The 144179-nt window shown below is 37.8% G+C and overlaps 1 protein-coding gene across 1 annotated transcript; it reads left to right on the top strand.

The window, feature by feature from the left end:
* The first annotated feature begins 4339 nt into the window (after positions 1 to 4339).
* Positions 4340 to 88419, top strand: eIF3e (eukaryotic translation initiation factor 3 subunit e). Its single transcript, XM_090372104.1, has 13 exons — positions 4340 to 4489; positions 24178 to 24280; positions 28905 to 29022; positions 40086 to 40203; positions 41706 to 41748; positions 50249 to 50353; positions 53691 to 53816; positions 56615 to 56745; positions 60937 to 61054; positions 64737 to 64948; positions 77585 to 77687; positions 81279 to 81413; positions 88322 to 88419. Exons 2-13 carry the CDS (start codon positions 24191 to 24193, stop codon positions 88349 to 88351), a joined length of 1329 nt encoding a protein of 442 aa, XP_090228230.1. The 5' UTR covers positions 4340 to 4489; positions 24178 to 24190; the 3' UTR covers positions 88352 to 88419.
* Positions 88420 to 144179: the final 55760 nt, after the last annotated feature.

The following is a 144179-nucleotide window of genomic DNA, read 5'->3' on the forward strand; positions in this document are numbered from 1 at the left end:
TATACTGATATCATGTGATCATTAGCATTAGTAGAGGCATATAATGCAAGAAAGCAAGCTTATGCAGCATCAGCCAAAAAAAAAAAAAAAATTCCACTTCACCCCTTCGTTCATTTAAAATACCTGTCCAGCTGAGCTTAAATTTATTTAGGCTATCAACTTCCACAACAAGGGATGGAAGTCTGTTCTACCAACCAACTACCCGCTGGCTAAAGGCAAATTTCCGCACATCTGTCCTACATCTGTCTTTCCTCAAATTGAGGAAAGACAGATGTAGGATAGATTCAGGCCTGGGAATACTTTTCTGGTTTATCACACCCATCAGTAATGTCATGTACATATTTATTATTATTAAATATCATTTACTATTAAAAAATAAGATATTTTGTTAACGAGTTCCATTCTACCCTTGATAAGAATTAAAAACATACCCAACATAAAATAATTTTTATTACAAGTCGCCCTCATCAGCCCATTGACTGTGCCTGCAGATAGTTTTTTTTTTTTAATTCATAAACATTATTAATATTATTATTACTCCTCTTATATCATTTCTCCCTGATTGGGGGTTCCACCTCTTGACGGGTATTGCTACCAAGTACACAGAGTGGTTGTTGCTATGTCTAGTGTTACTGTTGGTCGAGGAACTCTCTGACTATCCTACAGGTGTTCAGGATTGCGACTTTCTGGAGTTCCTTGTAGGTGTTCAGGATTGCGACTTTCTGGAGTTCCTTGTAGGTGTTCAGGATTGCGACTTTCTGGAGTTCCTTGTAGGTGTTCGCTGGGAGACTTATTGCTGCTAGGCTGTTATGCAGGGTCTTTGGCACCATACCTGTGGTCAACACAATGACCGGAGTGGTCGTTACTTGTTGCATATGCCACATCTCTTTGATCTCCTCTCTTAGATTCGTGCACTTCCTGATTTTTTCCCCATGGGTTTTCTGCAGGTTGCCAGTGTTGGGTACCGCTATGTCAATCAGATAGGTAGCCTTTTCCTTCTTGTCGACAAGGGTTATGTCCAGTCTGTTGTGCAGGATTTTTCAACTGTTATTATGGCGCGGTCCCAGTACAGCTTGTGGGTTGGGGTCTCCAGGATTGCCTGGGGTTCGTACTTGTAGTACGGTACACTTTCTTCGACCAACTGGTATTTCCTTGCTAGCTTCTGATGTATTATCCTGGCTACCTGGCTATGTCTATGAGTGTACTCAGTCTGGGTGATCACCTTGCACCCCTCCGTGATGTATTGGATCGTTTCTGAGGCCAGGTGGCATCGTTGACATGTATCATCAGAAACTCCGGGTTTATTGGCTATGTATTTTCTATAGTTCCTGGTGTTGATTACCTGGTCTTGGACAGCAAGCATGAGTCCTTCTGTCTCGGGGAAGAGCGTCCTGCTCATGAGCCATGCATTGGAAGCAATTTTATCTATGTGATCTTGATGGAGATCATTGTAGTGTCTGCCATAGAGTGTCTTCTCTGCCCATCTTTCTAGCTTCGTTTAGGTTGAGTGGGTATACCACTTGTCTATCTTCCTTGTGGCCTGGTGGAGTGCTGCTGTGTGTTTCTGGAAATAATCTTTCAGGTTAACAATCGCTGTCTTCTGTTGCTCAGTGAGGTCTATCAGGCCCTTCTTCCCGAGTAATTGTCAGTCTCTCCACGGCAGATCTCGGGTGATGTTGGCGCCTCTTAGTCATCATTGTCCTTGTCTTTCTCATGATATCCTCCAGCTCGGTGTTAGTCCAATCTATGACCCCCAATGAGTATGTTAGCACTGGGACTGCATAGGTGTTTATGGCTTTAACTGTGTTCCCTCCGTTCAGCTTTGCTTTCAGCAGGCTTCTGAGTCTCTGGTGGTATTTTTCGGTCAGGCAGGCCTTAATTTCCTTGTGCTGTAACTGCTGAGCCTGCATAATCCCCAAGTATTTGTAGAACTCTCCCTCTGCTGTGGCTTCGATCTCTTTACCAGTCTGCAATTGGTAGTTTCGGTAAACTATTTCTCCCTGACGCAATCCGTGGGTCTTGTATTTGTCTAGACCAAATTCCATCCTAATATTATTGCTAAATCCTTCGGTAATCTTAAGTAGTTTCTGAAGGTACTTCTCGGTTCCTGCATAGAGCTTGATGTCATCCATGTACATCAAGTGGCTGAGGGTGTACAGGTTTTTCCTTCCTTTTTTGAGGTTATATCCCTACTTGCTAGTGTTGAGCATGGTGGATAGTGGGTTATTATTATTATTATTATTATTATTATTATTATTATTATTATTATTATTATTATTAGCTACATGGTGCAAGGATGCCTGAAGTTTATGCTGCACCAGCAAAAAAATTCTCTACTTACCCTGAGAGAGAGATATCCAGCTCAAGACCCTGGGTGTGCCAAGCCCATACTCACCAGATGTGAGCCCCTGGAGTTTTTAAACACAATGCTTTATAAATAAAAAAATATAACGATAATATAATTTTCTAATCTCCCCAGGGTCACCTTGGCACACCCAGGGTCCTGAGCTGGATATCATCATTCTTCTCTTTCTTGGTGATTCCCTTTTGACTCTCTCTCTCTCTCTCTCTCTCTCTCTCTCTCTCTCTCTCTCTCTCTCTCAGGGTAACTCGGAAATTTTTTTTTCTTTTTTTTTGGGTTGTGCAGCATAAACATCTAGCTTCCTTGCACCATACAGCTAATAATAATAATAATAATAATAATAATAATAATAATAATAATAATAATAATAATAATAACATTTTATAAAACCGTAGTACTCTATATGTTTCAATAGGGGAGCGTTCAGAAATTTTGTTTGGTCCTCCCCCCCCCCACGGGTATCAAATTAATAAGTTACTTTTAGGAATAAATTCCAATTTGTACCTTTTAGGAGCGCTGTCAACACGTACGATTATATAAAATAAAATAAAAATGCGCTTTGGGGTTTTGACTTTTTTTTTTTTTACCTCCCTCTCTGGATGAGCATATTACGATCAAAGGCTTTTGATCGTGTTTGGCATAAAGGTCTTCTAAACAAGCTTCCATCTTATGGTTTGCCAACTGTTTTTAGTAATTGGTTATCCAGTTTTCTCTCTGATCGCTCACTGAGGGTCATGGTTGATGGCTCTCTGTCTTCTAACTTCTCCACTAATGCCGGTGTCCCCCAAGGTTCAGTTCTTTCTCCCACTCTTTTCCTCTTGTATATCAATGACCTTCTTCCATTGACTGGAAATCCTATCCATAGTTTTGCCGATGATAGCACATTGCATTCAACTTTCCATTTTGAGAAACCTTGTCCTGCTCGATCAGCCTCAACTTCTCGTCCTGCTCGATCAGCCTCAACAGCCTCAATATATCTCTTTTGGGGATTACCCTGACTTCTAATCTCTCTTGGCACAAGCACATTGCAAATATTGCTTCATCTGCATCTAAAAAACTTGGTTTTCTCTTTCGCTCTCGGCGTTACTTTTCTTCCAAACAGTTGCTCACTCTGTATAAATCACAAATCCGCCCTGCCATGGAATATTGTTCCCACATCTGGGGTGGTGCCCCCAAAACCTCTCTCAGGCTTCTTGATTCCATTCAGAAGAGGGCAGTTAGGTTAATTAATGATTCATCTCTAACAGAGTCTCTCCACTCGCTGTCTCATAGACGCACTGTTTCTGCTGCATGCCTCTTCTACAGATACTTCCATGGGCACTGTTCTTCTGAATTAGCTTCTATAATTCCCGCTCTCTCTTTCAAAACAGTCCGAACACGTGCCGCCACCAGCCAACATCCATTTACTGTCCAACTTCAAACCCACAGAACCAACTTTTCATCTTCCTCATTTATTCATTCAACTGCCGTTTTCTGGAACAACCTTCCTTCATACGTATTTCCTGAAAATTACAATCTACGGAAGTTCAAGTCCAATGTCAACAAATATCTTCTTTCGTCTTCTGAATCTCCAACCCAAGCACGGTACTAAGTACTATAGGTTCTAATACCTCTCGTGTTTGGGGTTCACATAAAAAAAAAAAAAAAAATTAATTTGCATATGAAAATATGTATAACATCCCCCAGGTATATATTTGGCATTGTGAAGTATACAATTAAACTTTTTTTTTTATTTAAAAAAATGGAGCCCAAAATGCACCACGCTCCAACTCTGTTCTTGAAGTTGTTAAACTTATTTGGTATTTTTTTTAATATTGGACTAACTTTAGTGATCCCAAAGAATAGAAACACAAGAGAAAATCTGATGGCATACGCAAGGTTTGCTTCGTTATCCCTTTTCTTTTTTTTTTTTTTTTTATGTACAGTACAGTCATTTTGGTAATATGTTGAACGTAGATGGCACTGATTTACGTGGACGTCATGGTTGGTGCTTGTTAGGCAGGCTAGTGAGAAATGTTTGATATTTGTAAATTGTTTTTTATTTGAATAAAATAAACACAAAAAAGTGACTTTTTAAAGAAGCTGTGCTTTTTCTGCTTATGTCTAAGAACTGATAAATTATATCAGGTAAGAATGGAAGAAGGTGAAATTTCTATGCAACTAATTCGTCAATATTCTGTCGTGTGCGCGATCATGCTTCCATATTGTGTGAAGGCGGTTTGGGATGTGTAATTATAATGTGTTAAGTTTTGCTGAAAGCATCTGGTACCCCTTCCGATTGATCATTGCAAGTAGCAGTGATTGACATGCCTGGGGTGTTTATCGCTCCCTCCCTTGCCTCTTTTTTTTAAAATCGGGACCACCGATTTTAACTAAGACTAACCATAGCGGGCTAGGCATGGCAGTCACTGATACTCGCTACGATCAATCGGAAGGGGTACCAGAGATTCTGTGGGTACAGCAGTCGTTCCAGTTTTGAGAATTAAAACATACGCGAAAATTTGCATACCATAAAGCCGCCCAGCTACCTCAGAGTAGCTTACTGGTCGCACTAAAATTATCGGAAATATCTTTGGTATGGTCATGAACCGACCAAACAAGGATATCATAATAGTATGGTATACTTCGCATATGGAGATGTGGAAAATTCTACTGTTCAGTTTAAATTAAAAATTTATAAAATACCAAGAGGCCCATTGGTAGATGAAGCAAAAAAATTCAATTATTTTAATGGTTCTGTGTATGCTACCTGTTTTATCTGTAGATGTCTCTGTTCATGGACTGATTTGCATGTTGTGGGCTGAAAAACTGAGGGGAATCTTTTCCTCTGCTGGATATCAGTTAATTACAACCACCTCGATTGTAAAGGACTCGAAAAATTCTTCCAGTCATTAATGAGAATCAAACCCAGACCTCTCCAAACTATTGGTAGATGGTGCTGTATTGTACTAATCCATGGAAGATTGTAGATAAATCCATTTAAAAATGGTCTACTTTCAACTTTTACTATTAAAAAAAGAGAGAAAATTTACATGAAGAAGCAATGCTTATTCATTAGCTTAACAAAATAAAATGGAGTAACAATCCTTCCACAGAAGGATTGTTACTCCATTATTTTTAAAGTTGCACATGTGTGGTATCACTTAGCCCCTCTGCCTATAGTAGTAACAATCCTTCCACAGGAATGGCTAAATTTTTTATAATAAAAATGTATATTTTTAATTATTTTTTGAAAATAAAACCTCCTGCTGCATTTTACACCTGAGCAAAATGTAAATCGATAAAACTGCACATATCAGTAATTGGATACCAGCTATTCGAAAACATGGAAAGTCAAGAGTGTGTGTGTGATAGTTGAAGCCATTGGACACCAGCCAGTGGCTCCAACGTCACAAAGCCAGGGAGTGTAACTATTGGAGGCTCTGGCGTTGTCATAAAGCCAAGATGCTTCAATAATTGTATGCAAGGGATGCCAATCACCACATGCATATAATCAGGCTAAACTTGATCATGCATTTTTTCATTTTCACAATAACTTTAAAAAGGTTGGAATGTTCAAGGAAGAAATCAAAGGAAACACTTTCATTGATAGCTATCAATGGCTTCAAAATAAACAAAGAACGTGCATACCTGAAATCATGCTTAGATACCTGTGATCCTACATGCCTGGCTTGGGGTTAAATTTACATAAGTTCTTTGGCTCTTTCTACAATATTAGATGACAATTTATTCCAATTCTGTTTTCAGCCCAGGAGTTAATAACTCTTGGCTAAGAAGCAGATTTTCTCGCATTAGTAGAGGCATGTGATGCAAGAAAACAAGCTTATACAACATCAGCCAAAAAAATCCTCCCCATTTCACCCATCCATTTGCTCCAAAAGTTTGACCAGTTCTTCCTTGAATTTATTTAAGCGATCAACTACAATGACAGATGGAAGTTTGTTCCAGCGATCAACTACCTATTGGCTAAAGGGAAATTTCTGCACATCTATTCTACAACTGTTTCCTCAATTTGAATTTATGTCCCCTCAGGTTTGTAATCTGAGCAAGAGGAAGAATCCCATCGGCTTTCTCGAACCACTCAAGGCCTTATACACCTCAGTCAGATCACCTTACAGGCACCTAGTCTCCAGATGCTGCAATTTGCAGAACTTAAGCTTTCTTGGTAAGAGCAAATCTTTGTTCCGCTCACCAGTCTCATTGCCCTTCTCTATACTCGTTCCAGCAGCTCTACATCCTTCCTAAAATGGGGCCTCCAGAGCTGTATGCAGTACTCAGGGTGTGGTCTCACCACTGCCTTATACAAGGGGATAATCCCCTCCATGTCCCTGGTAGCAAAATCCCTGTATATCATTGAAAAAACCTCACAAGCTGCTCTGGTAGCCTTTCTTCATATCTGACTGCACAATTACCTCCAGGTTTTTTTTTTTTTTTTTTTTTCATTCTCCACTACCTTGAGTTTAGTACCGCATATTTGGTAAGTTACTCTGGTGTTACTGCTACCCATATGCAGTACTTGCATTTGTCAATGTTAAACTTCGGTTGCAGTAGTGTACTGTCATTAACAACCCTGCCAACCATTGTATCGTCTGCAGACTTGGACATTAAGCATGATATACCTTCATATATATATATATATCATTGATAAAAATAGAAAACAACAATGGTCCCGACACCGAACCCTGGGGGGCTTCACTAATAACATTAGTCAACGAAGAGCAGTGTCCAATGATTACCACTCTGTCTTCTCCCACTCATCCATCCCTTTATCCATAGCAGCAACTTGCCTTTAATGCCATACTGCTTCAATTTGTACAGCATGTTTTTTTTGTGCAATACTATTGAAACCTTTCATGAAATCCAAGTATATGATATCAAAATTATTTTTTGCATCCAGTTCCTTTGTGACCACATTATAGTATCCAGTCAAATTGGTCAGACAAGACTTCCCTTAACAAAAATTTTGACTTCCTCTTAATATATTCTTGTGGATATTCTAGGCATCTTGAATATCCATAAAAAAAAGGGGGGGGGGGGGGGGAAAGAAAACAGTTAATTCATGCTGACAAAGTTATTATGCATGTTAGTTTTTAACTTGTTACAAGAACTCAAGGACTTTTATAAAAACCAAAGCTAAGTTAATATGCTTATATTGTACAAGTAACGCATAACCCCATTCTGTATTTTAGCAATGCTTGATTCACTAAATACCAAACTCAGTTTGGTACTTAGCACGTCGATCTCATATTTTGGAGGCACTTTACCTCACTATTGCACTCTCTAAATAAAAAGAACTGCTCCAAAGGACAAGTACATTGCTATTTATTTAAAGTATATGCGATTATCCATACCTTGGTTTTGGCCCATTTTGGAGTTTCATTGTAAATAGGCACTGTTTTGCAAAAGTATTTTTATAGATGCTGTAGACCTGAAAATCCTAGTAACTAGATATATCCACGATATGTGAAATGAAAGATGGTGCACTAGGCAAGATAAATTCAAGTAAATTTAGGGAAAAGCTTTGATATAAAACATTAAGGACATAGAACAAGGAGATAGCCTTATTCTGTACACAGCAACAAGCAAATTAGATTCACCACTTTTTGCATCGATATTATATTGTGGGGGTCTTGGTATTGCACTGCACTTTGCTGGGGCAACTTGTGGCTTAGAGTAGTGCAAATACCAAGCCTTTCCGATATGCAATTGGACAAAAGCCTAACTGATTGTCAGAAAAGTGGCAACTACATTTTAATGCAGCAAAATGGATCTAGATCTTGTAGAATAGCAACTCCAAATAAGTTAAACACTTGTTAGCATTGAACTAAAAATAGTAAAGGAAGAAAGGGATTTGATAATTATGATACAGGTAGCAAGGAATGGCCATGAAGATGCACAGAGTAGCAATCCTATTTTGATTATTGTTACATACACAGTGAGGCTGTGCTGCTTGTACAATGTTTTAGTTTGGGCAAAAGCTCTCATAGCATGAGACTTTTGCCCAAAATTTATTTATGCTGATATAGGTAATGCAATACAGTTGAAACCTCTCTGATCAGTGGTATCGTAAAAATATGTAAAATATCTCTGGTCAAAACATGTGGATTGTTCATATGAAACAAACTTATTGTAGCATAGAAGCTGTTGAAATGATGAAAACGGTTCAAATAATGAACCATTTTCATAATTTTGCAATCCATTTAGAGTATTTTCTTGTGATTTTGGTCATGAATGATCCTTTGGCATCATTTGTATTTTCACTGACTGTATAAAAACCGTTAGGCCACAGTTTAGGGATAGCCAAGCTTTTCCTGCATGCTACATTAATATGATGTTTGAAATGTGTCAGCAGATCCAGAAGCTACCAGAATCAGAACACCCCTCCCACACCGATCCACTCGGTACCACCAAGTGTTTTTGCTAATTACAGAATGAACTTTTTTTTTATTATTATTAAACTGCAAACGTAAAAGGTAATAGAACCTATAGTACTTAATACCATGCGTGGGTTGGAGTTTGGAAAGATGAAAGACAATATTTGTTGACATTAGACTTGAACTTCTGTAGGTTGTAATTTTCAGTAAGTGCATATGAAGGAAGGTTGTTCCAGAAAACAGAAGTTGAATGAATAAATGAGGAATACGAAAAGTTGGTTCAATGAGGTTGAAGTTGGACAGTAAAAGGATGTTTGCTGATTACAAAACATGTTCAGACTGCTTTGAAACAGAGTGGTAATTATAGAAGCCAATTCAGAAGAACAGTGCCCATGGAAGTATCTGTAGAAAAGGCATGCAGCAGAAACAAAATATCAATGAGACAGAGAGTGGAGAAACTATTAGAGATGAGTCGTTAATTAACCTAACTGCCCTCTTTTGAATGGAATCTAGAAGCCTGAGAGAGGTTTTGGGGGCACCACCCCAGGTATAGAAACAATATTCCATAGAAGGGCAGATTTGTGATTTGCAGAGTGAACAGCTGTTTGGAAGAAAAGAAACTGAGGACAAAAGAGAAAACCCAGTTGTTTAGATGCAGAAGAAGCAATATTTGTAATATGATTATGCCAAGAGAGAGATTAGAAATCGGGGTAATCCCCAATAGAGATATATGTCCTTACCTAGAAATTTGAGTGTCATCGAATATAGGTATATTCGATGACACTCAAAGCAGGAGTTATTTTTGTGAGATATAAGATAAGATAGGACTGAATTTTAGAAGGATTGAAAGCCACTAAGTTATCTTTTCCCCACTAGAGAATTACCTGGAGATCAGCATTTAATGAATTGGTAGTGGATATTTGAGAAGTTGAAATTGAGCAGGGCAAGGTTTCTCAAACTGGATGGTGGAGGTGGAATGCAATGTGCTATCAACAAAACTATTGATGTGATTTCCAGTCAGTGAAAGAAGGTCATTAATATACAAGAGGAAAATAGTGGGAGAAAGAACCGAACCTTGGGGAACACCAGCATTAGTGGAGAAATTAGAAGAAAGAGAGCCATCTACCATCACACGCAGTGAGTGATCAGAGAGAGAGAGAGAGAGAGAGAAAAAAAGAGTTTTTTGTAATTGGATACCCAATTACAAAAAACAGTTAGCAAACCATAAGATGGAAACTTATTTAGAAGACCTTTATGCCAAACACGATTAAAAGCCTTTGAAATTCCAAGAGCAACTGCTTGAGTTTCACCAAACTTTTCCATTGAATTTGTCCATTAACACAAGCCAGAAATATGCAAGGAAACATGAGCTAGAATATTACTAGTGGAGCAACACAGACAGAACCCATACTGGTGGTTGGTCAGATGGAAGGTTTCTAGATAATTTAATAGTTGGTGGTTAATTGATTTCTTCATTACTTTCGAATGAGTGGAAGTAATTGCAACGGGACTATAATTGGAGCCGTCTCCGCAGCCAGGTGGGCAGGAGCAGCAGTGCGTAGCACACGCTTCTTGATTAGACCGGGGTTCGAGCCCGTGACCACCAAATACAGAGGATGTGGAAAGGTCAGGGAATGACCATCGCATATCCCCATAGCAATATGGCCTTAGTTGCTAATGCTCCTAAAAACCAAATAACAAACAAACGGTAATTGGATGGGAGGGATTTGTCATCCTTTTTTAGGAACTGGAGCTGGATATGAGCAAATTTCCAAACAGAAGGAAAAACACCTTTGAAATAAGAAAGTGAAAAAAGCCAACACAGAACAGGAGTAAGTTCGGGGGTGCAGGTTTTGAGAACAAGTGAAGAAATTAGCATTAGCATTAGTAGAGGCATATGATGCAAGAAAGCAAGCTTCAGCATCAGCCAGAAAAAAAAAAAAAAAAAACACAACCACTACTCCCATTTTACCCCTCCGTTCGTTCGAAATACCTGTCCAGCTGAGCCTTAAATTTGTTTAGGCTATCAACTTCAACAACAAGTGATGGAAGTCTATTCCACAAACCAACTGCCCGCTGGCTAAAGGCAAATTTCCGCACATCTATCTGACATCCATCCTTCCTCAATTTGAATTTATGCCCTCTCAGGTGATTATTCTGAGCAAGAGGAAGAATCCCATCGGCATTGAGCATGCTCAAGCCATTCAAAGCCTTATACACCTCTATCAGATCACCTCGCCGATTCCTAGTCTCCAGACTCTGTAATTTGCAAAACTTAAGCCTTTCTTCGTAAGAAGCAACCCTTTGTTCCATTCACTAATCTTGTTGCCCTTCTCTGTACTCGTTCCAGCAGCTCTACATCCTTCTTGAAATGAGGCCTCCAGACCTGTATACAGTACTCAAGGTGTGGCCTGACCAATGCCTTATACAAGGGAATAATCACATCCCTATCCCTGCTAGAAAAATTCCTGTATATCATTGACAAGACACCATGAGCTACTCTTGCAGCTCATCTGCACTGCTCAGAGAACTTCATATCTGCCTGCACAATTACCCCCAGGTCCTTTTCATTCTCTACCACTGTCAGCGTAGTACCACAGAGTTGATACGTTGATCTGGGGTCAACTATACTATCAGGACCTGGAGCTTTCTTAGCTTCAAGATTCATCAAAATCCTTCTGACAACCTTTTGACGGAAGACCACAGGAGGCATTGAATGGAGTTGTACTGGGAATAGTAGAAGGTTGCTTACCAAGATCATCAATACACGAGTTGGAAGAAAAAATAGGATGCTAGCAGGTCAGCTTTATCCTTGGCTGAAGTGGCAATAGAACCATTTGGTTTCAACAGAGATGGGCAAAAGTTGCAGCCAATAGCTTTGGCAAGAGACCAGAATGCTCAGCCGGCATTTGGACAAAAAGTAAGTTTCTACTCTTAGCCTGTTCAAAAGCTAGTTTGAACTCATTAATAACTACTTTACAATTGTTGCGATACCTTGGTGTAGACAGAAAATGAAACTGAAGATTTAGAAACAAGCCAATTACGATATGCAACATTCTTCTCTTGAACAGCCTTAGCACATTTATTGGAAAACCAAGGTTTAGATAAAGAATGAGATTTTAAGGTGGAGTGTGGAATAAAGGATTCCATTCCTACAAGAATACAGTAAGACCCCTATATCTGCGGGGGATACGTTCCAAGACCTTCCACGGATATAAGCGAACACCTGCCGGCCCCATATATAACGTGATTTTCTTGTACATACATAACGTATAATAAAGTTTAATCGATAAATTAAACACAGAGTAAGACATTACTAGCATTAAATACGGTAATAGTAAAGTACAGCAGACTTATTTAGTGGGATTGGATTAACGGGACACTTCAAGACCAAATGTTTAGTTTTATTTAGTGCATCGCGTCGATTGTTGTGTTCTGTCGCACCACAAAAGGACAAATTTTGTTTTGTTATGTATGTCAGGGACGTCGGAATTTTTTTTATATATATAGTAACTATTTTTTTTTTTTTTTAAATTGCAAAAATGATAGTCGAACGCAAGAGTTGTGGTTTCAAATTAAACAAAAACTTAAAATTATTCAAAAGTTGAAAATGGTTCATCCGTTAAGTCTCTAAAGAACCAGTATAATGTTGGTGATCAAACCATACGCGACATTGTAAAAAATAAAGGGAAGCTATTCGATTTAAAATCGACATCTTAAAAAATAAAGGGAAGCTATTCGATTTAAAATCGACATCTTAAAAAATAAAGGGAAGCATTGTATTGGACATGCAAGTAGTATGTGTTGAGTTTTTTTCATTTTTTTTTTCTGTGGTTAACCACAGGTAAGTGAATCAGTGGATACAGGGGCACAACTGTAATTTCACCCACACAATCTGAGCAAAAGTTGACATCAGAGGTTTTGAAACAGTAATCCAACCAAGGAAAAGAAATCTCGTAGATCATCCCATTTTGCATTCTTGTAATGCCAAACAACATGAGGCTGGGAATGGCATGAGAGAAAGGCTCCATTGAAGAAGAGACCATCACCAAGTTATGATCTGAGGTGCCTAGAAGATCACTCACCTTGACCGTGTACTTAGAAGGTTTGTGAGAAAAAGATCAAGTGTGTTGGCTGTGTGATTAGGATTTTCTGGTATTCTGGTAGGTAAATGAACAGTCTGTGAAGTCATTAGTAATTGCAAAGGTCTCGGCACCTTGACCAACTGGGTTCGTGTGACTAGAAAACAAAGCCAACTAGAGTTTTGAACATTAAAATTACCTCACTGTTAGGAAAGCTGGACTGAAGAAAATCAAGTTTCAAAGAGAGGAAGTCAAACAATTCCAAGTAATTAGTGGAGTTGGGAGAACGATATAGGCCAAAGATAAATTTGACAGAATGTGGTAGAGAGATTTTAAGCCAGAGAAGATTGAAAAGAGGCGATTCCAAATTACTAAGTCTCTGACAGGGAATATTAGAATGGACACATGTTCAAGTACCACCTTTGAAGCAAAAGGAATCGTACAGCAAATAATTTGGACAACTGAGATGAGCAGTGGTTGAATCAACCAATAACTGAGATTCTGTCAGAAAAAGTACGAGGTTTGGCAGGCTGTAAGTGGAAATGGACATCATTGAGATAAGAACTCAGACCGTGTATATTTGTGAAATACACTGTGTTTGGGAGGTGTAGATCTTTTTACAGATAAGTTTGCTGTATTAGTTTGACAATTCATGGCGTATTCAGTAATAAGAAAAGGTAGGGGGCACATGCTATATGAAGTAATGAAATTTTTGGATGTGGCAAACACATGGTAAGAATATATCCAGCTCCTTGACATAACATGGCCTCGACAATGCCCTCCCCCATGCACACTACTCTGACTCCCTCCAGACGCCTCCTAGAGAGTTACCAATAGGTTTGGTCCGGTGTAATTAGTTGAAGGTGGGCCGTGAACACTGGTTTAAAGTTTACCCTTGAAATGTAAAGAAGATTGGATCTAGCCATGATGTCCATCATAACCTCAAAAGACATTGATTGTACTCCGTTATGGAAGAGGAGGGGGTTATCAGAACTTTGTGCTCTAGAGACTAAGCAAAGTGGTGGTATTGCACTGGTTGATGAGTCATCTGCCACCTGGTATTGCCTGGTAAAAGAGGGGCAGCATTTCACCGTGTGGTGTGGGTGCTACACCTCAACCCCTGCTGCTGTTGATTTGCATCTGGGTGGTCACCCACAGTGTGCTAGATGCCATATTTCAGGACTAGCACATGGGATTTATACCCAGGTTTACTAACAGTCCCTTCATCGTGAAGGTGCAAGCAGAGGATTTGGCTGTCACAGACCGACTGGACTTTGCCAAAATTAGGCCCACTTGACTTGAGTGTAACCCAAATATCAGTTCCATTAGTATTTTAGACTCCCAGGTAGCAAGCACAGTTTGGCATATCTGAGAGAATGTCTGTGACACCCTCAAGGACCACTTATTTAGGTTGTTGAGGAAAAGTATGTCAGTAACTTATTCGCTGAATGCTCTCTGGATAAATAGTTATGGGCACATCACACTTTATCAGAAGTATTGATCTTAAAATATTTCTTTGAACAAAAATTGAGATGATTCCGGTTATAGCATACTATAATATACTTCATAGCAAATCTGCATTAATGGGCAAATGAATAATTATTCTGCGTACTATAGCATTTTTATTAGTTTATCGGTATGCTTGTATTGAATTTTCAGTCCATGAGAAGTTAACTTACCACTCATATTGGCTACCATAAACACTGAAATTGTGAAATAGTATAAGATGAAACTTTTTAAAACAGCAAGAGCACACTGAACTGTTAATTATGAGGGTGTCACTGGACCCAGGAGAGATTCCCTTGGATTGGAGAAGTGCCAGCATATGGCAATACTTAGACAGTTCTATGAGTGAAGCGGGGATAACTACCAGCTGGTCAGTCTGACTTCAGTGGTAGAGAAAATCATGGAGGCAGTGATCTAGAGTGCAACACGGTCATTTATAATTTAAATAGAAATGGAATCCTGTAGAAAACACAATGCAGTAAAGGAAACTCATGTTTAACCAACTTAATTAGCTTGATTTCTTTTGATAGAGTTGTTTATGGGCTGGATGTGGGAAATAATTTCAACATTTACTTAGATTTCAGTAAAACATTTGACTCAGTACCATATGTAAGGTAGTAGTAATCGAGGCATGTGATGCAAGAAAGCAAGCTTATGTAGCATAAGCACAAAAGAAAAACATTTCTTACACGTCCATTCCCTCTAAACGTTTGTCCAATTCTTCCTTGAATTTATTTAAGCTATCAAATTCCACAACAACAGATGGAAGTTTGTTCCGGAAATTAACTCTCCACTGGCTAAAGGCGAATTTCGGCACATCTACTCTCTTTAATTTGAATTTATGTCCCCTTAGGTTTGTAATCTGAGCAAGAGGAAGAAACCCATCAGAATTGAGCCTTATACACATCAATCAGATCACCTCACAGGTGCCTAGTCTCCAGATGCTGCAATTTGCAGAACTTAAGCCTTTCTTGGTAAGACCACCCTTTTTCTTCCCCTCGCAAATCTTGCACTTCTCAGTACTCACTCAAGCAATGCTACATCCTTCCAAAAATGAGGCCTCCAGTCCTGTACACAGTACTCATGGCCTGGCCATTGCCGTATACAAAGGGATAATCGCCTTCTTTTCCTTACTAGCAAAATTCTTATATATCATTAAAAATACCCCCTGACCTGCTCTAGCAGCCTGTCTGCAATGCTCAGAAAATTTCATATCTGACTGCACAATTACTCCCAGGTCTTTTTCATTTTCTATCACCCTAAGTGTAGTACCACACAGTTGGTACGTTTCTCTGGGGTAACTTCTACCCATATACAGTACGTACTTTATATTTATCAATGTTAAACATCAGTTGCCACTTAGCCCATCTGCCCAAATTTTCTAGATCCTGTTGCAGTAGCTGCCATTAACAACCCTGCCAACCTTTGTATCATCTGCAAACTTTGATATTAAGCCTGATGTATCTTCATCAATATCATTGATAAATAACAAAACAACCACGGGCCCAACACCGAACCCTGGGGGACTTCACTAATAGCATTAGTCCACGAAGAGCAGCGTCCATTGATTACTTCCACCTCTCTCTCACTTCCTCCCTCCCTCTCTCTCTCTCCCTCTCTCTCTCTCTCTCTCTCTCTCTCTCTCTCTCTCTCTCTCTCTCTCTCTCTCTCTCTCTCTCTCTCTCTCTGAACCACCCTTTTATCTATTGTAGCAACTTACCCTTAATACCATACTGCTCCAATTTGTACAGTAGTCTTCCATGACCAACAGTGTCAAAAACTTTCCTGAAATCTAAGTATATGATATCAAAATTATTTTTTGCATCCGGTTCCTTTGTAACCACATCATAGTATCCAATAAAATTTGTCAGACAAGACTTTCTCTTAACAAACCCATGCTGTGTCTGAATTATTACTGCAGTCTTGTCTAGATTATCCTGCAATGCATCTTTAACCGGTGACTCCATTATTTTCCCCAGAACAAAAGTTACACTCACTGGTCTGAAATTACTCGTGTCACCCTTAGAACCCCCTTTGTGAATTGGGGATACATTTGAACACATCTCCAGTCCATGGAGACCTCCCCTGGATCTAAGGATGCTCTCATAAATATGGCTAAGGGTTTGCTTATTTTCTTTGCCGCCTCCTTTAATATAACTGGATAAATCCCATCCAAAGTATGGGCTTAGCACACCCAGGATCCTCAGCTGGATATCATCATTCTTCTCTTTCTTGGTGATTCCCTTCTACTTCTCTCTCTCTCTCGGGGTAATTCAGAAATTTTTTTTTTTTTGGCTGGTGCAGTATAAGCCTCAGGCTTCCTTGCACCATATGGCTAATAATAATAATAATAACTCAGGTGCCTTTCTTATGTTTAACTTCAACAATTTCTCCTCCACTTTGCTCTCAGTTAATTACAAAATCATTAAGCACTCTGTTACAGATAAGCTTCTAGCATTTTTCTGCGTTAACAACTCCTCATGTGTGAATATAGATACGAAATACTCATTCAGATTGAACTATCTGAGCATATAATCACCAATCAAACCATCAATTTCAAGTAGACCAATCTTATTCATCCCCTTCCTTCTAAGGTTTATATAAGTAAAGAAGTCCTTGCTGTTTTTCTTAGCATTCTTTGCCAAAGATTTCTTGTAATCTGCCATCGCTTGCCCAACTTCCTTTGTGACCTGGTTACAGACTAGCTTATAACTATCATAGGCTTCTGTGTCACCTGATAATTTATGTACATCCCATGAATTTTTCTTCTCTGCCACGAGTCTTGGTTCATCTGCCATCCATTTAGGCCTAAACCTTGAGCAATATTTCTTAATCGGTACAAAAAGCCTAGTAGCTTCCAAGATTAAATCCTTGAATGCTTCCCATTTAGAATTTTTTGCTAGTAACAGCATCAGTTGGTCCCACCATATAGAATTTAAAAACTGTCTGAGACCACTGTAGTCACCTTTATGGAAGCAAAAACCCTTCCCTTTACCCCTGATGATAGTAATATCTTTAAGTAAATCCCACATCAGTTAACTGTGATCACTGCCACCCAGTGGTTCCTTTATCTGCATATTCTTAATGCAGGAATAATCACTGGTGATAACCAGATCAAGAGTATTACTCTCTCTGGTTGCCTCTGTAACGTGTTGCTGTAGAAAACAATCATCCAATAAATCCCCAAGTCTTGCTAGTGTGCGAGTGACTAACCCACAAGTTCAAGTCAGTATCTGGGAAGGTAAAATCCCCCATTGTTAGGCAATCTGATTTATTGGCCCACTCTTTTTTCTGTACAGTTGTTCATTGTACTCATCAGAGTCATTAGGCGTATAACACACTCATACTCTCATTTTTGCTTTCCCGGTGCTTACATCACACCAGACTGACTGACCTATGTCAATTGGATGCACTTCCTTAGATTTTTGTGTTTCATAACTAATAGCATAACCCTTCCTCCTTTCCTGTCCTTTATGTGCACATTGTATTCCCCAGATTCCAATTCTGCACTGCTTATATCTGTGTGATGCCATGTCTCTGATATTCCAACAATACCTGCCTTTGTCTTGACCAGCACTTCAAATTCATCAAATTTGTTTACTATACTCTAAGCATTGGTGTATGTGCAAGTATACATACACCTCTTCTTATTCTTAGTTACCCTAACACAGCCCATGTATTTATTTGTTCCGTGATGACTCCCGCCAGTCCCTGAAAACCCTAGTACCCAGCCCTCCAATCTAATAGAAGCAGTGCAAGAATCGCTTGTACCTCTGCCTGCGACTACTGTTAATCTTTTAGTCTGTGAATCCCCACAAGCTAGCAGTTTTCCGACCCACCTAACACTGCCTCGATATCATCATCAAATATTCTTGCACCCCTTCTATTTAAGTGTATCCCAACCCTGTCGAAGCCATCTCTCCTGTTAACAAGCACAGACCACACTGAGAAAAATTCAACATCATGAACCTTGCACAACCTCTCCAGGACTGAATTGATTGGCAGGTTACTGGAATACTATGTCCAAGTATGGAGACCTCATCTGGGGGGGGGGGATTGAGCTTCTTGAAAGGATCTTTGGATCCTTTCCAAGAAGCTCTGTCTTTTTTTTAAAGGACAACTCGCATGGTGAGATCAGCAAAAGGGTGAACATAATAGGGAAGACTCCTACTTATTGTAGCTTGGTAGCCAGACTCCGTAGAGCAGACTTGACTGAGATTTATAAGGCTCTGAGAAGCAAAAGTGAAAAAAAAAGTAATGAATAAAAAATAAGTAATGAATGAGGGGTGAAATTTAAAACACTGCTATGAAGGATTCCATAACTAGGGGCCATAGATTCAAATTACTGGGAAAGACATTTAGCATCAGCATTAGTTGAGGCATATGATGCAAGAAAGCAAGCTTATACAGCATCAGCCCAAAAAAAACCTTCCCATTTTACCCATCCGGTCACTCCAAACGTTTGTCTAGTTCAGCCTTAAATTTATTTAAACTATCAACTTCCACAGCAACAGATGGAAGGCTGTTCCAGCGGTCAACTACCCGCTGGCTAAAGGCAAACTTCTGCACATCTATTCTACAACTGTCTTTCCTCAGTTTGAATCTATTTCCTCTCAGGTTCTTAATCTGAGCAAGCAGAAGTATCCCATCAGTATTGAGCCTGCTCAAACCAAGGCCTTATACACCTCGCAGATGCTTAGTCTCCAGATGCTGCCTGCAACTTACAGACTTAAGCCTTTTTTCGTAAGTGCACACCTTTGTTCCTCTCACCAACCTTGTTTTTTTCCCTTCTCTGCACTCGTTCTAGCAACTCTACATCCTTCCTAAAATGAGGCCTGTATGCAGACCTGTATACAGTACTCAAGGTGTGGCTTGACCATTGCCTTATACAAAGGGATAATCACCTCCCTGTCTCTGCTAGAAAAATTCCTATATATCATTGACAAAACTCCATGACCTGCTCTGGCAGCCCATCTGCACTGCTCAGAGAACTTCATATCTGACTGCACAATAACCCCCCCCCCTTTTTTTTTTTTTCATAATGATTTCTAGTACTGCATTGATCACATAACTCAAGGGATACCAGTGTTATAATTTTAGATTGCATTGCAGGAAGTTTTCTTTTAGTCAGCAAATTAATTACTAAAATAAGTTCTTCCTTGGGTGGAGGCTAACAGCTTGTTGAAATTCAAAGGTTTCTATCAAAGGTTAGTTGGATAGATACCTGTGTGAGGAGGGGATCAACTAAGTAGTTCGTTTTATTAATTATTTATTTTTTGTTGTTCAGTTGAGATGGGATTATCTGTGTTTTAAACTACATTTGTGTAGAATTGCATTAAAAAAAAAAAAAAAAAAAAAAAAAAAAAAGCTCTGCTTGCCACAAGGTAACCGTATCTGCTCATGTACATACACTGTAATTTATTCACGATTTGAATTGTATCCTGTACATTAATCAAGAGCATTTAACTACAACTCTTATTTTTCCATGAGTTATTACCGTATTTAATACTTGCAATATGTACATAATGAATGTTAAATGATTTTTTATATAAATCTTATATCTTAATTAAATTTCTTTGAAAACAGGTCCTTGAGGTTGTCACAGACATTCTCTCAGATATGCCAGACAAGCTGTACTTGCTACCTGGGAGTCTAAAACGCTGATGGAACTGATATTCGGGAGACACTCAAGTCAAGTGGACCCAATTTCGGCGAAGTCCGGCGGGTCTGTGACAACTAAATCCTCTGCTTGCACCTTCACGATGGTGGGACTGTTAGTAATCCTGGGTATAACCTCCATGCACAAGTACATGGTGGGTGACCACCCAGGTGTGAACCAACGTAAGCAGAGATCGAGGTGTGGCACCCACACCACATGGAGGAACGCCGCCCCTCTATGTTACCAGGTGGTAGATGACTCTCATCAACCGGTGAAATACCACCACTTTGCTTATTGGAGGCTTGAAGTGGTGGAACCCATGTTTAGTCTCTAGAGCTAAGTTCCGGTCAACCCTTCCCTATCTCTTCCATCATGCAGTATGATTGATGACTTTGAGGTTATGATGAACGTCGTGGCGAGATCCAATATTCCTTACATTTTGAGGTTACAGCTCTAAAACGGTGTTCGCAGGCCGGCCGCTAGTTAGTACACCGGACCGAACCTATTGGTAACTCTCTAGGAGGCTTCCGGATCAGCTAGTGTATAATCTTGCTACCTCTACTCTGCCAGATAGTGACTGGAGGGAGTCCGAGTAGTGTGTATGCGGGGAGCATTGTCGAGGCCACGTTATGTCAAGGATCTGGGTATATTCTTCCACATGTATGCCATATCCAAAAATTTCATTACTTCATACAGCATGTTCCACCCACTTTTTCTTACTATTGAATACACCATGAATTGTCAAACTAATAGAGCAAGCTTATCTGCGAAAAGATCTAAACCTCCCAAGGACTTCCTAATTCATTTCACAAATATACGTGGTCTCAATTCTAATCTCAACGATGTCCATTTCCACTTGCAGTCTGCCAAACCCCATGTACTTTTTCTGACAGAATCTCAGTTATCGGTTGATTCAACTACTGCTCATCTCAGATGCCCAAATTATTCGCTGTATGATTCCTTTCACCTCAAAGGCAGTACATGTGCATATGTCTGTTCTGATATTCCCTGTCAGAGACTTGGCAATTTGGAATCTCCTCTCTTTGATCTTCTCTGGCTTAAAATCTCTCTACCTCATTGTGTCAAATTCATCTGTTGTCTCTACCGTTCTCCCAACTCCACTAATCACTTGGAGCTCCTTGACTTCCTCTCTTTGCAACTTGACTTTCTCCCGTCCAACTTTCCTAACAGTGAGGTAATTTTCCTTGGTGATTTTAATGTTCACAACTCCAGCTGGCTTCCGTTTTCTAGTCACACCAATCCAGCAGGTCGAGATGTTGAGGCTTTTGCAATTACTAATGACCTAGCACGGATTGTTCATTTACCTACAAGAATACCGGACAATCCTAATCATACAGCCAATACGCTTGATCTTTTTCTCACAAACAACCCTTCTAAGTACACGGTTGAAGTGAGAGGTCCTCTAGGCACTTCAGATCACAACTTGATGATTGTCTCTTCTCCAATGGAACCTTTATCTTATGGCTATTCCCAACCTCGTGTTGATTGGCATTACACAAGAATGCAAAATGGGATGACCTGCGAGACTTCTTTTCCTTGGTCGGATTACTGTTTCAAAACTTCTGATGTCAACGTTTGCTCAGATCGTGTCAGTGAAATTATTCTTGCAGGAATGGAATCCTTTATCCCACTCTCCACTTTAAAATCTCGTCCTTTATCTAAACCTTGGTTTTCCAATAAATGTGCTAAGGCTGTCCAAGAGAAGAATGTTGCATATCGTAATTGGCTTGTTTCTAATTCTTCAGTTTCATTTTCTGCCTACACCAAAGCTCGCAACAATTGTAAAGCAGTTATTAATCAGTCCAAACTAGAGTTTGAACAGGATAAGAGTAGAAAACTTGCTTCTTGCCCTAATGGTAGCCGAGCATTCTGGTCTCTTGCCAAAGCTATTGGCCGCAACTTTTGCCCATCTCTGCTCCCACCTCTGTCCAAACCAGATGGTTCTGTTGTCACTTCAGCCAAGGATAAAGCTGACCTGCTAGCATCCCATTTTTCTTCCAGCTCATGTATTAATGATCTTGGTAAAACACCTCCCACCATTCCCAACACGCTCCATTCAATGCCTCCTGTGGTCTTCCGTCAAAAGAATATCAGAAGGAATTTGATGAATCTTGATGCTAAGAAAGCTCCAGGTCCAGATGGTATTTCTCCACTTGTTCTCAAAACCTGTGCTCCTGAACTTACTCCTATTTTTTGCAACCTTTTTTCACTTTCTTATTCCAAAAGTGTTTTTCTTTCTGCTTGGAAATTTGCTCATATCTAGCCAGTTCCTAAAAAGGGTGACAAATCCCTCCCATCCAATTATCGTCCCATTGCAATTACTTCTACTCTTTCTAAAGTAATGGAGAAATCAATTAACCGCCAACTCTTAAACTACCTAGAAACCTTCCGTCTGATCAACGATTGCCAGTATGGATTCCGTCAATGTCGATCCACTGGTGATATTCTGGCTTATGTTACCCATTTATGGACTAATTCAATGGAAAGGTTCGGTGAAACACAAGTAGTTGCTCTTGACATCTCAAAGGCTTTTGATCGTGTTTGGCATAAAGGTCTTCTAAACAAGCTTCCATCTTATGGTTTGCCAACTGTTTTTAGTAATTGGTTATCCAGTTTTCTCTCTGATCGCTCACTGAGGGTGATGGTAGATGGCTCTCTGTCTTCTAACTTCTCCACTAATGCTGGTGTCCCCCAAGTTTCAGTTCTTTTCCCCACTCTTTTCCTCTTGTATATCAATGACCTTCTTCCATTGACTGGAAATCCTATCCATAGTTTTGCCGATGATAGCGCATTGCATTCAACTTTCCATTTTGAGAAACCTTGTCCTGCTCAATCAGCTTCAACTTCTCGAAAATCTGCTACCAATTCCTTAAATGCCGATCTTCAGTTAATTCTCCAGTGGGGGAAAGACGACTTAGTTGATTACCCTGACTTCTAATCTCTCTTGGCACAAGCACATTACAAATATTGCTTCCTCTGCATCTAAAAAACTTGGTTTTCTCTTTCGCTCTCGGCGTTACTTTTCTTCCAAACAGCTGCTCACTCTGTATAAATCGCAAATCCGCCCTGCCATGGAATATTGTTCCCACATCTGGGGTGGTGCCCCCAAAACTTCTCTCAGGCTTCTTGATTCCATTCAGAAGAGGGCAGTTAGGTTAATTAATGATTCATCTCTAACAGAGTCTCTCCACACGCTTTCTCATAGATGTACTCTAGGATACTTATGATACTTTCTGCTGCATGGCTCTTCTACAGATTCTTCCATGGGCACTGTTCTTCTGAATTGGCTTCTATAATTCCCGCTCTCTCTTTCAAAACAGTCTGAATACGTGCCGCCACCAGCCAACATCCATTTACTGTCCAACTTCAAACTCACAGAACCAACTTTTCATCTTCCTCATTTATTCATTCAACTGCCGTTTTCTGGAACAACCTTCCTTCATACGTATTTCCTGAAAATTACAATCTACAGAAGTTCAAGTCCAATGTCAACAAATATCTTCTTTTGTCTTCTCAACCTCCAACCCAAGCACGGTACTAAGTACTATATGTTCTAATACCACTCGTGTTTGGGGTTCACATAAAAAAAAAAAAAAAAAACTTTGAAAACATTAATATAGAGAGGTGCATATGTGGGGGGGGGGAAAGTCTGATAATGTGATTGAATGTAATCTAGTCTTATTACATGATTTTTTATGGGAAAATGATATCCAAGATTTTTTTTTTTTTTTTTAATAATGATTTCTAGTACTGCATTGATCAGCCCAGGCCTCCGTAGCCGAGTGGGCAGGAGTGGGAGTGCAGTAGCATACGCTCTGAGTACACCGGGGTTCAAGCCCCTGACTGCTGAATACAGTCGATCTGCCAACCTGCACTGGACCAGCGTGGCAGATTATGGTCCATTTCCCTCAGCATGAATTGTTGAGGAGGCTTCCATCCCCTGCAGTGGATTGATAATGGCTGCACTTCACTTTTTTTTACTTTTACTGCATTGATCACATAACTCAAGGGATACTGGTGTTATAATTTCAGGCCAAATTTAAATTATTTTTCTCATAAATGAACCAAATTTAAGTTCAGTTTTCAATGTTTAAACAGATACAATTGATTTTTCTTTATAACTAATTATGATAATTATTACATATTTATTTACTTCCTTTTTATCTCAATTAGATAACATTAAACAATGGCAGAGTGGGATCTCACAACACGAATGGGTCCATATTTGGACCGGCACATGGTGTTTCCATTGCTGGAATTTTTATCAGTGAAAAAGGTAAATTTGTTTTTGTCTGTGTGTAGCCTTTTTTAATTGCAAACAGAAATTTTTTACTTTTTAAGAATGCTGTGATGTTTCTGTTTCTTACTGTTCTGTTGCTTATAATGTGCTACTCTTTTCAGAATAATACTTTATTCACTTTCTGCAGTACATCTGCCATTGCATATTAAGATATTAGGCTCATCAATCCAAGACCACAGATTGTTTTCAGCCACTTTTCTCTTGTGGCTATTAGCCGATATTTTTTTCTGTTTGAATGCCCAAACACATCCATAATTATTGGCATAGGCCGCTACTAACTTTATTCTATTCCTAATTTTACGTCCCATAAAAATTTAAATTAATTTAAGTAATTAAACAAAAAAATTAAAATAACTAAAAATGTCTATTTCTTACTTTTTACATTTTTGTAGTAAATACATTGTTTATAGAAGTATAGTGGATGATACTTATTGTGATCGCTTTGGGACAAAGCTTAATTAATAACAATTACCAAAGAAACAAAAATGCAGCTGTTCAGTGTTGTTCATTGATGCAGAGTGCAAATGTGTGCATAAAAAGGTGGAAGTGGACAAAGAGGAAAACATTAAAATCAAGCAGTATAAAATATTTACCTGTCCACTATTTCTTCAAAAAAGGCACCGCTAAAAATGAAACTGTTGTAATGTTTCTAGAAATCCATATGAACTTAAAAACAAATAAAGAAAATATTAAAATCAAGAATTAGAAGAGAGTTAAATGCTCTACACAAAACAGTGAGAGTGGTAGGAATACAGATTCAGTACTTTCTTTCATGGAGTTACAACACCGACAACCATACAAATTTTACAAAGCTAGAGCAGTAATTAGACTTATAGCGTGTCAGAGTTCAAGAACAAATTGGGATGTTACGCTTATTTCCACTACACATATAAACTATGATAAGGCAAAAAATGTGATAACAAAAACTGAAGCATTGATTACAATAACTCATTTTTTCAATGTATTAGTATACTCCTGATCGGGACTTCGTAAAAGTGATAATGTTACATGAATGATAACATTATCTGTGATCACAATAAGTGGTGTAAGTATACAGTATACACCACTTTGTGATTGTGAAAAGAGAATCTATAGTTCTCAGTGTTCTCCCCAGAAAAGTTTGTTAGCCAGGTGGGGAAGTGCAATACTTCTAAATATTATAAATGTGACTTAAGCAATCCAGAGCAAAAATTAATTGCATAATTTAACATTATATGCTCCTGTCGCATTGATCTCAATTGTATAGTATGTTTGAATTAATATTGATCGAGATCAGTGAGCCGTACTATACGATACTGCAAGAATTGCTTAAATTTTAGCCGGGCAGTCAGTTAAATTCACCAGGCATTGTGCCCATTCGATAGGTCCTGGGGAGAACACTGGATCTGTATTACTGTAGCTTCTCTTTTCCATAGGGGAAGCTACAGTGAATGATGTTGAAAATTAAATAGTTGAAAACAAATGTACCTGCTATAGGCTATTGTACTTAAAAAAAAAAAAAAAAAAAAAAAAAAAAACCCTAGTATTTAATATAAATTATCTCTATATCATATATTCATAATGGTAGTCATGCAGTGGTGATCTACTTTTATAAGATCTGTCTTTCTCCCCCCCCCCCTTTATTTCTGTACTAATTAGGTTAATAGGCAATTGCATTAAATAGAAAATTATACGTGTAAACCAACTGTGCACTTGGTGATTGAAGAACCCTGTGAGGTCAGGATTTGGATGCATAGTGATTTCTTGCTTGCACTGACCAAATAAAAAGAACTTAATTAGTAAATGAGAGAGTAAACACAGTACCACACAAAAAAAAAACTGACACAAGGCACAGATATTTAGGAGATAACATATATTAAATTTAGCGAATACAGAACATACATAGCTTTCGGCTACTAGCCTTTTTCAACTAATTGAGCACTGGCAAGCAGTTGTTTTTATGTGCTGTAGCTGTCCTTCGAGTATGTAAGCACGCGAGGTCACAGAGGAGGGGAGAGTGGTTTACGGATAGTTGCAAATGGTGATGCGGGGGGGAGCAGGAAGGGAGACGGTTGAGGTGGGTGACTTCCGAGCTCATGGATTATGAGAGGCTCAAAGATTGGATGTGTGCGGGTGCCACAGTCCCTGTTGATCGTATTCCCAGTGACATTGATGTGTGCTGATTGCAGCCAATGGCAGATCCTGAAATTTTGTGGGAAGCCTATGATTTTTTGTCCTTGGGTGTGATATCATGACTTGCCGACTGGGCTAGCCGGGTGGGTAAAGTGCCTGCCTGGCAACCCAAAGGTCGCAGGTTTGAATCCCGCCTCATGCTTGGATCAAAGTACTGCAAAAACCTTGGGAGGTGCATTATGGCCACAGAAGCCGATGCGCCAACAACTACAAAAAAAAAAAAAAAGATATGACTCTCCTGCCAATAGTGAGCAGCTAGTGCTGAATGGGTAAAGTCAGCTTTGGTGATGGAGGTCTGGTGGTCCCTCAGCCGGTCTTCCAAACGACAGATGGCCTCCTCAATGTAGCTTTCGTCGCAGTCTCGGCATGGTATGCGGTAAATGATCCTGCTCCACTTCAGAGGGGGGAATCTGTGTTTTCAGAGGGGGATATGTGGATTGGAGTTTCGTTCTGGGTGTTTGAACGGTGCAGATGTTGTAGCCGTGAAGGACTCTGGCTATGCCATGTGCTAGATCAGGGTAAAATGGGATGTGGGTGACGCCTGTGACACCAGAAGTGTTAAGCGTCTGATGGGTGTCCGTTGCTACGATGGCGTGATGTCCATAGTTCCCAGTAGTTGAGGGTCTGCTCAGGGTAGCTGCATTTTCTGAGGTCCGACTTGACCCTATGTATTTCTTCGTGTGTGCCGGTAGTGTTGGAGCAATGTGTCCAAACCCTGTTCATTAGTGAACGGGTAATGCTATGATGTGCATTGCATCATAGCATCACCCGTTCTAGAATGGTGGTTGGTGTATTGTCCGGCACATGTGGATTTCCGATATACTGATATTGTGACCTGTGAAACCCCCCCCCCCCTTTTTTTTTTAACCACACGTCTAAAAACGGAAGGGCCTGGTCCTTCTTGGTTTTAATTATGAAGGAGCAGCAGTGCGTAGCACACGCTTCTTGATTAGACCGGGGTTTGAGCCCGTCACCACCAAATACGGAGGAAGCGGAAAGGTCAGGGAATGACCACCGCATATCCCGGAGCAATATGGCCTTAGTTGCTAATGCTCCTAAAAAACCAAATAACAAAATTTAATTGTGAATTTTAAAAAAGGTGATTTGTTGTTGAGATGGCCTAGAAATGTCATCTCTGGGGAGTATAGTAAGGATATCATCCATATATCTATGCCCGAGGGAGGGGGGGGAATTAGAAAGGGAATCTGTTTCGAACTCTTCCATGACCAGGTTTACTGGGTGAGGACTGGTGGGAGAGCCCATGGCAAGGCCTCGGGTTTGTTTATATTTAGTGCTCTCGAACATGAAAATGGGGTGGTTGAGGCATAGCTGTGTTCCTTCACAGATATCCGATAAGGAAAGTTTAGTCCTATCGCATAAGGTATGGTCACCTTCCAGTCAACAGTGAACACAGTTATCTCCTAAATATCTGTGCCTTGTGTCAGTTTTTTATGTATTACTGTGTTTACTCTCTCACTTACTAATTAAGTTCTTTTCACTTGGTTGGTGCAAGCAAGAAATCACTATGCGACTGTGCACTTGTCAGCTTTCTCAAATCAGAGGCATGGGTACTACTTGTACTACATTGACAGGCACCACTTTGAACCACTGCTCCTACAGCATACTGTTCACATCTACTCTGATGCTTAGCATAATGTAATAACTGGCATTGTTTGTCACACAGACTTAATTAGTAAACAGAGAATTACTTTCTGATCAACAACTAATTTGTTGAGAAGTTTATTATTGGATTTTGTCACCTTCCACTCATTTCCTAATCTACCTTTTGTATTGTGTCTTGAATATCTTCAGTTATGAATATAAAAAGATTGGAAAGGGCAAGATAGGTGAGTATGGTGAATGTTTGAACACTTTTTTTTCCCCCCCTAAAATAGCTTTATCAAACAAGCCATGCAGGAAGCATATTATCATATAATACAAAAAATCCACTTGTCCAGCCAAAGATTCATTGTTTTTCAATAAATGCATTGCTTTAAAGATTCAGAACTTGAAAGCAGAACTCGGGTATAAACGAATATTTTTTCTGCCAATCCAAAGCCGCCCACACATCCAACTGCTCAGGAACCCACTTTGTATTCTTCCACAGTAGGACCCTTCTTGAAAGCAGAATGCTTTGGCTGTTTGTTTTGACAGAACAAACTCATAACAGACAGTTATTTTTATGTTGAATAAGGATATCAGGATGTTTTCGGTGTAACGTGGCACTGCTGAAAGAACTTTACAAAATGATTTCAACAATGTTTGCAATCATAATAGAGATGGATATGGATATTATGTCTTGAAAGTGAACACACACTAAATAGTGATAAAATATATTTTTTACAGATGTCTGGTTACTTTTTAAATAACTCATTTTCATCCAATAACTGAATAACTTTTGTGCAAATAATTGAATATTCATTTTCAGATTTATGATGAGACTGAACTATTACATGGAAAATTGGACTTATTAAGTAACACAAATATGGTTGATTTTTCAATGGATGTTTATAAAAGTCTTTATCCAGATCAAGATATCCCTCAAGGTAAGCTTTATTTGTATTTTATTTTATTTTATTCATTTTTTGCCGTCTAATGAAAATAAGTCATCCAAACAACGTTCTTGAAACGTTTGCATGTCTGCAATGAGTTACCAACTTTATTAGGCATGCCTACCTGATAGCAAGTAGGTCCATTTCTGGTCGTCAGTACAGCCTAGATTTGTCGTGGCATGGACTCAACAAGGTGTCAAAAGCATGTCACAGTGATGCGAGTCCATATTGACTTGATTATTTCTCACATCTTTTGCAAATCGGATGAATGCAGATCTCTGCTCTGAAGAATTCATTCCACCTCATCCCACCAGGTGCTCAATTGGACAGATCTGTGGAGGTCACTGTAGTAGGCTGAACTCACTGTCATATCTCTGGAACTAGTTCTTTACAGTTCTGACCTTGTGATGGCATGGTGCATTATCCTGTTGGAAGAACCCATTCAAGATGGATACACTGCAGCCATGGAGGGATGCACTTGGCCAGAAACAAGTTTCCAGATAACTTGTGGCATACAAATGCAGAGGAGCCACTGGTATCAAAGGGCCCGTTGTGCACCATGAGAAGACTCCCCCCCCCTCCACACCATTATGATGCTGCCCGCTAACCTGCATCATTGATACCAAGCAGGATGGATCCATGGACATACTGTTTTTGCTGTGTTCTAGTCAACCCATTAGTGCAAAACAGCAGGAACTGATATTTGTCAGACCAACCAGCAGTTTTCCAATCCTCCGCTGTCTAATGTTGGTGTTCCTGGGCCCACTGTAACTGTACCTTCTTGTTTTTTGTTGACAGGAGTGGAACTTGGTTTAATCGTTGACTGCAATACCCAATTCATGACACGATTGATGAGCACCATCGCTTAACTGATTGATTGATTATAGCCTCTCTCTGTTTCTGACCACAGGATTGCCATTGGTTGGAAGTTATTTTGTTATTGGACCAAGCTCAGTTCACCCAAAACACAGTCACCCCTGAAAACCACAGCAGGGTTGCCGTTTCTAAGATACTCATAATGGTGTGTGAGGGTGTTGACTATCTTGCCACGTTGATTATAGCCTTTCTGTAGTCTTAAATCTTCCATCTTGCTTATTCTTACACTAAGTTGCACACATGCATTGTCCCTACATAATCTGCATTAGATTCCATTGTATGAACACATGATGCTGTTAAATGAAGGAGTGCTCCATTTCAAAAAGGATAGCTGTACCTAATAAGTGACTACCCTGTGTACACCGATGAGCCAAAACATTATGACCACCTACCTAATACCTAATATGATGTTGGTCCTCTATGTGCAGCCAAAACAGCTCATGCCCGGAAAGGCATGGATGCTACAAGATTTCTAAATGTGTCTTGTGGTATCTGGTACCAACACGTAACCAGCAGATCCTTTAACTCCTGTAAGGTCCGTGGTTGTGACACCACAGATCGGAGTTGCTGTTCCGACACAAACCACAGATTCTCGATGGGATTGATGTCTGAGGAAATTGGAGGCCAGGGCAATACCTGGAAGTCTTCCTCATGTTCCGTGAACCAGTCTCGAACAATCTGGGCAGTGTGACATGGCTCATTATACTGCCGAAAGGTGGCACCACCAGAGGGGAAGACCGTTGCCATGAAAGGGTGTACCTGGTCAGCAATGATGTTTAGGTAGGTGGTAGACATCATAGTCCCTGGCACATGGATGACTGGACCCAGGGTATCCCAGCAGAACATCACCCAAAGCGTGACACCGCTGCCACCTGCTTGTTTTCGTCCCGCGGTGCATCCAGGCACCATCACTTCCCCAGGTAAACGATGCATATGTACCCGGCTGTCCATGTGGTGCACCAGGAAATGTGATTCATCGGACCAGACGACCTTCTTCCAATCACTCAAGGTCCAGTTTTGATGCTCGCGTGCCCATTGTAGGTGCAGTTGCCAATGAACCATGGTTAGCATTGGTACTCGGATCGGCCTGTGGCTACGTAACCCCATTTTCAGCAGGGTTCGATGTATTGTGTGTTGTGACACATTACTCCTGTCACCAGCATTCCAATTACCAGCGAGTTGCCCAACGACAGTTGCACAGTCCACGTACCATCTGGGAGAGCCTTTGCTCACCTCAAGAATTGATGAGCCATGGTCGTCCAACACCTCGCCAGCTTTTCATGGGTTTCCCATCCTCGGGCCACTTTTGATAGGTACTAACCACTGATGACCATGAGCACCCCACCAACCATGCCATTTCAGATATGTTCTGACCCAGTCGTCTGGCTATTACAATTTGGCCTTTGTCAAACTCACTTAAATCTACTGCCTTTCCAATCTGAAGAACAAGAGTAACACTGATTAGTGGAGCTCAGTATCAGGTGCTTTTTATACCGTGTCCCAACCCGCACACGTGCCGTAGTTCACCTGCAGTTGCTTCAATTTGCATAACAACTCACTGATCATAATGTTTTGGCTCATTGGTGTATATTGTAAGCTTTAAAATGATATAAAACATTTATATCCCTTAAAATTTTACAAAAAAACAAAAAAAATTTAAATGTTATGTCTGTTGTTTTCTGTAATATATTTCTCTCATGCTGGTGGGACTCTTAGTAATCTTGGGTATATCCTCTGTGTGAAAAGTCTAGAAAATTAATGCCTGGTATACTAAAGGTGACCACTGGTGTAAGCAGCTGGCAAGGTTTGGCAGCCATATTCCCAAAAGGAATATCTGAACCTCTGTGATACTAGACAATACTAGGCAGTAGACAGGAGCAGACTGGCTGTAGTTGGCCCAGGTGGCTGATTACAATTTTAGTCGCTTCCCCTTGATACAACTACAAATGTTGTTGGCCAAACAGCAATTGTTGCCTGGCTGCCCAGGCCAATCCACCTCCGGTAATAGATGATCCATCACCCAGAGCAGTATCTCCATTTCACTTACTAGAAGTCTGAATCTTGTTGGGTAGCCAGTTTCCTCTCTGACTCTTCACTGTATGCTTTTCGCTTCTGTGCATTTTCTCCTGTATATGTTTTTGACCTTCTCCCATTAATTAGAAGTCTTATCCATAGTTTTATATTGTGGTCATTTCATTTTAACCAACCTTGCTGTATGCTAACTGCAACAACTTCTCCAGTAAAGCAAAAACAATGTACTTTGACTTCAATTCTCCTAAAAACCAGTCCCATCTGGTTTCTGGAAGGGGAAAAAAAAAAAAAGACTGCTGCTCCCATGCTCATTTTCAACAACACTAAGATTTCTAGCTAAGAGCACTCATTTCTACTGATGATTACTGGGTTAGAAGTCAGTCCCCAGTAGGGACTGACTTCTAACCTTTCAAGGCATAAGTATATCAGAAAAAATGCTTCCTCTGCATCAAAAAACTAGTCTTTCACTTTCATTATTAATTTTCTTCTAAACAGCTGCTAGCTGTCACAAATCCATACTGTCATGGAGTATTGTTCCCACATTTGGAGTGTTTCTAGAAGAAAGCAGTCAGGTTTCTGATCCCTCTCTTACAAACTCACTTCACTTTGTCTCACACGGATGTTTGGTTACTGCTGTCTGCCTTTTCTCTAGGTATTTCCATGGGCACTGTCCTTCTGAATTAGAGTAATTCCACCTCTTTGAAACTAGTCTGAACACATTCGTCAACTAATTAATAACTCCAAACTCACTGAACAAACTTGGCATGTTATGGCCTTAGGTTGCTGTTACTCCAGTAAACCCAAAACCAAACTGAACAACTTTTCTTTTTTCATGTTTGTTAAGACAACCTTCTTTATGTATTTCCCAAAAATTAAATCTATGGAAATTTATTTTCTTATTTAATTTAACTTAAACTACCATTGTAAGTTCCATTATCATTTTTTGTTTGAGATTAGTTACCATTTCAAAAAAGAAAATTTTAAATAATATTCATTGACACTGTATGTTTTTTATTGACTTGCTTGATGATTAGTTAATACCCATCCTCTGCTTGATGGTAATCTTTCTATAGTTTTCTTTAGAAAAAGGTTATAATAATTTTTGCAACACCATTGCAAAAATTATTACTGGCACTTTTAATTGTCCAGTTTACTTATGCCATTATTATCACCAAGTTCATGTCAAGATTTTTTTTATTATTATTTTTTTTTTTATATATATCAAACGAATGCCCCCTCTCCTTATGTGAAAAGGTATTCTATTTGCAACTGACTCACTAGAATAGTTCCTGTTTGATATTCTTTTTGCCATCCCCTAATAGCTGGTACTTGGATACATTAATACAGCACAAGCTGTTACATTATTTTTAGAGTTTTTGGATGGATAGATTACATTATGAAAGACTTTTATTAGAAAAATTTATAAATCTGATTAAAATAAATGGATATTTTACACAGTTTTAGGTTTCTAGGAAGATTTTCATATGTTTTGTATATTATAATTATTTATTTGTTATTTTTACTAATGTTAAATGAATATTTTTATACAAATATTCATTTGATATTAGCCTGTCATAAATTTGGTTCTTCCACCCCCCCCCCTCCAAACAATAACTTGAAATATTACATTTCTATGCTTTTAGTTTAAAAGATGTAAACTACATTACTGATAATTTCTAAACTGTTGCAAAAAAAAAAAAAAAAAATCCTTTAAGTTATGGTCCTTTTATTTTAGGAACATAGAAAATACTCAAAACACAATACACTGTTCACTAGAGAAATAAAATTAAACCTGACCAGGTCTTGGATTAGAATGGCAAAAAGTGCTATGAAAAGTATGTTTAATGGCACAATAAACTGACTTTTTACACCTTCACCTGTGGAAGGGTGTACTACTGCACGGAGGTAGGAGGGAACAGAAATATGTTGTTGTTTTCCTTATATTATTAAATTATGTCAGACAAAAATGTAGGAATGAAATACCGTTTTGGTCACAACATAAAAATTGTCATACTTATACTTAAAATAGACACATTAAACTTTTTTGCACAAATTTACTGATGTTTGAAATTCACACAAAAAAATATATAAGTGCAATGTTTCAAAACAAAAAATGAATAATAGTATCCATAGCCAAGAATTGAAAAAAAATGCTGTTGCACTTAAAAATAATCCATGCAGTGATTTCTGCCAGGATGGTTTCTAAGTAAATAGTCACTGCAAAAATTATTTGTCCACAAAATACATAAACCAATAATGTGCTTGTTAACAGGAGAGACTGCTTCTACAGGGATGGGTTACACTTAAATAGAAAGAGTGCAAGAATATTTGCTGATGCTATCGAGGCAGAGGTAGGTGGGTCAGAAAACTACTACTACTTTGGGGGGATACAAAGACTGATAGATTAAAAGTAACTACTGGCAGAGGTGAGTGTGATTCTTGCACTGCTTCTATTGGAATGAGCAGCAGCCTGGAAACAAGATGCAGGGTATTTCAGAGACTGCTGGGAGTCATTGTGGTACAAATAAACACATGGGTTCTGTTAGGGTAGCTAAGAATAGGAACAGAATATACTTGAGTGTACACCAGTGCTAGTAGTTTGGTAAATAAATTTGATGAATTTGAGGTATTGCTCAAAACATCAAAGGCAGATATTGTTGGGATATCAGAGACATGGTGTCATACAGACATAAGGAATACAGAACTGGAATTTGGGGAGTACAATGTGTACAAGAAGGATAGACAGGATAGGAAGGGAGGAGGGGTTATGCTATTAGAAACGCACAAAATCCAAGGAAGTGAAGCCAGTCGACATCGCTGGACAATGCAGTGTCGAGTCACTTTGGTGTGACATAAGCATTGGGAGATCAAAACTGAGGGTAGGAGTGTGCTATAAGACTAATGACTCTGATGAGTATAATAAGAAGCTGTACAGGGAAATAGTGGGCCAGTAAATCAGAGAATCTTATAATGGGAGATTTGAATTTCCCAGATATTGACTGGAATTTGGGGGCTGGTCACTCACACACTAGCAAGGCTTTTGTGGATTTATTGGATGATTGTTTTCTACATCAGCATGTTCGGGAGGCAATTAGAGGGAGTAATACTCTTGATCTGATTATCAGTAGTGGTTCTTCGTGCATTAAGAATCTGCAGATAAAGGAACCGCTAGGTGGCAGTGATCACAGTGTTCTGAAGTGGGATTTACTCAAAGAGGTAACTACCATCAAGGGTAAAGGGAAGAGTTTTTGCTTTCGTAAAGGCAACTACTGTGGTCTGAGACAGTATTTAAGTTCTATACAGTGGGACCAACTGATGATATTACCAACAGCAAATTCAAAATGGGAGGCATTCAAAGAATTTATCTTGGAAGCTACTAGGCTTTACATACCAACTAAGAAATATTGTTCAAGGTTTAGGCCTAAGTGGATGTCAAATGAAGTAATGAGACATATGGCAGAAAAGAAAAATGCATGGGATACATATAAATTAATGGGTGACATGGAAATCTATGATAGATATAAGCTGGTCTGTAACCAAATCACAAAGGAGATTAGGCAGGCAAAGGATGCAAAGAAAAACAGCAAAGAGTTCTTTACCTATGTAAACTCTAGAAGGAAAGGGATGAATCAGATTGGTCCACTGCATATTGATGGTCGAACTGTTAATGATCCTGCTCAGGTGGCTAACAAACTAAATGAGTATTTTGCATCTACTCTGGCAGTGATACAGATGATTTTGTAATAACTGAGAGGAAAGTGGAGGAGAAATTGTTGAAGATAAACATAAAAAAAAAAGCACCTGGGGTGGATGGGATCTATCCATTTATATTAAAGGAGGCAGCAAAGGAAGTAAGCAAACACTTAGCCATAATTATGAGAGCTTCCTTGGACTCAGGGGAGGTACCGATGGACTGGAGATGTGCAAATGTGACCCTAATTAACAAAAGTGGATCAAAGGGCGACAAGTAATTATAGACTTGTTAGTTTAACTTCTGTTCTAGGAAAATTAATGGAGGCACTAGTTAAAGAACTGCAGAATCATATAGACAAGACCTCAGTTATAGCTTGGACACAGCATGGTTTTGTTAAGGGAAGGTCTTGCCTGACCAATTTGATTGGATACTATGATGTGACCACAAATGAACCGGATGCAGGGAATAACTTTGATATCATATATTTGGATCTTATAAAGGCTTTTGACACTGTTGCACACGGAAGACTGCTGCTCAAATTGGAGAAGTGTGGCATTGGAGGCAAATTGCTGCTATGGATAAAGGGATTGTTGAGTCGGAGAAGACAGTGGTAATCAATGGACACTGCTCATCGTGGACTAATGTTATTAGTGGAGTCCCTCGGGTTTCAATGTTGGGTCCATTGTTGTTTTTCTATATTTATAAATGATATTAATGATGGTATATCAAGCTTAATGTCCAAGTTTGCAGACGATACGAAGGTTGGCAGGGTTGTTAAGGACACTAATGATAGTATGCTGCTGCAACAGGATCTAGAAAAGTTGAGCAGATGGGCTGAGGGGTGGCAAATGTAAAGTACTACATATGGGAAGCAGTATCCCCATATGTAGTATTTTTTTGGCTGATGCTGCATAAGCTTGCTTTCTTGCATCATGTGCCTCTACTAATGCTAATGCCTACTAACATCGTGAATTCAGGCTGCTAACTTATCTGAAACATACTATACATAGATTAGCCAGGGATAAGAAGTGCTTCTTACTGCGATCCTGCTCCAACCTTCATAAAAAGTTTTATGCACAATTCCACATGGCTTCTGTAGTCCATAGCAAGGTAAGTATTAATTTCGTATAAAAATGTCAAGCCAAAAGGGCTCCCTGAAGGCTCTGGGGCCCTGGGCCATGTCTTGCCTTAACACAATGGTTAATCCTGCCCTGAAGAGAACTATAAATTTGATTTGTTGAGTATGAAGTATGAACAATACGGGTGGTATATATTGATAAGTTTCCAAAATAAGAATAAAAAATTGCCCTTGATAATTCTTAATTCAGCCTAGAATTAATTTCAACATCAACAGTTCTTAAACTTCAGTAGCCAGAGGAGCCGTTTTTATTTAAATGTTTTCTTTCCTGCCTGTAATATTTCTTATTTGTGGTGGGGGAGGAAAACAAGTATGTTTATGAAGAGACATATTTATTAATACAGATTAATTATTCAATTACATTTAAATTAGTGTTGTTGTTATATGGTTTTTAGGAGCATTAGCTACTAAGGCCATATTACTCGAAGGATATGCAGTGGTCATTCCCTGACCTTTCCGCATCCTCTGTATTTGGTGATCACGGGCTCAAACCCCGGTCTAATCAAGAAGCATGTGCTACACACTGCCGCTCCTACCCATCTGGCAACGGAGGCGCCGTTAAATTAGTGTGTGTGTGTGTGTGCGTGCGTGCGTGCGCGTGCATGCATGCGTGTGAGCGCGCTTGTTTGTTCGTTCGTTCGTTCCAATATTTAATTCTTATTTTGTGGAGGATGATGTTTCTTTGAAGAATAGTAATGCTGTTACTATATATCATCCTTACCACATTGTTGTTACCTAAAACAGAACTGTTTTTATGTTTTTGCACAGTGTGCTTAAATTTGGTATTTAATTTAAATTCACATGAAATAAATTTTAAAAGTATTCAGTAAGTTATTTTTAATAAAGAACGTTACTTGTGGACCACCGTCAGAAGTTCTAGAGGTTACCCTAGGCATCCAATGACCACTTTAAGAAACGCTGTGTAATAAAGATAATGTCCCCTCCTCTATTATTTCCATGAAGTGTCTATTTTCCATCTATAGTTTCTGTTAGCTTTGTGTGAGAGTGAGGAGTGTTAAATAGTTTTTGCACATTCATATATAGAGAAAAATATTTATTTCAATCAAATAAATATCTGTGTAGATATAGACAAGTAATTTATTTGCAACTATAAGAACACTTTTTCCCTTCTGGTAATAGGTATGCAAAAACTCCCAGTAAGGAGGTCCAGCTAGCACCTCACTGTGCCTCGTTATAAGTATGGCCCTGGTCACATGCTTTCCATTCTGTAAACAGGCAGACCGAATAGAATACATACAATTAACAGACACGCTATAGTAATGTCTTGTGGACTTAGTTATATCAGTACATTCAATCTAAACGACTGAAGCCTATGTTTGAACCTGACATCTAAATAGTATGATAGCAAGAACAAAATCATTTGATAACTTATCGAAATGTCAGTGAAGAAACATTCTTAGTAAAAATTCACTTTTGTAATTTATCATGCCATGTCTGCTTTTATTCTCTCTCTGGCCTGGCACATACCAAGCAAATCTCTCCCTCTCTACTTGACTTAAGTGGAAGCTAAAGATAAAGTTAAAATGTATAATAGAAAGGTACTCAAAAAAACTAATGGCAGAAAGTGCTCAGACTGGTGATACTAAAAGTGCAACTGAAAAAAAAAAAAGTATATATATATATATATATATATATATATATATATATACACACTTTTTTCATATATATATATATATATATATATGATATAAATTAAATTAAAATAGGACAGTAAGAAGGATAAGTGCTGCAAAAAAGCTAAAACATAAGAAAAAATAGAAGGGGGATGAAAAAAAAGAATAATGTGGAAAGAATACTTATCTAAAAATTTTGAATATTTTAAATAAAAGATAATTGTACCATAAATTTAAATGCCAGTAAAGAACAAATTAGACCGGTACCCTCATGCTAATGGCAAGGCCAAATAATGTGAAATATCACAATAATGATACTATAAACTATCCCTAGCAAAACAAAAATGGAAAACAGATGACCATTGAGTCCCAGAACATCAGAAGGTCACAAGACGTTTGCGGAAATTACTGCATTTCGAATGTTATACAAGTCCATGAAGTGAATGCCAACTGACAAACTAATACCAGCCTGTTTATACAATAGACCTGCAGAACAGTGACTCTAATGTAGTAAAGAAATAAAAAAAAGAACGCTTTAGCACGTACACAGTACCAATCCAAACCACCAAAAAGAGAGTGAAGTCTAGAGAAAGAACTAGAGATAAACAGAATATAGATGACAGCATGAGCAATTTTTAGAAACACAGCTCATGGCAACCATTTTAAATAAACATTAATAAATAATGAAAAAGGAGAAGGGGGCAAAAGAAATGAAAACTGAACAGCAAAAATAAGAGGTAGCATTAGCATATCCATCAACATGTCACCTAGAACAGAATGTAAATTAAAGTAGGACAGTAAGAATGATGTCTCCAAACAGGCCTAAGAGGTTGGGAAAATTCATGTTGAAATATTTATGCTTCACACAAACCAATTTAAATAAAATAAAATGTAAGTTTATTTACAATTAAAATATATATACCATGACAGAAATGGAAGTTAAAATAAAAGCATTAAAAGCTTTAAAATAACTGAACAAAATAAAACTAATAAAAACAGATGTATTTACAAAATGACTGTGACTAAAGTTAAAATAATAAAATAGTAATAAAAGTGCTAAAAACTGTAGCTTTCGGAGACGACAGACTCCTTTCTCAACAGTGTGCTTCTGTTGTACGACAACATCCTTAAATAGCAGGCTCACGGCACTCGTCACATGGTTCCACAGGAATATGGTTGGAATTTCCCACCTGCGTGCTGGAACCGGAAGAATGATAAGTACTGCAAAAAGTGAATAAAACTAAAACACATAAATAAAAATAGAAGGGGAGAAAAATATAAAGTATATTCTTTATCATCTTATGTGTTCTTTACATCCACACGGTTGTCACTTCTTTAATATAGAGCTAGTGTTCGTATTTTTGTGAGCTCCATAGTTATCTATGTGTCATCCAACAGTTAATATCTATATTTATTATTACTTTTTAATTTACAATTTAGCTGTGAGATGGTGTATTATATTTCTGTCAAAGACGCATTTAGCTTGAACTCTACTTTTAAATAAAATTTGTGAGCAACCTAGTTTAATTTCATTCTTTGGGTATTACATAACAGTGCATTTTAGTTATTGCAGTTGACACTTGTTTTTGCTTTTAGTTGCTTGTAGTGTGTTCTTCCAGTAGTATTTTATGATCTGATTCCAGATGTAAAATTTTTTATTTATTTATTATTTTTTTTTTTCCAGAACTTCGAGAGAAGAGGGCAAACATAGTTTCACAACTAAAAGAACTTCGAAGTGAAAGTGAACCAATATATAAAATATTTGCTGACCAGAATGTTTCACAGCAAATTCAGAATACACGGTAAGTTGTTTGGTTAGTTGTTTTGGGTAAGTTGTTTGGGGATAGTAGTACAGTGAACTTTTTGTATTTTCAGCAGAGGAGGTAAAGTTTTCCAGCTTGTGTAAAATGCATATCATCCCATTAACACATTTGTACCATGAACTGTGACACTCTTGTTTTTGATGTGCAAACATTATTTGCACATCAAAAACAAGTGTGTCAACTGCAGAAGCTGTTGTGAAATTTCACTTGAAATATTATAAAATGGCTCTCATTTTAGACCTGACTAAACTCCATCTGTTTTCACTTAAAGTGAATAAATTTGGAAATCATTTTGGAATTTTGGGGAAAATATTTTGGGTAAAAGTTTTGTGTACATTTTCAAGTGCTTCAATAAAGATCTTAAAAAAATTACATGGTTTTATAACTTTTCAAATTGCCTTTGCAATTGTTTGAGCACTCATCCCAGCACAGTGGAAGACTGCTTCCTTGTCAAATTTCCAAACACTAATACTTTGTAATAGAAGCTTGTGTTCACCTGGTGAGATGAATTATTGTCCAGACGAATCACACCCTTATATAGCAATCTAGTCTTCTGCAGATTGAAACATTAACCTTTTTCACTGATGTGTTGGGCGCCTCTGTAGCCAGGTGGGAAGGAGCAGCAGTGTGTAGCACACTCTTCTTGATTAGACCGGGGTTCGAGCCCATCACCACCAAATACGGAGGATGCGGAAAGGTCAGGGAATGACCACTGCATATTCCCGGAGCAATATGGCCTTAGTTGCTTAGGCTTAGCAACTAAGCCTAAGCAATGCTCCTAAAAAAAAAAAAAAAACTGATGTGCTGTATCATGCAGTATTTGTTGTGCCAGGTTCTGGTGAGCACAAACCTTAAAATTTATTCTATTAAAGAGTGGCAGATGGTGACATATCATGCCAACTAAGTTGCCATGAAGAACCTGAAAATTATTAATTTTATCAAATTAGAATTGTATAAGTCAGGGGTTGGCAACCGATTCATATACATTAAGGTGACATGTGATCCACAGACCTTTTTGTACAACCCACAAATTTCTAATGTAGTTGAGGGAGGATGTTACATGTTTTTCCTTAGAATTATACTTTTAGTAATGACCACTCTTATACAACATGAATATTAAGAATACTTTATTCAGTTAATATTTAAATTCATTAAGGTGACATTTTGAGAACCTTGCCAGTACCCATCATCAGACCATATATTAGCTGTTGTTAGCCCCCTGCTTGCCAAATGTCTTGATTGAGACATTACCCATACATCTTTCCTTTTTTTTTTTTTTTAACCTGCAAAATCAAGTCACATTATGAATGTGGTAATTGATGCAGCCTGCTAGTGCTGAAAGATTTTTTTGATAAAGTTAAAAATGTTATAAATTAACAACTTTATGTAAAGTAAAATTTAATAATTTCAAGTTTTTCTTTACTCACACCATTTCACTATTTGCATCTTTTTTAATTATTATTATTATTATTTTCTTTCAGAGATAGTCGTCAGCTCGTAGAATTTTTAGTTGAAAAATATAATGTAAGTAAGGTTTATATTTAATTGAATGTACAGCGTTCTTCTAAAAGTCTTTAGATTGCTGTTATTGATGGTTTTGTATTAGCATCCCTATTTTTTTTACTACTGTAATAAATATTTAGTAAGAAATGTGATTTGATAGGAAACACACACACAGATTTATAAAATAAAAAGTCAGGTGCAGAATCATGAGAGACTTCAACATTTCATTTCTTTTAACACAAATTCAAGTTTCTAAAATTAAAATTCATTTTTAACAAAAAACAAGGAACATAATTTCTTTGCATGGTATTACATTCAGAACATATTTTTAGAAATTTTATATGTTGAGATTGCAAGGGAAATTGCGAAATTTAATTTTCAAAGTTGCAGCAGCAAAATGGCTGAAAAAGAATTCAAGCAACTTTTGCTTAACTGTAGCTAGTTAGCTGTCTTTACTGTTCAGTATGATTTTTAATAGAAGTGTGGTTGATGTATTATAGTAATATACAGTCTTTCATAACGTGTGGGTTGTATACTTTCTGAATGGTGCTATGGCTGTTTGAATTTTAAACAATGCCTAGAGAGCTTCCAATGGTAAAAAAATTAAAATTAATAATATAAAAATATAATGCTCTTATAAATAATATATTACCAATACTCTTCTAAATAAGCATAAGCAGACATAAAAACAAATAAACCAGGATGGTTTTTATATATATATATATATATATATATATATATATTTTTTTTTTTTTTTTTTTAAGTTCAAACTCCACCGATCTGTAACCATTAAGAATCAGACAGAAAAAGTTCATTTACATGAACTTTTTTCATTGTTTCAGGTCTTGAATTGATTCTGAAATCACAGCCCATGTTATAAAACACCCTATGTGTGGGTCAATATTTTGTAATCATGGAGAGAAGTGTAGCAATTTCCATTTTTCTAAGTAACCCTCATGTGAAAGCTAATTGTTTATTTCTGTATATACAGTATCAAGGATGCAATTTACCGTGCTGCTGGCTCATATTTTAATTCCTAGCTATCTTCGAATCTGTAGCGCTTTTAACAAACAGAGGGACCATATGTCATGCTTAAAGTAATTTTAAATGATAGTTATTGATTATGCCATTGATAGAATTACTTGAGTCAAAAAAAAAAAAAAGTTGTCCTTCAGTTTTTTTATTATACATTAGATGGGTTAAGCTGAGTTCAATCATGATTCTGACATTATACTAAATTATTATAAGCACTCTTTAAAGTTTTCACTTTTGTTTTGCTGTGTTATCAGTATAATGTGCGTTTTGAATGGTCATGGTATTAAAAATTCTTTATAATTATAAACTATAAAAGGAAACCTCGTACCTTTTATGTAGGAACAGAATTCTCTCAACACTCACGTTGGAAGAATTATGTGATAATATAATTATACAAATAAATGTCCCAAATTTAATATTAAATAAAATCAATTATGAAAATTACATTAAAATTATATAAATAAATACTTATTAAAAGATTGTCATGCATTCAATTCTCATCCCCAACATAATGCATCAGGAAAAACCAGAAGTCGAATTTCAGAATTACCTGAAATAAAATGAAATTAAGGTTTAACATAAAAATAAATGATAGTATCTAAAGCAGTGGGTCCTAGGACTTTAACTATTTCATCAAGGGGTCAGCAGCAAAAAACATAGGAGCCACCTCGATAAGCCGGGTCTCTGTTTCTGTTATGATGTACACGTTAAAAAGTGTGTACAAATACATCACAGCTGACCAGACAGAGACCAAAAGGAAGGATTAAATTAAAGAATATATAAAATAAATAAATAAAGTAAAGCTAAAAAGCCAAAATAATGCAGATAGAATCCTGTAAAAGAAAAAAAAATGAATGAAATCAAAAAGAAGGCAAAATAAGAAAACTTACTTTGTGCGTGGACAGGAAAATGTTGAATTAGCTGAGAGCCATCAGAGACCAAAGAAGAAAACAAAGTTCACTGTATGGTGTATTTATGTCAGTTGAAGTAGCCCCGAGTGTGGGAATATGAAATTGTCATAGGGAGAAGCAAAAACTGACAAAGTAGTGTGGAAAAGACACTAAACTTTGTTTAAGAAGAAAAAAGTAGCGATAGTAGAGGAATAGCATCTCGATTTTGCTTTTTTGGCCAGCCTAATCGTGCACGAGAAATAAGTTGTAGTAATTAAGGACAGTAGAAAGCAATTGAAAGAGAGGAAAATATAGTTGTGCCCGGGGTTGCAAAACCCGTACCACAGTCGGTACTGGTTTTGTACATGGACAAATGCCTCGTGTTTAAGTCAGTAATGGTATCATTGAAGAAATTTAACAAGAAGGAAACTAGAAATAAAAATAAAGTAGACAAAAACCAAACAGAACAGGACAAAATAAAAACACAAAACCCCCCCTCGGTAGACAATCTGTGGGCACAAGCTTTCTACACCATGAGACGACAGAGTCTAGGGAGTATAAAACTATACATTATGTACAGGCCTGAAAGTAAAATGAAGTCAGACTGTAAATATGTTGTTTAAGTCAAAGTTGTAGTGTATAAGTTTTTTTTTTTTTTTTTTTTTTTAATTTTATAATATTTATTGCTTTTTTGAAATGATGGCAGAGGAAAGCTGCTGGAAAATTATTGCATAGCAATTTATTTTGCAATTTGTAGTTTGATATTGTCAGAAAAGAGACTATTGCTATTGCATATTGTTGCAATTCTGATGCATTGGGAGTGTATTATGTTTGCATGAACTTTTATGGAAATGTTAGAGTGCCAATGGGTAAGACTGACTACTTTGAATCTAAATGCATCTCTTTTATTATATATGTTGATTGTGTTATGAGGGCTGTTGATTTTTATACCTAAGTCTAAGTGATTGGTTGAAAGGTCATTATGATTAGCTTTCTCCAGAGTTAGTTCTGAAGGGTAAATACCAACGAAGTCCTGTTTAAATGTAAGGTAGTTGAATACTAACAAGTCATCGATCTGTAAAGCTTTGTCTGAGGATAGAGAGGTCTCAGACCAGTATAGATATGGGTCTGGCGGGGCTACCTGTGTATGTACCTTTGGTTTGTAAGCATATAGATTTGCCATCAAAAATGTAATTGTTGGAAATGCAAAGATTAATGAGATTGTTCCAGTAAACTGAATTACAACCAAGAATATGTTTGTAGCTGTTGAAAATTTCATTTAGTACCATTTTTAAGTTGGTTAGGTCTATGCTGGTGAATAGACTAATTGAAGTCAAAAGTTTGCACACAAGTGATGTTATCAGATTTCATTGCATTAATAAAAAACTGGCATATTGTTATTAATCATTCTACTATCAGGAATATATGTCCATGATAGGTTTAAGTAACTTTTCCAGTATTTTTCCAGCTTTATGGGCATAACTGTGTTTGCAGGAAGTAATGAACCTGAAGCCTGTGTGATTTTTGTGAAACTTGGGAATTAAATAAATATAGGGAAATTTGTAATTATTAAAGCTGATATTAATAAAAGCAATCAACTTTTTTGTAATGATGCTGCTGTTGTTAATGATGGACTTGTAGGTGGCACTGGAATTTATTTGGAAATAAAATATGGCATAATTGCAAGCCACTTTATCAACAGGAGTGATGATGAAATGTTTATGCAGGTCTGCCAATTGTTGTTTTAATATGGAAACATTGAATTTTAATCCTGGGTGGTTGTACGTGTGGAAATGATGACTTGTGATGCTGTAGCATCATCGTTAATACTGAATTTATCCAATTGGTATGTTGTGAAGATAAGAGAGCTTAAAACAGAAGTTAAGCAAATCATGATATAACTGTTTTTTGAACCCATTGGCACTCTAACATTTCCAAAAAAGTTCATGCAAACATAATACTCTCCCAATGCATCAGAATTGCAACAATATGCAATAGCAATACTCTCTTTTTTGACAATATCAAACTACTTCATAATAAATTGTTATGCAATAATTTCCTGCCAGCTTTCCTCTACTGTCATTTCAAAAAAGCAATAAATATTATAAAATTTAAAAAAACTTATACACTATAACCTTGATTTAAACAACATATTTACAGTCTTACTTCATTTTACTTTCAGGCCTGTACGTAATGTATAGTTTTACACTCCCTAGACCGTCTTGTCTACCGATGGGGGTATTGTTTTTTTGTCTACTTTATTTTTATTTCTATTTTCCTTCTTGTTACATTTCTTCAATAACAATACCATTACTGACTTAAACACATGAGGCATTTGTCCATGTGCAAAACCAGTACTGACTGTGATACGGGTTTTGCAACCCCGGACATCCCGAGCACAACTATATTTCCCTCTCTTCCAATTGCTTTCTACTGTCCTTAATTACTACAACTTATTTCTCGTGCATGATTAGGCTGACCGAAAGCAATATCGAGGTGCTATTCCTCTACTATCACTACTTTTTTCTTCTTAAACAAAGTTTAGTGTCTTTTCCACACTACCTTTGTCAGTTTTTGCTTCTCCCAGTGCTGGCACTTTGCCTCATTTGTTTAATAGCTTACTTCCCCATCACACAGGTATGGTTCACTTTGATGATTTCACACTCTTTCCCCCCCCCCACTCGGGGTTACTTCAACTGACATAAATACACCATACAGTGAACTTTCTGTTTTCTTCTTTGGTCTCTGATGGCTCTCGGCTAATTCAACGTTTTCCTGTCCATGCACACAGTAAGTTTTCTTATTTTGTGTTCTTTTGGATTTCATTCATTTTTTCTTTTACAGGATTCTATTGGTATTATTTTAGCTTTATTTTTATTATTTTTTATATATTCTTTAATTTAATCCTTCATTTTGGTCTCTGTCTGGTCGGTTATGATGTATACGTACGCACTTTTTAACATGTACATCATAACAGAATGGGAGACCCGGCTTATTGCGGTGGCTCCTATGATTTTTGCTGCCAATCCCTTGACAAAGTAGTTAAAGTCCTAGGATCCCACGGCTTTAGGTCCTGTCATTTATTTTAAGTTAAACCTTAATTATTTGTCTATAGATGTAAATATAACTCTTTAAAGGAAATGGTTTCAGTAAATGCAATATTAAGGTATAACAGATGCAAGAGTGTATATAAGTTGTATTAATATTAAATTAAATATGCATAAATGGATGTGAAAGTTACACAGGGTGCCAATCACTATAAGAGTGAGAAAAGTAGAAAAAGAAGAGTAGTAGATTAGTGAAAGAATGTTAATATCCTACATTTGATGAATTAAGTAAATTAAGGGCTGAATTGCCAAGCCAATATAAAGTGGGGGAACTGTAAAGTAAAATTAGTACAACAAAATATTAATAAAATGCAAATAAAAATGAAAATGGTGTAATTGTCATCAGATATGGGGGAGAAAATTTTTAGTAAATGGTCTAATGCAAAAATGTTTGATCTGATGTCAGCTGAAATAAATATTGATACATGATCAAAAAAAGCCTACACAATTCACCCATCCATACCCTCCATAATACCTGATCATGTATTTATTTAAATATTTATCATTCATCAATATTTATTTCAGCTGACATCAGATCAAACATTTTTGCATTATCTGTATTAGACCATATACTAAAAATGTTCTCCCCCCCCATATCTGATGACAGCTACACCATTTTCATTTTATTAATATTTTGTTGTACTAATTTTACTTTACAGTTCCCCCACTTTATATGGGCTTGGCAATTCAGTCCTTAATTTACTTATTCATCATAACCTCTAGGATATTAACATTCTTTCACTTTTCACTAATCTACTACTTTTCTTTTTCTGCTTTCCTCACCCTTATAGTTACTGGCACCTTGTGTAATTTTCACATCCATTTATGCATGCTTAATTTAATTTAATTTAATATTAATACAACTTTATATATATATATATAATGTATTGTCGTATTCGTTTTTTGTTGAAGTAATTTAGGGGAGTGAAGTAGACTGCTAAGAGGATTAGAGAAGGCAGTTTTGTATAAAACATATATAAATTTGTTTTTGCTTCTTGCAATCATAGTATGGCATATAAGAGAACTGGAATGATTTAATGTAGTGGGAAGAAGAGATTACTTACAGTAAAACAACCTAATTCAGGGTGGGTTTTTTATATATATATATATATATATATATATATATATATATAAATATGATGCAGACTCATCAGGAAAAGTCGTGGCAACTTGGGCCAATAGCACCTGCAGAAGAGTAAACAGTATTATTCCTCATCTATTAAATTGCACTCGAGGTGGGGAAATTACATAACAGTGATAAGTATCTTTCTATAAAAATCCATTGTTGCTATAATAGCAACTCTTCTGATTTCTGCAGGTGAAATTCATCAAGATGAACATTAACCACATCATGATGCATCATGGACTTATTGATCCACTTAGAGGGGAAACGACCTAACTTTAGGGCAATTTTCTTCCAATTTGACAAGGTAAAGAGCATATTTTTTCCAAGCAACCTTAGTCTATAGCTGTCTAATTCAGCCACAGTGAGAAGAAAGCCAAAAAATGCCTCTGTCCTCTCCAATCCAGATAGGTTCAGTTCTGTAGTTTTTCGATCACAGGTCAAAGTGGTCTTTGGAAAAGCACGCAGTGAAAGTATTAACATAGCTTATTACCATCAGCATTAGTTTGCTGATTGAATCTTATTTTGTATGCAGAAAAGTGTCACTTCAATTGTTATCACAGGTTAGGCATTTGCAGAAGTCCAGTTTAAACATTCTTCTTTGGGTTAAAAGGATTCAGACTGGATTATTTTACATAAGGACCCCTCTCTCTCTCTCTCTCTCTCTCAAATTCTTTTGTGACAGTAGAAAGTTGTCACTAAAATGTGGAAGATGTCATAAAGTGTAAATAAATTAAATCCATATAAATGAGTGCCAAAAGGCTACAGAAACTATATAACAAATTTACAAATATCTTTATTTATAAGTTTGTTTTGTTTGAGGCTTGTGTGTAGTAAAATTAGTTTTACCATTATAGTCACATTACATAAATGATGCTTTTGCACCAGTTATAATTTAGGATTATGATGTCTAACTTGCATGTCATTTTCTGATTTAATTGGAAGTTATTTTGGCTAAATCTATGACATTTTTATGATAATGCATGGCTGAGTTAGTTTCAAATTTTTTTTTTTAAGGTGAGAGGGAAAGTTATCAGTACTATCAGGTAGAGGTTCTGAAGCTTCTAATCTTGTGATACGTTGAATTTAGTCAAGTTGTGTAATGTAGGAAAGAATTCACCTGTCACTTTGTGGTTGATTTGCCATCTGTCATTCAACCATGATAAACTAAAATAGAACATCACTCGTGGAATATCATTTACGAAACACAGCTGCCAAATTTTTTGGTTCTAACATAATATGACATCTTATTAATGCATAAATGGGCATGATACTCCTCAGAATGCATCAAAAAAAGTCTGTTAGTTAAAACAGTGCAGGTTTTAGATTGTCCATTTTTACTTTGTGTTATTGATTATGTTAGAACTGGAAAGGTATGATCACAAAAAATTAAATAGTAATGACGATGTCATTTCCACTTGAACAAGTTTTTTTCATAATGTTCACATAGTAATAGTAATGGCAAATGATGCAAGAAAACAAGCTTATATAGCATCAGCCAAAAAAAAAACACCTTAATCAGATCTCCCTGCGGGTGCTTAGTCTCAAGACACTGCAATTTGCAGAACTGAAGCCTTTCTAGATAAGAGCACCCTTTTCTTCTCTTCACCAGTCTGGTTGCCCTTCTCTACAACCAGCAAATCTACATCCTTCCTAAAGTGAGGCCTTTAGACCTGTATACAGTACTCAAGATGTGGCCTAACATGGCCTTATACAAAGGGATAATTACCTCCTTATCCCTGATAGCAAAGTTGCTAGCAGGGATCATTGGTAAAATCCCATGAGCTGTTCTGACAGCATGTCTGCACAGCTCAGAGAATTTTTCACAAATACCCTAGGTCTTTTTTATTCTCCACTACCCTGAGTGCAGTACAACACAGTTGATAAGTTACTCTGGGGTTACTGCTACCCATGTGCAGTACCTTGTATTTGTCAATGTTAAACTTCAACTGCCATTTCTCAGCCCATCGACCCGATTTTCCTAGATCTTGTTGCAATAGCTCACCCGCGATGACTCGTTAACCCCCACCTTCCAACCTTCGTCAATATCATTGATAAATATTGAAAGCAGATGTACTGTTACCAGTACATCTGCTTTCATGACTGAATGTGCTTTATGCAAGGTACACCAATGGTGCCATCATGTTAAAATATATGTTTATAGTTTTAAAAATATTATTTGTGGTTATATCCATTATAATTTAAAATAAAGAATGACTTTACAAAAGTGCATAATTTTAAATTATTTCTTGCCTATTTAAATATTTTTTAATGGGACATCAGCTGTGAGGCATCTCAGCAGAATAAGTACAAAGTTATTCTGAATTATGTTAATTTTAGTTAATAATGGTCTCTTTTATTTTTAGTTCAAATCTGAGATGATTGACTTTCTTTACACATTTGCCAAGTTTCAGTATGAATGTGGGATCTATTCTGGAGCTGCTGAATTCCTGTATTTTTATAGACTTTTAGTAAGTATTCTTTTATAATTTGCTGTAGTTTCTGTCCCAATGGTTCATAACATTGGCAAAGTGGAATGAATTGATGACAGTAGGGTCTAGTACAACTTTAAAAATTCATAACTCAAAACTTGAACACTGAATGAGAGTGTTCACAGTTAGAAAATAACAACATGCAGAATTCAAATGATGACTGGGGAAGAGGGGGAAAAGGTGTAGGATGTGTCAGAAATAATTATTGACAATTTAGAAGTTAAAATAAATTTCTTTATTAATGTGGTATTTAACAAATGTCCAGTGTGACCCATCCTATTTTTTCTTTTCCTTTCTTTTCAAAGAAAGCTTATCCCATGTTGATCTCTGTTATTACTTGTATCAAGAATATCTTAAATATTGAAAATATTATTGAAGCAAGCATTTTTAAGAAATTGCTTCTGTCATATATGCCTATAAGTACGATAAATTCACATTTTAAAGCAGCAAGTGTTATATACAAATGTTTTCCTTTTTCTTCCAGAACTTTATCAATTTCAGTCCAAAATTTTCTTAGCAATAATTATAAAAATTTCATGTGAAATACGTATAAAGTATTAGAGTTCACAGTAAGCTAACCAAGCTCTGCACGACAGAACTACTTAACGTTTCTGGATTCCATATTGAATTGTGTCATCACACCTAATCAAGAAAAAATGAAAGGTGAAAAAAAACTGTATAAGGAAGAAAACTATTTTATTATTTTCTTTTTATTTTATTTATTTATTTTTATTTTTTTTTTTTTTTGCCCTGTACAGTTTGTTCCAGATTGCAAGAAGTTTACCTTTAGTCAGAAAGATGAACATTGAAATAAACTGCTTCTGTTGGTTGAGGCAATCCAGAGTCTTGCTTGGAATTATAGGAAGAAGGAACACTTTTTTTTATGCACCATACAGTGCAGCAATGTCTATCACTGTTATAAAAAATATAACGGGACACACATACAAATTCATTTCATATTGAACAGAGGTATATCAAAATAGTTAAACTGTGTTAATTGTCTAAGAACACAAAAAAAAAATTTTTTTTAATATATTTCTTTAAATTAAAGGTTTTAAAAATTTTAATCTGACTTCTATATCTTTTCAGTTCTAAGTTGTATTTTTTTTATTACCATTTATTAATATACAATAATCTTCCCCAACCACAGCTTTCAAGTAATGTACTTAAAAATATGCACAGTTCAGTAACAAAAAAAAAAAAAAAAATCTTTCTGCCTCCAGTTGATCATGTGGGGGGAGGGAGTATAATTAGGTAGTGCAAGATGGGGGGAATTTGTTTATGCTCTGTCCCAATGGTTCATAAACTTTTGGGAATCATTGGGTAGAGCATAAACTTGAGTCACACTGAGAATTAAAAGACTATATTTAGAGCACACCAGGACAATTGCCATTTAACTCAACTCAGTTTTTCCCAATCTTACAGCATACAGCAGTTTAGTCTAGTTTGTCAATGACACGTATGGATGTGCTGTAGCTTCTTTCTAGGGTGGTGTTTTTGTTTGTTTTTTTTTTTTACTAACATATACAGTAGACTCTCGATTTTCTGGGATAGGTGGTAAAAAACAAATCCCGGTCAATCCAAAAATACAAAAGTCCCCAACATACTTAAGAGATACTTCCAGGACTTCTTACCTCGTCGAGTTTTACGTACCTCAAGAATGACTAATAACATATTGCTACTATATTATTATTGACAAATCTGAATTCCACGTGATATTTGTTAATGTTTGGTCATTTTGATACATCCTTATTATAATGATTCCTTAGAGCAGTGGTTTTCAGCTGGGGTACCACTTAATTGTGACGCACTAAAACAAACTAAACATTTAGTGGGGTTTTTTTTTTTTTTTTTTTTGAGCGGCAGGTGTGAAGACTGGGGATTGCAAGATAATAGGTACACTAATCTCCCAGTGACGACTTATAATGCCACTTGTCGCTTATTTACGACTTGCAAAATATCTGTTTATACCTATTCAAGTTATTACTTGAATTTTTTGATTTCTGGTTGTTTTTTTTTTTTTTTTTTTTTTTTTTTTGTGTTGTTTTTTTTTTTTTATTTGGAGTCTTGAAGTGTCCTGGTTAATCGAGAGTCTGCTGTATATGTTTCTCTGACATTTTTTGTACTTGCTTTTTTAATGTTTTGAGCATTGCCATGTTTTGCTGTGTCAAATTAAGATGCAACCTAGGAAGATAGTCAACATTTTGTATGTATATACGTATGTCTTGTTCCATCAACTTGTTTTTATTTTATTTATTTATTTTTCTTATTGTATTGTCACCCTTATTATCACTTTTAGGAAAATGAAGTTTGCTGTGTGCGTTTTTCATATATTTTGTTGGCATATTTATTGTTTTTCCCACCAGCCCATATTTTCTCTACGAGCTTTGTCTTCACAGCTGCAATTTTGCCAAACAGTACTTTTCAAGGACATATCTCCCTGTGGTTGGTGACAGATTATTGAACTTTTCTAAAAGTGTTAATTAAATAAACAGGAAATCCTTATATTTTTTTGTTCGCTGTCTTATATAGCAGTCTCTTTCTCTCTCCCTCTCCCCAACCAAGGTCATCCTACCTCCTATGTTAGATGAGTCTACGTGCATGTGTTGCTCTCAGTCTATTTTATACAACCGAGTTATAATTATATCAGCTTTGCTTTTCAGTTGCACCATTAATGAATAGTGTGCTTTTTCAGATTCACATAAGAATGTTAGCACAATATCTAGAAAAGCATATTAATCAAAGAAAAGTGTATGAATGGATAGAAAGGTTTAGAAGTGGCAGAACAATTGTGGTTGACAAAGAATACTCAAACTATCTGACAACTTCAACGATAAACAGTGCTGACTACATTAATGCCATTTCTAAACTTTTTCACCCATTCATACACCTTTCAATTGACTAATACACTTTTTTTCATGTTGTGCTTGCTTTTTGAATCTGGGTAGGTTTGACTCCTTCTGATCACAAAAATGTGATCATAGCACATTGTTCACTAATGGTACTATTTGAAATCAGTGCCAACTGCATAAACCAGACTAGGTGCAGGAAATTGGCAGTGTACATGTAGACTTGTCTTACAGCCAAGTAAGAATGATGACTTTGAGAACATATTCTGAAAAGTTTTTTGCCAGGTGCCATTGACTTAAAGATAATGTTCTCTTCTCTTGTAGAAAGCATAACAGAAAACCTTAGTCTCAGACTTACCTTCTACATCACATTAATAAAGTTTTTAAAAATTAATATTCATATCTACAAAGAGAAATAAACAGAGATTTTTAAAAAGCATCAATTAAGAACTTTTATTTAATTTTAGGTGCCACCCTCAGATAAAAATTTCTTAAATAGCTTATGGGGTAAGCTAGCATCGGAAATTTTAATGCAGAATTGGGAAACTGCTTTAGAGGATTTGACTCGTTTAAAAGAATACATCGAATCAAATGTGAGTTCTTACGTTCAATGATTTTTGGTTTATTTGAAATGAGTTTTGTTCTGACTTATTTTTATATATTCAGTTGTATTTCGAAATAACTTCTAGTTTATAATATAATTGTGCAATAAATTAAATTCAAGTTAGTCTTTTGACAGGGCTTTTTTTTGTAAAATATAAACTTCTGGAACGTTGAGGAAGTAATCCAGAAACCCCATGGAAGGGGTCCTCCCCAGAAAAATTTATAGAAAATAATGGTGCCAACAACATTATTAATAATAAATAATTATTTTAAATTATTTTTTAAAATTTAAATATTTATTTTATTTCTTTTTAACTTCTGGAATGTTCTGGCAGAAAAAAGCCCTAGTCTTAGATAAACTCAATTACATAGTTATTCGTGCATAACAATAACATAGTTATGCATGAATAGCTGATAATAGGAAATTGTTTTATAGAACTCAATTTTTATTTAATTATGAAATCTCATTACAGTATATTCTAAAAAAACCTGTTCTTTACTCTGTATTTTCTCTTAAACTTTTTTTTTCCTTTCATTGTTATTATTTACTCTCTATTTAGCAGTAAATGTTGCAAACATCAATTCCTGCATGAGACATCTTCCCCTGTACTAAGTTTTTTTTCTTAATTCCCATTATCAACTATGTTGTAACATATTATTTTCCAGCATAACAAGTTTCCCACATAAAAAGTATGTGATAAACAATACACAGTGTGTTATTATAATGATGTTTTCCCACTTAATGTTTTTTAAATATAGAAATTAGCTTTATTTTTATATTAAACAATATAACATTTTGATAATAAAACAACTTAGTGCATAGCATTGTGTTAGTTCATAGTAAATCACCAAAGCAGGTGAAATGCCATAGTTTTTGTTACATCTCATATTGTGAATGCCTTCACAATGGATTGCCCTGATATTGCACTACCTCAAATAAGCAGTGCTTCACCAATGGAGAAAACTAATGTTACTTATTCTCATCAACACTAGTGTTACTTATCCTTGGTGGATACCACCACCCAGGGGTATCCTCCGAGAATAAGTAACATTAGCCATCTCCACTAGTGAAGCATTGCTTATTCGAGGTAGTGCAATATCGGGACAACTTGTTGTGAAGGCATTAACTATATGAAGTAGAACAAAAATGATGCTATGCACTAACTTGTTCAATTAGTGAATTTTCTATAATCTGAGGCTTCAGCCCTAAAACCTTTTTAGTATAAAGATTTTGATATAATGGAAGTGACATATTGCAATTGTTTTTGTCGGTATCCATAATTGGATAGCATCTACCATGTAAAGCATTTTCCGTTAAGTTCTGATGGTTCTGAACATTTCTTAATTACTTAGTGGATTGTTGCTGTGTCTTATTGCAATTGTTACCTTTTAAGGTATGTTGAAAGCTGAATTTATAATACTTTATTTATGTAGATCCATTAGTATTTTTGGTTAAAGAATAACCGTGTCTGTCTACCATATTGGCCATAATTAGTCCTCCCTCCTTGGCAGTTTTTTTTAATGCTACAGATATTAATTATACTGATTACACTATGTTATATTTTTCTAATTTGAGGGTTATAGTTGGAAGGATGAACTCCTTTGGAATTCATCCTTCCAACTTGGTAATGAGTTTAATGAACAGAATGTTAAGCAATTAGAAATCCTCAGTTTAAAAGTATTTCCCATTAGCAAAGTAAAATATTTATAAATTCTGAAATAGTACTTTAAAATCGTTTGTAACTTATGTATGTGTATCTTTTCATTTTTATTTGTGTAGTTAATGTTTTATATCTTTGGGTCATTTTCCCTTCTAATTTCCTTGCAAGAAGTTCTAAACCTCCACTCCCTTGGAAAACTTTTTTAATGGTGTGTGTGTGTGTGTGTGTGTGTGTGTGTGTGTGTGTGTGTGTGTGTGTGTGTGTGTGTGTGTGTGTGTGTGTGTGTGTGTGTGTGTAAAAAATAGAAACACAAACATTGGGAAAAGAGTTTTATAGTTACCAGTTTTAAGTTATTGTTAAATTTTTTTTTTTTTTTGAATTGGTAATTCATTATTCTGCCATGGCCCTCGACGACTGTTCCTAAGAATTCAATGTTTTTCGCAGTTTTTAGGGGAAATGTGAACAAAATAGTTTTTTATTGTAAGTGGTGGAGGGGGAGGGGGCAGCAATTGAGTTGGCACAAATTACAGTACTCCAGAAGGGTGCCTTGTAGACTGAGCTTGACCTAGGCATACCTATGTAGAAGAGAAGAGGAAAAAATAAAAATTAATTTACCCACTTACCAGGAAACTAACCTGTCCATTTCACTTTGAATTTTTAGCAGACTGTATCCCTCCTGTAAGACATTCTAGTTTTTTCATCCTACAAACATGCAAATAATTGTTCTAAAGACAATACACACAAACTTACATTTCTTTCTATATTTGGGCATATATTGCTTGTTTGGCAGTGCAATAATTTTTAAAAAATACGATGTGTGTAGCTATGATAACTTTAATCTAGACTTCAGCACTGCTCACTATATTTAGTAAGAAACTTTATACCAAACTCAGATGTCCAAAATTATTTTGGAGCCAAATGCTAAAGAAAATTTTATATTTCTTTGATGAAACATGAAATGAAAAACTAAATTTGGTAATGGTTTGCTTTGATTCTTTTTTATTGCATTACAAAAAAAAAAAAAAAAAACTTTATTGAAATTATTTTACAGAAAGGTGCATTTTTAGTGAAATTCAAACAGTTATTTATTTCATTTCATAGTATACTTTAATTTTTATTATTTTCAGAATTCTGGAACACATCTTCAATCTCTACAGCAGAGAACATGGCTGATACATTGGAGTCTCTTTGTGTTTTTCAACCATCCCAAAGGACGAGACTTGATCATTGATATGTTTTTATATCAACAACAACAACAGTAATTATAACATATATATTTGTTTGATTTTTTTTTTTTTTTTTTTTTTTATATATATATATAATTATAATATACAGGTGACCCCCACTTAACGCTGACCATTCGTTCCGGAAAAACAGAGCGCTAAGTGAATCCGCGCTAAGCGAGCGCCGCTTTCCCATAAACATATGTATTTGTGAGTTGCGGTCGGTGCCATAGGATATTTCCTAATCAATAATAAACGGTAGTGAAAAGATGCACAAATGTCGGTCAAAATATTTTCAAATATTTGTACATATAAAATATTCTGCATTACATACATATATAATTATGTGGTAATTACTTATGTATCAAAAGTAAACTTAAAATTCCAATTTAAGTGATGAATTTAATCATGAAAAATGTGTGGATTTTGAGTTGAACTTTGGCCCTCTACAAAATAAACTAAAAGGGGTATTAATTTTAAATCCCCCACAGAGTTATCACCCAACAATAAAGTCAACCGATCCTTCGCCGCTTTGAAACCAGGCATGTTTTTTTCTTCTTTCAATATAAAACTTCTTTTAGGCATTTGTTTCCACAAAAGTTCTGCTTCATCTATGCTAAAAATTTGTTGAGAAGACACATAATACCCCTCTTCAATAATTTTAACAAGTTCTTTTTGAAAGTTTCAGCTCCTTGATCTGCACTAGTGGCTTCTCCCTGGATTTTAAATCTATTCTACCAGCCCTTACAAGTTTTAAATGGTTCCATATTTTTTTTTTTTTTTTAGGCGAGTTTTCTTCAGATCATCATATTGGCTAATCTCTTTTTCTCTTTTTTTTTTTTTTTTTTTATATTTAATTTAACTGAATTCTGCATTCGAATATTATCTTCAATAAAATTAGTCTTTCCATTTCAATCCTAATAGCCGGCTTAGCCCTAGTTGCTTGCAGTGGAACAGCTATTTTTCCCGCTGCTAAAATTAATTCTTTATTTTTTTTATAATTGTTCTTACAGTTAAAGTTGCAAGTCCTAAATTATGGCACACATCCACTTGTCGTTGACCGGAATCAATTCGCTTCAAAACGTCTAATTTAATTTTCAAATTCAGTCTTTTTCTTACATTTATAGTTTTCGTACTGTGCCCAGACGTTGCTTTTTCATTCCTGTCGGTCATTATTAGCTCTTCGAAAATGTAACTGCGTTGGTTGCATTAATTACGATACAATGTTCGAGTAAACTGTCCTTTACGCACGATGTCTAATACTGTACTGAGTGATAACTAGACTTCGGATAAATGTATATAACGCAGATTTTACAAGCAATATACTTGATAATTTTTTTAAATGTTGATTTCGGAACTACGTAACAAGTCACTGTACTGCAGTTAAATTAGCATGCGAGAAAATTTCACCGAGTGTGGGAAAATTTTGCAAATGGGCTTGGGAAACGTTTTAATGCTGTTTTGCTATTCATTTTCAAGCTATCGACTCCATCAAATGAAACGATTTCGTTAAATATGCCAAAAATACAATCTGTAAAAGAGCGTTATAGTGATCTGTAACAGCGTTATAGTCAGATACGGGTTATAATATAAGAACAGTGTTATAGCGAATCAGCGTAAAGTGAACCGTTTTCAATACCATTTTCCAGCCACACCCTTACATCTTCAGTTCGATTCTGCTCATCTCCTATGGTTTCTTCTGCAATAAGCACAATTTTTTCCAAGCATTTTTTAAATGCTGTGCAGTGAGTGATTCCCAAGCGTCAGCTAACATGTAGGAGCTGTCATTTAGATTGCGCTTTTTCGAAAAAGCTACAATGCTTTTTTCATTGCCTTCTGTTAAAAGTAAACAATGCAAGCGTGTTTTGTAGATTCTCTTCAACTTTTCGATGACTCCCTGGTCCATTGGTTCGAGGAGTGTGGTAACGTTTGGTAGTAGAAACATGACCTCGAATCTGCCGTCTATTTTGTTTAATATTTCCACTGAAGGATGTGGTAGCACCTCTAGGATAAGCAAGAGCATGCCCATTTTGCCTTCTCATTCACAATACTTTTTGACATTCAGAATAAAATCATTGGTAAATCATTTCAGATTACAAAGTGTGTTGAATAACAGATTACAAAGTGCTATGTTTAGTTAGTATTTTATGTACATTAATTAAGCTATGTATGTAAACATAAATTTATTTTTATTTTGTTAATTGGTAAGGTAATAAAGTGTAAATTTGTTTCATTTTTATAGCCTGTAGATAATATTCCTCTGATTTTCAGTTATTATAATTGCTGTTTAATAAAATCAAAATTAAATTTGCAAATGTGATCACAATAACTGGCACTTATTGTAATTATTTTATGGCACCAGCATAATAAAAAATAAATGCTGACTCATTTGAATTATTGATGTTGGGATTTTCGATGATCTGCTGTAATATTTAAAGTATATTTTGCTCAGATACCTTTGCTTGGGATGTCTCAAAGCAGGGGCATCTGACAAACATTTGATAAAAAACAAAATACAAATACAGTCTGTCCTCGTATAGCACGATAGTTGTGTTCCTAGAAAACCTCGTGCAATGCAAAATCGTGCAATATAAACAACAGGCCCTATGGGAAAAGTGGGGTTAGGTGCCGACCACCCAAGATTGAACACACATTTGGAACCAAAACATTACCAAACACAATAATCGGGTAATTTTAATCGTTATAAAATACGTAATAAAAAATACAATATTTTTTTAATTATAATATAATAAATAATAAAAAATAAATATTTTTATTATTTATTATATTATAATAAAGTATTTTTAGTATTTTTAATACTAAAAAAGTATTTTTTACGAATAAAATACGTATTTTATTCGTAAAAAATTTATTATATTAAATAAAATAGTCGTAATAAAATACTTACGTATTTTATAATACGTTAAGTATAAATTATACGTAAGTATAATGCGTAAGTCGTAATAAAATGCTTACGTATTTTATTACGACTATTATGTAATAAAATATTGCTAATGCTTTTGCTTCTATCGTAAACTTGTTTTTTGTTTGATTTTCTATCCAAACAGATGACAGCCGTTCCATCTCTTCCAATTCTTGTGTCTTAATCTAATGGATTTTAATTACACTTTGAGTTGTTCCCGCTATGAAAGTTGTTTTTATTTTCTCCGCATTCTTTGTAATTCTTGGCGTTGCCTCATTTAGGTCTGTAGCACGTGCAATATCACATTGTCTTTCATTTCGCTCAAAGCGTTTCACAATTTCATATTTTTTTCTCTATCGACAGAGGCGATAAGCCTTACCCAGGAAATCCCAGTGGGCCGGAGGCCAGTGTGATTTTGGCCAAATACCGTAGTATGAGGCCACTATAAATTTTCCCGGGTAAGAATTTTTGACCCAGTCCGCCTCTGTTTATCGATATTGCTTTTTTTTTTTCTCTCTCTCTGAATCTGCAGTGTCTTCGCCAGGACGCTTCCTTTTCACACCTTTTAAGTATTTTACTAATTTTTAGGGAATAAAGCGCAATTACAAAACGAGGAGGCACGCTTAATACATATAAACAAAGCTGCGTGCGTATAGCAACTGAATAAACAACACCGTAAAGGTCGAGATACACCCCACATTTTACTAAAGCACATTTCTGGGGGTTACTACCATAAAACAATAAAAACAATTTCCAGTTTCGTTTCTGCTAGTGGAATCTGTTATAAACTGGTAGTAAACTTGATCTAATTGCATTTGCGATTATATCGATAGCTGGAATTGTGTTGGTTTTTACGTTATTATGGTGAAATGTGTTTCCCCTTCACTGATATAAAACACATAAATACATTTTCAGAATCTTCTTCATTCCTATCGGTTGGGGTGATTCCGCGTTCGACTGCCATTTCTTGTAAACACAAAGGCGAATCATGCATAAGCGAATTCGGTTCGTGTTATATAAGATAACGTTCCCCTATTTATAAATCGTGTATGATCGAATTCGTGTAACGTAAACACGTTATACGAGGACCGACTGTATGCAAGTTATCTTTTTGCTAACACTAAGAGGAAAGTACATGGTAAATAGTATAATTTTGTAGAATTTAAATAATCAGAAGTTGGTGACTAGCAATAGTTGTTTTCACACCCTCCCATTGGTTTCAGTTAATTTATTAATTAAATTTTTAAAAAAATACAGGATAATTAAAAATTCATGGGGAACTAATCTATATTCTTTGTTATAGGTATCTAAATGCAATCCAGACTATTTGTCCTCACATTCTACGATACTTGGCAACAGCCATCATCACTAACAAACAGCGCCGTTCTGTAATGAAGGACTTGGTGAAAGTTATACAACAGGTATAGTTTATTTTGTGCAATTTTACAACTGAAAATATAGTACATTGTTGAGACCTTTAAAATGCCCAAAATTTATTTGCACACAGCATAATGTGATTACAGAATATTCTTTATCGGAAATATATACTCTCTGCTCTCTTGTATTTGCCATTAAAACTGCCCTTTTTATGTTTACCACTTTAACTGCCTGACTAGCCCTTTACATTAACAGTATGTATTTATGCATATATCAAGAGTATATTATGTATGAATGTGTGCCGCAGGCAGGGCACATTTTGGGTGTTAGATAAAGTTTCTGACTGAAGATCAGCACTAAGACCCCTACTATCGGAGGAGAAATTTCCCATGCTTAGTCCCCCTTCTTTTGTAAAGATAAAGTTATCCCTTGAAATGGAAATAGTCTTGGCTAGCCATGAGATCAGTTATATCCAAGATATTATATTTAACACATTCACCACCAATGAACACTTGCTTCAGGTGTTTGGTGCACTATAGCCATATTTGCCGATGCGCCAAATAAATCGGCACCTCCGTAGCCAGTTGGGCAGGAGCAGCAGTGCATAGCACACGCTTCTTGATTAGACCGGGGTTCGAGCCCATGACCACCAAATACGGAGGATGCGGAAAGGTCAGAGAATGACCACCGCATATCCCCAGAGTAATGTGGCCTTAGTTGCTAATGCTCCTAAAAACCAAATAATAACAACAACAAGCCTAATAAATCCCTAAACCAACAACAACAGCTCCAAGTGTTGTGCTGTAAACCATATAGGCAGTTATTCTTAAGTGGCCAATAAATAAGTGGTGTAAAAGTAAAGGCACATGAAATGAACTGCTCTATTCCATCAGCATACTGATTGAACTCTGGACTATTGGCATCAATGATTTGTTTTTTCATAGCTTGGTAACGAATTTTTATTTGTTAGTTAGTTTATATACATAGAATAAACTTTCAATAAAATTTTGAATACTGTTCTGATTTACAGCTCAGCCCAGAAGTGTTTGCTTTTAGCTATGAATTTCAGACTTTTACTTTTCAACCATTATTTACGAATTTTCAGAACGTTGAGGATTTTGGAATGTTGTTATTTCTCAACATTCTTCCAAAAGTTAAAGTTATGGCTCATCGAACAGCATTCTCAGATATAGATGACAGTGAATGTGCTAAAGAGTAGTATAGGGTAGGAAGGAGGCAAAGTGTGTTTCTGTGTCAAGATTACATAAAGACTAAATTTGGCATCAGAAAGGAATATTAGTGAACACTGATACCATGCTAAAGCTCGCTATTTATGTCCCTTGTTGGAATTGGTGGGAATGATTTTAGATAGCAAAGTTTGGTCTTTGGTTTCTTGATTAAAAAAATTCAACAAATAACCAGTAACTATCAAGCAGGTATGATCAAAGTACACAAGTCTACAGTTATAACTTTATGAAAAATTGATTATTCTGTTTTAATACTTGATTTGATGTCTTAAGAAACTATTGTTTCTGAGGACATTTTTGAGTTTCCTATGCAATCTTTGATAATTTTATTGCATCATTTAAAATGCTCAAACAGTTTACAAGAGTTTTGGTTGTACCAATATTAGATACACAGGATTTAAAGTCACATTGTAAACAAGATGCATATGCCATTTATTTTTTGTTTGAACAAGTTTTTGAAAATTAAATCATTTATAGCATCTTCCTTCTTTTGTATTTGACTAGGAAAAAAGTCAAAGAAGGAATATAATATAAACTGGACTGTGTTAAATAGCTAAGTTTCTAAATTGGATGTGAAATCAATCCATGTGATTTACATGACGCTTTACATAAAAGATTTTTTTTTTTATTCTGAATATTAGTTTTATAGTGCACAAGGGCAAAAAGTAGTGCAAAATGCTCATGAATGCCTCTGAGTTAGTACCTGGCTGCTAATCAGTTAGCAATGACTGCTTTTATGTTTGTTTTTCAGGTAGCAACACTCTCTCCTATTAAACTTTTATGAGAAAATCTCATCAAACTTTTCTTTCTGAATTGAAAAACTAATTTTTTTTTTTTTTTTTTTTTTTTTTTTTTTTGAAAAGCTGCTGTCTTTTATGTTAATTGATTGTTGGAATAAATGTTGAAAAGTATTAGACAAATTAGAAGGAATGAATTTTTTTTTTTTTTTTTTTTTTTTTGATACTGTATAAGCTTTACTTTACGCTATTTTTTTTCTAATGCTAATAAAAGATTAAATTACTAAGCATGATGAGATGGTTGGCAACAACTGAAGCTATGAGATATCAATATACCATGTTCGAAAACTATATGTATTCCAGAAGTGGGGGGGGGGGAATCACTGACTTTGCCCAAGAACACCTAAACTACAGCTATTATAGAGTTCCTTTGGCCTGTGTTGTCAGTTGGGCATTTTCTAAACAGGTGATGAGTATCGGGGCTGCTTTACCATTACAGGTGACTTTTTCAAAGTCACCAGTACTACAAAAAAAGAAATAGGAAAAAAAAAAAGAAAGAAATTTAATATAGTCGACTAGTAGACCCAATCAACGTTAAACAGCATCACTGCGGGCTTACTTTGACTTGGTGCATTGTGGCCTTAGTTTCCAGTGTACCATAAAACAGCAACCAACCAAACAGCAGGCTTACATGCAAGTCACACTAAAAAAAAAAAATAAAATAATCAAGGAGTAATATTGGATAAGCAAGCAGAAAACAACATGTTTGTAGTTTGCAAACATAGTATATTGATAACTTGTAGCCTCAGTCACCCAAGCACTTACCACCACTAAATCCTGTACTCCGAAGTTTACAGAAAGAAGGATAAAATTTAATTGCTTCAAAAATAAACTTGATGTCTCCAAGATATTGTAAAAAAAATAACACTAATTATACCACAAAATAACTGTAGCAACAAATCAAATCAATAGTTAGCATTATTCTTGGCGGGGTACAATTCTTGTTTGCCTTGGTACACAAGAATTGCACCCTGCCACAAAACCTTTAATAATCAGATTAAAGTAAAATGATTAAAGAAAATTAGGCAATATTCTCCATTAGCAGTGCAAATGAATTGAGCCCCTGCTCAAGCAGATGTATCCATCAGAGGAGAGGTGCTGTGTCCACAAAACTGAAATAAAATAAAGACAGGGAACACCCATGAGCATCACTTCTTCAGAGAATGTCAATGCTTGTGAATTTCTGACTACCATCCATTGTGTCAACTTTATTTTATTTCAATTTTGAGGGTCTCTCTCCTTGGGCAGGGAGTCATGCACTGTTAATGGTGGGTATTGCTTTAGTTTTTTTATTTTACAATTTTATTTTAATTTGATTGTTAGGGTGCCTTGGTATACAGGTGACAGAATCGCACCTTGCCATGAATAACTAATTGTTACCTTGATTTGGTGAATTTATTGATATAATTATTGGGGTTTTTTTTTTTTTTTTTTTTTTTTACAATAGTCATCTTGCGAAGGTTTAACAGATTGAAAAATCTTAATTGAGAAATGAGCTTTTAATCAGAAGTGTAGTTTTCTAATATTAGTTTCCATTGAATGTAAAATGTTCACAATAAATTAATATACAATCGTTAGTTATAGTTGTACACTGCACTTTTCAGTTTTTGAATAATTGTACAATATATAATAGTTTACTTAGTATATTCTTTTCATTTCTTAAAAATGTTGCATTCTTATAGGAATCATATGCATATAAAGATCCGATTACAGAGTTTGTGGAATGCCTATATGTGAATTTTGACTTTGATGGAGCACAAAAGAAATTAAGGGAGTGTGAATCCGTTTTAGCCACAGATTTTTTTTTGGTAGCTTGTCTAGAAGATTTTATTGAAAATGCCAGACTGTTTATATTTGAGACATTTTGTCGCATTCATGAATGTATTTCTATTAAGTAAGTTTTGTACTTATCATTATTATTTTTTCTTTCCTGTTTAAAAATTTATTTCTTATTATCTCAGCACGCTATCTCTTAATTGTTTAAGTTGGAAATATGAATATCAAATATTAGAATGGACAGTAATTAGGATTAACTTTGGAAAGGTGCAGTTCTATATCCTGTGTGCCAAGATACCCTAATAATCAGACTAAAATACAATCATCATGTAAAAAGAGAACTACTAAAGTGATACACCCTTAGCACACGACTCCACACACACCAAAACAAGATGGCCACATCCACAAAATGGAGAGGAAGGGAATCCACAGTTGCCACGTCTTCAGGAGAGAGTATTTCTTGTTAATTATAAGAGGATTGTATGTCATTGCTACCTCTCATCCAGAAAAATGTCAAATGATGTCCCAATACAAACTGAATACTAAATAGAAAATAGTAGTAGTAGTAGTAGTAGTGGCACATGATGCAAGAAAGCAAGTGTAGGAGCTTATGCAGCATCAGCCAAAAAAAAAAAAAAAAAAAAAAAAAAAAATCACACCATTCCCTCCAAATGCCTGTCCAGTTCCTCCTTAAATTTATTTAACCTATCAACTTCTACAACGACAGATGGAAGTTTGTTCCAGCAATTAACCACCCGCTGGCTAAAGGCAAATTTCCGCACATCTATTCTACATCTGTCCTTTCTTAATTTGAACTTATGTCCCCGTAGGTTCGTAATCTGAACAAGTGGAAGGATCCCATCAGAATTCAGCGTGCTCAACCCATTCAAGGCCTTATAGACCTCAATCAGATCACCGCGCAGGTGCCTAGTCTCCAGCCACTGCAATTTGCAGAACTTAAGCCTCTCTTGGTAAGAGAATCCCTTCATTCCCCTCACCAATCGTGTTGCTCTTCTCTGTACACGCTCAAGCAAATCTACATCCTTCCTAAAATGAGGCCTCCAGACCTGTACGCAGTACTCAAGGCGTGGCCTGACCATTGCCTTATACAGAGGGACAATCACCTCCTTTTCCCTGCTAGCAAAATTCCTATATATCATTGACAAAACCCCATGACCCGCCCTAGCAGCCTGTCTGCACTGCTCAGAAAACTTCATATCTGACTGCACAATTACTCCCAGGTCTTTTTCATTTTCTACCACCTTAAGTGTAGTACCACACAGTTGGTACGTTTCTCTGGGATTACTTCTACCCATATGCAGTACTTTGCATTTGTCAAGGTTGAACTTCAGTTGCCACTTCTTAGCCCATCTGCCCAAATTATCTAGATCCTGTTGCAGTAGCACACTGCCATTACTGTCATTAACAACCCTGCCAACCTTTGTGTCATCTGCAAACTTCGACATTAAGCCTGATATACCTTCATCAATATCATTGATAAATACACAATACAACAGTGGACCCAACACCGAACCCTGTGGGACTCCACTAATAACATTAGTCCACGAAGAGCAGCACCCATTGATTACCACCCTCTGTCTTCTCCCACTTAACCATCCTTTTATCCATTGTAGCAACTTACCCTTAATACCATTCTGCTCCAATTTGTACAGTAGTCTTCCATGCGCAACAGTGTCAAAAGCTTTCCTGAAATCCAAGTATATGATATCAAAATTATTTTTTTGCATCCAGTTCCTTTGTGACCACATCATAATAAGCAATCAAATTTGTCAGACAAGACTTTCCCTTAACAAACCCATGCTGTGTTTGAATTATTGCTGCAGTCTTGTCTAGATGATCCTGCAATGCATCTTTAACCGGCCCCGGGTGCCAAGCAAATGTGACTGAGCGATTTCTCTGTGCTATTACTGCGATTTTCCAAAAGTGATCTATAGTTATTTTACGTTCTTGTCGTTAATAAATTTATTCATTTAAAAACAGCTCTTGTAACAAAAACACTTGTACAGAGCAAGAAAGGAAAGGCACATTTCTTTATTTCTTCTAGTTTACTACTAACCACTTACTACTTTTCGCTTGGTCACACCAGGCACTGCTCCTGCCTCCCCGTGGCGGGGCCGGTAACCTTGGCAGAAAAGTCCATCTGCCAGGGGCTAAGAGGAGCCAACATGGAACAAAATATGTTTCCAACTTTAGAGCCGTCAAGCTGTCGGCCAACCACAGAAAATGACCATGACCATGATTCGTCGCAAGCAAAGAGATTGAAAACCAATCCCTCCGCGACAGACTTACCTGCATTCTTAATAATGCACTCACTATCTGAACAGCCTCTCAGTAAGCTATCCCCCTTCTTAATTCAAAAACATCTGGAAAGTATTGCAGGGTCTCCCAAGACGGTTAAGAGACTGCGATCAGGGGACTTACTTATTGAAACTCTAAATAGCAGGCACTCTGAGAAATTACTAAAAAAGACAACTTTCGCTGGTATTCCAGTGAAAGTAACTCCACATGCAACCCTAAATACATCAAAGGGTGTAATATCTAGTTGGGACCTGATGAATGTGACGGAGGAAGAAATTAAAGAAGAGCTTCAGGAACAAAATGTAATAGCTGTAAAAAGTACAGTGATAAAAAAAAGAAAATATTCTAACACCTACCAGAAATATCATTCTTACCTTCAACAGTCCAATCCTGCCCTCATCAGTAAAAGCTGGATATCTACTTTGCCGCACTCGTCCTTTCATACCAAATCCGTTGAGATGTTATAAATGCCAGAAGTATGGCCACTCTCAAACGACATGCAGAAGCAACCCAGTTTGTCCCAACTGTGGATCCTCCGATCACATTCAAAGTGATTGTGTGGCGAAAGAAATGATATGTCCCAACTGCAAAGGGAACCATCCGGCCTACTCTAAGACATGCGAGAGGTGGAAAACAGAGAAAAAAATTGTGAAATATAAAGTTGAAAACAGAGTTAGTTATCAGGAGGCTAGAAAATTAATTGCACCGAGTATACCTAATCGTACCTATGCCAATATTACAAAAAAATACCAAACCATTGCCACACAAACCGATGTTACCGTTCCTTCAAACACTTCCATCTCTGACTGGGCTCGGGCTGTCCTCTCTCAACAACAGTCCAGTGCCATTAAGCACTCAGACCAAGCAAATAATACGCCTCTCACAATACCAGCAAAATCTCAATCTCCGCCAGTGAATGCCACTACAAATAAAGATAGTTCGACTTTGAAAAAGATTATCCAGGACAAATCGATGGAGGCAGAGTATCCACCAAAACAGGAAGAGCCAATTCTGGAAATATTTGCTGAAGAAGAGATGGACACTGGTCGCCCTTCCTTCCCAAAAAGAGACAAACCAAAGCCAGAACGCCATAAGACAGCCACGTCAGGTACAGCTTCTTCCTCTAAATTCAAATAATGTCTAACATCTTACAATGGAATTGCAGAGGCTTTCGTGGAAACATTGACGACATCCGTTACTTAATTAATCGCTACTCTCCAGTTGGTTTCTGCCTGCAAGAAACCTATTTAACTCCTCAAATTTCCATTTCCGTCAAAAACTACTTGGTCTATAGGCGAGATCGGAATATATCCGATTCTGCTCGAGGTGGTGTAGCTATTTTAATTAGTACAAGGATTCCAGCTAAGCAAATTACTCTCCAAACCCAAATCGAAGCTGTCGCTGTGCGTCTGATTACTCAAACTGCATTAACTCTAGTCTCATGTTTATCTCCCACCAAACCATGCTTACACTTATAACGATCTTAAAGAACTTTTACTGCAGCTACCCTCCCCTATCTGCCTGCTAGGGGATTTCAACGGCCACCACCCTTTATGGGGTTCATCTAAATTAGACAGACGCGGCAGATTGATTGAAACTTTACTGGAAAAAGAAAACCTCACTCTTCTTAACAGTGGCTCGCACACCCATATACAGTTACCCAATGGACAGACTTCTGCCATTGACCTATCGATTTGCTCCCCGATACTGTTTTCAGCTATGCAATGGTCCACCCTGGATGATCCCATGGGCAGTGATCATTTTCCAATTGTTTGTAATCTGTTCACTACCCAACCACAATTACAATATCCCTGTAGGAAATGGAAATTCTCTAAAGCCAATTGGGCGAAATTTCAGTCAGCAATCACTCTTGACAAAAAAACTATTCAACTACAGCCCATTGATGAAGTTACTGATTATATTACATCCCGCCTTTTAGTTGCAACTAAGTACTCAACTCCGTTATCAAATCCCCCGTCCCGACGGCATTTAAATTACTGGTGGAACGAAGAGTGCACAAAAGCAAAGAAGGAAAAAAATAAAGCATTTAATTTATTCCGTCGATCTCCAACCACAGCTAATCTAATTAGCTACAAGAAACTAAGGGCAAAGGCGCGTTACATTCAAAAGCAGGCCAAGAAAGATTCTTGGACTAGGTTCGCATCAACTATCAATAGGAACACTGACTCCAGACTAATATGGAGAAAAATTAGGCAGCTTTCTGGGAAGTTTCCAACTGTTCCTTCCCCAATTCTCTCCTGCAATGGGCAAGAACTCTCTGCTCCTGTAGATATAGCCAATGCCTTGGGCAAAACTTTTGCTGAAATATCGGCTGCATCAAACTACACTCCAAAATTCCAGAAAATTAAGACTGCCAAAGAACAGAGACCTATCAACTTTCGAACCTCACTGTCACTTCCATATAATCAGCCTCTGCAATATTGTGAACTTTTACAGGCCATCAGAACAACACGAAACAGTGCCTCTGGGCCAGATGGCATATATTATGTCATGCTACAGCATCTCGATGAGAAAAACTTACAAATGATTCTAATCTTTTTTAACCGGATCTTCCTGGAAAATATCTATCCAACCTCTTGGCACCACGCTACAGTTTTGGCATTTTTGAAACCTGGAAAAGATCCCTCCAGTTCTAATAGTTACAGACCAATATCACTGTCAAGTTGCCTTGGTAAAATTCTCGAAAAAATGATCCATAGTCGACTCACTTGGATCATTGAAACTCAACATCTACTGAGTAATTGTCAACATGGCTTTCGCAAATACAGGTCATCCCTAGATCTGATGATCAAGGCGGAATCTGAAATTCGCAATGCCTTTGTGAAAAACGAACACCTAGTCATGGTCTCCATTGATATAGAGAAGGCATTTGATACTACCTGGCGGTATGGCATTCTCAGTGACCTATATAATCTTGGTTTACGAGGCAACCTACCCATATTTATTAGGAACTTCCTGAAGAGCCGATCTTTCCAGGTGAGATATCAAAATTCCCTTTCTGCTACATTCTCGCAGGAAGAAGGTGTACCACAAGGATCAGTTTTGAGTGCAACCTTGTTTGCCCTTAAAATTGATTCCATTACAAAAGTACTCCCAAATACTGTAGAGGCTTACCTTTACGCTGACGATCTCGCTATTTCTTGCCATTCTCAGAACATGAGATCTATCGAAAGGCAATTGCAGATGTCCCTCAATAAAGTTCAAAAGTGGGCTGAGCTCAATGGATATCGTCTTTCCCCACAGAAAACAGTTGCGATCCACTTTTGCTGTCAACGCAAATTGCATGCAGATCCTGAACTTCGGATTTCAAATTCCACCATTCCGATTGCCAGCAATATGAAATTCTTGGGACTAATCCTGGACAGTAAGCTCAACTTCTTAGATCATGTTAAATTAATACGTACTGCCTGTCTTAAAAAGATCAACATGCTAAGAGCTTTATCTGCCCTCTCTTGGGGAGCAGATCGTACAACTTTGCTGCTCTTATATAGAGCACTGATTAGATCCCGTTTAGACTATGGTGCTCCAGTTTATGATTCTGCCCGAAGGAGTGTGCTACGCTGGCTGGATCCTATTCAACATAATGCATTGCGGATTGCAATCGGTGCATACAGGACATCTCCAACTCAGAGTCTATACATTGAAGCTAATGAGCTCCCTTTGCATCTTCGTAGAAAAATGTTACTACTTAAATATGCAGCCAAAATACAGACTTGCCCTTTGCATCCTATTCAGCCATACCTTTTTAATGAACCACTAGTTAATCTCTATAGAAATAAACCAAGTAAAATCCAACCGGCTGGCCTACGGCTCCTTGAAATATCGCAGAACTGGAATGTTCCTCTCCACAATAGGCAACAGATAAAGAATTACTCTCATCCACCATGGACCACCTTTCCTCATCTGACCTCCGATACCTATTTCCTTCAATGGGGAAAGAATTGCCTACCGGCAGTGACTGTGCAACAACTCCATGCTAGCCATATTCATACCTATGCCGACTTCTTACCGATATATACGGATGGTTCCAAATCTCTGTCAACCGTTGGAGCAGCAGCAGTGTTTCCCTCCGCTATCATATCAGCTTCTCTTCCACCCGAGTATAGCAACTTTTCAGCAGAACTGTATGCAATACAGTTAGCTGTAGAAAATTTGAATTTACATCCATCTGCAAAATATATAGTTTATACTGACTCTCTCAGCTCAATCAAAGCAATGCAGAATACATCTCAAAAGAATCACCATATTGTAATGAAAATCAGGAGTTTGTTATTGCAGATTTATGATCGTCAACAACTAGTGAAGTTTTGCTGGATTCCAGCACATTCAGGCATAAAAGGGAATGAAGTGGCTGATATATCTGCCAAAAGTCCAAATTCAGACCTAACTTCTGTCCCTATTCCAGCGCCCGATTATAATACCTTAATTCAAGCAGCATGCCATGCACAGTGGACAGAATTATGGCATAACCAAACGAATAACAAACTTTTCCAGCTGAAACAAAAACCAAAGTTCTGGCATTCCAGCAATCAGACAGTGCGGCGGGAAGAAGTGGTACTCACACGAATGAGAATAGGACACACCCATCTGACACACCTCCACCTACTAATGGGCGATGATCCTCCTCAATGTCCACACTGCTTAGAACATCTAACAGTCAAACACATTCTGATTGACTGTCCGCAGTATCAACAACATCGAGATGCAATACTTCAAAATATGGATAATCATTCAGAAACATTGACATTACATCATGTCATTGGAGAGGATGCAAATGTTAACAAACTTTTCTGCTTTTTAAAACAAATTGGAGTGTATCATCTTTTATAAATAGGCTGCAGAACTGAAACTAATTTAAACTGGATTATTTTTTAATATTCCTAAGAATAGGCGCACTATAGCCATAGCAGCTAATGCGCCAATAAACACCCATACCACACACACACGCATCTTTAACCAGCGACTCCATTATTTTACCCGGAACAGAAGTTAAACTAACTGGTCTGTAATTACTCGTGTCACCCTTCGATCCACCTTTGTGAATTGGGGACACATTTGCACATCTCCAGTCCGTGGGAACCTCCCCTGAGTCCAAGGATGCTCTCATAATTATGGCTAAGGGTTTGCTTAGTTGCTTTGCCGCCTCCTTTAAAATAACTGGATAGATCCCATCCACCCCAGGTGCCTTTCTTATGTTTAACTTCAACAATTTCTCCTCCACTTTGCTCTCAGTTATTACAAAATCATTAAGCACACTGCTACAATTTGATAACCTTCTTCCATTTTCAAATTGTAATAATTCCTCACGTGTGAATGTAGATGAAAATACTCATTCAGTTTGTTTGCTATCTCAGCAGGATCATCAACAGTCGAACCATCGATGTCAAGTGGACCAATCATATTCATCCCCTTCCTTTTAGAGTTTATATAAGTAAAGAAATCCTTGCTGTTTTTCTTAGCATCTTTTGCCAAAGATTTCTCGTAATCTGCCTTCGCCTGCCGAACCTCCTTTGTGACCTGATTACAGACTAGCTTATATCTGCCACAGGCTTCTGCGTCACCTGATAATTTATATGCATCCCATGCATTTTTCTTCTCTGTCACGAGTCTCATTAGTTCATTTGATGACCATTTAGGCCTAAACCTTGAACGATATTTTTTAATCGGTATATAAAGTCTAGTAGCTTCCACGATTAATTCTTTGAATGCTTCCCACTTAGAATTTACTGTTCGTAACATCGTCAGTTGATCCCACTGTACAGAATTTAAAAACTGTCTGAGACCACTGTACTCCCCTTTACTGAAGCAAAAACCCTTTCCTTTACCCCTGACGGTAGTTACCTCTTTGAGTAAATCCCACTTCAGCACACTGTGATCACTGCCACCTAGTGGTTCCTTTATCTGCAAATTCTTAATACACGAATGATCACTGCTGATAACCAGATCAAGAGTGTTACTTTCTCTGGTTGCCTCTCGAACATGCTGCTGCAGAAAACAATCATCCAATAAATCCACAAAAGTCTGACTAGTGTGTGAGTGACCAACCCACAAGTTCCAGTCAATATCTGGGAAGTTAAAATCCCCCATTATAAGACATTCTGATTTACTGGCCCACTCTATTTCTCTGTACAATTGTTCATTGTACTCATTGAAGTCATTAGGCCTATAACACACTCCTACTCTTATTTTTCCTTTCGCAGTGCTTATCTCACACCAAACTGACTCAACAGAGCACTGTTCATCTATATTAACTGGGTGCACTTCCTTTGATTTTATGTTTTTCTTAATTAACAGCATAACACCCCCTCCCTTTCTGTCCTGTCTATCCTTTCTGTACACATTGTACTCCCCAAATTCCAGTTCAGCATTCCTTATATCTGTGTGACACCACGTCTCTGATATCCCAACAATATCCGCCTTTGATGTCTTGACCAACACTTCAAATTCATCAAATTTATTTACTATACTTCTAGCATTGGTATACATGCAAGCATACATGCTCCTATGCCTATTCCTTGTTACCCTAACACATCCCATATACCCAACTATTCCATGATGACTGCCATCCGTCCCTGAAACCTCCAACACCCCTCGCTTCTTATTCTAATAGAAGTTGTGCAAGAATCACCTTCACCTCTGCCTGCGGTTACTGTTAAACTATTAGTCTTTGTATCCCCCCAAACTAGCAGTTTTCCGACCCACCTAACACTGCCTCGATAGCATCAGCAAATATTCTTGCACCCTTTCTATTTAAGTGTATCCCATCCCTGTAGAAGCAATCTCTCCTGTTAACAAGTACAGTCCAGGCTGAAAAAAATTCTACCCCTTGAGCCTTGCAGTCTTTCCAGGGCCGAATTGATCGACAAGGCTCTCATCATGTACTCCCTCCTATCGTGTCTGGGCAGAATTGCAGACACTTTCAAATTCAACCCTATTTCACGGCTTTTTTTCAACAGTGACCTGTACTTGTTGAGTAATTCCGCCGGTCTCCTACTCTTAATATCATTAGTGCCAACGTGGACAACTATATCACCTTTTGTGCCCTTGAAAGATGATATCCGCTCTACAACGTCATCAACCTTTGCCCCTGGCAGACATACCCTGGTCCTGTTCCACCTATCCTTTTTACAAAATATATTCCCCGTCTCCCTGACAATAGAGTCACCAACAATAACTAGTTCCTTTGGGACCAGCGCATTCTGCTTTGGAGATTGCCGCTGTGTTGCCTGATGCCCAGGAGTGAGCTCTGGCGTTGAGTTGGGCAGCTGAGAGCCTGATGGGCCCCTCAATTTAGATCTTTCGAGGGCATCCACCCTGTCCTTCAAACTCTCATATAGGCCCATAACAACGCTGAGTTGTCGCCTGATTTCCTTACACTCCTTACATCGTGCACACACAAAGACATCCCCCATGGCAATATCATGTTCCGTTCGAGAGAGTTCGACAAACATTTCACAAGTTGCACATTTTTTTAGGCTGTGATGCGTTGGAGAATTGCCCCCCTCAGTTCTCCCCCGATTCACAGCACTCCTGCCACTTTGTGCCCGTTGCTTTGCTGCTCTAGTCTGGGGCATGGTAGTTTAAATTAATAAAATCAATAAATTAAATATCAATAGTATTTGAATAGAAACTATTAAATAGAAACAGTGAAGCATATTACTATATAATTATGCGTTAGAGCTACCTAGCTACCTCAATTAAAAAATTTGAATTCCCTACCACTATATCCAAAAACAATGGCTACAAAATGGAACGAAATAACGGTTTTACCTATCGTAAGTAAAATCCACAAAAACTCTTTATCTAAATTAAAAATAAAAAATAACCAGCGTAACTATAATTATATGACTACGTATTAAGTACAATATAAAATAACAATCATGTAAATAAAAGGCAAACACTTATCGTTTTTGCGGAGCCTGTAACTGTCAGCTGTAACTTTTAAAGAGATTAATTAACAAACTTACATGTAAATATGCCATGGCATTACCCTCAATAGTTTAAATGGACAAATTTTAAAAAATGAAATGCAAACTCATGTCAAAATTTAAGTTAATTCTATTATGATTTTGTTTTCAAGGTTTAGTTGCATATTTGTTTTTGGTTTGGACCTGTTGATTAACTGATCAGCTTATAAATTTACATTTTAATCTGTTAATGTTTGTTTCTTTAAACTTGGTGGTTCTTGTAGTTCCCTATGTTTATTTTAATTCAGTTTTGTGGATGTGGCACTCTTTTGTGCATGCTTTTGTATGAGATGGTGCTTCTCTTTGGGTGAAGGATTATGTTTTTGCATTGCTAAGGGTGTCAGTTTGTTTTTTATTTATTGTTAAGGTGTGTGGTTTACTAAGATTGTTCCTAATTGTTGCATTTCTTTTGTGGTACATTTATATCACAAGGTATAAATAGTGTACAGGGTAGCTGTGTAATGATTTATAATCTTGGGGGGGGGGGGGTCAGATTGACCCTGAATTTTCACATGAGCATATTCTTGAAATAAGTTTGTGGCTTCTGTCCTGTGGGACACTGAAGGGTTAATTTGTACCAGTCTTTTGAAGCACAGTGTCACAATAAATGCCAAATATTATTGATCTGAGAATCTTCATTCTTGGGAGATCAAATAATAAAGGCAGCAGTCAGGAAACTGTCCCAAAAAGAGCAAAAAAAGGCAATGTTCTTCTTGACAGTTCTAGCTCCGGACTGTAATAACCATTGCTCTGATTTTCACTTTACAGGCTGGAATATGTCTCCAGATTTCTACTTCTCCAGGCTGCTGGCCGAAGCCAGGATTGCATGGATCATTCTTACCTGTGGTATTTTTTGATTTGAATGACTGAATCCACCCAGCTGTGGCTCACAATACCTTTAAAGAAAAGTGTTTTCTTTAGTTTCTGTATTAAACACTTGAGAAACCCCCACTAATTTTGCAGCAAACACAAAAATGCAGTGCTAAGTATGAAACATGCTGCTTGGTTTAACTATTAAATTAATTAAACTTTATTAATTATTTAACTGTAATGTTGCCAAGTTAGTCTTGGGGTGTGCATGTGCACTCCTGGAAACCTGGGTTTTTTTATCCTACAAAATGGGCAAACAGATTGCAGAAGCATTACCATACAAAGACTTGTTTGGTGCAATATTTCACAGTCTTGTTCTTGGTTGCTTTGCTTCATATTCTCTTTCTAAAGTAATGGAGAAATCCATTAACTGCGCACTCCTCAACTATATAGAAACCTTCTATCTGATCAATAATCACCAGTATTGGATTCTATCAGTGTCAATCCATTGGTGATATAACTGGCTTATGTTACCTATGTATGGACAGATTCAGTAGAAAGTTTGGCGAAACTCAAGCAGTTACTCTTGACATTTCAAAGTCTTTTTTTAATCATGTTTGGCATAAAGGTCTTCTAAATAAGCTTGTGGTCTGCCAACTACTTTTGTAATTGGGCATCCAATTTTCTCTCTGACCCTTCAGTACAGGTGATGGTAGATGACTGTCTTCTACTTCTTCACTAATGCTGCTGTTCCCAGGGTTCAGTTCTTTTGTCCTCTTGTAGTATATTAATGACCTTCCATTGGGTGCAGGTGATGGTAGATGACTGTCTTCTACTTCTTCACTAATGCTGCTGTTCCCAGGGTTCAGTTCTTTCGTCCTCTTGTAGTATATTAATGACCTTCCATTGGGTGCAGGTGATGGTAGATGGCTGTCTTCTGCTTCTTCACTAATGCTGCTGTTCCAAAGGTTCAGTACTTTCGCCCACTCTTTTCCTCTTGTAGTATATTAATGACTTTCCATTGACTAGAAATTCTATCCATTGTTTTGCTGATGATAGCACATTGCACTCCACCCTCCAGTTTGAGAAACTTGTCCTGCACAAACAGCTTCAACTTCCTGAATATCCACTACCAATTCCTTAAGTGCTGATCTCTGAATAATTTAAATAAATAATTAAGTTTACAAAAAGCACAGTTTGCATTTTTACATGTACACATTTTTCTTAAATGAATCTGTCTATTCTTTGTTTATGACCATTGGTCTATATCAAGATTAGCCTTGTTGCAGAGTTTTCTGAATGGTGATCAAAATTTTACCACTCTACTCTATTCAGGCTTGGAGTTAATTTAAGTGAGTTGCAGATGGGCTGGTAGAACCATGTATATATCAAATATTTTTCATTATGATTTTGGATACTTTCTTAAATATCTAAATGTACATGGTACAATAGATGAGTCACTTCTGAACGTGGAATGTTTGATTAAGTAGAACAGTAATATTTTTATAGAGATTTCATTTATGACAAATTAATGAAAGCATGGAATATAAAAATGTTGATACCTATTCGGCTTTATTTTAAATTAAGATTTATATTGTTGTATAATACACATTTGTTTTTTGTCTTTTCTGTCTTAGCATGTTGGCTGAAAAACTGAACATGACACCAGAAGAGTCAGAACGTTGGATTGTTGATTTGATCCGTAATGCGCGACTGGATGCAAAAATTGATTCCAAACTTGTAAGCATATAATTTATTTTTTATATATAAGAAAAAACTGCTAACAAGTATTTTTACATTATTGTTAAAGAAGTCAGTTATTTTAGATAACATTGACATTTACAACTTTTGTACGAAAAAAGTTATAAACATAATATATGATTGTTATTTAAAAAAATTATATTATTGATAGTATGTAATTATTAATTGTTATTAAGTATGGAGAAGGGGTGTCCAGATGAATGGAATATTAATTGTAATGAAATAACAATGTTATGTAGTACTGTATATAGATATTGGGATAGAAAATCTGAAAGAAATATCATTTCTGTTCTCTTTTATGACCAATGAGATAACTTGTTGAAATACCATGCTGGATTCTCTTACAAAGAACTACAGCCTAACAAGCCAAAATTCATACACCATGGGAAAGAGTTTTTTTCAATTTAGAGTGAAAGTTGTGCTTGAAATGAACAGTTTTCTCTCTTGTGAACTTGGCTTACAGTGCTATAATTCATTCAGTATTGCCAACAAGAAGTAAAGCTTTTCCATTACAGTACTGTAATGGAAAAGTAATACATGCCTCCAATTTTTATTTTATTTTTCCGTCATGATGGCAACTTCAGCAAATGTATTTCTTTCAAGTTTAACAGGGAAACCATCCACCTGTAGTCAGTCAAATCGCGTTTTCATTATATGCATAATGTACAATGGTTAGCTATGGTACAAAACATACAATACAATTTATGTATATATTTTGTGCCAATAAAATTGGCTGTTGCAATATAGCATCCTGTCTCAGTCACAGCAAAGCAACAAGTTAATTTCAATGTTCTGATTTTGGCTGGTTTCATCTTGATGTCCAAGGTTCTCTGATTGACAGTTCATACTATCTTTTACAGGATTTCTGACTGCTTGTTAGAGATTTTGAAAGGTGGCATTAATGTTTGGATATTTGTACTGGTGAAACCTGTTATGGAGCTGTCATTTAGCAATCCTTGATCTAAACTAATAGGTACTGGAGGAAGAATTGCCTTTGCTTCATGAAAAATGGGGTTTGTTTAAGAGGCATTGTTTTCCTTTGAATTACTGTGAGAATTGAGTATGGTCTGATTGCTTGAAGAAGACCAACCAAGTGAAAAGATAGTCATTCTGCCTTTATTGCTTTTCAAGCTTCTTGATGGGATGGATCAACCAAATGTGTTCTGTTGTTGTTAAGCTATGGATAATAAGCTGAACTGATGTCACAGAACTTGGTTTTTCTTTGCAATTCTGAGAAAACTTCTCTCTCCTTGACGCACTCTCTCTACATGGCATTTCCACACTGGCAGTTGACCCTATAGGTGAAGCCATGGCACACTGGCTTTTGGTATTCCAGATTGTATGTCCTGTATTATCTTTGTTCAAGTATGTGTTTATCTGCCAATTTGCATGTCATGCAGCTTATAAACTCAGAATAATCCATGGAGAAACCCTACTCCCTCTGCCAAGCTAAGCACAGCCCTGATTAAAGAAGCCTTATAAGAATTCCTCCAGTTTTTTTTTTACATTTAGTTATCTTATATTGATAGCATTGTAAATATATATATATATATATATATATATATAGTAGTAGTAGTAGTGGCATGTGATGCAAGAAAGCAAGTGTATGAGCTTATGCAGTATCATCCAAAAAAATACAAAACAATCCCCTCTAAATATTTGTCCAGTTCCTCCTTAAATTTATTTAACCTATCAACTTTCACAATGACAGATGGAAGTTTGTTGCTGGCTAAAGGCAAATTTCTGCACATCTAGTCTACATCTGTCCTTCCTCAATTTCAATTTATGCCCCCTTAGGTTCGTAATCTGAACAAGTGGAAGGATCCTATAAGAATTCAGCATGCTCAACCCATTCAAGGCCTTATACACCTCAGTCAGATCACCGCGCAGGTGCCTAGTCTCCAGCCACTGCAATTTGCAGAACTTAAGCCTCTCTTGGTAAGAGGATCCCTTCATTCCCCTCACCAATCTTGTTGCCCTTCTCTGTACACGCTCAAGCAAATCTACATCCTTCCTAAAATGAGGCCTCCAGACCTGTAGGCAGTACTCAAGGGGTGACCTGACCATTGCCTTATACAGAGGGATAATCACCTTTTCCTGCTAGCAAAATTCCTATATATCATTGACAAAACCCCATGACCTGCCCTGGCAGCCTGTCTGCATTGCTCAGAAAACTTCATATCTGAGTGCACAGTTACTCACAGGTCTTTTTCATTTTCTACCACCTTAAGTGTAGTACCACACAGTTGGTATGTTTCTCTGGGGTTACTTCTACTCATATGCAGTACTTTGCATTTGTCAAGGTTAAACTTCAGTTGCCACTTCTTGGCCCATCTGCCCAAATTATTTAGATCCTGTTGCAGTAGCACACTGCCATTACTGTCATTAACAACCCTACCAACCTTTGTATCATCTGCAAATATATATACAAATATACAAAACAACAGTGGACCCAACACTGAACCCTGTGCGACTCCACTAATAACATTAGTCCACGAAGAGCAGCACCCATTGATTACCACCCTCTGTCTTCTCCCACTTAACCATCCTTTTATCCATTATAGCAACTTGCCCTTAATACCATTCTGCTCCAATTTGTACAGTAGTCTTCCATGCGCAACAGTGTCAAAAGCTTTCCTGAAATCCAAGTATATGATATCAAAATTATTTTTTGCATCCAGTTCCTTTGTAACCACATCATAATAACCAATCAAATTTGTCAGACAAGACTTTCCCTTAACAAACCCATGCTGTGTCTGAATTATTGCTGCAGTCTTGTCTAGATGATCCTGCAATGCATCTTTAATCAGTGACTCCATTATTTTACCCAGAACAGAAGTTAAACTAACTGGTCTAATTACTTGTGTCAAAGCCGACCGGGCTAGCCGGGTGGGTAAAGTGCCTGCCTGGCAACCCAAAGGTCGCAGGTTCGATTCCCGCCTCGGGCTTGGATCAAAGTACTGCAAAAACCTTGGAAGGTGCATTATGGCCCCAAAAGCCTATGCGCCAACAACTACCCAAAAAAAAAAAAAAAATCACCCTTCAATTCACCCTCCTTTGTGAATTGGGGACACATTTGCACATCTCCAGTCCGTGGGAAATGTAATTTGGCTACTTTTCCCCATGAGATCGTGTGACTTTGTGTGACCTTTCCATCAACCTTGTTAGTTCCCATAAATAATAAACTTTATTTTCTCTAGAGTATATGGTCCTTCCCTGGTTTATATTTTGGCTTTTGGCTTGTGGATGAAATGATATGAAAGATATCACCAACTTTGAAGTGCATTTCCATTCTATTTGGTAGAGATTTCACAAATTTTTAATAGAAAAATTGGTAAAAAAAATTGCCTATGAATGCATTGAGTTACTCCAGAACAAATATAATGGTTTTCCATTGAAATTATAAATAGAAAAAAAAAATTTTGATATAGGTAGGGAAAGAGTAAGTTTAATGTAACCTCATGCAACTGCCAACAGATTAAACATGTTAACTTTTATTATATCTTAGTATGCTGAATTAGGTATTTTGCCCAAAATATTCTTTGGTTATTGCTTATCTTTAACCTCTAGGGCCATGTGGTGATGGGTACTCAAGCAGTATCTCCCTACCAGCAATTGATTGAGAAGACAAAAGCTTTGTCTTTCAGATCACAACTCTTAGGTATGAATCTTGAAAAAAAGATAAGTGCCACCTATCCAGATCGAGTAAGTTTTCCACTTATTTAATTTAAATCTTAAGTATAGGCTAAAAGTAATTACAGTAGACTCTCGATTTTCTGGGATAGATGGTAAAAAACAAATCCCGGATAATCAATTTTCCGGTTAATCCAAAAATACAAAAGTCCCCGACGTACGTAAGAGATACGTTCTAGGACTTCTTACTTCGTTGAGTTTTACGTAACTCGGGAACGAATAATAACATATTGCTACTATATTATTATTGACAAATCTGAATTCCGTGCAATACTTGTTAATGTTTGGCCATTTTCATACATCCTTATTAGTTTAATTTTCTGATCCAAATTGATGTCTTTCCTTTTCTTGGTCGATTTTCTAGTACCATTCTCTTAGTCGGTACGGTCAAAATGAAATTTTCTGAAAAGAACTTCACAGGGTTAAGGGGGAAACAAACTATTATCACGTCGCGCGAACTCACATTTTACTAAAGCACATTTCTGGAAGTCACTGCATATAAGCAATTTGCACCTTCTGAGTTACTGGGCTTTTTTGTTCGTGCATCTAATTATAAACGGATAGTAAACTCGATCTTATTGCATTTGCAATAATATCAATAGCTGGAATTGTGTGGGTTTTTATGTTATTGTGGTGAAACGTGTGTCCCCTTCACTGAAATCTTCAATCATATGAAAAAAAAACCCATAAATTGTAAGAATCTTCTCTTCTTTCCTATTTTTTTGCTTGTTACTCTATATCTCACTTGTGCAATTTGTGCATGCTATGATCGTCATTATTGATTGCTTATTTTGTTTATTTATTATTTTTGTTTTAAATTTTACAATCCTAAAAATAAAAAAATTTATGTAAATCCGTAGTTTCGTAAGTCGGGGACTTACTGTATCGAAAAATGTTCAGCAACCTACGTAAAAATATGGCGATGGATAAAAAACGAAAAAACTTACTACTCGCGTGTCCAATACGATGTGTCCCTTTATTTTTTGCAATGTTGATTTTAAGTCTAATAGCTTTCCTATATTTTTTTACGATGTCGATTTTATATCTAATAGCTTCTCTTTATTTTTTACAATGTTGCGTATGGTTTGGTCACAAACATTATAATGGTTCTTTAGAGATTTAACGGATAAACTAAACATTTGTGGTTGGTTTTTTTTTTTTTTTTTTTTTTTTTTTTTTTTTAGCTGCAGGTGTGTGAAAACAGTGGGGATTGCAAGATAATAGGTACACTAATCTCTCAGTGACGACTTATAATGCTGCTTGTCACTTATTTATTTAAAATATCTGTTTATACCTATTCTAGTTATTACTTGAATTTTTTGATTTCTGGTTTTTTTTTTTTTTTTTTTTTTTTCCTTTCTTTTAATTTGGAGTTTTGAAGTGTCCCGGTTAATCAAGAGTCTGTTGTTTTTGTAGATTTACACACTATAAGCTTCTCATTTTTAATACTGAGACCTAATAATTTAATTAAAGTTACTTTTGATCTTTAACTGCTAGTGAAATTAATCCTGTTTTAATATCTGTTTATAGTTATTTTCTTCTTTTTTTTTTTTTTTTTTTTTAATAATTCATCCCCCCTCACCCAAGGAAACTTTACAAAGTGCAACACTAACATATAAAAGGGTTAAGAATTTACAGTAAAATGACAATGATGATGGCTTTATTTGACATGCATATTTAGAGCAATATACAGTGGTACCTCGACATGAGTTTAATTCGTTCCGTAACCTTGCTCGTATGTCAAATTGCTTGTATCTCAAAGCAATTTTCCCCATTGAAATTAATTGAAATGCCATTAATCCGTTCCAGCTCCCAAAAAACCACCTCAGTTGTTTTTGTTAAGTGTTTTTGAATAAGAAAAATGTACTGTATTTACAAGAAGAAACATTTATTTATAAATAACAAATACATATTCTATAGAAACATAATAAAAGAAAAGGTGAAGTGCTTACGGAAGCGTATAATTTTCGTCATTGGTCTTCGCTTTTTTTGTCACGCTTTGCTCATTTTCACCTGCAGATCGTTTAAAAAAAACTGTCCAAGGAGGTTTGTTTCTTCCTCCCTTTCAGGATATTGCGGAAATGTGTTAGGCAAGTTTCGTTGAACAACTCTGATGCACGACCAGTTGCAACTTTTTTCGGGGTGATTTTTATCCACGAACTCTACAACTTTCTCCCACATTCCCAAGATCTCCTTTATATTTCTTGTAGAGATAACCTTCTCCATCTCTGGCTCCTCTTCAAAACTAATTTTTCGTTGAACCACCATATACTGCTGCGAATGTAGATCGTGTAACTCCTCGATTGTCAACTCCTGAGTCTGTTCCTCGACAAGTTCGTTCACATCTCTCTCATCCACCTCCAGACCCATGGATTTTCCCAGAGAAACAATCTCCTCTACCACTGACACTTCGGGTTCCAATCCTTCAAAAGCCCTTTCAGCTACAGCCTCAGGCCACAGCTTCTTCCATGCAGATATTAAGGTCCTCGTTGTAACACCCAGCCAGGCCTGATCAATAATTCTTAAGCATATCACGATGTTAAAGTGGTCCTTCCAGAACTCTCGAAGGGTAAGGTTTGTGTTCTCCGTCACTTCAAAGCAGCGCCGAAAAATGTGCTTGGTGTACAACTTCTTAAAATTAGAAATCACCTGCTGATCCATGGGCTGCAGGATAGGAGTGGTGTTGGGTGGTAGGTAGAGAACCTTTATAAACTTGAACTCTTCGAGTAAATCATCTTCGAGATTTGTTGGGTGAGCAGGGGCATTGTCGAGGACGAGAAGGACTTGCATGGGTAGGTTGTTTTCCTGTAGATATTTTTTAACAGAAGGGCCAAACACCAGGTTTATCCACTCCACAAAGAATTTCCTGGTGACCCACGCCTTCGGATTTGCCCTCCACATAACTTGTAGTTTTTCTTTTAAAATCTTATGTGACTTAAAGGCTCTGGGATTTTCCGAATGGTATACTAGCAGAGGCTTGATTTTGCAGTCGCCACTCGCATTGGCGCAAAGTGCTAGAGTTAATCTATCCTTCATGGGTTTGTGACCTGGCATCGTCTTCTCCTCTGCCGTTATGTAAGTCCTATTCGGCATCCTTTTCCAGAAAAGCCCTGTCTCGTCACAGTTGAAGACTTGCTGAGGGATGTATCCTTTGGCTTCTATCAGTTCGGAAAACGTTTTGATGTAAACCTCAGCTGCCTTCACATCCGAACTTGCTGCCTCACCATGCCTGACGACGGAGTGAATGCCGGTCCTTTTCCTAAAGTTGTCAAACCAGCCCCGACTGGCTTTAAACGAGTCTTCCGATTCCTCGTTTGTGGAAGTGTGTGGGATCTGCTTCAGCAAATCACCGTAAATCGCTCGTGCCTTCTCACATATGATACTTTGTGTTAAGAATCCTCCTTGAAGCTGCTTCTCTGTCACCCACACCATCAGTAGCTTCTCCATTTTCTCATGGAGAGAGGTCCGGAGCGCTTAGAAATTATTGTAACGCCCTTGGCTGGCGTTATACCCTTTATCAACTTCTTCTGTTTAAGCACAGTATATATCATTGATGTGCTACGCCTGTACATCCTCGCCAAGTCAATTACTCGCACACCTTGCTCATGTTTTTCTATGATTTCACGCTTTAATTCAATAGACATCATCTTCTTCTTCGGACCCATGGTTATAAAAATAAATTTGATAATGTTTTGTAAATGTACTAAAAGCAAAAAACGCGAACCCAACTTATCAAAAATGCTACGAAAACGAGGGAAACAAGCACACAGACTGAGGTCTAGTCTGAGGTGGGAGAAACTGTTAGACGCTGCACACGACCCCAACATGCGCCCCGCATGTTGGGGTCGTGTGCAGCGGTGTAGTGTGCGATTCCTCGTATCTCAAATCTTGCTCTCATCTCAAAGCAAAATATCGCTCGCTCGGCGGCTCGTATCTCAAAACACTCGTATATTAGGGCACTCGTATATCGAGGTACCACTGTATATGTATACAGTTGTAACACCATCATCATCTTCTTACCTCAACCTTAAGGTGAAAAGCTGATGTAACAGAACTACACTTAGTGCTAAAGATATACAAGGTGTGGCTATTAAATAACGAGACTGTTGCAATAAAATATGAAATATTTCATACCTTACAAGTTATCCCCTTCGAAATAATTGCCTTGGGCTTGCACACACACTGTTTCATATGTTTCTTCCAAGTGCAGAAACATCACTGGAAGTTATCTTACTGTGGATCACAGTAAGATAACTTTAACACTTTAACACTTTAGTTGTTTTTTTCTGAATGTCTTCAGTGGGCTAAAAATGGGTTCCCTTAAGTACACTTTTCAGTTTAGGGAAGAGAAAAAAGTCACAAGGATCTAGGTCTGGTGAGTAGGGTACATGTTCACACAGGAATTTGTTTTTTGGCCAGAAACTGGCAAACAAAGAGCATGGTATATGCTGGAGCATTGTCTTGATGAAGCATCCAACCATTCTTCCACAATTCAGGTTTTTTCATGCAGCCTTGTCAGAATTTCGTCATTGTACTGTGTTTGATTGGCAGTCTGATTTAATGAGATGTATTCAATCGTAATAATTCTTTTAATATTAAAGAAAACAAGAAGCATGGTTTTGATTTTCACGTTCTTGCTTTTTTTTTTTTTTTTTTGTCGGGGGATTGCTTTGTTTTTATTGCATTGACTGGAGATTAAATTTTCAGTTAATTTGTCCAACTGTTTCTTTGTTCATATTGAATCCTGATGCAACCATGCTTAAATGACAATCATTTCTAACCGATCTTCTTACCCTTTCACATTTTCATCAGTTTTCATGGATACCAGGCAGCTTCATCATTAGTCATCTTCCACATTCTCTCTTCCTTCTAAAAATCTTATGCTTTTCAAACACATGAGTGCTTGACATAGTATCTTCCCCATAAATTAGACATAACTTTCGGTTGGTGTTTTCTTTAGTTTTGTTAAAAATTTGAGGTTGACTCGTTCGATTCTTTTGTCTGTCATTTTTCTGGCAAACTGCAAATGCACAAGGTAATGAAAACCTATTTCATGCAAAGTGAATGAGCAAGTTGGAATGTGACTTGGCAGACAACTAGGGAAAGGTTAATGGTCAACTGCTGTGCCTTTGCTTCACATGTGGCACTTGGTGTGTAGTGGATGCACACAGTCTTGTTTAATAGCCATATATCTATATCTTGCTGATAATGAAAAACAGTTACTTCAACTGTTTCTCCCTTAGAAATTGATGAAATAATATTCTTACAGTAGTACCAGATTATTCACATCAGGAAACATACATTTATCCCTTCTGAAATACTATTTAGAGATGCATTTGCCAAACAAATTATGTGGGCAGATTTTTAGAAAATACTGCCACTTCTGATTTTGCTGCCATCACAATACCTTTTCATTGCATCCACATAGCAGTGGTCAGAGTTATAAATGAAACTTGCATTATTTTTGTGTAGGTTGTAGTTATCAGAAATTAACCCTGTATATCTCCAGAAATGAATGGAGAAATGGATTAGCTTTTTTCCATTGGTGATGCTACAAATCAGAGCTCTCTGTCCAATCTAAAGAAAGTACAAGATTTATATGAGGTTGGTTTAATCTGAGTCAGAGACTGAAATATTTTACTATTATTCTCTGCAGTCTTGTAACCAACAGTGTTTAGATGTGTTGATTCAGCGGTAATATTTTAACACAGTCCACTTGTTTTGAACAAAATTGTCAAAATATAATATTTCCTCTGTTGTAAAATCACTGTTCCTCTCATCCTTAAAAGTGAAGCTGAGTACTCCCCTCCCCCATATGCACAATTCAAAAATCAAAAGGGATAAGACATTTCAATAAACAATCACTGCTTTGCAAGCAGTATCTTTGTGTTGTTTTCAGAAGGAATTGGTATCTATGTGATGGGCATAATATTTAAATGCAGCCTGTACCATCTAGTAGATGGAGTGTTAAATGTGTTAGTTGTCTGATGGCACCAGGGATTTCCCCCATCTCTGCTAGTAGATGGAATTTGTGCTTTCAGAATCATTTGTCCCGTTCTCTTCAGGTCCAGCCCTCATTAGCAGTACAGATGGTAGGATCACCGTCCTCCCCACACCGGGTGGAAAAGACCCAAGTTCTAGTCATGTTGATGACAGGAGGAATTTCTATGGGCCTTTTTCACAACATGGCTGAGTTAGCCTCAGGTGAGGGTAGCATTGTTTTTTTCTCCCAAAAACTCTGGTTTTTCTGTCCAACAAAACAAATAATCAACCTCAGAACACGCAATTTGTGGTCAGTATACACGGAGCAATATGGCCTTAGTCACTAATGCTCCTAAAATCCTACTGCAACTACAACTCTTCAGGACTGGTTTACCCTCTGTCACATGGAATCTTCTATTTTTGTGCCATGACAAAGAGGTAACTGCCATCAAAGCTTCTGTTTTATGTTATTTTATCCTCACTTATGTTCTGTATTCATTTTACTCTGTGGATTTTTATTGCTTTTAGCATATTATTTATCATTCTTGACTTATTTTTATTGTACTTATTTTAATGACGTTCAGTCAGTAGTTTCAAGTAATCTTAATTTTATTATTGATATGATCCCAACACAGGCATTTTTTTCCAGTTTGTCCTGTTTTTAAATAATCTAAAAATTCTGAGTTGTGTTTTTGTTAAAATTAATGCTTTTAAAAACAAAATATGAATGTAACGTAACTTGTGTTTTTGGTTTATGTAAATAAATTTGTGTTATATAATTAAATGACAGTTAAATCTATCTCCACATTAGCTTGTTAAATAACTGGGCTATCTTCCACCCATCTTTTATTCAAAATTAATCTTAGTGTATTGCAAACAAAAATTATTAAAGAATGCTGTTTTTATATATATTTAAAGAATTTGTTTTTTTGTTTCAGATATCTCAATGGGGCGGTCAAGACTTGTAATAAAAATATTTTGTAATTTGGTGTAAAAAGAAATGCTGTGAATAAAGACTTCATACTTTCCTTTTTAATTTTTGTTGATTTATTGAATAATGCAAGCTAATTATCCTTGAAAGAATGATCTGCTCAACATTAATAAACTCCCTTTATGATATGCCAGCTTTTAGCATTAGCATTTAGCATTAGTAGAGGAATTTGATGCAAGAAAGCAAGCTTATGCAGCATCAGCCAAAAAAAAAAAAACCCACTTCCACTTCACCCCTCTGTTCGTTCAAAATACCTGTCCAGCTGAGCCTTAAACTTATTTAGGCTATCAACCTCCACCACAAAGGATGGAAGTCTGTTCCACCAACCAACCACCCACTGGCTAAAGGCAAATTTCCGCACGTCTATCCTACATCTGTCTTTCCTCAACTTGAATTTATGCCCTCTCAGGTGATTTTTCTGAGCTAGAGGAAGAATCCCATTAGCATTGAGCATGCTTAAACCATTCAAGGCTTTATACACCTCTATCAGATCACCTCGCTGGTGCCTAGTCTCCAGACACTGTAATTTGCAAAACTTAAGCCTTTCTTCGTAAGAGCACCCCTTTGTTCCATTCACTAATCTTGTTGCCCTTCTCTGTACTCGTTCCAGCAGCTCTACATCCTTCTTGAAATGAGGCCTCCAGACCTGTATACAGTACTCTAGGTGTGGCCTGACCATTGCCTTATACAATGGAATAATCACCTCCTTATCCCTGCTGGAAAAATTCCTGTATATCATTGACAATAATCCATGAGCTACTCTTGCAGCCCGTCTGCACTGCTCAGAGAACTTCATATCTGCCTGCACAATCACCCCCAAGTCCCTTTCATTCTCTACCACTGTCAGTGTAGTACCACAGAGTTGATACGTTGCTCTGGGGTTGCTGTTTCCCATGTGTAGTACTTTACATTTGTCAATGTTAAACTTCATTTGCCACCTCTCAGCCCACCTGCTCAACCTTTCCAGATCCTGTTGCAGCAGCATAGTGTCAGTAGTGTCCTTGACAACCCTGCCAACCTTTGTATCATCTGCAAACTTGGACATTAAGCTTGATATACCATCATCATTTTAATGGCATTTTCTTCAGATCCCATGGGCAATCCCATGAAGTAATGGCTCTAGCCCTCGTGTTTAAATACCTTCCCACTTTATATCACTTTAATGTCCTAAGAAAGAATAAGTCCAGATATAACCCTCCTTCCTCTTGATTTTTGGCTTTGGGAAAGGAATCCTAAGAATTGTACAGTTTTGTTTACTTTCACAGGTATTATTATTCCCGATGCAGGTGACATTTATCACTGTCACAATATTAGCTTTGTGTATGTGTGTGCATGTGTTTGATGTGGCATCAATAAATTCCATTTAATGACAGTTATATTAAAAATATGTCTAGTTTGACTTAATACATTTTTCATTTCTTTTAAAGCAAAAAAAAAAAAAAAAAGCAAGCATATAGCGCATTTAAACATGTTGGTTTTACTTAATATGAACCATTGCTTTATAAATGCTGTAAAAAAGCTAAAACAGTCAATATTATCCCTCAGAATACTGATTAAATATTAAACAGCCTCCAAAAAGGAGGTCCCACTTATATTCTCTTGAAAAAGCCATTCCATTTGAAACTGTATAATAGCAGTTTACTGTAATAAATAACAAAATAATCCTGTGAAGAATTTACAATACCATAAAGGATGAACAACCTTGTTCATCCTTTATGGTATTGTAACAACCTTGCCAGACACGTGCAAAACAAGTCAGTTAATGTACACATTTCATTTAGGGCACATTTAGATCTTTTTTTCTTAAATTAAATGAATTTTTTTTCTCTAATTAATAGAAGTGGAAAGTAAATATAATTATCTCCTTATCTATTAATTACTAAAATTATAGCTTTATAGAACACTTAATAAAACTATAGTTTTACATTCTCTAAACTTAGCTGTGCAGTTTAATCACAACATATAATATTCATTACTCTCCTCCCATGTACTCTTTTAGTCTTTTCTCTCTACATATATATATCACTTCACAAGTGATACCACAGTCATGAGTTTTGCATAACAATACACACAAAGTGTGTATTGTTATGCAAAACTCATGATTGTGGTATCGATTATGTAAAATATTAAATATTTTTAAAGGGCCCAAATATAAAATTTCGTGAAATCTGTCCACTGGGGGTTAAGTTGTTACTTGCAGACGGATGGACGGACATGGTGAAGACAGTGGGCACATATACATATATATTTATGTGAATGCACCTAAAAACAAAACAATTAGCCCAGCCAATATTTTTTTGATATTTGCACTAGCATAATTTGTCAAGGAATTGGCATAGCACCTTTAATATAGTCTTTCTCAGGCTTCTGTTTCTTTCAGGAAAAAGAAGTCAGTTACAAATAAGCAACTTTGACATATGAGGCTTGTTTTTGTTCTACAAAAATGTTTTAAGGTTTGGGTTTTTTTTTCTGAAGATACTATATTGTCGTATAAATGTGTTTTTTTCCCTTCGGCAAACCGAATCCCCTAAATTACTATAGACCACATCTTAACAGTCATTGTTTCCCATATCACAAATTTCAGGATATAACTAATATAAAATTTTGTATAACCTGTAAGCATTGTATAACTAATATACAATGTAGAATGTACAGTTGTAGTCGTAACTATGGTTCGAAAGAAAAATTAAATAAAAATTACGAAGTCAATGTGATAATGATAAATAATAAAGGCAACAACTGTTCGTGGACAATGACAGTGGACCTATGTTTTACTCCATGTAATCACTGTATTACATCCACACTGCTTGAATTGCATCAACACATGCAGTTCGATTTACTCTTAATTTCTTATATCATTCAAAAGAGAACAGTCATTTTTCTGTTGGTTTAATCTATTTTTACAATTATCAAGGCCAGCTAAGGCTTGATTATTATTCAAGTTTCTGCAATGAAGCTTAGGTCTATTGGTTAATGTGGCCTTTGTGCACACCATTCTTACTCAGTTCTATTTAAGCATAAAAGATAAGTGCCTGAGACTATGAAGCAGCAAGATTGATTGCTTTTCCTTCTGCTTTGAGAAACTGTCCTTTTCTGCAATTTACTCTCAAAAGCAGAAGTGATTCTCAGTTGTATCGTACATTTCAGTAAAATATCAAACATGTAGTAATGGTGGTGCAAGAAAGCAAGTTTATATAGCATCAGCCAAAAACACTACACACTTCTCCTATCCATACCCTCCAAGAATTGTCTAGTTCTTCCATGAATTTATTCAAACCATTTACTTCCACAACAATCAACCACTGGCTGGCTGAAGGTAAACTTCCACAAATCTATCCTCCCTCAGCTTGAATTTATGCCCTTCATGTGTGTACTCTCTGCAAGAGGAAGAATGCCATTCACATTCAGCTTACTCGATCCCTTAAACACCTCAATCAGTTCACTCCGAAGGTGTGTAGTCTCCAGAAGTTTCAATTTGCAGAACTGAAACCTTTCTAGGAAAGGGCACCCTTTTGTTCCATTCACCAATCTGGTTACTCTTCTCTACCCATTCCAGCAGATCTATATCCTTCCTAAAGCGAGGCCTCCAGGTGCAGCCTAACCATGGTCTTGTAGAAAAGGATAATCACCTCCTTATCTCTGATAGCAAAGTTTCCATATATCATTGACAAAACCTTGTGAGCTATTTAACTCCCCATTAGAGTTTGATAAACTTCTGGCATCCCCTCCCTGAAATATTTCTCATATGTGAATGTACATGCAATATACCTATTTAATTTGTCAGCAACCTGAGCAGAGTCATCGGGTTAACCCATTAACATCATGTGGCCCAATGTGATTCAGTCCCTTCCTTCTACAGTTAATATATACATAGATGTATTTGCTGCTTTCCTTTGCCAGAGATTTCTCATAATCTTAGCCTTAGCTTCCCTAACCTCCTTTATGACTTGATTACAGACTAATTTATATCCGTCCCGTGCACTTTTCTTCTCTGCCACATCTCAGTAGTTCATCTGACATCCATTTAGGCCTTGAACAGTATGAAATCGTTGGTACGATTTCATACTGTTCAAAAAGCCTAGTAGCTTTGATTAATTCCCTGGATACATCCTATTTAGAATTTGCTGTTGGTAGCATCAATTCCTTCCTAACCGTGCACAATTTAAAACTGTAGTAGTAGTACTATGATTTTTAGTGTTTTCCACCAACCGTGGAATAAAACGAAAGACGAAAAAAACCCAAATTTTTTAAAAATATTTAATATTTACAATAAATTATTTACAAACAAAATATTACTGATAGTAATTTTAAAATAAAACAACTGTGATATATACAGGATAATAATAAAATGCCGAATTTAAAATGCAATAAAATATACTAGGTTAAAAGCGCTAAAATACTAACTGAAGCTTTCAAAGGCTTCTGCCTTCTTTCTCAACAGTGTAATTTCTGTTCTGCGGTGCATCATTAAATACCAGCAGGTTCACGGTGCATCTCACGTGAACATGTACTGTTCCCGTCAGAACCGGAAGTGGCTCGGGAGCGTTTCAGGCAAAAACGTTCATCCCCCTCCAAGGATTACCGCCTCAAAGAGGGGATGAATGCGTGTGCCCCTATCTCTATTTATATTTTTCTCAGTAGAACTAATTCGCAAGCTCTCGAGCCACTTGCGGTCCCAAAATCTATGCGCCCGATCAGTGATGACCGCTTCATCTGGGGAGATTTGATGTTGCTTCTCCCAGAAATGTTCAGCTACGGCGGATTTGCCATACTCTGCATTTCTTATCGCATTTGTGTGCTCCCCCAGACGATCTTTGAGACGCCGTTTTGTTTCTCCCACAACGTTTTTGCCCGTTGTGAACGTTTTTGCCTGAAACGCTCCCGAGCCACTTCCGGTTCTGATGGGAACAGTACACGTTCACGTGAGATGCGCCGTGAACCTGCTGGTATTTAATGATGCACCACAGAACAGAAATTACACTGTTGAGAAAGAAGGCAGAAGCCTTTGAAAGCTTCAGTTAGTATTTTAGCGCTTTTAACCTAGTATATTTTATTGCATTTTAAATTCGGCATTTTATTATTATCCTGTATATATCACAGTTGTTTTATTTTAAAATTACTATCAGTAATATTTTGTTTGTAAATAATTTATTGTAAATATTAAATATTTTTAAAAAATTTGGATTTTTTTGTCTTTCGTTTTATTCCATGGTTGGTGGAAAACGCTAAAAATCATAGTATGAGTATACCCAACCCCAGAGGCCTATTTGAAGAACTGTAGTAGTAGTGGTGGTGGCATGTGATGCAAAAAAGCAAATGTATGAGCTTATGCAGCATCAGCCAAAATAATAAAAAAAAATCACACCATTCCCTCCAAATGCCGGTCCAGTTCCTCCTTAAATTTATTTAACCTATCAACTTCCACAACGACAGATGGAAGTTTGTTCCAGCAATTAACCACCCTCTGGCTAAAGGCAAATTACTGCACATCTTTTCTACATCTGTCTTTTCTTAATTTGAATTTATGCCTCCTTAGGTTCGTAATCTGAACAAGTCCCATCAGGATCCCATCAGAATTCAGCGTGCTCAACCCATTCAAGGCCTTATACACCTCAATCAGATCAATGCGCAGGTGCCTAGTCTCCAGCCACTGCAATTTGCAGAACTTAATCCTCTCTCTTGGTAAGAGGATCCCTTCATTCCCCTCACCAATCTTTTTGCCCTTCTCTGTACACACTCAAGCAAATCTACATCCTTCCTAAAATGAGGCTTCCAGACCTGTAGGCTGTACTCAAGGCGTGGCCTGACCTGATCATTGCCTTATACAGAGGGACAATCACCTCCTTTTCCCTGCTAGCAAAATTCCTATATATCATTGACAAAACCCCATGACCTGCCCTGGCAGCCTGTCTGCATTGCTCAGAAAGCTTCATATCTGACTGTCAGTCACCCTTCTTTTGCAGGAAGAATTGCTGCTGATAACCAGATCAAGAGCATTGTTACCTATCTAACGTGTGGTGCTGTAGAAAACAGTCATCCAAGAAATCCACAGAAGTCTTGCTTGTGTGTGAGTGACAAACCACAAATTCCGGTCAACATCTGGGAAGTTAAAATGCCCCATTATGAGATATTCTGAATTACTGGCCCACTCTATTTTCCTGTATAGCTATTTGGTATTCTAATCACAGTCATTAGGCCTCTAACACACTCCTACTCTCAATTTTGTTTTCTCAGTTCTTATATGATATCACACCAAACTGACTGTGTTCTGCTCGTCACTCAAGTCAACTGAATGCACTGCCTTAAATTTTAATATTCTTAACTAAGAGAATAACCCTTCCACCTGTCTTGTCTGTCCTTCCTATATATACATTGTACTCCCCATATTCAAATTCAGCATCAATTATATCTGAGTGACACTACGTTAGTAGAGGCATATAATGCAAGAAAGCTAGCTTATACAGCATCAGCCAACAAAAAAAAAAAACTTCCTATTTCACCCATCCATTTGCTTCAAAAGTTTGTCTGCTGCTTCCTTGAATTTATTTAAGCTATCAACTTCCACAACAAGAGATGGAAGTTTGTTCCAACATTCAACCACCCACTGACTAAAGGCAAAATTTCTGCACATCTATTCAATAACTGTCTTTCCTCAATTTCAGTTTATGCCCTCTCAGGTTTGTAATTTGAGCAAGAGGAAGAATCCCATCAGCATTCAGCCTGCTCAACCCATTCGAGGCCTTATACACCTCAATCAAGTGCCTAGTCTCCAGATGCTGCAATTTTCAGAACTTAAGCCGTTCTTCCTAAGAACACCCCTTTGTTCCCCTCACCCATCTCATTGCCCTTCTCTGTACTCATTCCAGTAATTCTACATCCTAAAATGAGGCCTCCAGACCTGTACACAGTACTCAAGGCGTGGTGTGACCATTGCCTTATACAAGGGGATAATCACCTCCTTATCCCTGCTAGCAAAATTCCTGTATATCAATAACAAAACCCCATGACCTACTCTGGCAGCCTGTCTGCACTGCTCAGAAAACTTCATATCTGACTGCACAATTACCCCAAGTTCTCTTTCATTCTTCACTACCCTGAGTGTAACACCACCCAGTTGGTACATTTCTCTGGAGTTACTGCTACCCATATACAACACTTTGCATTTGTCAATGTTAAACATCAGTTGCCACTTCTCAGCCCATCTGCCCAACTTTTCCAGATCCTGTTGCAGCAGCGTACTATCATTACTGTTGTTAACAACCCTACCAACCTTTGTATTATCTGCAAATTTTGACATTAAGCTTGATATACCTTCATCAATATCATTGATAAACATACAAAACAACAATTGGCCGAACCCTGGGGGACACCACTAATAACATTAGTCCACAAAGAGCAGTGTCCATTGGTTACCACTCTCTGTCTTCTCCAATTTGTACAGTAATCTTCCATGAGCAAGTCTTCCACATCTCTATTCCTACAATGTCTGCATTCGAAGACTTAATCAGCGCTTAAAATTCATCAAATTTATTAACAATGATCCTAATATTAGTGTACATGCACCTGTTCTTACTCTTAGTTACCCTAACACAGCCCATGCATTCATTTGTTCAATGATGACTCACAAGGCCTGAAATCCTAGACACCTTGCTTTCCAAGCTGCTGCATGTATCAATAGTAGCAGTGCAAGAATCACCTTTGCCTGCAGCTCTAGTTAAGCTATTAGTCTGCGTATCCTCCAAACTAGCAGTTTTCTGACCCACATATCACTGCCCTTGCAAGCATCAGCAAATACTCTTGAACCCCTTCTATTCAAGTGATTCCGTGTAAAAACGGTCTTTCTCTCCTGTTAACAAGCACATAGACCATGCTGAGAAAAAAATTTACTCCACAAGCCTTGCACATTCTATTCTCTTTGGGGATGAACTGATTGACAACGCTCTCAACATATACTCTGTGCTATCGTGTCTGGGCAGAATTGCAGACACTCAAAAATCAATCCTAAATGGTGACATTGCCCTGTACTTTTAAGCAAGTCCTCAGATCTCTTATTCTTAGTGTCATTAGTGCCAATATCACCTTTTGTGCCGTTAAAAGATGATATCTGCTCTATGTCATCTACTTTTGTCCCCGGCAGACATACCCTAGTCCTATTCACCTATCCTTGCACAACATATTTTCCGTTTCCCTAACAATAGAGTCGCCAACAATTACTAGCTCCTGTGGAATCAGCACATTCTGCCTTGAAGATTGCCACTGTGTTGTCTACTGAAGATGCCTCTCTCAAGCAATCAAATGTTTCACTTCACTTCATCTGGAATTACTAGAGAGAATGCACAGTACCCTGCATTTGTCAATGTTAAACTTCATTTGCCATTTCTCAGCCCAGTCTGTCTAATTTATTTTTCTAGATCTTGTTGCAGCAGCAGCATACCTTAATTAATTACCCTACCAACCTTTGTATCATCTGCAAATGTAGACAAGTCCAGTGTATCATCGTCAATATTAATAAATGCAGAAAACAAGAATGGGCCTAGCACCAAATCCTGTGGAACTCCACTAGCAGCTAGTCCACGAAGAGCACTGGCCATTGATAATCACTCTCCGTCTTCTCCTATATTCGACCATCCCTTTATCCATAGCAGTAACTAGCAAAGAGTTTAAAAATATTTCTTGACTAAATTTCTGAGAGTATGAAAGAGGTTGTTTATGTATGGGTACTGCATAAACAACAACCTCTTTCATACTCTTAGACATTTAGTCAAGAAATATTTTTAGATTACACTACTCGCACCATCAAGCATCTCTCATATTGTGGAGTTATACTTCATAACTGAGTTGTCACAATTGCAACAACAGGGTAACTACCCACCCACCGATGAGCAAGCCAACAAGGTTTGAAACGGTGCTGTGTAGGTGGCGGTATCCACTGAGAATAAGTAACATTAGTCTTCTCCACTGGTGAAGCGTTACTTGTTCAAAGCAGTGCAATACCTTGGAAACTCGTGAGGGTGATCACAATATGAGATATGAATAAACGATGCATTCATTCTTCCTGGGTAGTAGAAATGATGGAATTGCAGTACCCATGCATAAATAACAAAAAAGCTGTTCCAGCAAAAAAAGTTGGCAAAACACATCTAAACTGCAATGCAACAAAAAAAATGTCAGAAAATACTACAGATGATCATTAATAACCCATTTTTCAGCGCACTCGTTAAATGTAGTTAATGTACCAGCTAACACAACGGTTAACAATGGGCAATAGATTTTTTGTGTATGCATGCAGGCTCGATCTCAGTGTGCGTGACCGCGGGAGGTATGATTGCAACCTTCCCATCCCCCACTAAAGAGGTCCCGTTCGTCCTGGTAAGGCACAAAGGGTGGGACAAACTAATTCTTTCATTAGGCCCATTTTCGCAAACTATAAGTCAGGCCCTGCTTGCTCCGGAATGTCGTTAGCGTTTTGTCATATCAACGACCACCATAATATGGGCCCCCATAGACAAAAGTATATCCAAATTCTCAAACAGATCCAAATGTGAAATTTGAAACTCGTATAGAAAGTCCTTTTTAATATTTTGTGGAGGGGTTTAAAAAAAATTAAATTTCACACACTTACAAAAGAGAAAATTATAATCCTATGGTATAAAGAACCGATTTGCAAATAATGATTGTTCGGATTTATGTTTCATTCATATCACTATAAAATATCTAAACGGTTGTGTCCGTATTAACAACCACTGGTACATCAATAGACAAACCTGCCACGGGCGTTTGTTTAAAACTGACCAGAGTTGGCTTTGTGTGAAATGACAAAACATTCCAACGGGCACTGAAGAATGCGAACACACCCATACGGACGTATGAAACCACGATTTTTTTTTTTTTTTTAATAGATGCTTTGTGATTAATCTACTCATTCTGCAGTTTTGCCCTTTACTTACTAGATCGTACTCGATTTAAATTGGTGTACACACTTTTCCTGTATAGTAAGTAGCGTTCATTCAAGAGTATGATTCAGCGGAAGTGAGTCAGGGAGACATTAGTAACTGCTGTGGAAGCATTTAGTTAATGGAGGGTTCAGTAACAGAAGTTCTGTACGCCCCAACCAATTCTTCGAAAGAATCCATGTGATATTCATGAGTTCGTAGAACTACAATCAGATGGCGCCAGTTTTTACATTCCCTGGAGATACGTTGGAAGATGCAATACACTGCACCAAAGGTTGAGTTCCGTTGAAATAGTACGCAAGGAGAATACGAAAGATTACCGGGTATCAGAAAGCGTCACCAAGACTGGTGCCCAATTTCCCGTAATGAAGCCAAAAATACCCAAATTTATGCTTATTACTTCTAATTTATTTCAGAAGATTTCGAAATGTCCTGCAGTGTTATAAGACGATCTCAAAGTAACATTTGGAAGAATCGTCTGCTTTAAATGGTGCAGTAACGCCCATACAGATACGCATTGCAATCAAGGAATTCAAACCTTTAATTTTGATGACATGAATAATTTCAACGATAATAAAAGTAAAACCGTGGGTGTTTCAGTGCAGCCACCCACCCACGCCTATAGCTATAACGATGGCCCTGAATAATACTGTATTTTACCACAATTAATAGAATAAGGACTTATGTAACCACTTAATGTTAAGTGACATATTTATAATGAGTTTTTTATAAGCCCGCCCCTGCTTTCTCTTTTGTAACCAAGCAATTAACGTTTACTAGCAAGCCAATCGTGTCTTTAGGTTTGGTTCCGATCCCTCCATAAAGGTGAAATAATGACTAATTTCTCAGAATACTTACACATAAGCTACTTCCAACCCATTTAATCCGCGGTACACATCAAACAAAAAGATTTACCAATGAATGATGTCAGCTATCACACGCTACCAGATCGCGACCTTAGAGTAATGAGACTAGACTGATTTCATAATAAATGCAGGATACTTTTAATGTTATAAGAAGAAACTTCTAAGTTTCTACAACTTCTTTTAAAAGGCACTTCATCAATACACATGGCCGAATCAGTCAGAAGGGGAAGTCGGATTTTCCATCATGTATCGAGTTTTTCATCCAAAATACAGTCAAACCGATCACAGAATATACACGCAATTTAACACACGATAATACTGTATATCGTGTTTTTAGTACTTATCCAGGTCACCTAAGGCTACAAGGGCTTCACTGCCTCTGGATAAATACTTCAACGCAACCCGGCCCTTCAGACAGCCAATACACTCACTGTCTTTAATAGCGATTCGGCAAAAGATTTTTTTTTTTATTGAATTTTGGAAAATAGGAAAATTAAAGAAGTCTCGAGAAAACAGATCTAATGAGTGCAGCAGATGATCTATGCCTTTATTATTACACATTTGTACCGTTTGTTTTAGAATTATCACTAAGGAAGTTAAGGCCATGAGGGGTCGATCTTGATTAAAAAAACACCTTCGTTTAAAATCTATTCTGTTATTATCTCACACAAAGAATATATAAAGGATTTTTGTACCAGTATTCTGTTACGACAGATCACAAGTCAAAAGTTTTACGTCCGAAATTCCTTGGGGTGTCGTTTTTGATTCCAAGGTATGACGTGAGAATATTTGTACTGGTTAATCGTCAAGATAACAAAAACTTTTTGGCCTTCTTGTAACTCGCTTTAAATTAATAGTAATTAAGGACACTGTTGGTTTCTTAATGGATTCTAAATTAGGTCAGCTTAACAAAAATAATCACGATTTTTGCCTTGTACCCAAGAACCCATTAGACTCACTAAGTTAATGATTTTTAATTCATTGAAAACTAAAAATGAAATTCTAGTAACCTATGTTAAAACAATCAAGCAGCAGAAAAGTATTTTTCAGTTGAGCCTCGAAAGTTTAAAGAAAGATTTGTTGTTGTAGGAGCACCAGCGACCAAGGCCATATTGCTCTGTGTATATTGTCTATTAATTTGCGTGTGGTCTGAAGTCAATTTTCTGTTTGCTGGAAGAAAAACCCGAGTTTCTGAAAAAGAAACATACCATGAACCCGAGACCGACCAACTCAGTCACGTTGTGAAAAAGGCCCATAACAATTTCTCACGTCATCGACAGGACTCGAACTCGGGAAACAAGATCACAACACTGGAGCACACGCCTTAATCCCAGATCTGTCACCGTGCGACTTTTTTTCTCTTCCTGAAAATTAAAATCCACCTCAAAATAAAAAAAAGGATCTGAGAACTTAGCAGACATTCAGAACACAACTCAGCAATTAAAGGTGGTATCTTCTGAGGACTTCCTCTGCTTTAGATCTTGAAAATTGCGAATGGAGCGCTGCATAGGCGCGGCTAGAGAGTACTTTGAAGGGGATAAACATTGAAATTGTTGTATTTAAAATAATAAATGACTTAAAAAATATTTCTCCTTTCTTTTTTAGCCGCATCTTGTATCTCTTATTTTCCTTTTCTGATGGTAGAACATGTCGACAGGCATGTGCTGCTAATGGCTCTCATGCCTGTTATATTTTGGATTGTTCACAGATCCCTTATGTAAAGTACAATTATAGTCAGTTCTGGAAATTGAAATGTTTAGGACTCTGCTGTCAGTTAGGAAAATTGATGGTATCTAAAATTTGTTCTCTGGCAAGATGAAGACAGGTTGGAGTAGAGTCACAATGAACCACATTCAATTGCGTGACAAATTCACGTTTTTTTTTGTTGTTGTTGTTGTCGAGTTCTGCAGTATACTGACTCCCTTCAAATCAAATCAGAAACAAAACTCGAAAATGGGAAGGACAGCCAAGCAAAACCAAAACCAAACTGGAAATCGCATATCAAAACGAATTTGCTTCGATGAACGGAAAAGCTACATTATCAAACTCTGTCAGAGAAATTTGTTATTGCTAAATCAACCATTAGAGATACTGTAAAATATCGAAAACCCATTACAGAAACTTGGTCTAGAAATTGTGGTGATGGCAGAACTCGCAAATTGAAGAAAACTGATAACAAAATAAATCAGTAATGTTCATTCTTTTTATTTAAAGATGTGCAAAAGAAATGTCTCTTCTCAGCCAAAACTTACCAGAACAAACGACCGGAATCCTTTAGAGTAGAGCATAGAATGGATGACAAAAAGCTGTTCCGCTTCGTAAAATGCGTTAGTAATGTCATGCATACGCGTTTACTTCCTTCTGCACCTATTATCCTGAGGATCGTTCGGTTTCGTAAAATTTTTCATTTACCATTTAGCGTTCGCTGTGAATCGTTATATTTTAATCGCCTTCGTGGATAGCACAGTTGGTAGAATCGCCGTTCTCCTACACTACGAAAAGACCTGAGTTCGAGTCCCATCAATAGCGGAAGGAATTGTTATGGGCCTTTTTCACAACGTGGCTGAGTTAGTCTCAGGCGAGGTAGCGTGGATTTTTATCCCAGAAACTCAAGTTTTTCGTCCAGCAAATAGAAAACGACCACAGAAGACACGCAATTTACAGACAGCATACATGGGCAGCACAGTTGGGAGGATCGCAGTCCTTCCCACACCGGGTGGAAAAGACCTGAATTAGAGTTCTGTTGATGACGGGAGGAATTTTTATGAGCCGTTTTCATAACGTGGCTGAGTTAATCGGTCTCAGGCGATGGTAGCATGGTGTTTTCTCCCGGAAACTCGGGTTTTTCGTCCAGAAAACAGCAATTTACAGACAATACACACGGAGCAATATGGCCTTAGTCGCCGATGCCCCAAAAACTATTATAACAACAATATTTCAATCCCCTGCTAATGCTGCAAAACACTGGAAATCAAAATTAAAAACCTTCACTACAAGATTTATTTGATTCTGCCAATACACCCCTTTTTTTTTTTCTTTCTTTCTTTTTTTTTTTTCTGCCCAAAACGTGGCTGTGGCTCTTCGTCTTCTGATTTTTCATTCTAAATCCCTGCGATTTTTCCTTGCTCCTAAAACTAAACTTTTGCATTCAAAGGGCAGAGATTATGACAATTCAAAGATCCAGAATCTGAAACTACTTCAGCGTATGAACGTTTTGATCACACCTTGTACTTTTCTTTATGAAGTACTGTTTAGTTGGAATGCAAGAGTAAGATAACTCGTGATGATTTGCTTTTTAATATAAGAGATTATATATATTATTATTGTTGTTAGTCTGATTGGTGGAAAATGTTTTCCTTATGTATTATAAGCTGGCTACGTTTAGCTTCGCCTATGTGATTTTTATCAGTCTTCAATTAAAAGTATTACAGTTGCAAAATAAACCCAGAGGGAGCAAAAATGCAGTTTTACCATCCATAAAAAAGTATTAAACTACGAAATCAACGAGACTTGTGTACAACTGTATTAAACACCAGCGCAACCTTCCTTCGTTGGCGCCACACTTTTTTTTTTTTTTTTTTTTTTCAGTAAGAATTTCCTCCTCTTTCTTTCCTCTCCATATGAGAGGAGGAAAGGTTTACAATCGTGTGTGGTTTAAACCTTCCGACGTAGACTTTTGTCTTACTCTCATTTCATGCATGATATCTTCGGTCTGTCTATATTAAACATAAATATTCTGCTTCATTTTGGGAAACAAATTTGTAAATACCTGATGAAGGAGGTTCATATATTTATTTGTAATAGGTAGAAATCAGGATATTTTGTCGTTGGCGCTCACAGCTGTAAAATTTCCTCCTAAAAACTAAGAAACGATACGCCTAGCAGATGTTCACATCTCATCGTACATTAAAAAAAAAAAAAAGAAAAGGAAAAAAAAAGTAGATTTCTTACACAGAAGTCGAACGGTTTACTCTTGGGCGTGTTGGCCTAACCCAAAGCCAACGTTCCAGTACATCCCAAACGTGTTCAATGGGGTTAAGGTGCAGTCAGGCTTTAGTGGGGCAATAATCCCCTAAAGCCTAAATAAATTGAGAAAAATACTATGCTTTTTTCTAAATTATATAACAGCTATTGGTGTTGTGCATATGCAGTGTGGTAATTAAGTTTTGGACTGGTGCTGTTGCGGCCATGTTCGATGAATTTGAAAATAAACGGAAATGGTAAGTTGTAGTTCAGACTTCTAGCAGATGGTGGTACAGAGATTGTTCAGTAGGCTGACACGTTACAAGTAACATCCAGTTTCGATAGTAGGGTTAATGTTCCGTGTCATGATTTTTTAATATTAAATTTTGCTTTAAACTAGGAAAAGCATCTGCAACAGAAACGTATGAAATGTTAAAAACTGTTTATGGTGATGGAACTTTGTCGTACCACCAGTGTTTCTTAAAAATATAAGTGGTACAAAGACGGACGTGAGGATATATGTAAAATGTGGTGACAAAATGTGTAATATGATATTACAGAGTAAAAAAAAAAAAAAAAAAAAAAACCATGAAAGATGTTTTATTTTATGTGAAAATTTGACGAAAATCAAAACTCTTTTAAACTTTAAACAGTTTGTAGGGGCCCGAACACGTTCGGGCCCCTACTTAATGAAAATTGCAAAAACAGGAGACAGCCAAAGACGCCGGGCCCTAAATGGCCCGGAGGCAATTGCCTTGCCTGCCTACATGGTAGCTACGCCACTGGCTAAGATAGCAAAAATGCACTATGATTTATTCGCGGAAGTTACTTTTCTTCTAAAGATCGTTTACAGATTTGTGCATTTCAGAACTACAGGTGTTAATGGACCCAGACCAGCACATTAGGCTGACACACGAGCGCCAACACTTTTTTCGGCTCGCTCTGCAGAAGTTCTGCGCCACCACAGATGAACAAGGTGGAGATGGGCAAATGCCTAGGAGACATCAGCGATACCACACGCAAACACACATCTTCTAAAGAGCGACTGTACAAATCTCAAATCCGCTGCTTTACAGATTCGCTCTACTCCTTGTCACACAGAGTCAGTTTCTGCTGCATGCCTTTTTTATAGATACTTCCATGGGCACTATTCGGAATTGGCATCTAATTCCGCCGCGGCCTTTCAAACCAGCCAACTTCCATTCAATGCCCTCAACCAACCAACATCCATTCACAGTCCAACTCCAAAGTCACAGAACCAGCTTTTCCTCTTCCACATTTCCAGTCTACTTCTGTCCTCTGTAAAAACCTTCCTTCCCGAAAATTACAATCTACGGAGATTCAAGTCTAATCTCAACGAGTATCTTGTCTTCTCGACCTACGCACAGTAGTAAGTACTACAGGTTCCAATCAATATCTTTCCTGTTTCGCATCACCGTAATAAATATATAAATAAAATAATAATTTCAATCGAGAAAACATTTTTGCGATTGAAATTTAACTGCCTTGCTGCTTGACCTAAACAACCCAACTTAATTTTAAAGGAGTGCGGATGGACTTACATTCATTTTTAGTTCAATGCAGCTGCCATTTCTGGTCAAAGGCAGAGTATACTTCAACTGCATACACATTCAAATGTCCCATCAATTCATTGACTGTGTGGGGCTTTATTCACTAGTTTTCCTGTCGGTTTATGTTTCAGATGACATTAATTACCCAGTTACTACCACATTACTACCCTATTCAAGTCATTGTAACTCTATTTGTACTCGTCTTAAGCAGTTTTATGAAGTACATATAACAAGAAAAGGAACACGATTTTCTTGGCTTCCAAAAAAAGTAGGTTTAACAAAAAAGATCTGGAGGCCCATTTTGTAAAAAAAAACACGGAAAATTCGGGAAAGCAAACAGTTATCATCGTTTTTAAGAGAAATTCGTCTAAGAATAAGATACAACCTAAAGAATCACATACCAGTTTTCAATCACAAAAGTAACTAAATTAATCCGAATTTTAGACGAAAAAAAAAACAAAAACTGCCATATAAGGGCCTCCAAAGAACTAACTTATATGTCCATAAATTGCGTGTATTCTTTGGTCGAACTGCCTCTTTTGCTGAACGAAAAACCCGAGTTTCTAGAGGAAAATTTTACTATCTACGCCTGAGACCGACTAACTCAGTCAAGTAGTTGTAAAAAAAAAAAAAAAAAAGAAGAAGAAAACATGAACGTTCCATGCGTCATCGACAAGTCCTGGATTCAAACTCAGGACTTTTCCACGTAGTGTGGGGGAACTGTCCTACAGGAATCTGGTACCATTTCTTCATAAGAAGAGTCTCCAATTCACACAGACTAAATGGTAGTGGTAAAAACTGTTATAACTTAGGTGCCCCTCCAGAAACTCCGACAAATGTTCTCTGGTATTGATGTCAGATGTTTGGCAGGACCAAGAAGACTGGTAACTTTGTTCTGGTAATGTCCGAAACCACTGCTTAACAATATGGGACCTGTTAGTAATACCATGTCGTCCTAGAACATGTCATCCCAGATGGGTAGAAATTTTGTGACATGGGGGAACAGAGTGCAGATGATCACGTAGCTCATGCCAGTGAGATGGTCGCCTATTAGAATGAAGGCACCTAAGCCTGCCAAAAAATGGGTCCACACCATTAGGGAATCTTCGACTGTGAAGCACCCTTCCGTTTTGTATATACCTCAGAGGAACACTGCATGTCCATTATTTTGTCCACCACCTGTAACACCGTACACAAAAACTGATGTAGGCAGCAGAATATGGGCTCGTCAAATGGCTTACCATCTCTAGAGCACCACTTCACACAACACTGGCCACAAGGGCTACAGAAGAAGGAAACAATACATAAACCTTAAACTCGTTTCAAATCGTACACCAAACGTTTTCCCATTATATGCTATAAAAATGGCAAACAACCTTGGAATCGACTTAAAAGACGAAAACAGGAAAAAAGGAAGGAAATTAAGGCACTTATAAATCATAAAACAGAATTAAAAAGATAAACATTAAGAAAACTAAACTATGCAGAAGCTACTTCCAGCATACAGATAGCCTAATCGATTCCGGTTTGACAAACTCAAAAGAAACGCAGCTGAAAACAGAAGATAAAAGCTAAAATAAGACACAAATAAAACCCAAACAGCTTATAAATATGGGCTCTGCTTCGCTGGACCGAGTGGAAAGGTCTAACCACAAATTACTTATTTAATTATCATAGAATGAAAATGCACTATCCTTTCAAAAGAATTCGGACAGCAGTAACGTTGAAGAAATGGATATTTGATAAATAAATTAATAACGTGGTATGAACTTGATTCTTCCTGAAAGATTTTCTTTGAAATTCATATCGGGACTCTGTCAGCCATGCCAAGTGTGGCTGTTTGAGTCCCAAGAGATTATCGCTATCGGCCGGATATTGGTTATCTGTAGTGACCTTTGGACAACAGCAATTGGGGATACTTCTCCATACTGGATTTTAGGTGGCTATTCAGGACCCTTGCCACCTCAGCCTGTAATTGGCCGTTTCCATCTATCCACGACTTCCCACTGAAATGAATTCCTCAAACGATGTTTCTGTGCCATTGGACCACAATGTTACTCAGGCGGCTTGATATCCGTACAAAATCAAACCTAGTGATGTACTGTCAGACCGCTCTATCCATATCTACATATCAGAACATGCTCATGTACGCTCATTTGCATCAGTTGATTTTTGGGCACAACTTTAGTTCAAATTTTTTTGTCCAGCAGTGTATATTCAGATATAAAATTTACAATCAAAGGCACAACTTCTCGAAAGTGACATAAACATGACTTAATGAGTTAGGTATCTGTAGTGTGCCTATCCATAGAGGCTCCTATTTTGTGTGCCCCCCCCCCACGCAGTAGCAAATTAAATTTCCCTTTGAAGAAGACTTAGGGACTGCAAAGGAGGAACACAGTTTACCCATAATACTGTATTTACAAAGTAGTTGAAAATCTAAGATTTATTTATAAATTCTTTAGATCAACTTATGCGCTAAACAATACTGTAAAATTAATTAGTATTGCGTTATATCTCTCACGTTTTGAATTTTGGTGCATTCATAATAATAAAGTGTACACCTTTCTAAGAAAAACATTTTAATCGATTTTATTCTCGCCTATCATTTCTTACTTAGCGTGTTCTTTTTCCACTTTTTCGGTAATTACCGCGAATATTTCTACACAAAAATTTCCTGGCATTCCACGATCTTATACACAGGGAGGGGTTCGCAAAAAGCGGATGTTATGCAATCCAAGAAAAAGGAAAAGTGCTCGCAGTTACCCAACAAACAAAGAAACCGATGCTAGCAACCACCAGTGACTATCGTAAGTCCACCCTGATTGGCTCTTTTTGGCGGGAACGATTTTCTGTCCCAGTGGCCTTGCTGGTCTCAGTATGTCGATGAACCCTTGCCGAGGCGGTGGTTGCAGCCCTTTTAACTGGGAAGGTGGCGGAGAATGAAGGTCAGCGCTGACAGCTGTACTCTTTTCTACGTAATCGACACACTTACGACAAGGATGACCTTGAATATCAGTTTCGCTTTTTTTTTTCTTTTTTTTTTCCCTTTTCCGCAGAACGTTTCTTCTCTTCCGACTATAGGCAAGATTTGTCGCTGATTCGAAATCTAACTCGAAAAGGAAGTGTTCCGATAATCGCATGTACACTAGTGGTTAAAGAAAACTACACTGCTCTTGGATAAGCGATGTTTTCATGCTGTTCAGTTAAGAAATTAAAAGATCCACCTTTCGAAGAATTTCTAAAAATTTTTACAAATTTTTTTAAAAGAATTAAATATAAAATTTCATGAAAATCCGTCCACCATGAATCCAGTTGTTACATGCGGACGGTCACCAATGCTGCATCTTCTCTACCAACTCCAAGAACTCTATATTCACCTGCAACTTTGAAACACTCCGGCCGACCCTGTTCGAAATCTGTGGATTGTAAATAAGACCCCTCAGTAATAAGCAATAGACTTTCCAGCTATATAGCCTTTATTTTATACAGTCTTGATCGTATTAATAACAGTATATAAATATTCAGATGGCAATTTATGTTAATTTTTGCTGCTAAGGTGTGGCTACTAGACCGAAAATGGATTATAAACTTTTCAGTTTAGGAAAAAGAAAAGAAAAGTCACAAGGGGCAATGTCTGGAGAGTAGGATGCATGTTTACACGCACATGGGGAATTTGTTTTTTTGACTAGAAACTGGCGAACAGAGAGGGCGTGTGTCGTAGAGCATTGTCTTGATGGAGAATCCAACCATCCTTCCACATTTCAGGTCAGACTTCAGTGGAGTATGTTTGATTGACAGTCTGATTTGGTGGGACTTATTCAGCCGTATTAATTCCTTTAATATCGAAGAAGACAAGAAGCATGGTTTTCAATTTTGATTTTGACATTCTTCTTTTTTTAGTCTAGGGATCGTTTTGTCTTCCATTGCTTTGACTGTCTTTTAGTTTCCGAGTCTTACAGGAACAGTCAACTTTCATTTCAAGTAATTACACTACTCAGAAAGTCTGGACCTTCTTCAATTTTTTAAGACAGCTTCATTAACTTGGAGTCTTCTCATTCTCTGATCTTCGTTCAAAATTTTTGGTACCATCTTGGCAAACACTTTTTTCATGCGTAAATTTTCAGATAAAATTTGTCCAACTGTTTCTTTGTCCATATTGAGTTGTGATGCAATGATTCCAATGCTTAAACGACGATCACTTCTAATCAATGTCCTTATTTGGACCACATTTTCATGGATACCGGACATCCTATTCGTTCATCATCTTCCCATTCTCTCTTCCTTCAAATAATGGAACGTGAGCTCTTGACATAATATCTTTCCCATAAACTTGACGTAACAACTCATAACTTTCAGTTGATGCTTTCTTTAGTTTTGTTAAAAATTTGAGGTTGATTCGGCGTTCAATTCTTTTGCCTGTCATTTTCCCTGAAAACTGCAAAAACACAAGGTAATGAAAACCTGTCCCGCTGCAAAGCGAAAGAACGTGTTGAAACGTGTCGGACAAAATAATGGAAAAACACTCGATATGAAAGTAGTAGTTTTTATGTTTATTTAGAGGTGACATAAAAAGATTTAGAGGTTTATTTACAGGTGATATCCAGAGCAACTGTATCGAAAGTGATGTCTGCATTCACCAAGTATGGAAAAACAAAATGTGATTGGACGAATTGAGGCAGATAATAGAAGCTGACTAAAAGATACCACCAGATAGTGAAAAGGATTGTAGCCAGAAAGCATAAAACTACTGCCTAAAAAAAAAACTGCAAAACTTAATGTGAGTCTCTGCAATCTAATTGCTAGCAAAACAATTCGGCAAGAACTTCATAAATCTGAAATTTATGGCAGAGCTGCTATTGCCAAGACACTCGCTATTGATGGTAATTGTAGAATGAGAATGCAATGGGTAAAGAGCAAAAAATTGGACACTTTATGATCGGAAACAAGTCATATTTTCAGACGAATCATCATTCACACTTTTTCCAACATCAGGGAGAGTTTACGTTTGGCGAACGCCACAGGAAGCTCATCACCCTGACTGTCTTGGCCAACCGTCAAACATGGAGGAGGATCAACAATGGTTTGGGCAGCAATATATTGGATTTTTTAAGTTTTATCGTCACCCTGAAAATGGGCGAATTACTGACCCTTGATACTTGATATTGTGAGTAACGGTTTATCCCATGGTGCAAACATTGTTTCCCAAAAACGATGCCATGTTTCAATATGATAATACCAATACACAAAGCAGTGTATCCAATCCTGGTTTGAGGAGCATAAAGCTAAGGCTAAGCATCTCCCATGGCCTGCACAATCACAGACATAAACGTTATTGAGTCACTGTGGGCATATTTGGAGAGGAGAGTAAGAAGCAAGTTTCCTCCACCTTCATCACTCAAGGAGTTTGAAACGTTCCTCCCTGAAGAATGGTCCGATATTCCTCTTAAAGCGGTTCAAGATTATTTGAATTTAATACATGTAGAATGCAAGCCGTTTTGGACAGTTCTCACTGCCCACTTTGTAAGGGATAAGGAGGAGCAATAATATTTGAAAAAGAAATATATATGCAAATTTCCTGCGAAACAGGAGGTATGGGGAAAAAGGAATGTGGAATCGAGTTTTTGACCTGAAAGGCAAAAATATAGTTTTAATCGGTATATAATGGGATAGTTTTATCATGCCTAGGGTAGATCCCAAAAGTCATCCATCCCGTAAGTATGCATATAATCACTCTACTGTAGCGGTCCAGATACTTTTGATATTCGTACACAGAACAGAGCCGATCCAGGCACGGCTAACAGAGCTTGAGCCCTTGGCCCCATCGAGTCCAGAGACCACAAATACTTAACTTCTATTTTTTTTGTGTAGGGTATTATTATTAATTTGTAAAATGTTTTTTTTATTTATTATTTACCGTACCTACAAAACACTCTGAAACACGATAATAAACATGTGTTGCTTGTTAATACTTTGCAAAACAGTTTCATTCCCTTCAAAATATACCGCAGAGGAATTCGTAACACGTTTTTTGCAGGGACTGCCAGGGGGTGAAAAAAATGGTCGGAAGCCACTGATGCAGGGTATGGAGTTTCATCACGCCGAGGAGTCCTGTTGCACGAGCCATCTGCCGCTTTTTCTCATCGAAGTACTTCCCCCACCCCCTTTCTCTTTATCACCTGCTCTTGTCTTATTTCGAATCACGTGAACAACTACAGTTATCCGCGGACAAAACCCTCTTTGCCCCATCCTGGTTAAAGTCATTATCTTTGTCTTAAGATGAGTCGCAAGGCGTGCACGCGACTCAGAAGGAACACCTGCTTAGCTTCCCATTTACAACCGTAGGGATATCTTCTATGCCAGCCCCCAAGCAACGTGTATCGCCTATGATTAACAACCTATAAGAATTAATGGCGAATCGAATTAGCGAAGCCAGGTGGCGTTCATTTCAATCTTCTGCTCTTGGGTGACATTAAAATCTAACCTTGATATTTCGTGACGCGTGAGTTTTTGTAGCTCATCGGGTGAACAGCCTTTTCTGGCCCTATAAATATAGTATCAACAAAGAAAATTAAAATTTATTTGATTGTGGACACATTTCTTGGCGGCCATATTTGAGCAGAAGATAGATCAGGCTTGCGGGAGTCAGAAAGTTATAATACACTCACAATGACAAACTTCAGATCAAAAATAAACAATTTTTTTAAAAAGAAATCTTTAAGTTATCTTTACATTAAATTCATACGTATTTATATAAATTTAAAGGAATTTCCCATGGAAACAGTACGTTGTGGAATAACAGTCAAAATAATAGACGCACTTTTTTTCACAATGATACCTGTCGTCGTCTGCGGGTTATTTATATGGGTTCTGACGATGCCAATGCCAAGGTTACAATAACGGGTCCTCGCTGCTGGTAAGTCGTATCAAACACCTGGCGTGCATGCTTACCTAGAAAGCCTCTAGCATCGCAGGTGGTGGATGGTTATTTGTTTCGACTGGAGTCATCCCGGGCGTGTGGCCACGTGCTCGAGCAGGTGCGGGACGTGTGCCTCTTTCACTTTCCCCCTTCGCCCGGCTCCAAACTTATTTCTTTTGCATTTTGATGCTGTCTCGTTTTGAAAAGAAGGTTGAAAAGACAGCGAAGAGTCACCGTCGCTGTATATAATTATATACATACATTTATATACAGCGGTGTAATAGGCTGCCACCTGGTGGCGGGCCCTGAATAATTTATGCTTAATTATCTGAGCGATGTGACCATATGTCGAACTAGGCAACCCGGAGGGGGCGGGGAACAACAGGAGCGAGCCCGAAAAATGAGAACATTAAGAGTTTTCTGATGAGATAAACGATTCATTTTTCGCTCTTACATATTGACACCTTGACTAAAATAATAGGAAACCTACTGATGCTGTTTGATAGGCAGCACTCCAAGCCAATGAACTCAATGCCAATTGAACTCACTTCTTCCCCAAAAATGTCTAATTGTGAAGCTTTGCAGATCACATCTTCTACGCCTTTCTTCATATGGACAACGAACAGCACTCCCCTCACCAATCTGGTCGCTTTCTCTAGAAGTCCTATATTTTCATATCTGATTGTATACTAAACCCCTAAGCCGTTTTTTCTTAAACCATTAACGCCATTTCCCCCTGGCTTATAAGAGGGATAAAAACGGGGCGAAGGATTTGTATAACTCCTGGATTTCTAACCTCCAGGCTTAGATGTAACCGATGTAAGTAATTTTGAAACAAAATGGTCTGGTTCCAGCACCATGATAAATCATCAGCAGACTTTGACAACTTCCTCTAGCGCTTCCTCGCCAATGTCATTAACGAAGATGAAAAACTGAGTGGTCCCAATACTGATCCCTGAAGGACTCACTTGATGCACGGGTTCGCCCTGAGGAATGACAATTTATGATTCCTATCTTTTAGCCAGCCACTGATCCTACGAAGAATCTTCCCTAATTTGCTCCAGCTCATAAAACATCCGTTCACGAGGAACTGTATTAAAAACTTTACTGATCAAGGTGATTGACGAAGTTATTTATAGAATCCAACTGTTTTTATGAGTTCGTCCTCATAATTAACCAGACAGGACTTCCCCAACAGATACAATATGTATTTTCCCATCCTGAAGTTTAATTTAATTCTCGATCATTGCTGATTTAAAGCTTTTCATTTACTTTATGGCAGCCTCTTTTAACTGATATTAGTTAATATCAGAGTTATGAACAATATCAGCGTTATAAATTGGGGAATAGCAACCTCAAATTAATTTATACGCTTGGTGGGTGGGAAACAGTAGAGGAAGAAAGCGATTTGGGATATGAAGGGCAGATATGAAGTTTTCTGAGCAGTGTAAACAGGCGACCAGATCCCTTTCTTCCTTAAAAGGGATCTGGTGATATTGAGCTTCTTGAAAGGATCCAAAGATGGGCAACTCGAATGGTGAGATTGGCAGAAGGACAACCGTATGGGAAAAGACTCCGATTATGCGGACTACACAACTTGAAAACCAGACATCTTAGGGGGAACTTGATTGAGGTTTATAAAGCTCTGAGAGGGGTTAGTAAAATGAAGGTGGAATCTTAACTGCTATAAAGAATTCCAGAACAAGGAACCATAAATACAAATTACAGGGGAAGAGATCTAGACTATATTGTAGGAAGTTTCTTTTAGCCAGCAAGTCAATGAGTCTGAAATTTGTGTTTGGATATGTTTCGATTAGATTATAGTTGGCCAGGTTTTTGACCTTATTTAAAGGTGTCGGAACTGTGTCTGTGACCTTTGATAAGTCCAAAGTGCTGTACAAGCCGCCTGACAGAACTCTATCGGTGAAAGGTAAAGGACATGCCTATCTTATGCTTATCTGATTACTGGTGCAGTAATATTCATTCTTTTTAAAAAGTACTGCATTGTGCGGACGTTTTTAAATTCAAAACAAAATACACTTTGGTAAAAGTGAAAAAAAAAAAAACAAAAAAACACAAAAATAGTTAATAAGCGCTGTACAAACCAATGGTTACAGCGGCTATAGTTTTAACGATGGTTTGTTCAATATCGTGAAAACGGGTACCGATTCGTGACCAAGAGCAATTTAACTATTCATTATGCACCCCGTAACTTCCGGCGTCGGAGATCCAGGGGCAATTTAGTCAGGCGTCAAAATAAACGCCTGCTCATGCAAAATAAACTAGGCTAGCTGGATAGACTAGAGCAAAATAAAAATTAGAAACAGACTGCTATCGATTTCTGTATAGGGGATGTCCTGCCTCTCACGCTAATTTTAGAAAATATAAAGTACTGTACTGTATATTTAAGTACAGTATGTGGTCGAATCAGACCAGACCACAGTGGACAAGCCCTCATCTTTGAAACTCGGCTATGGCGGCCTTTTAATTTTTCGTTGAAAATCCATCTAAATGGGAGGCGAGTTATTACATGCGGACAGACTGACAAAGAAATAACTATCCAATTTCTCTTGGTCCAATTTTAATAAAACATTGGATGGCTCAACAAACATTTCTAAAAGGCCCAATTATAAAATTTCATGAAAATTCATCTACCGGAAGTCTAATTATTTCATGCGGACGGACAAATAAATAATTGCTGGATTTTAATTCGGTGAAATTAGAAATGGCTCGACAAATATTTTTAAAAGATCCAACTCTAAAATGTCATGACACTCCAACAAGTTAGTTAATGTATACGCAATGCGTTAAATTTCAGGCCCATTAGTAAATAGTAATAATTCATCTTTCTAAAATAGCCAAACAAAATTTTATGAAAATCATTCTATTAGGAGTCAAGATATTACGTGCAGACGTACGGACAAGAGAATTTATATAGGAAATTTGCCTTAAGCCCTCCAGTTTGTTCCAGCAATCAACCACCTTGAGGTGGTTGATTGCTGGAACAAACTTCCATCTGTAGTTGTAGAATTGATAGCTTAAATAAATTCAAGGAAGAACTGGACAAACCTCGCTTAACACCATTTCGCTTAACGACACTTGAAAATTACCTTTGAATTTTGGTTTGAGACATCCATGTAATCTCTGTAATTTTGCGTGTATTAATGAAAACTGCCATCAACAGACAAGTCTAAGTAAGGCGTGGGTTAAATCAGTTAGAGAACACAACTTGAATGTCCAACGGAGGCGGAAGTATTTTCCAGTAAAAGGCAAAAGAAACAAAAACAAACTTTTGCGTAATTACTCACGAATAAATAATTCATTTTACGATAATTACAAGGTGTTGTCGGGGTCTCCTGATTGTCTGGAATAGACAATCAAGTGCAGTAAGTTGCTCAAGAACAGCTTGATGCACTTTCTTTCCACGGAGTGGGTCAAGGATCTTAAAAATGTCGGCTCTCCTCCTGTTCTTAGAGGAGATACAGTAGCACCCCTTTGTTACAAGGAAGATTGCGAGAGTTTACCGAGGAGGAGTGGGGGAAAGCTTGAACATATCGTGGATGGCGAAGAGGAAAGAGAAGACGGAAAAACCGGGCAAGAAATGCAATAAAAGATGCCAAAGGTCAATGAGGTCATTGTGGATGCGGCAGCGTTTTGAATATAACCATCACGGTAATCTGACGACGACATCGGAACGTTTCACTTTAAAGAATGAAACGGGGTTTTATTCTTTTGATGCATTTCTCGAAGCACATATCAATTTCAAAGTTTTTGAAGAAAGTGAATCCAATCTCTCAGACTTTGTTCTTTTGCGCACCAATGACGCTAATGCACTTTGCGCTGATTTGCCAAAGCAATCCTCCGACCATCCGGCGCCTTCATTTTTATTGCTCTTCTCACTACGGATGCTGGGGGATGTATTCCGGAAGCGGATAAAAAACGAAATATAAAATGAAACGCCGGAACAATTAACCTTGACTTGTCTTTAAGGACGTGATGCAACTCCTCAACCCTTCCGGTGGGCGGTTTTTTTTTTTTTTTTTTTTCACTGTTGTTTTTAGGTTAGTTATTTTATTATTAAGTTAATCGTAATGTACCACCTGCTTCTGTCAGTTTTTTTATTACTGATTTTCTTTACGTCTTTATGAAGAAAGAAATACAGTAAGAGAATACGAATTCGTTTTATATATTTAGTTAATAAATAAAACATCTCAAGTAAAGATTATCATAAACAGATCGATAATCCATCAATGTTAAACGTTGAACAATAAAAGTTGAAGAAAATACCATATGCTTTGTTTTCAGCACGATGGTGCACCGCCATATTTTCACAATGAGATTACAAAATTTTGAATGAGCATTTACTGACAGGTGAGTAGGTTACTGATTTCCTCGAATAAGAGGGTAGGACGCAGCTTGAAAATAAATCCGGATTGTTTTATTTTACCAGGAGTGGCTGCTCGCTCATTTACCATGCCGATTTATCCTCTACTGCTGAGCAGCCTTTTATATAAAAAAAAAAAAAAAAAAAACTGCCATTCAGAAAATTTACTGTTCAGTACTAACATTGCTAACTTCATATCGTGAAAATGACAAGAGCGTGTTTAGACGTGCACTAATAAGAACGCATAAACGACCTTCCCATTTAAAAAAAACGGTTTATGCAAAACAAAAATAAAAAAACAGTGAAAAGTAAACTAATAAACAAAAACTCTTAAGTTTCTGTTACAGCTAGACAATTACAATTTCTTCCTCCTGGAATACTGATTCTCCGGTCTTAAAAATGGCGTCTGTTACAAAAATAAATAAATAAATAAATAACAAGGAAATCAAAGCGAAAAATTTTGGGTTTTGCTCTCAGATAATATACTCGATGCGGATGACGATGATTTACAGGTAAACGTTATAAGTGCACAGCCGATGTAAGAGTTGTGGCTGATACTATAGTTGCCAGAGGAAAAACCAGATGCTTTGTTTTCAGCACGATGGTGCACCGCCACAGTCACAATGATATTAAAAATTCCTGAAAACAACTGCTGATGGGGGATAGGATATGGAGGGCACATTACTTGGCCGACTCGCTCGTGATTTAACCCCTCCCTATTATTTACTGATTCATCCTCGAATGAGAGAGCAGGATGCAACTTGAAAGTAAATCCGGATTGCTTGTACATAAAGATATGAAAGAAACTGTATGAAAAAGAGAAAGACAAAATCTGCATTTTCATTCTATTTAGCATATGAACAGGAACTACCTTTCTAACAGAGATAAACGTATGTGTCAATAAGTGCAGGTGTGACACAGCAAAATACTCATCCCACCTGTCCGTTACGCACACTAAAAGCATCCTATGACTGCTCTAAGAATATGGGTACAATCGTTAATCTGGGCGACAAGTCCCACGCGAAATGTTGCCCCTAACGGACTCTTGGTTTATTTGCCGTTCGCTGAAGAATATTTGCGACATTTCCACACACACACTGCTCCCAACTGAACAAACTTTAAAGCGGAAACACCCACTTCTATAACCTTGGAACCCCGTCAGAAAGTTTGTAATCCTCGTTTACTTTCTGTGTTTATTTAGTGGTGTAACTTGAAGAAGTCGAACCTCGAGTGTGCTTTATCTTTGGTCTTCTGATTACGGGGGTTCGATTCTGGAAGTGAAAGTGGGTCACAAAAGACAGGCGTGTACGGAGGAACAGGTAACTCTTCCGACACACCGGACGTTCCAATTTATAAATTTATTACTTCCTATCGATACGACAATGCCCTCTGTACAAGTAAATGCGCGCCCCTCCTCCAGTGAAAGTGTCCCCTTAAATGGACTATAATTACCGACGGGTACGTCTGAGTCTCACGCTCAAATTTGCATCTTCCTTTGTGGTCCTGGTCAGAGCACACTTCCCGTTTTATCGTGTTTTAACGGTACCTTAAGCTGAGGTGAGTCAGACCCACTGGGCTGTAACGGTTCCAGCATCATTACGCTTAATTGTCACATTGTACGACTGTTAAACCACTCAGCTCCGTGAATGAAGGGGGCTGGCTTTGTTTGTCAATTGCAGTTGTTTTCCCAGGCTCGAATTACCTTCCATCGCACCCCTTGAAAAATTAGCCACGGAGGTTAAGAACTGAGAGTGTTTAAAAGGTAACCACCTGTTTCGCCTTTGTTAGAAGCTGATCAGAGGGGGCGAATACATTCAGAGCGTGAGTAAACATCCCCTGAAGATAATTCTGACTGCATTGCCATTGTTACCAGCTCAATTCCCTCATTCTATTCTCCTCCGCCATAAATACAGCCCCTTAACCAAGTGGCACCACGCTGCGCTTTTTTGCTCCCTCCCACTCCGAGCTAATCGGCCACAAAAGGTTTCCGAGACAGCTTAAGGCCGAGAATCACCAACGGAAAATAATATTTGCGATGCACGCCCTTGGCGCAGTCTCTCCGATGCTTATCTTTAATTTTCGTCGTCTGCGACGACTCGTTCCCGCTGGTCAATGGCCATTAAGTGATGGTTTCCGGTCAGAAATGCAGTCACCAGCACCCCTCAATTCAGATGGACAATATCTTCACACGTCTGGCATTTTGCCAATTGTCTGCCTACCGTCTGTCATTCTGGGTAACAATGGAAGCGCACAAAAGACCATATTGATAGCATATTGTGGCCCAGACCCATGTGAAACTAGAATGATTGCCGGGCATCCCTTCTCGCAATTTTCAGCTCTCTCTCTCAATTCTATCTTTTCTCGGTTATAGCCGAAGGCAAATGCTCCAAATGAACACAGGGTCAAACCAGGTGGTAAGCATCCTTAACTATAACTCACCAAAGCTGGAAAATTATGGGGTCTTGCTCCTAGCTTCGGGCTGGAGTTCTATTTATGAATGATTTTGTTCCTATTTTAATGTTTCTCATTAAAATTATACGCTCGTATATGCATTTTTCCTGTCTGTTATTTGCTGTTTTTTTATAAATATCTGCAAAAATTATATATCCATCGTAGTAATGCGCTTTCCTCTCATTTTTCCATTCATTGTTCAATGAACGAAATTCCATTCCCTATCTGCGCGCACTCACAATCAGGACTTCTAAGCTATGTCACCTGACAAATCACACGATCATATTCGCATATTTTGAATGCATTCGCGTGAATCACGTGACCAGACTTAACGTGAACTTCCCTTATATTTTTTTGAGGTCTGTCGATGGTTAAATATTTTTTGAAAGGAGGGTGTTTTATGTTTCTGCCCTTGTCCCCGTCGGGATAATTTAGCAAAACATGGCGAATGATTGTCGTAACAGACCTCGCTCTTCCGATAATGCTATCTAGACTATCTTTCGTGTGGTGTGTGTGTGTGTGTGTAAAGGCGAAAAACTTTACTAGTTTTGCTAGGTGGATGCAATACACGGAAAGAAATCAAGATTTTCCGTTGGCCCTCTGACTCACAGGCATCCAAACAATGAGCTCTCCACTCGTGTCTTTGTAACGATCCCATTGAGCAAACAGGACTCTGTTCAGAAAAGAGTGACGGTGTAAAAGCGAAGTGTACAACCCCCATCCTGATCACAGCACGACAAACCACCTGCCGACACTGAATGATAAAGATAGACCTCCAAACCTCCCCCTGATAGCGCTATCATTCCTTCTGTTTCGCAAACAGGAAATATGGGATGTGGAGAGAGATAAACAGTTTTTGTGGGTGCTGCGCGCCTTCCCTAAATGACTGCTACTCATTCAAAAGTCACACGGAACACAACTGTAAGGAAACAAGAGATAATTTTGGAAACTCTCGCCTCCAGGGAATAATTGTTACGTTCGTGGCAATCTTCGTTGGCTCGTTGATCTTTGCTTTCTGAACATCCCTTTTGCCACATAGCAGAACGCGTAACCTAGGCAACCAGCATCGAAACAATCGTGCCTAAAAAAAAAGATACCCGCATCTAATTAACATTTTTTTTTATGAACTGCGCCATTCATTTATTTTCGTTAGAGTTCACTTAGTTTCGCAACAAAAACCCGGACTGCGTTTATAATATTCTAACCGACATTTTCATGTGACATATGGATTGCTTTATCGAGAGATGTCTGCAGAAATTGATAACTTTCGGAATAATGGAGACAGATGGATGTTTCAGATGCATAGCCTCGGTGTCTTCATTAATGTCTACTGTAGTAGAAGCAGAAGATAGTTTCGAGTTAATGAGAGGCAAGAAGTACAGTGGGAGTATTTTAAACAGCGGAGGTGACACATGTATCGGTGCATCCTGTGTCGAGGGTGGGTATATAATCAATAGTTATCGACTGTAAAAACCAGCAGCGACATGAAGACCTGTGATCTTAAGCATAATCGGAACAATGTTCAAGATCACAGAGCGTGCAACATTCCACACTATGAGCTAAGGATAATCGTCACCGAATAAACACAGATATGTTGGAGGTTGTTTACATTTGCATTCAATCCACGGTTCGTTTTTCTGTTTTGTGAGATGGCGTGAAAAAATCCTATAAAAGTTCCTCCCACCCCGAGAGTAAGCATTTTTTATTTTTCGACTTCCGTCAGCAGCGGGATCGAACCCAGAACTTTTTCTGTATGGTATTTCAGAGATAAACGCTAATTCCTGCGCTATTCGCAAAGACTTTGAGCAGAACAGATATCCATTTCAGTGATATTGTGAATGGCAACAGTGGTAACTGGAAATTAGCTGCATTCTCCTAATATTTTGGTACGTCAGTATATGTAATGTATTTATTGATCGTTTTAATAAACAAGAACGTTACGAATTCATTCAGAGAGAAAAAGAAAGAGGTACTGGTTGAGTCTAGGAACGTAATGGGCTAATGAGATTATTCGGGACAGCTTCTGTCCTGTCTCCATCAGCCAACCCACTCATAAGAATATGATCAATCATTCGTGGACCTCTAGCAACCCGTTGCTCCCATGTAAATGAGATCAGGTTACCAGGACATAATTTCCATTATTTTTAATCGTGTTTCCGTTGCTAGGGGATTTTTTTTTTCTCTTTATATTTCCAGAAAGTTGTTTTATTTCAAAGTAACGTACTCCATTACTCTCATACCAGGTGTGTCCACTACCGGTTTGTTTATTGTTAGTTTTTATTGTAAAGTAGGTACGTTACTGACCCAGTTATAGCAAATTATCCCATCAACTCTCCTGGTTATAGCACGCAGTGATAAGCGGTTCAAAGGTAATTTCTCCCGTCTGATGTGTTCTTCCAATTAGCGACCTCTGGTGGAGCAAAATGACTGACAGCGTGGGGAAATTGAATGAACTTGGAGGATTTCTGATTTCTGTCACGTAGCAACCCTACGTTTCTGTAGATCTTTCTGACGTTTTCAGGGTTCCAAATTCGAAATAAGTTTATTTGAATAATTAATAAATATTGTCTTTTTCTGTTTCTTTTTTTGTTAATGTGGCATAATTCAACTGTGAATATGCAATTCTTCAGTAGGGAAAAATCTCTTCCCCTCCCTCTAAATGTGACACGTAATAACTAACTGGGTGCAAGCATTCTCGAGATAAACAGACATCGCGAATTCGAGCTCTTTCCTTACATAGGATGTGATGGTAGTGTACTGTGACCACAAGCGTCGTTTGGGGGGTACCTCGCGCTTATCAACGCACTTTTCTCGACATCCGGTTCGTGAACGCTTGGTATTTTGGCAATAGACGAGATGCTCAGATGAGTCACGTGTTTGGTCTGCCAACACTCGGGGCACCTCGCGACCTCCATTCGCGAAACAGCTGAACTCCAGAATAGCATCCCAGCTGACTCGCAGTTCCATCTACAAGGGGTTGTTTTCGGGGAATAAAAAGGGATAAAAGAAGAACGCTTTCGTCAGCTGACGGACGGGAGCCTTTTAATGGCTGGCGTTAAAAATACGCCACAGCGTCTACAGGTATTGGCATTCATCTCGCTAGGTTACTTGCCACCGAAATTTTAACCCTAACTAGATGACGTAGGTATGTCATGTATGACAGCACCATCTGTCGGTCGGAATTCTTTCTGTCACGCTGCCGCGATAAAGAGAAAATGAAGACGCACCCGGAGAACCGTCTACAATTTTGCCGATTCTTTATCTGTTCGCTGAAGGTTGTAAAGTGCCGAAGAAAAGCACATCCTTTGAAGTCCTGAAAACAGGAAGATCGCAGCATCCCATGGTTCCTTAAAAACAGGAAGATGACTATAATTACGCGCGTAACAGGAAGCTCCCGTCGAGTGGGATGAAAGAAAGCGCAAACGCATTTAGTGAACGCGTATCTAATTTCTATAACCCGAATTTTTCCTTTCGAATTCACATAAAATAGATTTTGTATTTTTCTGTGCCCAAAGTTGCATTCAGCTGTTGCGGGAGTTGAAATGCCACACTTTTTGATCAAATTTGTAAGAATTAGAGTTATCGGTACGAATGATGCAAACATTGCTCGGCATTCTTTGTGACGAGTGAACTTTCGTTTCAACTTTCAATATATCAAAATTCGCGCGTTCCATCAGGAATTATAGCGGGGCTCCGCTAATATCAAAAAGGGTTCAAAACCTCTTCTAAACTGACAGACAATTATTTTTACAGATATCGGTGATGCATCGGTCAAGGGAGGGTGAATTGCGGGGGATAGCGATGAGAGTACTGCGTGGGTAACACTTTTTCCCACGTGAGAAGAAATGAGCATCAGCGGATGAACTTGGATTGCAGAATGATCACTTCCTCACCCTGTGTCAGTCCAATCTCTTCCCCCCAAACAGGATTCGAAGAACCATTTCAAACGGAAGAGACTGCCTGAATTAGTCAGTCAACGCACTGCGAATTCCTTAGATGTATGTAACTGACCCTTGACACGGAAACGTCGCTGCAGAAGAGAAACAGGCTCACCTGACCTTATAACATTGTGGCACAGCACCAGGTGCGCTGAAGGAGTTCCCTGCCAGGGAAATGCTTCTTTTGTTTGTTCAAAGCGGAATTTACACCAACCAAATTCGACGACATAACTTGTACATTATTATTATTATTATTATCCGTTTATTTCCATAAGGAAACCACCCCGGGACGGCAAAGTGCCAGGAGGGTGCTAAGTACATATCAGGGTACGAGATACTACGTGCAGTGGGTTAAATATACTGAACACGTAGTCTCGTCCTGAAATATTATATACACATTTTATATTTAATATATACAGTATTTACACATTGATGATTCTGTACATACATTATACAACTCATATATTTACAATTCACTAATAATTCCATCTATAAATTACATATTTACATAACTGTTACAGAAGGTATATTTTTACAGTCAACAAATTATTATTGTTCTGAAAGCAGAAAGTTTCTCTTTTACTCTAAATTCTTTGGTACTTTGCAGCCGATTCATATTTTGGTAAGTCTATACGAATCCTGGAAGATCTCTTTCCGGTATGTTGCATCCTCACATAAGCAGCAGTGAAATGGAAACTTTCATTCCATCTCTCTCTCTCTCTCTCTCTCTCTCTCTCTCTCCATACACACTTTCCATCTCTCACTCCTTTTCTCTCTTTCTTTCGTCCTTCGCATTCTTCCTTTTCCCTCCATCTTCTTCCCCTCTTCTCCCCTCATTCCATCACTCATTTCTCTTTCTTCCATATTTTTTTCTTTCTTTCCATTACTCTTACTCTCTTTTTTTCCATTTTTCTCTGTCTTTCTCCCCCTCTCTCCTCAATTTTATCATTCTTCCATCTTTCCATTTCCATCACCTTTTCCACCACTCCTCTCTCTCTCTCTCTCTCTCTCTCTCTCTCTTCCTTATGTCTCTCTTTCCATCATTCTCTTTTCTCCTGTCTCTTTCTCTTTCCTACGCCACCCCTCTCTCTCTCTCTCACACACACACACATCATCTCTTTCTCTTTTCTTCTTCTGTCTCTCATTTCATCGCTCTCTTTCTTTTCTCCCCCTGTCTCTTTTCATCACTCTTCTCTCCCTCTCTCTTATTACATCATTCTTCCCCCCCCTCATCCGTCATTTTCTCTTCTCCCTCTGTCTCTCTTTCCTACCTTTTCTCTCTCTCATCTCAATCTCTTTTCTCTCTCTCATCTCATTCTCTTTTCTTCCCGGCTTCCCTCTTTCTCTCTCTCATTCCATCAATCTCTTTTCTTTTTGTTTCGATTTCCATCATTCATTTTTCATTCTGTGTCTCTTTCCATCAGTCTCTTTTCTTCCTCTGTCTCTTTTTACATCATTCTCTTTTCTCCTTCTATCTCTCTTCCCTTTCTCTTTCTCTGACATTCCATTATACTCTTTTCTCTCTTTCCTTCACTCTGGCGCAATATGGCGACCCTGGTAGCCCTTGCACCAGAAATAACAATACCAATACCAATTCTTCACTCTCTTTTTCCCTTCATTCGCTCACATTCCATCATTCTCTTTTCTACCTCCCCCCTCTCTCTCTCTCATTCCATCATTATCATTCTCTTTTCTCCTTCTGTCTCTCATTTCACCACTCTTTTCTTCCTTTGTCTCTCGTTCCATCATTTTCTTTTCTCCTTCTGTCTCTCTTTCCACTGTTTTCTCTCTCTCTCTCTCTCTCTTGCTAGCACTCTCTATTCTTCCCCCCCCCCATCTCGTACATCTTTAATCCTTCTTCAGATGGATAACCTCTACACTTTTACCTTTCTCCGCGATTAAATGCTCTATTTCTTTTTCGAATATTTAAGTATTTATTGTCGTTGCTCATAGAAGTGTCACTAATATATCAACCTCTGCAAAAAAAAAAAAAAAAAAAAAACCTCCGGGTTGTTTTGGATCAGGATGCAAAATGTTGAAGCTTTTCACAGCACAGTTCGAAAAAACTGATGACCTTTCGTGATTAGCGTACGATTCACATAACACCAGCAGAATTAAAAAAAAAAAAAAAAAGATCCGGTTGTCAGAAGGGTGCAATGCATACTAGATAACGTGCGTGGGGCTGCTACCTTGCATTCATTCCACGTACGAAGAACGTTGTGAACGTTAAAGTACCCACATGATGATGATGAAACCATCCCATGTTAAAAGACACCTGGTATGAACAACTTTAAGCACACCACTGTGCACGTTAGGAGTCCAGCATCGAGCGAGTACCCCCAGGGATATTATCTCAGAAGGTCACGCACTAAAAAGAAGATAGGAGTTATTCGTGGACCTTCCAAACCTCTTTGATAATCGCCTTCCTATAAACATAACGCAAAATGGTCACTCTTTATCAGACCAAGAAGCTCTCCCTTATTATTAAAACGAGCATAAAAATCCCAACTAGTGAGTCACTTTCGCTATTAGCCATCAGGAGGCGCTCTCACACAACAATAGCGCTGCATTTTCCTTTGGCGAACATTTGGCATCACTCCACACATTCGTCAACGATTCCTTTGCAGAACAACATGGTCAGGCATCGCAAACACCCTGACGACACAAGTGCATTCTACCTTAGGTTCAAGGCAAGCCGTTTCGCTGTCGCCAGGGCTGGCTGCCTGTACACAGGAAGGTGCAATGATACTGAGCTGTCGGCCGAACTTGGCACAAAGCCCGTCCAATTTTATAAGGGAGAACATCCCAAGGTCACATAAAGTCACGTGTAATGAAACATCCACAATTTTATGAGAAGTAACCATGAAAAGCATCCCGCATTTTTTGCACTCTTTATAGAGGTTCCTTGTGACGTCATTTATCCTTGGGTGGAACTACTTGCATCTTTATTTCGTCATTATTTTTAATCATCTTTGGTTTTCACTTTCTTCCATTCGTGTGCCTGTTCAGCGTAACGCTAAATAAAAATCCCTTTAATACTGCGTTTCTTAAAGATGATTTTGGTTTTCTTATTAAAACTGATGAAGATTTTTCAGGTGCTTCTCATCAAACACCATTAACAGAAAGTAGAGCGAGAAAATAAATTGTAAACTTAAAATAACAGAAAAAATGTCCGAATCATTTGATTAAAATCAATGAAGTCCACATTTCATAATGCGCGATCAACTTTAAAGAATTCAAACAGTATTTATTAGGTTTATTAAACTTTTTTTTTATTGCACTGACTTTTGAAACATGGCAACTTGCCACAATGTGTAAATGACTTCAATCCATTTTAAAAGCTTCTCTTTCTTCTCCTTAGAGAAACAGATGGAGACACGTCGGATTTTGGGGTGACAAAATCTCACTCCCCCCACCCCACCATCCACCATGTCGTTGTGATTTTTCACCCGTTATTCATTGTCTCCATTTATGAACGCGCTACTAACGTGATCTCTCTCTCTCTCTCTCTCACTCTCTCTCTTGGCCAGACGCAAGAAAAATCCAAATCACGTCACGTGATCCTGCAGAATAGATTCATGTCAGTTTCAGTAGTGACGTCATCAGAGTGGCAGCATTTTTTTTTTTTATAACTACTGTGTTTTTATTATCGTCATAGTTTATCAGACGAACTTGTATAGCCCATATTTTTGCGTGTCTGCATATCAGATGGCGCTGCTGTCGCCCTCTCTAATGCCCTGCTTTGAAAGGTCGATACCGTCTGGAGACATTCAACCTAACCTATTATTACTGGCGACGCACTCAGTATGGGTAGTGGACAGAGGAGGGATGCGCTTTTAGAAAAAATTACGAATTCATCACTTAGCTCTCCTAATAAAAGTCAAAGTATGATTTAACTTTAAATAAATACACAATACCAAGTTTCTAAGAGCCCCCCATATAATCGACAAATTAGAAACTTGTCTATTTATAACAGCAACCCGGGGTGTGCCAGAATATTTATAAGTTCAAAAGTCAATAGCCGGTTAGTCATTACCAAAGAGGAAAGGGTTAGCGAGCATATGGTATACTTTTGTCTTTCTCTGGGACCTCCTGTGGTTTTAAAAAGACAAACGCGGAAGTCACGTGCACTCTTTTATTTTAAGTATCCCTAAAATTAGACAACAGAAGTTCATTTCTTCGGAGGGGCAGGAATTCTGTCTTAAAAAAAAAAAAAAGAGGGAGTAAAGTCTTATGTAATGTGTAGCCATTTCTTGGATTCTTGGTGGTACGTTGGCGTGGAAGGTTGTAAACAATTGATCGCTGGGTCACGAATCGGTAGACAATGCTTCACTTTTGTCGGCTGTCACTATCACAAACGTTGTTCGAACGATCGAAGACACACAGAAATAGTAAAGCTATTTTTAGAAGGCGAAGCTCTGTAGGAGCATCTTTCACGTAAAAAATATATCTTAATAAAAGAAAATTCTCTTTTTTTCCTTCTTGTCAGAATGGCACACGAAGTATTTGCTTGCAGCTAATACAATTCAACAAATGTTTCTTCGTGAGAAGACATTACCGAATATTTATTTAGCTGTTTATTGAGTTAGCCACATTTTCAAATCTCGTAACAATTCTGTACATCACGCGGGAATGGCTGATCATGTGACGTCCTTGTGACGTTCCATGACATGCGTAACAGCTGACCATTCACAAAGCGTTCGCTTTAATCTACCTCTAATACACAAAGAAGAAAGCCGTCTGCGTGTTCTTTATCTGTTTGAAACTCCCATAGGGACGAAACTTGGCATGGCTCCCTCTTTCATTCAGAAGGGCTACGTTTAGATTCAAAATTTTAACCCCCGGAGCAGTCGTAATGATCCAGCAATTCCTTTTGATCAAAGGCCCATCGCAATTGTCTTTGTGAATGTGAATTTTTTTCCTGGCAACGTCCCCCCCCCCCCCCAATTTTCTATTATTATTACATTTGGGAGGTTGTAGAATAAACTCTTACGATTAAGAGTTTATTCTACAACCTCCTCAATAACCTACAACCTAATCAATACAAAAATACATTATTTTACAAATTGCATAACAGTCACAAACTGTCCCTGTCATGTAATTCACTCAAAGGTAAGAGTTCTGACTTTTGAAAGTTTTGAGTGAAATCAAAATATTTGTTGATAGGGTAGAAAGCTTAGATGTCCCACTGCGCGGCATTCTCCAACACGATAAAATATGGAATTTACAGGAGGAAGCAAAAGTGGTTCTGCAGTTTATAAGGTTCATTTTCTCCTTTTCCAGTTAAGTTTCTAGGAGAGGACTTGAAACGCTACGATTATGCTGGGTGACTAAATCTTTATATTTTGATAAATATTTTAAAATTTCTTCTTCCTATATACAGTAGCGTTACAGTATCTCTTTGGATCAATATCCTATCTGTTGGTGATCTTAGTTTTGGAAGGATAATGCCCCAGGCGTAAACAGTCGCTCCAGGCTTGAACAAACCTCAGGTTTCAGATTAATTGTACGTCCTGCCTCATACCTGGATTGAATAATTATTTCCTCAAGGAAGAGAGTGTCAATCCGCCCAGTAATTAGGCAGTGAGTATGTGCAATTTTGTCTCCATGATTTGAAGCTTCTATGGCTTTATTTGAAGCGAGGAAAATAAGGCTGACTTGCAGATTATTACCGGTTCTTTTTTCGTCCTGTTGATACATATTAGAATCCACTATTCAATCCTGAAAAACTTACTATTTGAGAAGAGGGAGCTGATTGTTAATTTGAGAAAGGCAATTGGCAGAAACTTTTCTTGATGTTAATTGTTTGTTATATGTCACTTAACCAACGGGTCCTCCGTCTAATGGCCTACATCGCTCCAGAAGTTTTGACGATCACATTGAATGATTCCTGTCCCACTGAGCAATCCAAAAAACGGGAATGAAGTGATGTGGTCGCAACCCTTGTTTTTATAGGCATGAATAACTTGCGTAATGTGCCATTCTGTAAGGTGGTAGATCGATCTCTGTTGGATACTCGGAATTTGCATGCCAGGATGTCTATTATTTGCATGCAATTAGGATGACTCTTTATACATCAGCTAAAATAAAATAATAATAACATTATTAAATTCGTACTATTAACATCCTCAAAAGGTAACTATCCAGTTCTACGTTAAACTTAGTCACACTTACTATCTTTGCCAAGTTGAGAGAGGCAACTTATTCCAGTGTTCCACAACCCGCTGCCCATGAACTTCGTGAGATCCTATCTTCTGTTATTCCCTGAGAATTTATATTTGTGTCACCAGGTTCCGGTGTTTGTTCTTCCACTCACAAGGAAGAACAAACCTTCCTCATTCATTTTACTCAGCCTTTCAGTGCCTCGGGCGACCTTATACACCTCAATCAGATTTTCCCTTCAATGTCTGGTTGTCAAACTTGGTAGTCCACATCTAAGCCATCGATTATGCGCATCGATTTTCGCTCATCACCAATTTGGTCACTTTTTCTGGACCCTCTCCTGACGTTCTATGTCTTTTTTTTTTTTTTTTAGGTGCGGTTGCCAGACCTGAAAACAATATTTCAAATGCAGTCTAACCATCGTCTTGTGTAGACGGACAGCAAAGATTCTATAAATCATTGGCAGATTGAATTGTAACACATAAGTATTTTTCGTCTTGAACCGCTTTTGGCAACTCTCCTGTTCTATGTAATTTCAGGATTTCTCTAACAAAATGCCTTACATTAAGAAGCATTAAACTTTAGTTGTCATTTTTCGGACCAGATATACAACCGGTTCAAGTCTTTTTTAAACACCCCTGACCTGGCTCGGATTATTAACTAACTTTCCCATCTTCAGATCATCAGAAAATATTGACAGTTTCACGTGGATGCTCCCATCAGTCATGAATGAAAATTTGAAATTGAGGAGACCCAATACAGAACCCTCACGAACCCCTCACTGTTTATACTTGTCCACTCTGAAGACTGACTTACGATAAGCCTTTGTCTGTTGGCTTTCAGCCAACCTTGGATCCAGTAGGATCTTGCCAGTTACTCCAACTTCTTCCAGTACGGCTGCCATATCCAAGTGGTCAGCGCAAGGATGCATAAGTACATTTTCTTAGTGACAGGGATTCAAGCCCGTGACTGCTAAATACGGTGCCGTTTCTTGTATTCGCTCTATCTTATAAACTCCTCTGACCGTGTGGTCGTCCTGGAGTACACTATAAACAGAAAATTTATTTATTATTAGAAGCAACCCATAAAGAACAGTATCGAAAGTTTTGCCAGTCTAGATAAATAATGCCAAAATACGTGCATTTACCTCTTTAATGACTACTTCATAGGAATTTACTAGATTGGTCAGGCGCAATTTCCCCTTAACGAACCCATGTTGGTATCTTTCCGAGATACCAATCTTGTCAAGATGGTCATGAATCGCATTCTTCACTTTAAACTCCATGATCTTCCCACCACAGACATCAACTTGACTGGCCTATAGTTACCCAACTCCCCTTTAGCGCCACCTTTATGAATTGAAAGAGATATTAACACATCTCCATCCAAAGGGGGTTTCTTCCAGGAGTCCAACGACGATCTTTTTAGTATACCTAACGATTTGATACATTCACATGCACACTTTTTAATCATGACTGAGGATATACCATCTTTTCCTGGTGCCTTGTTCTCTTGTAACCTCCGTAGCTTTTCTAACAAACGCTTATCGGAAATCATTATACCACTTATTTTACGGCAATCTGATTCCTTAAGATTCTCCAGAAATTCAAGCTTGCTTTTTACTGTAAATATTGTTGAGAAATATTTGCTCAACTCGTCTGCCATTTCTGATGGGCTTTCTGTTGCCTTTCCATTGAAACCTGTTAAGGAACCTATTGGATTCACTCTCTTCGTTCTCACATTCACTTATGAGAACTTCTTATTCCCGTTTTTAATTCTCTTTGATAGTCCTTTTTCTAAATCAGCTTTCCCCGGTTTTACTCCATCAGTAGCTTTGTTACATATTCTTTTACAATGTTTATACAAATTGGAATCACGTGATTGTCTGTAAGTGCTCAATGCTTATTTCTTTTGTTCAATTAAGCTCAACCTCAACTGTCGCCCATTTTAGCATCTTATATAATATCTTTATTGCAATCAGAGAAAATAAGTAAATTTTACATGTATGCCTGATGCAATGCCCATAACAGCAAAAATGCTAGGGGTTTAACACAGAAACGAACTAAAATTCTAACAACAAAAAACATAAGTTGTAAACACATGAAAACAGATTTTTTTTTTCCAATATCAACAAACCAATCAAGGAAAAATAGTGACAGTCACTCGGTTGAAGATGAGAGCTGCTCCCTGATGATAAGTCTTCTGTAGACTTTGTCCTCAATGAATTTCTTGTAGTCAGCATCCATATCTTGGACGTTTTGGAGCATCTCCATTGGCAGGAACCTGTCGCCCTTCCTGAGCCTCCATGCAACGGACTGTAAACAAGGGAGGGCCCTTAAGGGTCTCGGGGGGATTCTCCAACTGCAAATCTGCCAAAAACTTGGCGTGTTGATTTCACCCACTATCATTTTAATGGTGACGAGTAAGCGGAGGGTGAAGATCCGTTCTGAGACTTTTCTGTAGTTCAGAAGTTTGATTAGCCGACCGGGCTAGCCGAGTGGGTAAAGTACCTGCCCGGCAACCCAAAGGTCGCGGGTTCGATTCCCGCCTCGGGCTTGGATCAAAGTACTGCAAAAACCTTGGGAGGTGCAATATGGCCACAGAAGCCGATGCGCCAACAACTACCAAATCAACAAAAAAAAAAAAAAAGAAGTTTGATTATTTCTGAAGTATGTGTGAGGGGTGGAAGATTATGCTTGAAGAGCACCCACCGAAGAAGCCAGTACTCATCAGATGAGATGATTTTTAGCGTGGTTTTTGCTGCTGACGCCCAGATTTCAGATCCATAGGTAATGACTAGGTAAATATATTGAATAGTGTACTGGGATTCTGTGACATGAAGGAGGTGTTGTTTGGCAAGCCATCTGGATCTGCAGACCTTGTTGTGAATATCTGCCACATGGTGTTTAAAGCTAAGCTTAGGGTCAAAGATGACCCCGAGATCTCTGTGCTTGGTTACTGGAGGGATGGAGGTTCCATGGATTTTCAGGTTTATTTGAGTTGGGTGTGATTTGAGTGAAAACACCATTTGTGCAGATTTATTTGGGTTAATCTGGAGAGAGAACTGTGCTAAGTACGTAAATAGAGCTTTTAGGCTGTTGTTGATGGTGTCGGAAGCAGTCTCAGGTTGGTCGGTCCCATGGATCCGATAGAGGATCCATGGGACCGACCCCATTTGTACCAGTGGTTAAGTTCATAAACTTACGTTTATGAACTTAACCACTGGTACAAATACGTTTGTGGTGTCAAGGGTGACTCCTTGAATATTTTCCGCTGCGCGTTCTTATCCAACACCATACAGTAGGCAGTCCAGTTAAAAGAGCTCAAGAAATATCTCATTCCATTATAGTCCTCCCTCTTGAAATTGAATCTCTCGCCTTTAGTGAGAACCAGATCTAGGATATCAGTCACCCCCCTCCCCGCCGTACTTTCTCGGACATGCTGGAATTAATTGCAATCATCCAATTTCTTCAAAAAACTGCTATTATATACAGTAAATTCTCGTTACGCTCATTCTTATAGCCTGATTCCACTTGTAACGATCTTTTCTTCTAGCCCCGTGACCACACCTAAGAAGTGTCATGCATTTTTCGTCCGCTTTCCTTGCTCGTACAGTTTTTTTTTTTTTTTTTTTTTTTCTCTGTAGGGTTTTAGACGCATCAGCAACTAAGGCCATATCGCCCCTTATATACAGTGTTATGTCTTGCGTGTGTTCTGTGACTGATTTTCTGGATGAAAAACCCGGTAACTCGGGTTTTTTATCCAGCAAATCCACGCTACTCTCGCCTGAAACCTACTAACCACGTTGTGAAAAGGCTCATAAAAATTCCTCACGTTATCTACGGGATTCGAACTCGTAATTGGCCTTTTTCATGGGCGTGTGTTCATCATAGCATCGATAATTTCATTAATTACAGTTTATTATTATTAAGTTAATCATTAATTATTATTATGTTAATACTGTATATTCAACAAGTTTATACTCAAGATAAGTTTAATTTAATGACTTTTTTTAAAAGATTCACAAGCATAGTGTATAAGTACACTGGTTTTCAAACTATTTCTTCATAAATACTACTACTACAAAAAAAAAAAAAAAAAAAAAAAAAAACAGCTAAATAATCAGTATAATCTACCAAAATATTTCCAAAAATGAAAAATTGTCTCCAAAAAGGAAGTCTCGCCTATATTGTGCTTTAGCCATTCCCTTCTAAAGAGGTATAACTGGGAGTTTACTGTAGTGTATTTCCGGTCTACGAATACCAGTCTATAAAGAGGGAGGCTGAAGTCGCCCATAATCGTATTCACTATCCCATTCATTCAAAAGAATTTGAACTTTTTTGTCACACTCCTCAGAACCATTCGGCCTGCAAAACACCCCTACCATCATCTTCTCTTTACTGCAAGTCATTTCATACCACGCTGACACAACATCCGTATTACCTTGATCTGACTCAGAGAGCATCCTTGCCACCTTCTGGCAGTTTTTGATTACAATCATCACTTCTCCACCCCTCTCTCTCCCTCTCTCTCTCTCTCTCTCTCTCTCTCTCTCTCTCTCTCTCTCTCTCTCTCTCTCTCATTTAATTTATTTACAATACTCTATATAGAGTATTGTAAATCATTACTATATAGAAAAATTAAGTTTTCTATTGCTTTTGATAACTCTATAAGCCCCTTATAGTTACGAAAAAGCAGTTTTTCACGTGGTCTATGATGGGTAGTCAATTTCTCCTCTATTCAAGCTTATTTAAATAGAAAAAAAAATCGGTTTTCTATTAAAATGTTTAGGGTAATTAATACACAAGTGTGTTGATATAGATATTTAGGATAATAAACACAGAAACGTTTTCTGAGAGAAAGGCGTAATTTTTCCCATGCCATTGACATGAATCGATCATCTTTCCGCATCCCTGATCCCTTGAACTATCAGTTTTCCTGAACCCTTAATGCTTCATCAATGGCACTGAAAAAAACCATTGCACCTACTCTGTTTAAGCGAATACACTCTTTACAAAATAAATTCTGTCTACTAATTAAAGCTTGGCATGATGAGAAAAATTCTCCCCCATCCCCCCGAAAAAAAGCGGAATTCTGATTTATGAACATACGAGCACGGTTATAAGATTTGAAACAGCATATTGGAGCTAGAACATATTTTTTTATATATCGCATCATTTTGGATTATTTATTCTGACACAACAGAGTTGCATAATACTTGGTGTTGCTTAACTTTTGGACACCAATATATTTCCTTCTATGTATGCAATAGATAGCTGGAGGGGTATGCTATCACTGCAGTTTCACAATGCAATAAACACGTGACTAAATGTAATCAGGTGTCTTAAGAGGGTAGTAATACCAGCTTCTCTTTCAATATACAAGTTCAAGATAGGCGATGAGTCACCCGTGGATTGTAGACAGTCTCCTTCGAAGGCAACGGTAATGACGTACTTCTTCGACACACTCTATGTGTACAGTAGTTACAATAAAAATTCTTCACTGCATGACCGATTTAATCGTTAATTCCGGAATGTTCGATTTTATTGTTTGCAAGAGTGCACTTAACACCTATGTATTACAATCCATTTCGAGTTGAAAGATTCGAAAGATTCCTAGAAACTCCTTGAGGTCTCAGAGTCAATGACCGCACCGTGGCACACATAAAAAGGCCGCAGCCTCTCTCTGGAAATCTTAAACACCTACATAGTTTTCGTTTAATAGGAACACGGAAGCCACACACCTGACAGTCTCCTTTATTTCTGTATCACTAATTTTAGAAGAAGAAATTTAAGACGTCTTCTGGGAAACAATCGTCTATACAGACATAAAAAGGGGCTTAAAATAAGTGCGTCTCTATGGAGAACCGTCAGTCCAATGAGAGCACTCGTAAAGCTTCCGAAATCTGATTGTCGATCTACGGAAAAGTGCGCAGGGGAAGATATACAGTTCCACCTTTTCTACAAAATCCAAAAAGAGTTGGACACTAAAATTGAAACTGTTTCTTAAGAATTTATGAAGATAATTCTGACGAAACTCTTAAGTACGGCACAATGGAATTAAAAATAGTTTTTTTTAAGTTTTTAGAAAGTTGCGTAACATGAAATTAATACGTCAAAGGGGGAAACCTGATCTAATAACACTTAAAATATCATCTAATAACACATTTGGACCTTTTAGAAAGATTTGTCAAGGAATCCCAAATTTCATCAAAATCGAACCAAGAAAAATCCAACAATTAGTATTTCTTAGTCCGTCCGTCCGCATGTAATAACTCGACTGCCAATTTTTAATGTGTATTTTATTCTCACAAGTTCCTAATAAAGTTAGTTATTTATCTGGATATGAAAGTATTAGTTTTAGTAGTGGCAAAAAAGTAGGATTATAAAGCATCAGCCAAAAAAACCCCCTAACACATCTGTCCATCCACTCCGATAGTTTGTCTAATTCTTCATTGAATTTATTCAAACTACCCACTTCCACAAGGACCACAACATCAGATGGAAGTTTGTTCCAATAATCCGTGACTGAAGACAACTTCTGCACATCTATTCTGCAGCCATCCTTCCTCAAGTTCAATTTATGGGCCCTCATGTGTGTGTGTGTGTAACCTGAGCAAGAAAAAGAATGCCATCACCATTGAGCTTGCTCAAACCATTCAAGGCCTTATACACCTCAATCAAATCACCTCGCAGGTGCCTAGTCTCCAGATGCTGCAATTTGTAGAACTGAAGTCTTTCTTGTTTCACATCTTTCCTAAAATGAGACCTCCAGAACCGTATGCACTATTAAACATGCAACCTAATTATTTCCTTGTACAATGAGATAATCACCTCATTATCTCTTCTCACAAAATTCCTGTATATCATCAACAAAATCCCATGAGCTGTCCTGACACCTGTTTGCACTGATCAGAAGACTTCATATCTGAGCATCCACTGCAGGATGGAGGCCTCCTCAACAGGTCATGTTGAGGAGGCCTCCATAACCTACCACGCTGGTGCAGTGAGGGTTGGCAGGTCGACTATTTAGTAGTCAGGGGCCTGAACCGCCGTATAAGAATATATACTGAGCCATATATTCTTATCCATCTGTCATAAGAATATATGCCTCACTTCGCTTAACGGCTATTTCGTTTAACGACATTTCATTACAACGAAACTTCAAAATTACCAACAATATTCGGTTTGCCACATCCTTTACCTCGCAATAAAGACACTCTAAAAATAATTTCTAATAACAGTAAGAAAAGCTTTACCAAATATCAGCCTGACAGCCTCCCATGCTGATGAAAAATAAATCGATAAAACTGAATATGACTGGAAGTGGTGGTATGTTTCTCTTCAAACCTATGCGTTAAGTAGGAGGTGTTCTACATGAAAGAACGAAGTTAGGAGATAATTATGAGTGAAAATTGACGAAAACAATCCGGTTGGATTTAGAATCACATTATGGGAAATTGCCATTCATTTAACGACTTTTCGCTGAACGGCTCATTTTCGAGGAACCTAACCCTGTCGTTAAGCGAGGCATGCATGCACTTAGTTTTTTGAACCACTACGGCTCCAATTCTTCTGGATAAATAAAGTCAGTGCATCAAAGCCGCCTGTTTTGTTTGAATTCATTGAGTTCCCTGTAATATTAGCCCGTTTTTGCTAAAAGGCCGAATAAGGTCTTCACTTAACGTTATCTTTTGGTTGTTGCAAAAGATTTTTTAATTAATTTACGTCGATTTTTTAATTAATTTACGTCAATAAAACGAACAGTGGCGATGCCCCTGCTTGTAGATGCAAGAATTTTTAAATCCACGGATGTTTGTTTTGAAGCCCCTGTAGACATATATTTCGAAATGATAGTTATTCCCCTGTCAGTTTATGCTTGTGGGTTTTTCAGAATGCCTCTGATGACAGTTCATTTCTTCGCGAGAGTGTTTTTTGTCAAAGAAAGTGAATTTTTGACCAGCTGGACTGCAGATATAATTTTCTTTCAAAATTTCAACAAATATATACTTATGGTTAGCCATGCGATGTTTTAACAATCGAAAATTACTATCCGTGACTGGAACTTTGACAAATTCTCAAGTTTGGGAAACGTACGATCGAAGACAATCGTGATCATTAATGTTCTTCGAGGATGGAAAGCTAGTCAGTGTGTCTGCGCTATGGAGAAATGTTAATTGGTTGGGAGGGGATGAAAGATGAGGGCTATTGACCTGCCAGCATGCGAAGATGACCGAAGAAAACAGCACAAATCAAATAAACAAAATGAAATAATAATTCTTCTCTTTGCTCCACTGAGCGCACAAAAGTGTTACTAATTTGAAATTGATTGATTGTGGTGAAAAGAAAGAACGACAAGGTTTAGCGGACATCTGCTTGTAATACTTCGCAAATATAAAAACTGTCATGACATATACTTTTGAACTGCCTATGGTGATAAAGTTTGTCGCTTAAACCCAACAGAGTTTTTATGGGATCTTCTGAACCATCAAGTCAAGTGCAGACTTGATGGTGCCCATCTTCACAAAATTTATGGGAAACCTTGCAGATGGCATGGAACACTGTTAGTCAAGACTATTATAAAATCGATCGTTATTTTTTGGATTAAAATTAATTAATCCAAAAGAATAACGAAAACTGTTGTCATACGCTGTGATCCCAAACTTTTAGGCGGGAGTGTAAGTCACACAGGAAGCTCCAGCTTATATACTCCAATACAGGATTCCCCAATTGCAGCTAGATATCCTAAAGAATGAATTTACTGAGATGAAAAATGCAGGAATTATCGAAAGTTGGGTGTCAAAATGGAATAGTCCCTTACTGATGGTAAATAAAAAGTGATGAGAACTTCAGAAGAGTTTTAGACTTGCGGAAGATCAATTTGGTGAAGTGTCAGATTGACTTCCCGTTACTCAATTTAAGCGAGTTATTTTGCAGTTTGAAGGGAGCTAAATTTTTGCCAAAAGTATTTCCGGTTTTCCATCCCATTAAAGAAGGAAGACCGGAAATACTTTTCCTTTTGCCCTCGTGGGTAGCAGACTTAGTAGAATCGCCGTCCTCCTCACACCTGGTGGAAAAGACCAGAGTTTGAATCCCGTCAATGACAAGAGGAATTTTTAGGAACCTTTTTCACAACGTGGCTGAGTTAGTCGGTCTCAACCGAGGACAACGTGGTTTTTCCGTTCAGAAAACAGAAAATCGAACACGGAACACAAAATTTACAGACAGTATATACGGAGCAATACCCAGAACAATTCAAGAAGAAATGTTTGCTCTTTTATGGAGAAGACTGCCCAAGTTAAAATGTTTTTAAAAAAAAGGTATAAACACTTCAACGTGGAAGAACCTCAGTGTATGATGAACAATTTCAGGACGCCCAACAACTGCTGTAATAGAAGCGTTTGCAAAAATTAGGAATTAATCCTGGAAGATAGCCGTATTAGCATCGAAGACCCAGCTACAGAACTCCAAATTAGTGTATGGTCTAATTGCACATGAAATGGCAATGTGCCAGGAAAAGCAAGAAGAGTTTTTTCACGGCTAGTCACCATGGCTGAAACTTGAACTTGAATTCATCACTATGATCCCCAAACTAAACAAATGTCAAAACAATAGAAGCATCCAAAATCATCCCCCCCCACCAAAAGACAAAGGTTCAACCAAGTGCTGGCAAGGCGATGCTGTCAGTTTTTTGGGATTAGCATGGTTTAATACCAACAGATTACCTTAAAAAGGTCTGTATTGTGATGGAAATATTATTCCAACTTCCTCATAAATCTACATGTCGCTATGAAAGAAGAAATACGGGAAAAGCTGTCAAAAGGTGTGCGCCTGCTCCATGATAATGCCACCGCGCATTCCTCACATGCTGCAGCAAGGTGTACCGACGAATGTGGGTTTGAAATATTGCTGCATCATGCTTATTCCCCCGACCTCAGATTTCTTCCTCTTTCCTCCTGCCCTGAAGTCCTTTCTTCATGGGAAACACTTTGCTGCTGATAATGAGGTGCTTTCTGCTGCCGAGTCGTGGTTTGAAGAACAGTCAGAGAATTTTTACAAAACTGGCCTGCGCAACTGTTTTGGAAGGTGGCAAAAATGTGTCATTTTGTCTAGTGATTATATTCAAACCTTCAAGCTTCTATCACAACTACTTCTGGGTGAATACAAATCTTTTTTGAACCCCTCTCGTATAAGAGATATATTAATGACAGGGCCAATTTAATGAAACCCTTAGTGAAGCTGATTAAGAAGGGGAGAAAATTTAGATGGTCCAAGGAGGCAGAGAATGCTTTATTCACCCTGAAAAATATACTGGTTAGCCAACCATTATTGGTACATCCTGATGGCAGCAAACCTTTTTATTTCACTCGGAGCCTCAAGTGATACAATAGCGAGAGTTTAGAACAAGAAGACGATGAGAGCAGAAAGACATCGCTATTGCAATCGGCCTTTAAATATTCACGAAAATAAATATTCCGCCATCGAAAGAGAGGCACTTTCTATTGTCAGACCTCCAGCCACTATGGCTTCTGAGAAACATAAAAGATAAAAATAGTCAGCTAATAAGATGGAGCCTTTAAATACAAAAATTCGATATAGAAGTTTAATGGGAAGGCACCTTTGCAACCTCACTTAGATCAGAAGTAACCATTTGAGGCAGATGTATAAGATATAATTGGGTACCCCTACTTGTCACCTCGAAGAGTAATAGATATACACTATTAGATACACACCAGAACCTCGAGACCTTCCTCTCCAGTTTCGGTCTTCACATCAATCCTGAGAAGTCAGAACAGTTGACTTTCTCGCTCAAACAGAACCCAACAATGGCACAACCCAATCTAAGAGGATCCACGATTTCTGTTGTTCAGCAACACACCGATCTGGGCGTTATTTTTGACCAAAAGCTCTCATTTGTACCACACATAGACCACCTGCAAATAAAGTCCATGACCAGTCTGTTGGATGCAGATATATTAAGACATGTGTCTATCCGGTCATACTTTATGACGCAGAAGTCTGGACCTCAACTGCGACAACACATCTTAAACGGATTTTCGCGGCGAATATTGGGTACTGAAGTGGGCCATATGGAAATTTCGGCTTCCCTCTACACTAAGGACCACCCAGATGGCCCCAGCTCTAAACATCGGACGTCTTCCTGCCATCATCCATGAGAAAAGACTCGTGTTTGCTGTCAAAATGATTGTTGGCATTATTTCGGAACCAGACTTCTGGGCTAACTGTGGATGGAGAATCTCGGCCAAGCCTTAGAGCCAATCCAGTACTTCAGGCCACCTCAAACCGGTTAAAATTATCCGATCGGTTTTTACCCGTGCAAATGCTGCAATATATACACTCTGGACGGCGACCTCTACTAGTTCACAGTCGATAAAAAATATAGGCAGAAATTAGTCCATTGACTTCCTTCTCAGGGTAGGTCACAGGACATTAGAACCTGCTCCCGAGGACCTGTCTATCACTGCCATGGATCCATCACTACAGCGTTCCAACTTTCTGCCCCTGCTCAGATGACTCCAGCACTGTTAAAGGACTGCTCCCTGGAGAATAATTTAACTTAATAACACGCTGTTGTGTATATATTTTCATATGTAAGTTTGTCATTTTTTTCTCCGATGCTTAATCCTACGCTTGTATAATTTGTAATAATATTGTTTTTTTTTTTCCCCTCTCCTATATCATCCTTGTTTATTACATTGTATTAGCCTCTACTATAAACCCCTGGCTTATAGCCGTGAAGGGTATTGTGTACTTTTGTATGCAATAAAGAGTTCTTCTTCTAATAAGAGGACAGAAATCGTGGGATACCAACTTAGCAACGAGTAGGCCCACCTTTCGCCGGATAAGGGCAGTCACACGGCGAGGTATTGAGTCCACTAGTTCACGAAAGCATTCCACAGGTATTTCCATCCATGCTTGCTACACTGCTGTCCATAATTCCCTCGCATTCATGGGTGGAGGATCCAAAGCTCGAATGGACCTTTCCACAGCATCCCAAAGATGCTCCACGGGGCTCACATCCGATGCACGGGAAGGCCATTCCATGTTAGTAAAATCTGCGGAATGCTCTTCGAACCATGTTCTAGTCGCTACGGCTCTGTGGGGAGGTGCATTATCCCGCTGGAAGAGTCCATTGCCCTGTGGGTGCACGATGACCATGAAGGGATGCAGATGATTGAACCTGGACCATTCAGAGATGCGTCTAGACGTAGCAGAGGTTCCAACGTGTGCCAGTTGAACACGCCCCAAAACATTACAGAGCATCCACCTGCCTAGACAGTTGCTTGTTGACATGACGGTTGCATAGTATCGTGCGGTTTCCGCAAAATAGGCAACCCCCGTCCGCTCGAAGTAACTGGAAACGGGAGTCATCAGACCAGGAGACCCGTCTCCAATCATCCAAGGTCCGGTGCCGATGTTCTTTCGCCCAGTTGAGGCGTAGAGTCCTGTATCGTGGTGTTAGCAATGGGACTGTGGTGGGTCCCATAACCTATTACGTCTAAGTAGCATTAGTAATAGAGGAATGCGATGCAAGAAAGCAAGCAGCATGAGCCAAAAAAAAAACAAAAAAAAAACTCGCTCATTTCGCCCCTCTATTCGTTCCAAATGATCGTCCAGCTCAGCCTCAAATCTATTTAGGCTATCAACATCCACAACAAAAGATGGAAGTCTGTTCCACCAATTAACCACCCGCTGGCTAAAGGAGGCAAATTTCTGCATATATATTCTACACGTCTTTCCTCAATTTGAATCTATGCCCCCTCAGGTTCTTAATCTAAGCAAGAGGAAGAATTCCATCAGCATTCAGCTTGTTCAATCCATTAAAGGCCTTATACACCTCAATCAGATCACCTCGCAGGTGCCTACTCTCCAGGCGCAACAATTTGCAAAGCTTAAGCCTTTCTTGGCAGGCGCACCCCTTTGTTCCCCTCAGCAATCTTGTTGCCCTTCTTTGTACTCGTTCTAACAACTCTATATCCTTCCTAAAATGAAGCCTACAGACCTGTACACAGTACTCTAGGTGTGGTCTGACCATTGCGTTGTATAACGGGATAATTACCTCCCTGTCTCTTCTAGCAAATTCCTATACTGTATATCATTGACAAGACTCCATGACCTGCCCTGGCAGTCTGTCTGCACTGCTCAGCGAACTTCATATTTGACTGCACAATTACCCCCAGGTCTTTTTCACTTTCCACTTCCCTGGGTGTAGTACCACACAGTTGGTACGTTTCTCTTGGGGTATTGCTACCCATATGCAGTAATGATCACCTGATGGTCTTAAACAATTGACAACAGAAGGATCAGAGACCTTTTAGTTCTTAAAAGTGGGAAGAATAGGGGTATAAGCAGAAAGCAGGGGTAACTTTAAAAGGGCACTTAAGGAGGTCAGGTAGATGAACAGCTTAATCTGTAGCATACAACCGCTACTTTGGAGCACCAACGTTTAAGGTGCTTTGGGTAGGACGTCGGCGCATAGTGGCCTCATTGGCACTGTCAGCGGGAGGCCTGTGGAAACAAGTGGATGAGTTCCGTTGAGTGGTGAATGGAGAATTAAAATACATTAAGTTGCTGGTCTATGGGAGTAGGAGTTTGGAGGAATAATGTTTTTATTGAAGTAAATTATAATTAGTAAGGCGGGAATCGGACACTGAAAGTAAAAAAATATAAAGAAGCAACTGTACATGGTTAAAAATGTTAGACAGTTGCCACTGTTGGCAATACTGAAATTCAGGGAATATACAAATAAGAAAAATTAAACAACACACCTCTCCCACAACCGTCAACCCCGCACAGTACTAGAAGTGGTTCTCAATTTTTTACCGCTCAAGTCATACTTGAAATTAAAAGACACACCTCGAATAGTGATTGCGATTTGCTAATCTCGCGACACGCTTGAAAAGTATCACGGCACACCAGTATGCCGAGGCACACTGTTTGCAAACCACTGCTATAGGTTCTAATACTTTTCTTGTTTGAGGTTTTCACAGAAAAAAAAACACTACTGAACACTGATGATCCGCTGGATCACTCTTGTTTGCTGACCCTCCTTTTCACGAAAACGACCAATGAGACAGCAATTTCTTGTCTTATTAGACAGTTGTTTATCTTCAGAAAGAAGATAAACAACTGTCTAATTATAAACATATGCTTTTACGCCATTTTAGTGGGTGTCAGCATTATTAATACTATTAAACATTCTGATATAAGTCACGCATGTCGCTACTATCGTTGGTATCGTGAAGCTGGTATATACTAGAAACGCGGTGGAAAACGCAAAACCACCCTCTGACGTGTCAAACAGGGGTACTCTATGAATGAAGCAGACCTAGACCTATTTCTGTAAGAAATCTAAAACTAGACGCCCTTTCTCTGGCAGCAAGACGATGGGACTTGGAATCCGGGAGGCATTTTGTGTGGAGAAGAAAAATGTTATCCTATACGAGTGAACGAGGCTATACTTGGAAAAGTCATCTTCTCCGGAAATCAAATGAACCCAAAAAAACTTTCTCCGTTTCCACACGAATGCTTTTACCTTAATTAGATGCTGGGATACGCCGCTATATTTTGCTAATGAATCAGTCTTCTATTTAGTTATTCATCTGCCTAGAGATTCACGCCCTTTCACATTGGTGCGGAGAATTGGACAAACTGCAGACTCAATCTATATTTAGGAACCATACCCAGGGGCGGGCCGTCCCGAGGGCGCAAGGGATGCACTCCACCCGGGTGCCAACGTTCAAGGAGCGCCTGAAAACCTGAAACTTACATACACATATGAAGAAAATTTTAAAAGGGTGCCAAATTTCAATTGGCACCCGGGCGCCACATACCCTAGAAACGTCCTTGCCCATAGCAAACACCACATCTTTGTGATAACTGTGGATCTCAAAGGAAGCCAAATTTTCCTAAATGTAATTTTAAAGATAATAAGTACCACATCGTGACTCAGTCGTAGTTTACAACTAATCATGATCGTACTTAGAAGTCACGTGAGCTCGAACAACAGTCAAGTCAAACACATGTGCTAATTAGCCTTGGCGTTTGACCACTCGGCTAAAATAAATTATCTGTTTATACACCGGGACTGCTACATACGATCAGAAAAGTTTACAAAATAGAGAATACAAGAACAGAACCATATTTATCGATCGCGTGGGATGAAACGAAGATCAACGCTAATGCGTGTACTACAATACTCCACTTTAAATAGACAGCTAGGAACTCTATCACTTTATTATTAATAAAATATAATTCCATCAATACAACTAAACGCATATTTTCTGACCCTAAAGCTTCCATTTTACTATTAATTTCAAAGTTTTTCTTTCTATCTCTCTCATTTTTTATTCTAGCAATTCAATATTAAAATATGCAGTATTTTCAGTATTTTTAAATACTTAGTTAATTAAATATATATACAATCCATATATATATATTTTTTATCCGAGAACTGAGGAGTTCAGAAAATTGTCAGCAGTGGGAGCCACTGTAGTTTATTTTAAAAAATCAATAAAATAAAATTTTACCAACTCAAAATGTATTTCAGTTCTGATATTTCTAAAGCAGATATATTT

This window comes from Mastigoproctus giganteus, chromosome 4 (genome assembly GCF_048544385.1).
Source record: "Mastigoproctus giganteus isolate SK-2022 chromosome 4, ASM4854438v1, whole genome shotgun sequence".
NCBI classification, from domain to species: domain Eukaryota; kingdom Metazoa; phylum Arthropoda; class Arachnida; order Uropygi; family Thelyphonidae; genus Mastigoproctus; species Mastigoproctus giganteus.

What these genes read in the sequence shown, in the direction of transcription:
- eIF3e (XM_090372104.1), top strand. Translation starts at nt 24,191, where the DNA reads ATGGCAGAGTGGGATCTCACAACACGAATGGGTCCATATTTGGACCGG. An exon ending in AGATCAAGATATCCCTCAAG is followed by an intron (nt 29,023 to 40,085) that starts GTAAGCTTTATT and finishes TTTTTTTTCCAG; the next exon opens with AACTTCGAGAGAAGAGGGCA. An exon ending in AAGAATACATCGAATCAAAT is followed by an intron (nt 53,817 to 56,614) that starts GTGAGTTCTTAC and finishes TATTATTTTCAG; the next exon opens with AATTCTGGAACACATCTTCA.